This window comes from Aegilops tauschii, chromosome 3, assembly GCF_002575655.3.
Source record: "Aegilops tauschii subsp. strangulata cultivar AL8/78 chromosome 3, Aet v6.0, whole genome shotgun sequence".
NCBI lineage: Eukaryota > Viridiplantae > Streptophyta > Magnoliopsida > Poales > Poaceae > Aegilops > Aegilops tauschii.
In genome coordinates this window covers 529728879-529873057 of record NC_053037.3, presented here as the reverse complement: position 1 = coordinate 529873057, position 144179 = coordinate 529728879, and the positions used below count along the sequence as shown (strand labels likewise).

The following is a 144179-nucleotide window of genomic DNA, read 5'->3' as shown; positions in this document are numbered from 1 at the left end:
ATGTTCATCATTTTTGAATTGGTCTAGAAGCCCTTCCAAAAATGGTGCACACTTCTCTAGGACACTCTGGATTTTTGAATTAAATCATAAGTATTTGAATTTGGACATTTAAATTCTATAAAATAATTTAAATGTCCAAATAATATTGAAAGCATCTGAGGGCTGTTGGAAATAATTCTACAAGTGCCCACAAATATTTCCAGGATTTTATGAAATGATTTAGTATTTTTACTAAATCAAAATAGAACAAATAATTAGAAAACAGAGAAAAATAGCAAAGCAGAGAGAGAAACCACCTGACTTACCTGGCAGCCCACCTGGCCGGCCCAGCACTGTGTTGGCCCGTGCCAGTCATCCTCCTCCTCGCGCCAGAAGGACGAGCACGCGCGCGCGCCCGAGAGCGCCACGCCACCAGGGCGTCTGCCTGCGTCCCCAGGCCAGCTCGACACCGCGGCCGACCTCCTCGGTGCCGTCCCGATTTCTCAGACCTCTCATTCCTTCCCCTGCCCTCTTCCTCTCCCTCCATTGCCATGGCTGAGCGCCTCGCAGCGCGCCGACGACCACCACCGCGGCCACTGGCCACCCCATGCCCCGCCGACGCGCCAAGAAGCTCCGCCACGACGCCCTCTTCCTCCTCGTCGAGCTACGCTTTACCGGGAGCTCTGCATCGCCGTTCCGCCATCGTCTTCCTCCTCGGATCGCCGGAGATCGTCTCCGCCATTCTGCCTGCACCGGACCTTCCCCGAGCCGCTGAGACCTCCGCCGGCCTCGCTGTGAGCTCCCCTGCCTCTTCCCCTAGCTCCTGTGCTCAGCTTCTCGCTGTAGCCGTCGTTTCGATGATGACCGAATTGCGCCGCCGTGGCCACGGTCACCGTAGCCTCCAACCGAGCTCACCCACGTGCTCGGTGTGCCTCGTAGTCGCCGTGGGATCCAAGCACGCAACGCCACGGCCACCATAGTGTTGGTGAACGTAGCAGAAATTCAAAATTTTCTACGCAACACCAAGATCAATCTATGGAGTAATCTAGCAACGAGGGGAAGGGGAGTGCATCTACATACCCTTGTAGATCGTGATGCGGAAGCGTTGCAAGAACACGGATGAAGGAGTCGTACTCGTAGCGATTCAGATTGCGGTTGATTCCGATCTAAGCGCCGAAGAACGGTGCCTCCGCGTTCAACACACGTGCAGCCCGGTGACGTCTCCCACGCCTTGATCCAGCAAGGAGAGAGGGAGAGGTTGGGGAAGACTCCGTCCAGCAGCAGCACGACGGCGTGGTGGTGGTGGAGGAGCGTGGCAATCCTGCAGGGCTTCGCCAAGCACCGCGGGAGAGGAGGAGGAAGAGGGGAAGGGCTGCGCCAAGAGAAGAAGAACTTCGTGCGTTGGGCTGCCCCTTTGCCTCCACTATATATAGGGGGAGAGGGAGGGCTGCGCCCCCACCTAGGGTTCCCTCCCTAGGGGTGGCGGCAGCCCCAATCCCCATCTGGGGTGGCGGCCAAGTGGGGGGGAGAGGGAGGCGCACCAGGCATGGGCCTTTAGGGCCCATCTGCCCTAGGGTTTGCCCCCTCTTCTCTCTAGGCGCATGGGCCTTGGTGGGGAGGCGCCCCAGCCCACCTAGGGGCTGGTCCCATCTCACACTTGGCCCATGTATGCCTCCGGGGCCTGTGGCCCCTCCCGGTGGACCCCCGGACCCCTTCGGTGGTCCCGGTACACTACCGGTGATGCCCGGAACACTTCCGGTGGCCAAAACCATACTTCCTATATATAAATCTTTACCTCCGGACCATTCCGGAACTCCTCGTGACGTCCGGGATCTCATCCGGGACTCCGAACAACATTCGGTAACCACGTACATTTATTCCCTATAACCCTAGTGTCATCGAACCTTAAGCGTGTAGACCCTACGGGTTCGGGAACCATGCAGACATGACCGAGACGTTCTCCGGTCAATAACCAACAGCGGGATCTGGATACCCATGTTGGCTCCCACATGTTCCACGATGATCTCATCGGATGAACCAAGATGTCTGGGATTCAATCAATCCCGTATACAATTCCCTTTGTCTATCGGTATGTTACTTGCCCGAGATTCGATCGTCGGTATCCCGATACCTTGTTCAATCTCGTTACCGGCAAGTCTCTTTACTCGTTCCGTAACTCACATCATCCCGTGATCAACTCCTTGGTCACACTGTGCACATTATGATGATGTCCTACCGAGTGGGCCCAGAGATACCTCTCCGTTTACACGGAGTGACAAATCCCAGTCTCGATTCGTGCCAACCCAATAGACACTTTCGGAGATACCTGTAGTGCACCTTTATAGCCACCCAGTTACGTTGTGACGTTTGGTACACCCAAAGCATTCCTACGTTATCCGGGAGTTGCACAATCTCATGGTCTAAGGAAATGATACTTGACATTAGAAAAGCTCTGAGCAAACGAACTACACGATCTTGAGCTAGGCTTAGGATTGGGTCTTGTCCATCACATCATTCTCCTAATGATGTGATCCCGTTATCAACGACATCCAATGTCCATGGTCAGGAAACCGTATGTTGGGGAACGTAGCAGAAATTCAAAATTTTCTACGCATCACCAAGATTAATCTATGGAGTAATCTAGCAACGAGGGGAAGGGGAGTGCATCTACATACCATTGTAGATCGCGATGCGGAAGCGTTGCAAGAACGCGGATGAAGGAGTCGTACTCGTAGCGATTCAGATCGCGGTTGATTCCGATCTAAGCACCGAAGAACGGTGCCTCCGCGTTCAACACACGTGCAACCCGGTGACGTCTCCCACGCCTTGATCCAGCAAGGAGAGAGGGAGAGGTTGGGGAAGACTCCATCCAGCAGCAGCACGACGGCATGGTGGTGATGGAGGAGCGTGGCAATCCCGCAGGGCTTCGCCAAGCACCGCGGGAGAGGAGGAGGAGGAGGTAGGGCTGCGCCAGGGAGAGGAAAACTCATGTGTTTGCAGCCCCCAATACCTCAACTATATATAGGGGAGAGGGAGGGGGCTGCGCCCCCTCTAGGGTTTCCACCCCAAGGGGTGCGGCAGCCCCAAAACCCATCTAGGGCGGCGGCCAAAGGGGGAGAGGGGGAAACTTGCCCCCCAAGCAAGGTGGAGGCGCCCCCTCCCCAAACCCTAGGCGCCTTGGGCCTTGGTGGGGGGGCGCACCAGCCCACCTGGGGCTGGTCCCCTCCCACACTTGGCCCATGCTGCCCTCTGGGGCCGTTGGCCCCACTTGGTGGACCCCCGGGACCCTCCCGGTGGTCCCGGTACATTACCGATATCACCCGAAACTTTTCCGGTGACCAAAACAGGACTTCCCATATATAAATCTTTACCTCCGGACCATTCCGGAACTCCTCGTGACATCCGGGATCTCATCCGGGACTCCGAACAACATTCGGTAACCATGTACATACTTTCCCTATAACTCTAGCGTCATCGAACCTTAAGTGTGTAGACCCTACGGGTTCGGGAACCATGCAGACATGACCGAGACGTTCTCCGGCCAATAACCAACAGCGGGATCTGGATACCCATGTTGGCTCCCACATGTTCCACGATGATCTCATCGGATGAACCACGATGTCGGGGATTCAATCAATCCCGTATACAATTCCCTTTGTCTATCGATATGTTACTTGCCCGAGATTCGATCGTCGGTATCCCTATACCTTGTTCAATCTCGTTACCGGCAAGTCTCTTTACTCGTTCCGTAACTCACATCATCCCGTGATCAACTCCTTGGTCACATTGTGCACATTATGATGATGTCCTACCGAGTGGGCCCAGAGATACCTCTCCATTTACACGGAGTGACAAATCCCAGTCTCGATTCGTGCCAACCCAACAGACACTTTCGGAGATACCTGTAGTGCACCTTTATAGCCACCCAGTTACGTTGTGACGTTTGGTACACCCAAAGCATTCCTACGGTATCCGGGAGTTGCACAATCTCATGGTCTAAGGAAATGATACTTGACATTAGAAAAGCTCTGAGCAAACGAACTACACGATCTTGTGCTAGGCTTAGGATTGGGTCTTGTCCATCACATCATTCTCCTAATGATGTGATCCCGTTATCAGCGATATCCAATGTCCATGGTTAGGAAACCGTAACCATCTATTGATCAACGAGCTAGTCAACTAGAGGCTTACTAGGGACATGGTGTTGTCTATGTATCCACACATGTATCTGAGTTTCCTATCAATACAATTCTAGCATGGATAATTAACGATTATCATGAACAAGGAAATATAATAATAACCAATTTATTATTGCCTCTAGGGCATATTTCCAACAGTCTTCCACTTGCACTAGAGTCAATAATATAGTTCACATCGCCATGTGATTAACACTCATAGGTCACATCACCATGTGACCAACATCGTAAGAGTTCACTAGAGTCAACAATCTAGTTCACATCTCTATGTGATTAATACTCAATGAGTTCTGGTTTGATCATGTTATGCTTGTGAGAGAGGTTATTAGTCAACGGGTCTGAACCTTTCAGATCCGTGTGTGCTTTACAAATATCTATGTCATCTTGTGGATGCTACCACGCGCTATTTGGAGCCATTTCAAATAATTGCTCTACTATATGAATCCGGTTTACTACTCAGAGCCATCCGGATTAGTGTCAAAGTTCGCATCGACGTAACCCTTTACGACGAACTCCTTTTCACCTCCATAATCGAGAAAATTCCTTAGTCCACTAGATACTTGCTCACTCCATCAAAGCGTATATTCTGACTCCGAGATGCTTGCTCTAGTCCATGGAAGGATCGCTGGAGCTAGCATACCTTTTAGCATCCTTAGGATCGACAAAACCTTTCTGATTGTATCACATACAACCTTTGCTTACGAAAAACTGGTAAGGAAACTTGTTTTGACATCCATCTGCCAGATTTCATAAATGCAGCTAATGCTAACATGATTCCGACGGACTTAAGCATCGCTACGGATGAGAAAATCTCATCGTAGTCAACTCCTTGAACTCGTGGAAATACTCTTTGCCACAAGTCGAGCTTCATAGACGGTAACATTACTGTCCACGTCCGTCTTCTTCTCAAAGATCCATTTATCTCAGATTTCATGGCTTCTAACCATTTGTCGGAATATGGGCCCACCATTGCTTCTCCATAGCTCGTAGGTTCAGTATTGTCCAACAACATGATATCTCAGACAGGATCACGTACCACTCTGAAGTAGCACGCATCCTCGTCGTCCTACGAGGTTTGGTGGTGACTTGATCCGAAGTTTCATGATCACTATCATAAGCTTCCACTTCAATTGGTGTAGGTGCCACAGGAACAACTTCCTGTGCCCTACTACACACTAGTTGAAGTGACGGTTCAATAACCTTATCAAGTGTCCACCATCCTCCCACTCAATTCTTTTGAGAGAAACTTTTCCTCGAGAAAGGACTCGTTTCTAGAAGCAATTACTTTTGCTTCCAGATCTGAAATAGGAGGTATACCCAACTGTTTTGGGTTTTCTATGAAGACGCATTTATCCGCTTTGGGTTCGAGCTTATTAGCCTGAAACTTTTTCACATAAGCATCGTAGCCCCAAACTTTTAAGAAACGACAACTTAGGTTTCTCTAAACGGTGTCGTCTCAACGGAATTGCGTGGTGCCCTATTTAAAGTGAATGCGGTTATCTCTAATGCCTAACCCATAAACGATAGTGGTAATTCAATAAGAAACATCATGGTATGCACCATATCCAATAGGGTGCAGTTGTGATGTTCGGACACACCATCACACTATGGTGTTCCAAGCGGTATTAATTGTGAAACACTTTCCACAATGTCTTAATTGTGTGCCAAACTCGTAACTCAGATACTCATCTCTATGATCATATCACAGACATTTTATCCTCTTGTCACGACGATCTTCAACTTCACTCTGAAATTACTTGAACCTTTCAATAATTCAGACTTGTGTTTCATCAAGTAAATACACTTAGCATCTACTCAAATCATCTGTGAAGTAAGAACATAACGATATCCACTGCATGCCTCAGCACTCATTGGACTGCACACATCAAATGTATTACTTCCAACAAGTTGCTCTCTTGTTCCATCTTACTGAAAACGAGGCCTTTCAGTCATCTTGCCCATGTGGTATGGTTTGCATGTCTCAAGTGATTCAAAATCAAGTGAGTCCAAACGATCCATTTGCATGGAGTTTCTTCATGCATATATACCAATAGACATGGTTCGCATGTCTCAATCTTTTCAAAAACGAGTGAGTCCAAAGATCCATCTACATGGAGCTTCTTCATGCGTTCTATACCAATATGACTCAAACGGCAGTGCCACAAGTATGTGGTACTATCATTACTATTTTATATCTTTTGGCATGAACATGTGTATCACTACGGTCGAGATTCATTTTAGGTGCAAGACCATTGAAGGTATTATTCAAATAAACAGAGCAACCATTATTATCCTTAAATGAATAACCGTATTGCGATAAACATAATCCAATCATGCTCAGCGCAAACACCAAATCTCGATAGTAGAGGGAGCATGCGATGCTTGATCACATCAACCTTGGAAACACTTCCAACACATATCGTCATCGCACCTTTAGCTAGTCTCCGTTTATTCCGCAGCTTTTATTTCGTGTTACAAACACTTAGCCACCGAACCGGTATCTAATACCCTGGTGCTGCTAGGAGTACTAGTAAAGTACACATTCATATAACGTATATCCAATATACTTCTGTCGACCTTACATGCCTTCTCATCTACCAAGTATCTAGGGTAGTACTGCTTCAGTGACCGTTCCACTCATTACAGAAGCACTTAGTCTCGGGTTTGGGTTCAACCTTGGGATTCTTCACTAGAGCAGCAAATGACTTGCTGTTTCATGAAGTATCCCTTTTGCCCTTGCCCTTCTTAAACTAGTGGTTTTACTAACCATCAACAATTGATGCTCCTTCTTGATTTCTACTTTCGCGGTGTCAAACATCGCGAATAGCGGATCATCATGACTATCCCTGATATGTTATAGTTCATCACGAAACTCTACTAGCTTGGTGGCAGTGACTATGGAGAACCATCACTATCTCATCTGGGAGATTAACTCCCATTCGATTCAAGCGATTGTGGCACTCAGACAATCTGAGCACATGCTCAACGATTGAGCTTTTCTCCCTTAGTTTGCAGGCTTAAGAAACTTGTCAGAGGTCTCATACCTCTTGACGTGGGCACTAGTCTGAAATCCCAATTTCAGTCTTCGGAACATCTCACATGTTCTGCGACGTTTCAAAACGTCTTTGGTGCCACAATTCTAAACTGCACTGAACTATCACGTAGTCATCAAAACGTGTATGTCAGATGTTTCGTAACATCTACAGACGATGCTGAGGTTCAGCACACCGAGCGGTGCATTAAGGACATAAGCCTTCTGTGCAGCAATGAGGACACTCCTCAGTTTACGGACCCAGTCCGCATAATTGCTACTATTAACTTTCAACTAAATTTTCTCTAGGAACATATCTTAAACAGTAGAACTAAAGCGCAAGCTATGACATAATTTGCAAAGACCTTTTGACTATGTTCATGATAATGAAGTTCATCTGATTATTGAACTCCCACTTAGATAGACATCCCTCTAGTCATCTAAGTGATACATGACCCGAGTCAAACTAGGCCGTGTCCGATCTGTTGGAAATATGCCCTAGAGGCAATAATAAATGGTTATTATTATATTTCTTTGTTCATGGTAATTGTCTATTATTCATGCTATAATTGTATTGTCCGGAAATGGTAATACATGTGTGAATACATAGACCACAACGTGTCCCTAGTAAGCCTCTAGTTGACTAGCTCGTTGATCAACAGATAGTCATGGTTTCCTGACTATGGACATTGGATGTCATTGATAACGGGATCACATCATTAGGAGAATGATGTGATGGACAAGACCCAATCCTAAGCATAGCATAAAAGATCGTGTAGTTTCGTTTGCTAGAGCTTTTCCAATGTCAAGTATCTTTTCCTTAGACCATGAGATCGTGCAACTCCCGGATACCGTAGGAGTGCTTTGGGTGTGCCAAACGTCACAACGTAACTGGGTGACTATAAAGGTGCACTACGGGTATCTCCGAAAGTGTCTGTTGGGTTGGCACGGATCGAGACTGGGATTTGTCACTCCGTGTGACGGAGAGTTATCTCTGGGCCCACTCGGTAATGCATCATCATAATGAGCTCTATGTGACTAAGGCGTTAGTCACGGGATCATGCATTGCGGTACGAGTAAAGAGACTTGCCAGTAACGAGATTGAACAAGGTATTGGGATACCGACGATCGAATCTCGGGCAAGTAACATACCGATTGACAAAGGGAATTGCATACGGGATTGATTGAATCCTCGACACCATGGTTCATCCGATGAGATCATCGTGGAACATGTGGGAGCCAACATGGGTATCCAGATCCCGCTGTTGGTTATTGACCGGAGAGGCGTCTCGGTCATGTCTGCATGTCTCCCGAACCCGTAGGGTCTACACACTTAAGGTTCGGTGACGCTAGGGTTGTAGAGATATGTGTATGCGGAAACCCGAAAGTTGTTCGGAGTCCCGGATGAGATCCCGGACATCACAAGAGGTTCCGGAATGGTCCGGAGGTGAAGAATTATATATAGGAAGTCAAGTTTCGGCCATCGAAAAAGTTTCGGGGGTTACCGGTATTGTACCGGGACCACCGGAAGGGTCCCGGGGGTCCACCGGGTGGGGACACCTATCCCGGAGGGCCCCATGGGCTGAAAGTGGAAGGGAACCAGCCCCTAGTGGGCTGGGCGCCCCCCCATGGGCCTCCCCCCATGCGCCTAGGGTTGGGAACCCTAGGGTGGGGGGACTTCCCCCTTGCCTTGGGGGGCAAGGCAACCCCTTCCCCCCATTTGGCCGCCGCCCCCCCCATGAGATCCCATCTCTAGGGCCGGAGCCCCCCTTGGGGGCCTATATAAAGGGGGGGGAGGGAGGGCAGCAACACAACAGCCTTGGGCGCCTCCCTCCTCCCCTGCAACACCTCTCTCTCTCTCGCAGAAGCTCGACGAAGCCCTGCCGGAGACCCGCTACATCCACCACCACGCCGTCATGCTGCTGGATCTCCATCAACCTCTCCTTCCCCCTTGCTGGATCAAGAAGGAGGAGACGTCGCTGCACCGCACGTGTGTTGAACGCGGAGGTGCCGTCCGTTCGGCACTCGGTCATCGGTGATTTGGATCACGGCGAGTACGACTCCGTCATCCACGTTCATTGGAACGCTTCCGCTCGCGATCTACAAGGGTATGTAGATGCACTCCTTTCCCCTTGTTGCTAGTATACTCCATAGATGCATCTTGGTGAGCGTAGGAAAATTTTAAATTATGCTACTGTTGGAAATATGCCCTAGAGGCAATAATAAATGGTTATTATTATATTTCTTTGTTCATGGTAATTGTCTATTATTCATGCTATAATTGTATTGTCCGGAAATCGTGATACATGTGTGAATAAATAGACCACAACCTGTCCCTAGTAAGCCTCTAGTTGACTAGCTCGTTGATCAACAGATAGTCATGGTTTCCTGACTATGGACATTGGATGTCATTGATAACGGGATCACATCATTAGGAGAATGATGTGATGGACAAGACCCAATCCTAAGCATAGCATAAAAGATCGTGTAGTTTCGTTTGCTAGAGCTTTTCCAATGTCAAGTATCTTTTCCTTGGACCATGAGATCGTGCAACTCCCGGATACCGTAGGAGTGCTTTGGGTGTGCCAAACGTCACAACGTAACTGGGTGACTATAAAGGTGCATTACGGGTATCTCCGAAAGTGTCTGTTGGGTTGGCACGGATCGAGACTGGGATTTGTCACTCCGTGTGACGGAGAGGTATCTCTGGGCCCACTCGGTAATGCATCATCATAATGAGCTCAATATGACTAAGGCGTTAGTCACGGGATCATGCATTGCGGTACGAGTAAAGAGACTTGCCGGTAACGAGATTGAACAAGGTATTGGGATACCGACGATCGAATCTCGGGCAAGTAACATACCGATTGACAAAGGGAATTGCATACGGATTGATTGAATCCTCGACACCGTGGTTCATCCGATGATATCATCGTGGAACATGTGGGAGCCAACATGGGTATCCAGATCCCGCTGTTGGTTATTGACCGGAGAGGCGTCTCGGTCATGTCTGCATGTCTCCCGAACCCGTAGGGTCTACACACTTAAGGTCCGGTGACGCTAGGGTTGTAGAGATATATGTATGCGGAAACCCGAAAGTTGTTCGGAGTCCCGGATGAGATCCCGGACGTCACGAGAGGTTTCGGAATGGTCCGGAGGTAAAGATTTATATATGGGAAGTCTTATTTTGGTCGCCGGAAATGTTTCGCGCTTTATCGGTATTGTACCGGGAGTGCCGAAAGGGGTCCGGGGGTCCACCAAGGGGGTCCACCAGCCCCGGGGGGCCACATGGGCTGTAAGGGGTGCGCCTTGGCCTATATGGGCCAAGGTCACCAGCCCCAAGAGGCCCATGCGCAAGAGATAAGAAAGAAGGGAGAGTCCTAAAGGGGGAAGGCACCTCCGAGGTGCCTTGGGGGGGAAGGACTCCCCCCTGGCCGCACCCTTCCTTGAAGGAAGGGGCAAGGCTGCGCCCCCCCTCTCCCTTGGCCCTATATATAGTGGGGGGAAGGGAGGGCAGCAACATCTAAGCCTTGGGCGCCTCCCTCCTCCCCTGCAACACCTCTCTCTCTCTCGCAGAAGCTCGGCGAAGCCCTGCCGGAGACCCGCTACATCCACCACCACGCCGTCGTGCTGTTGGATCTCCATCAACCTCTCCTTCCCCCTTGCTGGATCAAGAAGGAGGAGATGTCGCTGCACCGTACGTGTGTTGAACGCGGAGGTGCCGTCCGTTCGGCACTCGGTCATCGGTGATTTGGATCACGGCGAGTACGACTCCGTCATCCACGTTCATTGGAACGCTTCCGCTCGCGATCTACAAGGGTAGGGAGGGCAGCAACATCTAAGCCTTGGGCGCCTCCCTCCTCCCCTGCAACACCTCTCTCTCTCTCTCTCTCGCAGAAGCTCGGCGAAGCCCTGCCGGAGACCCGCTACATCCACCACCACGCCGTCGTGCTGTTGGATCTCCATCAACCTCTCCTTCCCCCTTGCTGGATCAAGAAGGAGGAGACGTCGCTGCACCGTACGTGTGTTGAACGCGGAGGTGCCGTCCGTTCGGCACTCGGTCATCGGTGATTTGGATCACGGCGAGTACGACTCCGTCATCCACGTTCATTGCAACGCTTCCGCTCGCGATCTACAAGGGTATGTAGATCCACTCCTTTCCCCTCGTTGCTAGTAGACTCCATAGATGCATCTTGGTGAGCGTAGGAAAATTTTAAATTATGCTACGATCCCCAACAGTGGCATCATGAGCCAGGTCTATGCGTAGTTACTATGCACGAGTAGAACACAAAGCAGTTGTGGGCGTTGAGTTTGCCAATTCTTCTTGCCGCTACTAGTCTTTTCTTGTTTCGGCGGCATTGTAGGATGAAGCGGCCCGGACCGACCTTACACGTACTCTTACGTGAGACAGGTTCCACCGACTGACATGCACTAGATGCATAAGGTGGCTAGCGGGTGTCTGTCTCTCCTACTTTAGTCGGAACGGATTCGATGAAAAGGGTCCTTATGAAGGGTAAATAGAAATGGGCAAATCACGTTGTGGTCATACGTAGGTAAGAAACGTTCTTGCTAGAAACCTACAAACCACGTAAAAACTTGCAACAACAATTAGAGGACGTCTAACTTGTTTTTGCAGCAAGTGCTATGTGATGTGATATGGCCAGAAGATGTGATGAATGATATATGTGATGTATGAGATTGATCATATTCTTGTAATAGGAATCACGACTTGCATGTCGATGAGTATGACAACCGGCAGGAGCCATAGGAGTTGTCTTTATTATTTTGTATGACATGCGTGTCATTGAATAACGCCATGTAAATTACTTTACTTTATTGCTAAACGCGTTAGCCATAGAAGTAGAAGTAATCGTTGGCGTGACGACTTCATGAAGACACAATGATGGAGATCATGATGATGGAGATCATGGTGTCATGCCGGTGACAAAGATGATCATGGTGCCCCGAAGATGGAGATCAAAGGAGCATGATGATATTGGCCATATCATGTCACTATTTGATTGCATGTGATGTTTATCATGTTTTTGCATCTTATTTGCTTAGAACGACGGTAGTAAGTAAGATGATCCCTTATAATAATTTCAAGAAAGTGTTCACCCTAACTGTGCACCGTTGCGAAGGTTCGTTGTTTCGAAGCACCACGTGATGATCGGGTGTGATAGATCCTAACGTTCGAATACAACGGGTGTTGACGAGCCTAGCATGTACAGACATGGCCTCGGAACACACGCAATACACTTAGGTTGACTTGACGAGCCTAGCATGTACAGACATGGCCTCGGAACACGGAGGACCGAAAGGTCGAGCATGAGTCGTATAGAAGATACGATCAACATGGAGATGTTCACCGATCTTGACTAGTCCGTCTCACGTGATGATCGGACACGGCCTAGTTGAACTCGGATCATGTTTCACTTAGATGACGAGAGGGATGTCTATCTGAGTGGGAGTTCATTAAATAATTTGATTATATGAACTTAATTATCATGAACTTAGTCTAAAATCTTTACACTATGTATTGTAGATCAAATGGCCCACGTTGTCCTCAATTTCAACGCGTTCCTAGAGAAAACCAAGCTGAAAGATGATGGCAGCAACTATACGGACTGGGTCCGGAACCTGAGGATCATCCTCATAGCAGCCAAGAAAGATTATGTCTTAGAAGCACCGCTAGGTGATGCACCAATCCCACAGAACCAAGACGTTATGAACGCTTGGCAATCACGTGCTGATGATTACTCCCTCGTTCAGTGCGGCATGCTTTACAGCTTAGAACCGGGTCTACAAAAGCGTTTTGAGAAACATGGAGCATATGAGATGTTCGAGGAGCTGAAACTAGTTTTCCAAGCTCATGCCCGGGTCGAGAGATATGATGTCTCCGACAAGTTCTTCAGCTGTAAAATGGAGGAGAACAGTTCTGTTAGTGAGCACATACTCAGAATGTCTGGGTTGCACAACCGCTTGTCTCAGCTGGGAGTTAATCTCCCGGATGACGCGGTCATTGACAGAATCCTCCAGTCGCTTCCACCAAGCTACAAGAGCTTTGTGATGAACTACAATATGCAGGGGATGGAAAAGACCATTCCCGAGGTATATTCAATGCTGAAATCAGCTGAGGTAGAGATCAGAAAAGAACATCAAGTGTTGATGGTGAATAAAACCACTAAGTTCAAGAAGGGCAAGGGTAAGAAGAACATCAAGAAGGACGGCAAGGGAGTTGCCGCGCCCGGTAAGCCAGTTACCGGGAAGAAGTCAAAGAATGGACCCAAGCCCGAGACTGAGTGCTTTTACTGCAAGGGAAGTGGTCACTGGAAGCGGAACTGCCCCAAATATTTAGCGGACAAGAAGAAGGCCGGCAACACCCAAGGTATATGTGATATACAAGTAATTGATGTGTACCTTACCAGTACTCGTAGTAGCTCCTGGGTATTTGATACCGGTGCGGTTGCTCATATTTGTAACTCAAAACAGGAACTACGGAATAAACGGAGACTGGCAAAGGACGAGGTGACGATGCGCGTCGGGAATGGTTCCAAGGTCGATGTGATCGCCGTCGGCACGCTACCTCTGCATCTACCCACGGGATTAGTTTTAAACCTCAATAATTGTTATTTAGTGCCAGCTTTGAGCATGAACATTGTATCTGGATCTCGTTTAATTCGAGATGGCTACTCATTTAAATCTGAGAATAATGGTTGTTCTATTTATTTGAGAGATATGTTTTATGGTCATGCCCCGCTGGTCAATGGTTTATTTTTGATAAATCTCGAACGTGATGTTACACATGTTCATAGTGTGAATACCAAAAGATGTAAAGTTGATAACGATAGTCCCACATACTTGTGGCACTGCCGCCTTGGTCACATTGGTGTCAAGCGCATGAAGAAGCTCCATGCAGATGGACTTTTGGAGTCTCTTGATTACGAATCATTTGACACGTGCGAACCATGCCTCATGGGTAAGATGACCAAGACTCCGTTCTCCGGAACAATGGAGCGAGCAACCAACTTATTGGAAATCATACATACCGATGTGTGTGGTCCAATGAGTGTTGAGGCTCGCGGAGGATATCGTTATGTTCTCACTCTCACTGATCATTTAAGTAGATATGGGTATGCCTACCTAATAAAACACAAGTCTGAAACCTTTGAAAAGTTCAAGGAATTTCAGAGTGAGGTTGAGAATCAACGTGACAGGAAAATAAAATTCTTACGATCAGATCGTGGTGGAGAATATTTAAGTCACGAATTTGGTACACACTTAAGGAAATGTGGAATAGTTTCACAACTCACGCCGCCTGGAACACCTCAGAGAAATGGTGTGTCCGAACGTCGTAATCGCACTCTATTGGATATGGTGCGATCTATGATGTCTCTTACCGATTTACCGCTCTCATTTTGGGGTTATGCTTTAGAGACTGCCGCATTCACTTTAAATAGGGCACCGTCTAAATCCGTTGAGACGACACCGTATGAATTATGGTTTGGGAAGAAACCTAAGCTGTCGTTTCTAAAAGTTTGGGGATGCGATGCTTATGTCAAGAAACTTCAACCTGAAAAGCTCGAACCCAAATCGGAAAAATGCGTCTTCATAGGATACCCTAAGGAAACTATTGGGTACACCTTCTACCTCAGATCCGAAGGCAAGATCTTCGTTGCCAAGAACGGGTCCTTTCTAGAGAAGGAGTTTCTCTCGAAAGAATTGAGTGGGAGGAAAGTGGAAATTGATGAGGTGATAGTCACCCCTTCCGAGTCGGAAAATAGCGCAGCGCGGGAAAATGTTCCTGTGGTGCCTACACCGACTGGGGAGGAAGTTAATGATGATGATCATGAAGCTTCGGATCAAGTTGCCACTGAACTTCGTAGGTCCACAAGGACACGTTCCGCACCAGAGTGGTACGGCAACCCTGTCCTTGAAATCATGTTGTTAGACAACGGTGAACCTTCGAACTATGAAGAAGCGATGGCGGGCCCGGATTCCGACAAATGGCTAGAAGCCATGAAATCTGAGATAGAATCCATGTATGAAAACAAAGTATGGACTTTGACTGACTTGCCCGATGAGCGGCGAGCCATAGAAAACAAATGGATCTTTAAGAAGAAGACGGACGCAGATGGTAATGTGACCATCTACAAAGCTCGACTTGTCGCTAAGGGTTATCGACAAGTTCAAGGGGTTGACTACGATGAGACTTTCTCACCCGTAGCGAAGCTGAAGTCCGTCCGAATCATGTTAGCAATTGCCGCATACTATGATTATGAGATATGGCAGATGGACGTCAAAACGGCATTCCTTAACGGCTTCCTTAAGGAAGAGTTGTATATGATGCAGCCGGAAGGTTTTGTCGATCCTAAGAATGCTAACAAAGTATGCAAGCTCCAGCGCTCAATCTATGGGCTGGTGCAAGCATCTCGGAGTTGGAACATTCGCTTTGATGAGATGATCAAAGCGTTTGGGTTTACACAGACTTATGGAGAAGCCTGTGTTTACAAGAAAGTGAGTGGGAGCTCTGTAGCATTTCTCATATTATATGTGGATGACATATTATTGATGGGAAATGATGTAGAATTATTGGAAAGTATAAAGGCCTATTTGAATAAGTGTTTTTCAATGAAGGACCTTGGAGAAGCTGCTTATATATTAGGCATCAAAATCTATAGAGATAGATCAAGACGCCTCATTGGTCTTTCACAGAGTACATACCTTGACAAGATATTGAAGAAGTTCAGTATGGATCAGTCCAAGAAGGGGTTCTTGCCTGTATTGCAAGGTGTGCAATTGAGCACGGCTCAATGCCCGACCACGGCAGAAGATATAGAAAAGATGAGTGTCATCCCCTATGCCTCGGCCATAGGGTCTATTATGTATGCCATGCTGTGTACCAGACCTGATGTAAACCTTGCCGTAAGTTTGGTAGGAAGGTACCAAAGTAATCCCGGCAAGGAACACTGGACAGCGGTCAAGAATATCCTGAAGTACCTGAAGAGGACTAAGGATATGTTTCTCGTTTATGGAGGTGATGAAGAGCTCGTCGTAAAGGGTTACGTCGACGCTAGCTTCGACACAGATCTGGATGACTCGAAGTCACAGACCGGATACGTGTATATATTGAATAGAGGAGCAGTAAGCTGGTGCAGTTGCAAGCAAAGCGTCGTGGCGGGATCTACATGTGAAGCGGAGTACATGGCAGCCTCGGAGGCAGCACAAGAAGCAGTCTGGATGAAGGAGTTCATTACCGACCTAGGGGTGATTCCCAATGCGTCGGGCCCAATGACTCTCTTTTGTGACAACACTGGAGCTATTGCCCTTGCGAAGGAGCCCAGGTTTCACAGGAAGACCAGACATATCAAGCGTCGCTTCAACTCCATTCGTGAAAGTGTTCAAAATGGAGACATAGATATTTGTAAAGTGCACACGGACCTGAATGTAGCAGATCCGTTGACTAAACCTCTCCCTAGGGCAAAACATGATCAACACCAGGACGCAATGGGTGTTCGATTCATCACAATGTAACTAGATTATTGACTCTAGTGCAAGTGGGAGACTGTTGGAAATATGCCCTAGAGGCAATAATAAATGGTTATTATTATATTTCTTTGTTCATGGTAATTGTCTATTATTCATGCTATAATTGTATTGTCCGGAAATCGTGATACATGTGTGAATACATAGACCACAACCTGTCCCTAGTAAGCCTCTAGTTGACTAACTCGTTGATCAACAGATAGTCATGGTTTCCTGACTATGGACATTGGATGTCATTGATAACGGGATCACATCATTAGGAGAATGATGTGATGGACAAGACCCAATCCTATGCATAGCATAAAAGATCGTGTAGTTTCGTTTGCTAGAGCTTTTCCAATGTCAAGTATCTTTTCCTTGGACCATGAGATCGTGCAACTCCCGGATACCGTAGGAGTGCTTTGGGTGTGCCAAACGTCACAACGTAACTGGGTGACTATAAAGGTGCATTACGGGTATCTCCGAAAGTGTCTGTTGGGTTGGCACGGATCGAGACTGGGATTTGTCACTCCGTGTGACGGAGAGGTATCTCTGGGCCCACTCGGTAATGCATCATCATAATGAGCTCAATATGACTAAGGTGTTAGTCACGGGATCATGCATTGCGGTACGAGTAAAGAGACTTGCCGGTAACGAGATTGAACAAGGTATTGGGATACCGACGATCGAATCTCGGGCAAGTAACATACCGATTGACAAAGGGAATTGCATACGGATTGATTGAATCCTCGACACCGTGGTTCATCCGATGATATCATCGTGGAACATGTGGGAGCCAACATGGGTATCCAGATCCCGCTGTTGGTTATTGACCGGAGAGGCGTCTCGGTCATGTCTGCATGTCTCCCGAACCCGTAGGGTCTACACACTTAAGGTCCGGTGACGCTAGGGTTGTAGAGATATATGTATGCGGAAACCCGAAAGTTGTTCGGAGTCCCGGATGAGATCCCGGACGTCACGAGAGGTTCCGGAATGGTCCGGAGGTAAAGATTTATATATGGGAAGTCTTATTTTGGTCGCCGGAAAAGTTTCGCGCTTTATCGGTATTGTACCGGGAGTGCCGAAAGGGGTCCGGGGGTCCACCAGCCCCGGGGGGCCACATGGGCTGTAAGGGGTGCGCCTTGGCCTATATGGGCCAAGGGCACCAGCCCCAAGAGGCCCATGCGCAAGAGATAAGAAAGAAGGGAGAGTCCTAAAGGGGGAAGGCACCTCCAAGGTGCCTTGGGGGGGAAGGACTCCCCCCTGGCCGCACCCTTCCTTGAAGGAAGGGGCAAGGCTGCGCCCCCCCTCTCCCTTGGCCCTATATATAGTGGGGGGAAGGGAGGGCAGCAACATCTAAGCCTTGGGCGCCTCCCTCCTCCCCTGCAACACCTCTCTCTCTCTCTCGCAGAAGCTCGGCGAAGCCCTGCCGGAGACCCGCTACATCCACCACCACGCCGTCGTGCTGTTGGATCTCCATCAACCTCTCCTTCCCCCTTGCTGGATCAAGAAGGAGGAGACGTCGCTGCACCGTACGTGTGTTGAACGCGGAGGTGCCGTCCGTTCGGCACTCGGTCATCGGTGATTTGGATCACGGCGAGTACGACTCCGTCATCCACGTTCATTGGAACGCTTCCGCTCGCGATCTACAAGGGTATGTAGATCCACTCCTTTCCCCTCGTTGCTAGTAGACTCCATAGATGCATCTTGGTGAGCGTAGGAAAAATTTAAATTATGCTACGATCCCCAACAGCTACGATTCCAACAGTGGCATCATGAGCCAGGCCTATGCGTAGTTACTATGCACGAGTAGAACACAAAGCAGTTGTGGGCGTTGAGTTTGCCAATTCTTCTTGCCGCTACTAGTCTTTTCTTGTTTCGGCGGCATTGTAGGATGAAGCGGCCCGGACCGACCTTACACGTACACTTACGTGAGACAGGTTCCACCGACTGACATGCACTAGATGCATAAGGTGGCTAGCGGGTGTCTGTCTCTCCTACTTTAGTCGGAACGGATTCGATGAAAAGGGTCCTTATGAAGGGTAAATAGAAATTGGCAAATCACGTTGTGGTCATACGTAGGTAAGAAAACGTTCTTGCTAGAAACCTACAAACCACGTAAAACCTTGCAACAACAATTAGAGGACGTCTAACTTGTTTTTGCAGCAAGTGCTATGTGATGTGATATGGCCAGAAGATGTGATGAATGATATATGTGATGTATGAGATTGATCATATTCTTGTAATAGGAATCACGACTTGCATGTCGATGAGTATGACAACCGGCAGGAGCCATAGGAGTTGTCTTTATTATTTTGTATGACCTGCGTGTCATTGAATAACGCCATGTAAATTACTTTACTTTGTTGCTAAACGCGTTAGCCATAGAAGTAGAAGTAATCGTTGGCGTGACGACTTCATGAAGACACAATGATGGAGATCATGGTGTCATGCCGGTAACGAAGATGATCATGGTGCCCCGAAGATGGAGATCAAAGGAGCATAATGATATTGGCCATATCATGTCACTATTTGATTGCATGTGATGTTTATCATGTTTTTGCATCTTGTTTACTTAGAACGACGGTAGTAAGTAAGATGACCCCTACAATTTCAAGAAAGTGTTCACCCTAACTGTGCACCGTTGCGAAGGTTCGTTGTTTCGAAGCACCACGTGATGATCGGGTGTGATAGATTCTAACGTTCGAATACAACGGGTGTTGACGAGCCTAGCATGTACAGACATGGCCTCGGAACACACGCAATACACTTAGGTTGACTTGACGAGCCTAGCATGTACAGACATGGCCTCGGAACACGGAGGACCGAAAGGTCGAGCATGAGTCGTATAGAAGATACGATCAACATGGAGATGTTCACCGATCTTGACTAGTCCGTCTCACGTGATGATCGGACACGGCCTAGTTAAACTCGGATCATGTTTCACTTAGATGACTAGAGGGATGTCTATCTGAGTGGGAGTTCGTTAAATAATTTGATTATATGAACTTAATTATCATGAACTTAGTCTAAAATCTTTACACTATGTATTGTAGATCAAATGGCCAACGTTGTCCTCAATTTCAACGCGTTCCTAGAGAAAACCAAGCTGAAAGATGATGGCAGCAACTATACGGACTGGGTCCGGAACCTGAGGCTCATCCTCATAGTAGCCAAGAAAGATTATGTCTTAGAAGCACCGCTAGGTGATGCACCAATCCCACAGAACCAAGACGTTATGAACGCTTGGCAGCAGCGTGCTGATGATTACTCCCTCATTCAGTGCGGCATGCTTTACAGCCTAGAACCGGGTCTTCAAAAACGTTTTGAGAAACATGGAGCATATGAGATGTTCGAGGAGCTAAAATTAGTTTTCCAAGCTCATGCCCGGGTCGAGAGATATGATGTCTCCGACAAGTTCTTCAGCTGTAAAATGGAGGAGAACAGTTCTGTTAGTGAGCACATACTCAGAATGTCTGGGTTGCACAACCGCTTGTCTCAGCTGGGAGTTAATCTCCCGGATGACGCGGTCATTGACAGAATCCTCCAGTCGCTTCCACCAAGCTACAAGAGCTTTGTGATGAACTACAATATGCAGGGGATGGAAAAGACCATTCCTGAAGTATATTCAATGCTGAAATCAGCGGAAGGGGAGATCAGAAAAGAACATCAAGTGTTGATGGTGAATAAAACCACTAAGTTCAAGAAGGGCAAGGGTAAGAAGAACTTCAAGAAGGATGGCAAGGGAGTTGCCGCGCCCGGTAAACCAGATACTGGGAAGAAGTCAAAGAATGGACCCAAGCCCGAGACTGAGTGCTTTTATTGCAAGGGAAGTGGTCACTGGAAGCGGAACTGCCCCAAATACTTAGCGGACAAGAAGAAGGCCGGCAACACCAAAGGTATATGTGATATACATGTAATTGATGTGTACCTTACCAGTACTCGTAGTAGCTCCTGGGTATTTGATACCGGTGCGGTTGCTCATATTTGTAACTCAAAACAGGAACTACGGAATAAACGGAGACTGGCGAAGGACGAGGTGACGATGCGCGTCGGGAATGGTTCCAAGGTCGATGTGATCGCCGTCGGCACGCTACCTCTGCATCTACCCACGGGATTAGTTTTAAACCCCAATAATTGTTATTTAGTGCCAGCTTTGAGCATGAACATTGTATCTGGATCTCGTTTAATTCGAGATGGCTACTCATTTAAATCTGAGAATAATGGTTGTTCTATTTATTTGAGAGATATGTTTTATGGTCATGCCCCGCTAGTCAATGGTTTATTTTTGATGAATCTCGAACGTGATGTTACACATGTTCATAGTGTGAATACCAAAAGATGTAAAGTTGATAATGATAGTCCCGCATACTTGTGGCACTGCCGCCTTGGTCACATTGGTGTCAAGCGCATGAAGAAGCTCCATGCAGATGGACTTTTGGAGTCTCTTGATTACGAATCATTTGACACGTGCGAACCATGCCTCATGGGTAAGATGACCAAGACTCCGTTCTCCGGAACAATGGAGCGAGCAACCAACTTATTGGAAATCATACATACCGATGTGTGCGGTCCAATGAGTGTTGAGGCTCGCGGAGGATATTGTTATGTTCTCACTCTCACTGATGATTTAAGTAGATATGGGTATGTCTACCTAATGAAACACAAATCTGAAACCTTTGAAAAGTTCAAGGAATTTCAGAGTGAAGTTGAGAATCAACGTGACAGAAAAATAAAATTCTTACGATCAGATCATGGTGGAGAATATTTAAGTCACGAATTTGGTACACACTTAAGGAAATGTGGAATAGTTTCACAACTCACGCCGCCTGGAACACCTTAGAGAAATGGTGTGTCCGAACGTCGTAATCGCACTCTATTGGATATGGTGCGATCTATGATGTCTCTTACCGATTTACCGCTCTCATTTTGGGGTTATGCTTTAGAGACTGCCGCATTCACTTTAGATAGGGCTCCGTCGAAATCCATTGAGACGACACCGTATGAATTATGGTTTGGGAAGAAACCTAAGCTGTCGTTTCTAAAAGTTTGGGGATGCGATGCTTATGTCAAGAAACTTCAACCTGAAAAGCTCGAACCCAAATCGGAAAAATGCGTCTTCATAGGATACCCTAAGGAAACTATTGGGTATACCTTCTACCTCAGATCCGAAGGCAAGATCTTCGTTGCCAAGAAAGGGTCCTTTCTGGAGAAGGAGTTTCTCTCGAAAGAATTGAGTGGGAGGAAAGTGGAACTTGATGAGGTGATAGTCACCCCTTCTGAACCGGAAAGTAGCGCAGCGCGGGAAAATGTTCCTGTGGTGCCTACACCGACTGGGGAGGAAGTTAATGATGATGATCATGAAGCTTCGGATCAAGTTACTGAACTTCGTAGGTCCACAAGGACACGTTCCGCACCAGAGTGGTACGGCAACCCTGTCCTGGAAATCATGTTGTTAGACAACGGTGAACCTTCGAACTATGAAGAAGCGATGGCGGGCCCGGATTCTGACAAATGGCTAGAAGCCATGAAATCCGAGATAGAATCCATGTATGAAAACAAAGTATGGACTTTGACTGACTTGCCCAATGAGCGGCGAGCCATAGAAAACAAATGGATCTTTAAGAAGAAGACGGACACGGATGGTAATGTGACCATCTACAAAGCTCGACTTGTCGCTAAGGGTTATCGACAAGTTCAAGGGGTTGACTACGATGAGACTTTCTCACCCGTAGCGAAGCTGAAGTCCGTTCGAATCATGTTAGCAATTGCCGCATACTATGATTATGAGATATGGCAGATGGACGTCAAAACAGCATTCCTTAACGGCTTCCTTAAGGAAGAGTTGTATATGATGCAGCCGGAAGGTTTTGTCGATCCTAAGAATGCTAACAAAGTATGCAAGCTCCAGCGCTCAATCTATGGGCTGGTGCAAGCATCTCGGAGTTGGAACATTCGCTTTGATGAAATGATCAAAGCATTTGGGTTTACACAGACTTATGGAGAAGCCTGTGTTTACAAGAAAGTGAGTGGGCGCTCTGTAGCATTTCTCATATTATATGTGGATGACATACTATTGATGGGAAATGATATAGAATTCTTGGAAAGTACAAAGGCCTATTTGAATAAGTGTTTTTCAATGAAGGACCTTGGAGAAGCTGCTTATATATTAGGCATCAAGATCTATAGAGATAGATCAAGACGCCTCATTGGTCTTTCACAGAGTACATACCTTGACAAGATATTGAAGAAGTTCAGTATGGATCAGTCCAAGAAGGGGTTCTTGCCTGTATTGCAAGGTGTGCAATTGAGCACGGCTCAATGCCCGACCACGGCAGAAGATATAGAAAAGATGAGTGTCATCCCCTATGCCTCGGCCATAGGGTCTATTATGTATGCCATGCTGTGTACCAGACCTGATGTAAACCTTGCCGTAAGTTTGATAGGAAGGTACCAAAGTAATCCCGGCATGGAACACTGGACAGCGGTCAAGAATATACTGAAGTACCTGAAGAGGACTAAGGATATGTTTCTCGTTTATGGAGGTGACGAAGAGCTCATCGTAAAGGGTTACGTCGACGCTAGCTTCGACACAGATCTGGATGACTCGAAGTCACACACCGGATACGTGTATATTTTGAATGGAGGAGCAGTAAGCTGGTGCAGTTGCAAGCAAAGCGTCGTGGCAGGATCTACATGTGAAGCGGAGTACATGGCAGCCTCGGAGGCAGCACAGGAAGCAGTCTGTATGAAGGAGTTCATTATCGACCTAGGGGTGATTCCCAATGCGTCGGGCCCGATGACTCTCTTCTGTGACAACACTGGAGCTATTGCCCTTGCGAAGGAGCCCAGGTTTCACAGGAAGACCAGGCATATCAAGCGTCGCTTCAACTCCATTCGTGAAAGTGTTCAAAATGGAGACATAGATATTTGTAAAGTACATACGGACCTGAATGTAGCAGATCCGTTGACTAAACCTCTCCCTAGGGCAAAACATGATCAACACCAGGACGCAATGGGTGTTCGATTCATCACAATGTAACTAGATTATTGACTCTAGTGAAAGTGGGAGACTGTTGGAAATATGCCCTAGAGGCAATAATAAATGGTTATTATTATATTTCTTTGTTCATGGTAATTGTCTATTATTCATGCTATAATTGTATTGTCCGGAATCGTAATACATGTGTGAATACATAGACCACAACGTGTCCCTAGTAAGCCTCTAGTTGACTAGCTCGTTGATCAACAGATAGTCATGGTTTCCTGACTATGGACATTGGATGTCATTGATAACGGGATCACATCATTAGGAGAATGATGTGATGGACAAGACCCAATCCTAAGCATAGCATAAAAGATCGTGTAGTTTCGTTTGCTAGAGCTTTTCCAATGTCAAGTATCTTTTCCTTAGACCATGAGATCGTGCAACTCCCGGATACCGTAGGAGTGCTTTGGGTGTGCCAAACGTCACAACGTAACTGGGTGACTATAAAGGTGCACTACGGGTATCTCCGAAAGTGTCTGTTGGGTTGGCACGGATCGAGACTGGGATTTGTCACTCCGTGTGACAGAGAGGTATCTCTGGGCCCACTCGGTAATGCATCATCATAATGAGCTCTATGTGACTAAGGCGTTAGTCACGGGATCATGCATTGCGGTACGAGTAAAGAGACTTGCCGGTAACGAGATTGAACAAGGTATTGGGATACCGATGATCGAATCTCGGGCAAGTAACATACCGATTGACAAAGGGAATTGCATACGGGATTGATTGAATCCTCGACACCGTGGTTCATACGACGAGATCATCGTGGAACATGTGGGAGCCAACATGGGTATCCAGATCCTGCTGTTGGTTATTGACCGGAGAGGCGTCTCGGTCATGTCTGCATGTCTCCCGAACCCGTAGGGTCTACACACTTAAGGTTCGGTGACGCTAGGGTTGTAGAGATATGTGTATGCGGAGTCCCGGATGAGATCCCGGACGTCACGAGAGGTTCCGGAATGGTCCGGAGGTGAAGAATTATATATAGGAAGTCAAGTTTCGGCCACCGGGAAAGTTTCGGGGGTTACCGGTATTGTACCGGGACCACCGGAAGGGTCCCGGGGGTCCATCGGGTGGGGCCACCTATCCCGGAGGGCCCCATGGGCTGAAAGTGGAAGGGAACCAGCCCCTAGTGGGCTGGGCGCCCCCCCATGGGCCTCCCCCCATGCGCCTAGGGTTGGGAACCCTAGGGTGGGGGGACTTCCCCCTTGCCTTGGGGGGCAAGGCAACCCCTTCCCCCCCTTTGGCCGCCGCCCCCCCATGAGATCCCATCTCTAGGGCCGGCGCCCCCCCTTGGGGGCCTATATAAAGGGGGGGAGGGAGGGCAGCAACACAACAGCCTTGGGCGCCTCCCTCCTCCCCTGCAACACCTCTCTCTCTCTCGCAGAAGCTCGGCGAACCCTGCCGGAGACCCGCTACATCCACCACCACGCCGTCGTGCTGCTGGATCTCCATCAACCTCTCCTTCCCCCTTGCTGGATCAAGAAGGAGGAGACGTCGCTGCACCGTACGTGTGTTGAACGCGGAGGTGCCGTCCGTTCGGCACTCGGTCATCGGTGATTTGGATCACGGCGAGTACGAATCCGTCATCCACGTTCATTGGAACGCTTCCGCTCGCGATCTACAAGGGTATGTAGATGCACTCCTTTCCCCTCGGTTCTAGTATACTCCATAGATGCATCTTGGTGAGCGTAGGAAAATTTTAAATTATGCTACGATTCCTAACACGATCATCACGTGAGACGGACTAGTCATCATCGGTGAACATCTCCATGTTGATCGTATCTTCTATACGACTCATGCTCGACCTTTCAGTCTCTTGTGTTCCGAGGCCATGTCTGTACATGCTAGGCTCGTCAAGTCAACCTAAGTGTTTTGCATGTGTTCCGAGGCCATGTCTATACATGCTAGGATCGTCAACACCCGTTGTATTCGAACGTTAGAATCTATCACACCCGATCATCACGTGGTGCTTCGAAACAACGAACCTTCGCAACGGTCCACAGTTAGGGGGAACACGTCTCTTGAAATTTTAGTGAGGGATCATCTTACTTACTACCGTCGTTCTAAGCAAATAAGATGCATAACATGATAAACATCACATGCAATCAAATAGTGACATGATATGGCCAATATCATTTTGCTCCTTTGATCTCCATCTTCGGGGCACCATGATCATCTTTGTCACCGGCATGACACCATGATCTCCATCATTGTGTATTCATGAAGTTGTCACGCCAACGATTACTTCTACTTCTATGGCTAACGCGCTTAGCAATAAAGTAAAGTAATTTACATGGCGTTATTCAATGACACGCAGGTCATACAAAAAATAAAGACAACTCCTATGGCTCCTGCCGGTTGTCATACTCATCGACATGCAAGTAGTGATTTCTATTACAAGAATATGATCAATCTCATACATCACATATATCATTCATCACATCTTCTGGCCATATCACATCACATAGCACATGCTGCAAAAACAAGTTAGACGTCCTCTAATTGTTGTTGCAAGTTTTTACGTGGCTTGTATAGGTTTCTATCAAGAATGTTTCTTACCTACGTAAAACCACAACGTGATATGCCAATTTCTATTTACCCTTCATAAGGACCCTTTTCATCGAATCCGTTCCGACTAAAGTGGGAGAGACAGACACCCGCTAGCCACCTTATGCAACTAGTGCATGTCAGTCGGTGGAACCTGTCTCACGTAAGCGTACGTGTAAGGTCGGTCCGGGCCGCTTCATCCCACAATGCCGCCGAAACAAGATAAGACTAGTAACGGCAAGAAGAATTGGCAACATCTACGCCCACAACTACTTTGTGTTCTACTCGTGCATAGAAACTACGCATAGACCTAGCTCATGATGCCACTGTTGGGGAACATAGCAGAAATTCAAAATTTTCTACGCATCACCAAGATTAATCTATGGAGTAATCTAGCAACGAGGGGAAGGGGAGTGCATCTACATACCATTGTAGACCGCGATGCGGAAGCGTTGCAAGAACGCGGATGAAGGAGTCGTACTCGTAGCGATTCAGATCGCGGTTGATTCCGATCTAAGCACCGAAGATCGGTGCCTCCGCGTTCAACACACGTGCAGCCCGGTGACGTCTCCCACGCCTTGATCCAGCAAGGAGAGAGGGAGAGGTTGGGGAAGACTCCATCCAGCAGCAGCACGACGGCATGGTGGTGATGGAGGAGCGTGGCAATCCCGTAGGGCTTCGCCAAGCACCGCGGGAGAGGAGGAGGAGGAGGTAGGGCTGCGCCAGGGAGAGGAAAACTCATGTGTTTGCAGCCCCCAATACCTCAACTATATATAGGGGAGAGGGAGGGGGCTGCGCCCCCTCTAGGGTTTCCACCCCAAGGGGTGCGGCAGCCCCAAAACCCATCTAGGGCGGCGGCCAAAGGGGGAGAGGGGGAAACTTGGCCCCCAAGCAAGGTGGAGGCGCCCCCTCCCCAAACCCTAGGCGCCTTGGGCCCTGGTAGGGGGGCGCACCAGCCCACCTGGGGCTGGTCCCCTCCCACACTTGGCCCATGCTGCCCTCTGGGGCCGTTGGCCCCACTTGGTGGACCCCCGGGACCCTCCCGGTGGTCCCGGTACATTACCGATATCACCCGAAACTTTTCCGGTGACCAAAACAGGACTTCCCATATATAAATCTTTACCTCCGGACCATTCCGGAACTCCTCCTGACGTCCGGGATCTCATCCGGGACTCCAAACAACATTCGGTAACCACGTACATACTTTCCCTATAACCCTACGGGTTCGGGAACCATGCAGACATGACCGAGACGTTCTCCGGCCAACAACCAACAGCGGGATCTGGATACCCATGTTGGCTCCCACATGTTCCACGATGATCTCATCGGATGAACCACGATGTCGGGGATTCAATCAATCCTGTATACAATTCCCTTTGTCTATCGATATGTTACTTGCCCGAGATTCGATCGTCGGTATCCCTATACCTTGTTCAATCTCGTTACCGGCAAGTCTCTTTACTCGTTCCGTAACTCACATCATCCCGTGATCAACTCCTTGGTCACATTGTGCACATTATGATGATGTCCTACCGAGTGGGCCCAGAGATACCTCTCCATTTACACGGAGTGACAAATCCCAGTCTCGATTCGTGCCAACCCAACAGACACTTTCGGAGATACCTGTAGTGCACCTTTATAGCCACCCAGTTACGTTGTGACATTTGGTACACCCAAAGCATTCCTACGGTATCCAGGAGTTGCACAATCTCATGGTCTAAGGAAATGATACTTGACATTAGAAAAGCTCTGAGCAAACGAACTACACGATCTTGAGCTAGGCTTAGGATTGGGTCTTGTCCATCACATCATTCTCCTAATGATGTGATCCCGTTATCAGCGACATCCAATGTCCATGGTCAGGAAACCGTAACCATCTATTGATCAACGAGCTAGTCAACTAGAGGCTTACTAGGGACATGGTGTTGTCTATGTATCCACACATGTATCTGAGTTTCCTATCAATACAATTCTAGCATGGATAATTAACGATTATCATGAACAAGGAAATATAATAATAACCAATTTATTATTGCCTCTAGGGCATATTTCCAACACCGTAACCATCTATTGATCAACGAGCTAGTCAACTAGAGGCTTACTAGGGACATGGTGTTGTCTATGTATCCACACATGTATCTGAGTTTCCTATCAATACAATTCTAGCATGGATAATAAATGATTATCATGAACAAGGAAATATAATAATAACCTATTTATTATTGCCTCTAGGGCATATTTCCAACAGTCTCCCACTTGCACTAGAGTCAATAATCTAGTTCACATCACCATGTGATTAACACTCACAGGTCACATCACCATGTGACCAACACCCAAGAGTTTACTAGAGTCAATAATCTAGTTCACATCACTATGTGATTAACACTCAATGAGTTCTGGTTTGATCATGTTATGCTTGTGAGAGAGGTTATTAGTCAACGGGTCTGAACCCTTCAGATCCGTGTGTGCTTTACGAATATCTATGTCATCTTGTGGATGCTACCACGCGCTACTTGGAGCCATTTCAAATAATTTCTCTACTATACGAATCCGGTTTACTACTTAGAGTCATCCGGATTAGCGTCAAAGTTCGCATCGACGTAACCCTTTACGACGAACTCCTTTTCACCTCCATAATCGAGAAAATTCCTTAGTCCACTAGATACTAAGGACAAGTTCGACCGCTGTCATGTGATCCATTCCCGGATCACTATTGTACCCCTTGACCAACTCATGGCAAGGCGCACTTCATGTGCGGTACACAGCATAGCATACTGTAGAGCCTACGTCTAAAGCATAGGGGACGACCTTCGTCCTTTCTCTCTCTTCTGCTATGGTCAGGTCTTGAGTCTTACTCAATACTCACACCTTGTAACACAGCCAAGAACTCCTTCTTTGCTGATCTATTTTGAACTCTTTCAAAATCATGTCAAGGTGTGCGTTCTTTGAAAGTATCATCGGGCGTCTTGATCTATCTCTATAGATCTTGATGCCCAATATGTAAGCAGCTTTTATCCAGGTCTTCCTTTGAAAAACTCCTTTCAAACAACCCTTTATGCTTTCCAGAAATTTTACATCATTTTGGATCAACAATATGTCATTCACATATACTTATCAGAAATGTTGTAGCGCTCCCACTCACTTTATTGTAAATACAAGTTTCTAACAAACTTTGTATAAACCCAAAAACTTTGATCACTCCATCAAAGCGTATATTCTGACTCCGAGATGCTCGCTCTAGTCCATGGAAGGATCGCTGGAGCTAGCATACCTTTTGGCATCCTAAGGATCGACAAAACCTTTCTGATTGTATCACATACAACCTTTGCTTACGAAAACTGGTAAGGAAACTTGTTTTGACATCCATCTGCCAGATTTCATAAATGCAGCTAATGCTAACATGATTCCGACGGACTTAAGCATCGCTACAGATGAGAAAATCTCATCGTAGTCAACTCCTTGAACTTGTGGAAATACTCTTTGCCACAAGTCGAGCTTCATAGACGGTAACATTACCGTCCACGTCCGTCTTCTTCTCAAAGATCCATTTATCTCGGATTTCATGGCTTCTAACCATTTGTCGGAATATGGGCACACCATCGCTTCTCCATAGCTCGTAGGTTCATTGTTGTCTAGCAACATGACTTCCAAGACAGGATCACGCATTACTCTGAAGTAGTACGCATTCTCGTCGTCCTACGAGGTTTGGTAGTGACTTGATCCGAAGTTTCATGATCACCATCATAAGCTTCCACTTCAATTGGTGTAGGTGCCACAGGAACAACTTCCTCTGCCTTGCTACACACTAGTTGAAGTTATGGTTCAATAACCTCATCAAGTCTCCACCATCCTCCCACTCAATTCTTTCGAGAGAAACTTTTCCTCGAGAAAGGACCCGTTTCTAGAAACAATCACTTTTGCTTCCAGATCTGAAATAGGAGGTATACCCAACTGTTTTGGGTATTCTATGAAGATGCATTTATCCGCTTTGGGTTCGAGCTTATCAGCCTGAAACTTTTTCACATAAGCATCGCAGCCCCAAACTTTTAAGAAACGACAACTTAGGTTTCTCTAAACGGTGTCATCTCAACGGAATTGCGTGGTGCCCCTTTTAAAGTGAATGCGGTTGTCTCTAATGCCTAACCCATAAACGATAGTGGTAATTCGATAAGAGACATCATGGTATGCACCATATCCAATAGGGTGCAGTTATGATGTTCGGACACACCATCACACTGTGGTGTTCCAGGCGGTATTAATTGTGAAACACTTTCCACAATGTCTTAATTGTGTGCCAAACTCGTAATTCAGATATCTTTATGATCATATCATAGACATTTTATCCTCTTGTCACGACGATCTTCAGCTTCACTCTGAAATTACTTGAACCTTTCAATAATTCAGACTTGTGTTTCATCAAGTAAATACACTCAGCATCTACTCAAATCATCTGTGAAGTAAGAACATAACGATATCCACTGCATGCCTCAGCACTCATTGGACTGCACACATCAAAATGTATTACTTCCAACAAGTTGCTCTCTTGTTCCATCTTACTGAAAACGAGGCTTTTCAGTCATCTTGCCCATGTGGTATGATTTGCATGTCTCAAGTGATTCAAAATCAAGTGAGTCCAAACGATCCATCTGCATGGAGTTTCTTCATGCATATATACCAATAGACATGGTTCGCATGTCTCAGTCTTTTCAAAACGAGTGAGTCCAAAGATCCATCTACATGGAGCTTCTTCATGCGTTTTATACCAATATGACTCAAGTGGCAGTGCCACAAGTATGTGGTACTATCATTGCTATTTTATATCTTTTGGCATGAACATGTGTATCACTACGATCGAGATTCATTTTAGGTGCAAGACCATTGAAGGTATTATTCAAATAAACAGAGCAACCATTATTCTCCTTAAATGAATAACCGTATTGCGATAAACATAATCCAATCATGTTTATGCTCAACGTAAACACCAATCTCGATGGTAGAGGGAGCATGCGATGCTTGATCACATCAACCTTGGAAACACTTCCAACACACATCGTCATCTCACCTTTAGCTAGTCTCCGTTTATTCCGCAGCTTTTATTTCGAGTTACTAACACTTAGCAACCGAACCGGTATCTAATACCCCGGTGCTGCTAGGAGTACTAGTAAAGTACACATTCATATAATGTATATCCAATATACTTCTGTCGACCTTGCCTGCCTTCTCATCTACCAAGTATCTAGGGTAGTTCCGCTTCAGTGACCGTTCCCCTCATTACAGAAGCACTTAGTCTCGGGTTTGGGTTCAACCTTGGGATTCTTCACTAGAGCAGCAAATGATTTGCTGTTTCATGAAGTATCCCTTTTGCCCTTGCCCTTCTAGAAACTAGTGGTTTTATTAACCATCAACAATTGATGCTCCTTCTTGATTTCTACTTTCGCGGTGTCAAACATCGCGAGTTGCTCAAGGATCATCATCTATCCTTGATATTTATAGTTCATCACGAAGCTCTAATAGCTTGGTGACAGTGATTATGGAGAACCATCACTATCTCATCTGGAAGATTAACTCCCACTCGATTCAAGTGATTGTAGTACTCAAACAATCTGAGCACATGCTCAACGATTGAGCTTTTCTCCCTTAGTTTGCAGGCTTAAGAAACTTGTCAGAGGTCTCATACCTCTTGACGTGGGCACTAGTCCGAAATCCCAATTTCAGTCTTCGGAACATCTCATATGTTCTGCGACGTTTCAAAAACCGTCTTTGGTGCCACAATTCTAAACCGTTAGCATTACGCACTGAACTATCACGTAGTCATCAAAACGTGTATGTCAGATGTTTCGCAACATCTACAGACGACGCTGAGGTTCAGCACACCGAGCGGTGCATTAAGGACATAAGCCTTCTGTGCAGCAATGAGGACAATCCTCAGTTTACGGACCCAGTCCGCATAATTGCTACTACCAACTTTCAACTAAATTTTCTCTAGGAACATATCTTAAACAGTAGAACTAAAGCGTATGACATAATTTGCAAAGACCTTTTGACTATGTTCATGATAATGAAGTTCATCTGATTATTTAATGAACTCCCACTCATATCGACATCCCTCTAGTCATCTAAGTGATACATGATCCGAGTCAAACTAGGCCGTGTCCGATCATCACGTGAGACGGACTAGTCATCATCGGTGAACATCTCCATGTTGATCGTATCTTCTATACGACTCATGCTCGACCTTTCGGTCTTTTGTGTTCCGAGGCCATGTCTGTACATGCTAGGCTCGTCAAGTCAACCTAAGTGTTTTGCATGTGTTCCGAGGCCATGTCTGTACATGCTAGGCTCGTCAACACCCGTTGTATTCGAACGTTAGAATCTATCACACCCGATCATCACGTGGTGCTTCGAAACAACGAACCTTCGCAACGGTGCACAGTTAGGGGGAACACTTTCTTGAAATTATTATAAGGGATCATCTTACTTACTACCGTTGTTCTAAGCAAATAAGATGCATAACATGATAAACATCACATGCAATCAAATAGTGACATGATATGGCCAATATCATTTTGCTCCTTTGATCTGCATCTTTGGGGCACCATGATCATCTTTGTCACCGGCATGACACCATGATCTCCATCATTGTGTCTTCATGAAGTTGTCACGCCAACGATTACTTCTACTTCTATGGCTAACGCGCTTAGCAATAAAGTAAAGTAATTTACATGGCGTTATTCAATGACACGCAGGTCATACAAAAAATAAAGACAACTCCTATGGCTCCTGCCGGTTGTCATACTCATCGACATGCAAGTCGTGATTCCTATTACAAGAATATGATCAATCTCATACATCACATATATCATTCATCACATCTTCTGGCCATATCACATCACATAGCACATGCTGCAAAAACAAGTTAGACGTCCTCTAATTGTTGTTGCAAGTTTTTACGTGGCTTGTATAGATTTCTAGCAAGAACGTTTCTTACCTACGTAAAACCACAACGTGATATGCCAATTTCTATTTACCCTTCATAAGGACCCTTTTCATCGAATCTGTTCCGACTAAAGTGGGAGAGACAGACACCCGCTAGCCACCTTATGCAACTAGTGCATGTCAGTCGGTGGAACCTGTCTCACGTAAGCGTACGTGTAAGGTCGGTCCGGGCCGCTTCATCCCACAATGCCGCCGAAACAAGATAAGACTAGTAGCGGCAAGAAGAATTGGCAACATCTACGCCCACAACTGCTTTGTGTTCTACTCGTGCATAGAAACTACGCATAGACCTAGCTCATGATGCCACTGTTGGTGAACGTAGCAGAAATTCAAAATTTTCTACGCAACACCAAGATCAATCTATGGAGTAATCTAGCAACGAGGGGAAGGGGAGTGCATCTACATACCCTTGTAGATCGCGATGCGGAAGCGTTGCAAGAACGCGGATGAAGGAGTCGTACTCGTAGCGATTCAGATCGCGGTTGATTCCGATCTAAGCGCCGAAGAACGGTGCCTCCGCGTTCAACACACGTGCAGCCCGGTGACGTCTCCCACGCCTTGATCCAGCAAGGAGAGAGGGAGAGGTTGGGGAAGACTCCGTACAGCAGCAGCACGATGGCGTGGTGGTGGTGGAGGAGCGTGGCAATCCTGCAGGGCTTCGCCAAGCACCGCGAGAGAGGAGGAGGAAGAGGGGAAGGGCTGCGCCAAGAGAAGAAGAACTTCGTGCGTTGGGCTGCCCCTTTGCCTCCACTATATATAGGGGGAGAGGGAGGGCTGCGCCCCCACCTAGGGTTCCCTCCGTAGGGGTGGCGGCAGCCCCAATCCCAATCTGGGGTGGCGGCCAAGTGGGGGGGGGGGAGAGGGAGGCGCACCAGGCATGGGCCTTTAGGGCCCATCTGCCCTAGGGTTTGCCCCCTCTTCTCTCTAGGCGCATGGGCCTTGGTGGGGAGGCGCCCCAGCCCACCTAGGGGCTGGTCCCTTCTCACACTTGGCCCATGTATGCCTCCGGGGCCCGTGGCCCCTCCCGGTGGACCCCCGGACCCCTCCGGTGGTCCCGGTACACTACCGGTGATGCCCGGAACACTTCCGGTGGCCAAAACCATACTTCCTATATATAAATCTTTACCTCCGGACCATTCCGGGACTCCTCGTGATGTCCGGGATCTCATCCGGGACTCCGAACAACATTCGGTAACCATGTACATTTAATCCCTATAACCCTAGCATCATCGAACCTTAAGCGTGTAGACCCTACGGGTTCGGGAACCATGCAGACATGACCGAGACGTTCTCCGGTCAATAACCAACAGCGGGATCTGGATACCCATGTTGGCTCCCACATGTTCCACGATGATCTCATCGGATGAACCACGATGTCGGGGATTCAATCAATCCTGTATACAATTCCCTTTGTCTATCGGTATGTTACTTGCTCGAGATTCGATCGTCGGTATCCCGATACCTTGTTCAATCTCGTTACCGGCAAGTCTCTTTACTCGTTCCGTAACTCACATCATCCCGTGATCAACTCCTTGGTCACACTGTGCACATTATGATGATGTCCCACCGAGTGGGCCCAGAGATACCTCTCCGTTTACACGGAGTGACAAATCCCAGTCTCGATTCGTGCCAACCCAACAGACACTTTCGGAGATACCTGTAGTGCACCTTTATAGCCACCCAGTTACGTTGTGACGTTTGGTACACCCAAAGCATTCCTACGGTATCCGGGAGTTGCACAATCTCATGGTCTAAGGAAATGATACTTGACATTAGAAAAGCTCTGAGCAAACGAACTACACGATCTTGTGCTAGGCTTAGGATTGGGTCTTGTCCATCACATCATTCTCCTAATGATGTGATCCCGTTATCAACGACATCCAATGTCCATGGTCAGGAAACCGTAACCATCTATTGATCAACGAGCTAGTCAACTAGAGGCTTACTAGGGACATGGTGTTGTCTATGTATCCACACATGTATCTGAGTTTCCTATCAATACAATTCTAGCATGGATAATAAATGATTATCATGAACAAGGAAATATAATAATAACCTATTTATTATTGCCTCTAGGGCATATTTCCAACACATAGCCTCGTTCCCGAGTGCGCCCGAACTCCGGCCGCCGCCTACGTCGTAACTGTCGTCGTTTGGGTCCGCCCCGGGGTGAGCTGAAGGCTCCGCTGGACGCGCACGAACTCCAGCTACGTGTAGGACCAAACCGTAGTCGATTTGGTCGACTGTGGGCAAATTCCGAGCCCCTCCGCCGTGTCGAGCTTCACCGGCGACGAGCCGCGGGTCAACTCCGGCGAGTTTGACCATTGTTGACCAGGATTTGACCTCCCCTGGGACACTGACACGCGGGCCCGGCCCTGCTAGTTAACCTAGGTTAGTGCTAAATTAATTAGGTTAGTTTACTTAGGCACCGACACGCGGGCCCCACTGGTCAGTTTGACCTGGCAGCCCCGTTGACCCGCTGACATCACAGTGACGTCATGCTGACGCAGTAAATATTCTCTGGGATTTAAAATAAATCAGAAATGATTTATTAATTTCAGAAAATATCCTAAACTTCTAAAATTCATAGAAATTAAACCGTAACTCCAGATGAAAAGATTTATATATGAAAAATATCAAAAAATCCAATCTATCCATTGGTACAGGTTTCATGCATGTTAAAGCAGCTTAACCTTACTGTATAGTTCAAAACATGTTAATGCACTTTGGAATTCATAGTTTGAATCTGAATTTGAACCTTTGGTTCAAATCAACCCAAACCCTTCTGTTGGTAGTTGCATTAGCTCAAATCACAACATATTGCCATGTCATAATCATGCATCATATTGTTGCATTGCATTGATTGTGTTCCCTCTTGTTTGTCGGTGTTTGTCCCTTCTCAGTAAACGTGGTTCCGACGATGAGATCGATGACACCGATGAAGAGCTATACTATCTTTAGAAGTGTCAGGCAAGCAAAACCCCCTTGTTCATTCCGATACAATCCCACTCTCTCGCTCCTGCTCACTTTTACTGCATTAGGACAATAATGATTCAACTGTTACATGCTGCGGTAGTTGAACCCCTTTCCTCTGCATGACCTGTCATTGCCACAGTAAATAGATGAAACCCACTAGCATGAGTAGGAGTTGTTTGAGCCCTGATGTGCCTACTCATTCATGCTTGTTGTCATGCCTGCTACTGCTTAGAGTTGAGTCAGATCTGATTCATCGGGGATGAATTGGAATGTGGTGAACATGTCCTACTGTTGAGAGCTAAGTGTGTGAACACGATTTGGTAAAGGTATCGGTGAGAGGACATGCAGGAGTACATGGTGGGTTGTCTCATTGAAACCATCCTCAGGAACTGAGTTCTGTGTTTGTGATCCATGAACAGCTACTACCACACGTTGGGCCCTGAAATATGACCCCGCTCGACTTATTAACCCCCCTTGTCCTCCGTCCAGGAGTTGCAAGTAGTTTCTGGTGTTTGTAGTATGCTGGAGGCCGTGCGCATCGCTGACCCGAGGGGTGGGTTGTGATGCGGTAGGCACGTGGCACGGTGTACCGGGACGCCCGTTTGGTGCCTCGGGAACCCTGCACACATCGTTCGGGCCCGTAAGTGGAAACCTCGGCCGGACTCCCTTCGGATGGAACCTGAATAGGCGATAAACCTGGACTAGGGACTTGTGTGGTTAGTCAGGTCGTGGTCTACACCCACGTCAGCTTTCGCTTGAAGTCTGCCGAGCACACATGTCGTGTGCAGACGCTAAGTGGTGGAAACATGTGTGAAGAAGTACACCCCTGCTGGGTTATAAATGATCTATTCGAATAGCCGCGTCCGCGGTAAAGGACCTCTGGGTTGCCTATACAGTTCATAGACAAGTGAAAGTGGATACTCTAAAATGCACAAGATAAGCGTGAGTGCTATGGATGGCCTTCTCGTAGGGAGACGGGAGCGGATCCGTAGTGGTGTATTGATTTGGTGAATATGTGGACTCGTGTGCGCCACCCCAAAAGAGTTACTTGCAGACGTAGTTCTGGATAGCCACTGAGTCAAAACTGGCTTGCTGCATTTAAACTCTACCACCCCTTTGTTGATACTGATGCATATGTAGCTAGTTCTGATGTAAGTCTTGCTGGGTATATTTGTACTCACGTTTGCTTAATTTATGTTTTTGCAGAGGTACTTCAGTATCACTAGTAGTTCCGCGTGGGCTTCGACGTTTAGCTTGTTACCTCAGCTATGATCTTGTGCCCTCGGCAGGGTCTTGTAGATAGTCAGGCTTCTCAACCTTTTCATTTGTAGTTGTCTGTACTCAGACAAGTTAAGCTTCCGCTTGTGCTTGTTGCTTGTATGACTTGAATGATGGGTCATCAGACCCATGTTTGTAAAATCTGGCTCTTCGGAGCCTAATGAATAAATACTTTGAGTTATAGAGTTTTGTTGTGATGCCATGTTGTATTTGCACATATCGAGCATATTGTGTGTATAATTTAAAATGCTTGGTATGTGTGGGATCCGACAACCTAGTTGTTTATCCTTGGTAGACTCTTTTATCGGGAAATGTCTCCTAGTGCTTTCACTGAGCCATGGTAGCTTGCTACTGCTCCGGAACACTTAGGCTGGCCGGCATGTGTCCTTCTTCGTTCCTGTGTCTGTCCCTTCAGGGAAATGTCACGCGGTGTCTATCGGAGTCGTGTTAGCCTGCTACAGCCCGGATTACCCGGAGTCCTGTTAGCCCAGCTGCTACAGCTCGGATTCACTCGCTGATGACCGACACGTCCGTTGCTGGATCATGTATGTCTGTCCCTGTAAGTTAGTGCCACTTTGGGTTTACGACTAGTCATGTCGGCCCGGGTTCTCTGCCATATAGATGCTAGCGACACTATCATATACGTGAGCCAAAAGGCGCAAACGATCCCGGGCCAGGTAAGGTGGCACCCGTGGGAATACCGTGCGAGAGGCCGCAAAGTGATATGATGTGTTATATGCTAGATCGGTGTGACTTAGGATCGGGGTCTTGACAGTCAGCGAGGGAGCGGCGGCCAGCGGGGGGCAGCGAGAGGAGCAAGCGTGAGGCCGGTGAGGGGGCGGCGGGTGGATCGCTTGTCGGGATGGGATGCTGCGGCGGCGCAAGGAGGCGGCTCGCGGAGTCTTGCATAGTGATCAAGGCACTGTTGGCTGAACTGACTTTGTTGGGCGATGCTCGCAAGGTGCTCAAGCAAATGCCAGAGACCAAGAGTGTGAAGATGTTCAAGCTTTCACCATGGGTAGACGTGAGAGGTGGTGCCGGACCGGGCAGTGGATGACGTCCATGGCGATGCCAAGCTGAGAAGATGAGAGAAACAGGTGGAGGGGAGGGGGGTAGCATACAATTTACATGTGAGGCTACTTTTCTTATGTATTTTTTTTTAAGAAAAAGAAAACGCAAAGACTTGCTGAAAAAATCATTTCACAGTTTTAGACAATATTTCGCAATGCAATCGAGTCTGGTATTGAAGTTCTGCCAAGTATTCAGAATTAACTCTTCTGCTCGTATGACAATTCTTTAAAAGTACCAAATAATAGCTTTTAAGTTTTGTCATGGTATTTTGCTAGTCCATTATTTGGCTGTTGAGCATTAGTTATGCAGTTGCTTTTTCTCCGGTGTCCAATGGCAATTTCAATCACTGTAGAACAGCATATCAAGTTCATAGTTACTGTACACCATTCCAAAACAAAAGGTTGCTTCTGTGCTACTCTTAGATGTTTGAAATGTTTTTTTTTTCATTGGATCCCATGTGTTGTGCTCTATGTAATACAGTACATATCAGGGGAGAAGTCTATGTCCACTCGCGTGACCTTTGCAGCTTCTTGTGGCGAGCTATGGAGGTGTTCATGGCGACTTTCAAGAAAGACCGTAAAAGCGTCATCACTTAATCTGGCGAGGCTAGGCTCGCCCCTCTACTCAAGGGCACCTCTGTAAGTGTTAGCATGTCTACTACCAATCAATTAGCCACAATAGATCTACGCATTAATGGCTCAAATCAACAGATTTTTAAGGCGTTGGGTGAGTATGTAAACACTGGCAAAAATACGCCTAGTGATCAAGGTACTAGTGCGGTAAACTAATCCTTACTTAAACCAAAGTTTGCACATCGTGGTCAGCCCAAATTACTTCTCACAAGGTAAAAGTTTGTATTTCATACTTCTTTTGAACCCATATGGGGTTGATATTATTTTAACAATCCTTGGTCGATGAAGCCGGTAATCACTGTTATTATGACTTCATGTGGACCTTGCAAAAATGTTTGTATGAGCAACTGTAAAAGCTAATCAAGATAATAGGCCTAAATGGTGGAGCTTAATCAATAAGCATCTGCATTTATAATCTACGAACTTCCTAAGATCTATCTTGCTGGCCTCATCTTGCAAAAGCTTCCAAGCAGCATCCACATGTTTCTCCTCGGTCAGTGGTGCTCCAACGGCAAATCTCAAGACAAATTTTCCGGAAAGAACCTGTTGAAGAAAAAAGTACCACACAGGAAATCAGTGGATATTTATGCTTCATGAATACATATGGAGATCATTGAAGGATCTGCTAATAACCAACCGTATGTGATATGAAGATCTTTCCACTTGAGTTACAGGTATCCATTAGGCTGTAGTTAAGGTTACGGCCATTGTCATCCTCCGAAGTTGGGGGCAGAAGGCGGAAACACACAAGGGAAAAGTTCCTTGGAGTTACTACCTAAATTAGTGAAGTAAATAAGAACTCTATAAAATAGAGATTTCCAATGGAAGAAGAAAACATGATGTTCTTTTGAACTACAGGAACATAGAGTTCCATAGTATCCTTAAATAGATGTACTAACTGGTTTATTTTCTCTGTTACCTCAAATCTTGAATCAGATAATACAAGTTGTTCAAACCGTTTAGCCAACTGTATGTGCTTTCTGATATAGCTCTGCAGGTTTTCCACGCCATAAAGCCTCAATACCATCCATAGCTTGAGTGATCTAAAATAAAAGCTCCACTTGGTAAGAGAAATCAATTCAATTGTCATACAAGGAACTGCCGCATATAGTCTGAACAACAATGTGACGAGTCATACTGTCATAGTGACTGCACTTGGTAAGCTAGACGTTAACACATTGATATATGGTGTTGAGCAACATTAAATTGTAAGATTCTTTTTTTGTAATAGACATATGTGTATGAACTATATATTGATCCTCCAATTGCAGGCAAAGTAAATATAGTAGAAAGGCTACAATTTCTCTAATAGGAACAATGATATTGAATAATGGGCAGGCCCACCTAACACAAACTGCTCAGATCTCTTTTGATGGCACACTGTGAAGCCATCCAATACCACATGGGATACAAGCAAACTTTGGTTCCTTGGTGAATTTTTAAAATCATTTGACCACACGTTATTACCACTTGTGATTTATATAGCAATACCGAAGCTTATTGCTAACACTTAATGTTAGGTAAATATTAGTTCTACAAAGAAGAAACTAGATATAATTTATTGAAGTATTAATCTAATGTTGCATTCCTTGTCAAAATATTATGTACTAAACTGTATGCAAGAGATAAATAGTACACTTAACAAGGAATAAGGTTTATACAAATCCAGAGTATCTTAAGAATAAGGTTTCGATATATCCTTCCCTTCTCTATTTTTCTCTTGTGATAATTTTATTATTGTTCATGGTAGTGGATTAATCTACCTTTTGAAAAGTTCGAACTTGTCAAAAACCTTATGCTTCTATGAGATAACTCTTGTCCTGTTTATTATGCATCATGTAAGTTTGTGCATTTGGTAATATTGACATAATATTAATGTAATATGCGTAGAAAATACAAGTAAATAAATATTCCAGATGTGTAAAACATGGTACTCCAATTGGAACATCATCACATGGCTTACCTTAACCCATAACAAGGAACAGTCGAAGTTTGTGAGAAACCATTTGTGTGCATTCATATTGAATGAATCAGCTTCTTCTACCCCATCAAGGTGATGTCGGTACTCTGGGCATATGCAAGCACTTCCAGCATATGCAGCATCAATGTGGAACCACATGTCATGGGCCTAACAAAAATAATAAACATAAGCAATCGATCAATTTTTTATCAATATATTTAAATATATGTTTCTATAATTTGTCACAAGTAATATACAAAATAATATAGCTAATAACAATGGGAATGTGGAACCAACATTCCAAAAGCATTCTCCGTAAAAGATCCCACAGATTGATCGAAACTTATTTCTTGCTCTACCACAAATTTGCATTACTTAGGACTAAAATACGAAAAATAAACTAAATTTAGTAATATAAAAAGAATTCCTCTTCGAAATTCTGGTCCCATCTAAAAATTTCTGGGGACCGTTGTTAACGGATTAGTTATCCATCAAAACGCAGACTTGTTCCTCAAAAGTGGAGATAATAATTAGGTCTTCAACTAGCAGTAACAAAACAGTGTTCTATGCATAGCTGGTAGAAGTTCAACATTCTTTTAGAAAATATATAAATAGAAAACATTAAATACATAGATGGATTTCATTATACTAATATTGGTAATTTCCTAATTATCACAAGCAACGGGCTCAAACACCTGTGCTATCTTTCCTAATTTATGCAAGGGGTCCACGGCCGATGAAGATGTTGTGCCTACCTGAAACAAATAAATTCTTTAGAAGATAAACATGGAGAAAAAATATAGATTGTACTAATGAGTAGATAAAAAGCTAAGCACAACTATTAAAATAAGAGAATGCCATTTAAGTAATTACTTTCTGCAACATTTATCATGTTACTGTTTAAGTATATTTGGATTTCCCAAACTTCTCCATCAGTCTGGGCTTTTGGTTCTACTGGTTGGTGCGTTAAAATTAATTGGTTTGACCGCGTTCACCCAAAAAGAACCACAACAAAAGATGAGCAGGTGATCAGGGTCATCGAACAGGTAGTGGCCTAATATGGCAGTAGATTAGGGAAGCTCTATGGAGGATTCGGCAATGGCCAAGACCCTCATGCCCGCAAGTCAAGAGCATGATCTTGATCATCTACATCAGGATAATAATATTGCCCTCCTTCACTCAGATGTTTGCATATCCACTACAACGACATATATCGTGAAAATGGCCTAGTTGCAAATTCAGGGCTAATATGCTATAGAAGGCTGAGGCTCATGAGTGGCGGACGCGGGGGCCCGAGGACTTTGCCAACTTCTCCCCTATACTAGGTTTTGGGTCGAGTTGTATGGAGAGGTGTTGGTCCTCTTTAGGACTTGTACAAAAACTTCTTTTCTATCAATGGATCGAAACACAAGGCTTTTGCGTTTTCACGAAAAAAAAGTAGGCTTAGTTTGGGAGCTCAGCTCTATTGAAACTATGGTATTCCAAAACTGAAGTATTGGAGTGCCTGGCAAATGAATATTGCAATTTCATACAATACTTCAGTTTATAGAAAAAAAGTGGTCGGGAGTGAAGTTTTGAGTATGGCAAAAAAAACTGCAGTTTTGCACAATACTTCAGTTTATAAACCACAGAATTTATTGGATCCAAACGCTTTAAAGTATTTGATACTTCAATATTTTTAGAAACCGAAGTATTATCAGAATACTTCAAAAAAACTGAGCTCCCAAACGGACCCGTAATCAACAGTAATAGGGAAGGGGATGTTTCTATATCCAATGCAGAATGCAAGGATCGAATTCAATCTTATTTACAAGATACAGAGAAGACAACTATGTAATGACTGTACCATGACACTAGTACTAAGCATTTTTTATCTTTTAAATGGGATTGAATTAATCATGAAATTTGCATGGATGTAGAACATGCATTGTAGTAGAGCTAAAAATTATTGAGATTACTTCAAACTTATACGACATATTCTCACGGAATTTACAACTTCTGAGGGTCATTTTCACGTAATTTCTCCATGATCATAAATTGCCCCCATCCCCAACACAAATCCCCCGCACACACAGACTGTACCATGCGCTAGTACACAAGAATCAAGAACGGAATAATTCAAGACAACACACGACTGAAATTTTTTAATACATAAATGTAGCTCCCGTAATTTTGCACAAAGATAGTCGGAAGACAGACTAGTATCAAAATTGTGAACTTGCAGAAGATATTTTCTGAACTTTCAGTATACTGACTCAAAGTTATTTATTTAAAGTATAGTAAATCATGTCAAGACTTAAATGTTGAAATTCCCCCAAGTTTTCATTAACCTAAGAAGCTTGCATACAAAGAAATCACAGCTTATTGCTTACTGTTGCACAGATGAAGAATGGTATCAACCCAGATGACAAATCAACGGAAATGGCTTCACTAACTGCTTCAGGTGCAACAGCGTAACTATTACTGTAGTCAGCCTTCACAACTCTGAAGTTCTCTGGGAAAATTCATGCAATCTATAAAAAGAAGAATTATATCTTAGGAAAAACAGATAAAAAAGGTACAAGAACATAATTCACATTATCTAACTGCTTCATTGTCATTCCTTGAATAACATCAAATCCAAAGAACCGACAAAGTCTGGTAATTTATTCATATTTCATAACAAAAGATAACTAGAAATCATTCTAGTGAGACTTGAGTTGTATTACATATGCATACCTGGCATGCCTTTTGCAGAGCAGAATGTGTCTGATCAGATGCATAAACTACTAATTTTTCAAGGGATTTTTTCCCGTGCATTTCTAAGGTTCTATCTCGTGCAGCCAATAGTACAACAAGGACAGCTTCACTGGCACTACCCTGGATTACTCCTCCACCAACCGCTGTAAAGAGGGACGCAGTAGAGAAACTCAGTGACTTTAGCTAAGGACACTATGCACATTCTATATCAAAAGATAGCAGCTCTATGTACCATTCTACTATAGAAGAATCTATAAATTAGATGTCTCGGATCAAGGATAGTCCAAATCACAGTCTGTATCACATGATCATAGAACCCTATGAAACTATTCCGATTCCGATCGACATATAGGACAATAACAGCTTGGTAGCATATAACTCAAGTTCCATGGTTCGGACCATACGATCTCTGGAGCCATAATTGTTTTTAGGTCAGATCCTATTCATGATTATAAGATCCACGAACATGAAAATAATCCTACATAGGACCACCATTTTGGCAATATTGATAATCCTACATAGTTATGCGATTGCTAATTAATTGTACATTTTTTTGCGGGTAAATTAACGGTACATCTTGATAAGTATTACAACCGCTCAATAATGTAGATTGTCCTAGGGTGCATACCATCAGCTATTCAAAAGTATGGCTGTGTGAAAAAGCATATAACTGATTGTGGAAATAATGTCGCTGGATTTTTGTGTTTTTATAGCACAATATGATTGAAAATTATAGTTAGTATCTTGCATTGGAGCCTGCAAGAAAGTAAGAAATGACCACATTTTTATGGAGCAGCTGTAAAAAGTAGTTCGGTATTCTACGTAGTAATGTTAAACTAGACAAAACGATCAATATGTCAAGAAGGAAACAAGAAACGTTACCTTAATAAATAAAGAATGGAAATACACGATAAAAAAGTAATTGAATAGCCAAGTAAGTGATGTTCCACATAGTGTTTGTTAATCGTAACCTTATCATTTATATCATATCTAGAGATGCAAATTAATTAAAAGGCACTACATATAAAGAACAGAATTGCAAAAATATATGTTGTGATCAACAAATAGTTTGTGCATCAAACTAAAAAATATGGTTGCAGCCTTACCAGATGATAGAAACTGGCTTGGAAGCTTAAGCATTTTTGCAAACCAGTCTAAGACTATAACCTCTAACTCGGTTGCAGCAGGAGAGGTTATCCAACTGAAGCCAACGATGTTAAAGGCAGCACTAAGCATCTCCCCCAGGAATCCAGCAGTGCTACTATTTGAGGGATAGTAAGCAAAATAATTTGGACTTTGCCAGTGAGTTACTCCCGGTACTATCTTCTCTCGTATATCTTTTTTTTTAGAAAAGGAGGATGACCCCCGGCCTCTGCAACTGGGAGATGCATACGGCCACTTTATTGATTATTCTCGAGGACCGTACAAAGTATTACAACAATGTGTCTGAATCCACCATCTTGGCAACATATGCCGCTACTCCTATCCAATATGATGAGGGGGTGCTAGCTGGGCCACTACCCAAACCACTCACCTAAGCCTAACATCAAAAGCCGGAAGCCGAAACTCATTCGGAAGCCCCAGCCGAGCCACATACCGGGTCTGGGGCACAAAACGGTCAGACGCACTCGTGTGTCGTCGCCGCCATCTTCCACAGGTCCGTCTTCAGATCATATTGAGGCTTCTACCTTGTCTGGCCACTCTGCCATCGACGTCCCCATGACGCCAGACAGCTTCCTCCTCCTGCACGAGTCCATCTCCGCGCATCAGACGCCGAGTCTCCACAGCACCATGCCGCCGAGATCCGCCACCATCAATGTGAAAGATGAAGCACCGCTCCACCAAAGTCGCCGTCCTCTAGTCCCTCGAGCCCGTGTGCACCTCCAAGAATGACGCCCCCAGGGGGGAAAACGACACCAGAGAGCCGCCGTCATCCAATCTACTGATCTAGGGTTTCCCCCGGAGGTAGCAGAGAATGGCCTTGAACTTCTCCACGACGATGCCTTCAGGAAGGGAACGACGCAGACAGCGTCGCCATCGCCGGCCTGGGCAATAGCCAATAGCAGGTTTTCACCCAGATCTGATCGAAGACCTCCATCTCTCGTGCACGGGTCGCCACCATCCTTGCCGGGATCTGGAAGATCCCGCAAGCCAGATCTCCGCAGGGAGAAGCCCCCCCCCCCCCCACCGAGACCCACCGGCCGAGCAGGGGAGGCCGAGGCCGCGCTCACAGGAACCATGCCCGCGCCGCCGCCCCGGAGTCAGCCCCGCGTGCCAAGAGGCGAGAACCACCACCATGACGCCCGCCGCACCGCCGCCAGGAGCTCGTCGCCGACCACTCCGCAGCACGCCGTGCCGCCGCACCCGCCAACCAGTCCGGCGCCCAAGCCCGGCGGATCTGGCCCGCGCCTGACCACCCGCGCGAGGGGACGAAGGAAGCCCCGCCGCCGCCTGCGCAGACCGGGCTTCGCCCGGCCGTGCCCTCCAGCGGCGGCGAGGGGGAGTAGGGAGGGAGAGGGGGCCGAGCGGAGGAGATCGGGGCGCCCTCCCCGGCCGCCTCGCGGGTGGCGGTGCGGGAGGGATAGGGTTCGCCTTCTCTCGTATATCTGGACATCAGAAAAGTTTTATGAATAAAATTTAGGATTGGTTAAGCATAGTTTATGGATTGCAATTGATAAAACGTAAATTCCAATGTCACTTGAAAGTGCACTAGAAGGAAGATCACCATCAAAAAGGGCATCCAAACTTCCAAAGTGTCAGGTCGGTTTGGAGCTAAATCTGGAAGAAGTTCATTTAGATATCCTGGCTGCAACGAAAACACCCGATCAATGCACCAATCTTATTAGAGTGCTAAATATAGTACTTAACACAATCCATCTTCTGTAGACGAACGAGTAGTATGTTTGACTGTTTTCTTAGTTCTTTAATGGTAACATCACCATTTCACAACATGACGGATGCACAGTTTTGTATCCCTTAAAATAAAGAGAGAAGGAAAATGATGTTCCAAGTCCTTGTACATAGTGGCTATGATGAACAGATGCTTCTGAAAAGTGATATATCACCCCCAAAAAAAAAGTGATATATCAGGCGTATCAGATACGGGTCCTCCCCGCCACTGCAGCTTAACCATATTTTCTCAAGATATCCAGGAAGGGAATCATACCGTGACCAAATGTTACCGATCCTATGTTGAGCTGCTTCATATCAAATGTTACCGAAGAATTTAGTTTAGATTATATATGTATATAGGCGACCGAAGTACCAGAGAATTATTTATAGAATGGATTAAACTAGTGGCTGGGTCAATGGGCGAACAAGTCATATTAACAAGGAGATAATGTTGCAGAAGCAGCATCTGAGCAAACTCCCAGGTTAAAAAAACAAGTTTGAAAAAAATTGCAAGTTCGTATTGCAGGATTTGGAGAAGAGTCAAGAGTGACCGTGCCTGGACTTGACTGAGGACGGAAAATGTCTCGATGGATTTGTAGTAGTCGGCGATGAAATCCACCATCCGGTGCCCGCACTCCCGAAGCTGCTCCGCATCCATCGGCCGCATCGACCAGCCGCCGTCGTCTCCATTGCCGGTACCACTCCCGTCCCTTGGCAACAACAAACCAAGAAAAAGTTTAGCGCGGGGCATTAGAAAATATCGATCTGCGGGCATGAGGATCGATGAGATGTTCACATGATAGGGTTTGCAATCCTGGCAGGAGAGAGATTGCAAGCGAGAGAGATGAGGGAGGAGGCGATCAGCACATACGGTATATATCACGTGTACCGTGAGCCTTGGCTACCATGCAAGGAAGATATCTTACTACCTCGTATCATCAACCTATAAACAACCGAATAAATAGAAAAGATACTACCTCGTATCAACCTATCAATTCTCGTAATGTATGGTAATCAATCTCTTCTTAGGAAATGCATATGCAATCAATTCACGTCATAAGATCTCTTCCTTCCTTGCCTTATAAAAGGATCAATCTTGGTTTATTTCCTTCCTTTTTTGTCTAGATTTTTTTTTGCCCATAAAATCTCTTTATTTCTTTCCCGATTTCCTCTCATTTATCCCATGATCTTGTGCCCGCCAGCTAGGGTACCACATCCCGCTCACACCGTGTCGCGAGGCCACCATCCTCCTCGAGGAGAAGAGGCCAGAGCACCGTGAACAAGGAAGGTCATGGCGCTGCCAAGGAGAAGCGCCCCTTGATGAATGTAACATGAAGAATATTGTATGAGTTGCATGTAATTGTAACATAGAAATTATGTCCGACAGAGGAAAAGAGGGAGATTGTTATGGTAAAGAAGAGAAAATGGCCATTGTTGAACCTAGCATGTCCGCAAACATGCAGCATGTGGCGATGCACATTTTCTCTACCATGGGAATGAAAGTTGGTTACTTGTTTTCATAAGTTTCTTGTTTTTCCACTTGTCATCCAACGCCACTTTCCATTGCTTTCATCATTAAAAAAATATTTAGTCTATCAGTGTGTTATGTATTTGAATGTTGTGTCCAGTACAAGGGTTAGTTTGTTGATAATTGAAAAGGCTGGTTTGGTGATTAATATAAAGAAAAGAACAAGATGAGTCCATGCTTGTGCATAACCAATAATATTCATTGTGGCCATATATGTGACTTAGGAAGAATATTATTATGGACAATATCTGTGTGAGTACAACCGATGATGGCGATTTCATTTGTGGTGAGCCAAAAGTTTTTTTTTTTGAAAGACCCGGCAAATCACCGGCTTCATTGATTTAGCAGAAAGCAGTGGAAACATGTAGATCAAGTGATCAAGTGGATGAAATTAGAAAAGTACAGCTATCTCCCCTCTGATTAGGCTAATTTTCACTAATTGTGTCCCCGAAGGGAGGCTCTATGAATTTGGCTCCGGCCAATCTCCATTGCTCGATATTGGTCCTAATCGCCGCGATGACATCTTCCACCCGAGGTGTTTTTGCCCGGAAAACGCAGTGGTTTCTTGCCCTCCATAATTCCCAGGCGATCATGATGATCAGAGTTTTGATTCCACGCCTGTTTGCGGTAGCAGTCTTGTTGATGAGGAGTTGGCAAGTCTGAGCCTAGCTGAGCGGAGACCTCGTGTCTGGTGCGAGCGAAGAGCAGCCCGACCATCTGGCACATTTCCCCCAAACCTGTTGCGAGAAGCTGCAGCCCCAAATCAGATGGGTAGATGTTTCCAAATTTCTGGTGCACAGAGGGCAGAAATAGCCATTGGGCCAGCCTCTTCTCTGCAATCTGTCATTGCACCACAGGCGGTCTCTATGTACCTTCGCGAGTGAGCTTCCAAGTGATTTCATCTTCTTGGTCAGGAGCCATGGTAATGCGTGCGACGTCAATGAGCTGCCACATCTGTAGAAACTGAGGTGCTATTGCGGCAGTATCTCCATGTTGCAAATCTGAAATCCACTGATCATTGGCTAGAGCCACCCGAACCGACCTGTTTTTGCGCCTCGCGTGACTGAACAGAGCAGGGAAGGCTGTGGACAGTGGGTCGTCACCGATCCAGCTATCTTTCCAGAAGTTGGTCTTGTTTCCATTGCCAACATGGATTGATGTCGCTTTGCCGAACAGAGCCCTTAATCTGAAATCCACTGATCATTGGCTAGAGCCACCCGAACCGACCTGTTTTTGCGCCTCGCATGACTGAACAGAGCAGGGAAGGCTGTGGACAGTGGCTCGTCACCGATCCAGCTATCTTTCCAGAAGTTGGTCTTGTTTCCATTGCCAACATGGATTGATGTCGCTTTGCCGAACATAGCCCTTTCATGATCGTCAGGAGTAGGGGTCACGGCAACCCAAGGCTTATCCGGCCGCGCCCATGCGAGCCACTGCCATCGCAATCTCAGCGCACGGTTGAATTTGTGCAGGTCCAGTAAACCAAGGCCTCCACAGTCTAGAGGGGAGCAAACCTTTTCCCAGGAGACCTTGCACTTTCCACCAGAGAGCTCATCGTCTTGTGCCCATAGGAAGCGTTTTCGCGATTTGTCCATTTCCTTCAGGATATTCTTTGGTATCTTCAGTGCAGTCATCGCAAAAGTTGGTAGGGCAGAGAGGACGCATCTGACGAGGACTCTTCTCCCAGCTATATTAAGGAGCTTGCCCTTCCAGCCGGCCAGCCGTGCTTTCAATCTATCGATCAGGAATTGGAAATGCGCCATTCTGAGGCGAGTTGGCGAGATTGGGAGCCCCAGGTAAGTTATCGGGAAACTGACAATCTGTCCACCAAAACCCTGTAGCAAATCCGGCACATTCAGATCTTCACAGCAGATTGCAACAACTGATGATTTTCTTTGATTCAGTTTCAGTCCGGTGGCTTGTCCAAAACTGTCCAACAGATCAAGCAACTTGCCCACCTCCTGAGCAGATGGATTTGCGAAGATAACTGCGTCATCGGCGTATAAGCTAACCCGCAAGCTTGGACCGCGGCCCGGCAGAGGCGCCAGGACCCCAAGATCGGACGCAGCAGCAAGCAGATGGTGGAGCGGGTCAATTGCGATGATGAAGAGCAGAGGGGAGAGGGGGTCGCCCTGTCTTAATCCTTGCATGTGCCAGAAGTGATCGCCCGGCTCCCCGTTTAGCAGCACCGAAGAAGAGGCCGACGATAGCATTAGCGCAATCCAATCACGCCATCTCGGGGGAAAACCCAGCTTTTGCATAAGCTCCAGGAGATAAGCCCAGGAGATAGAATCGAAAGCTTTTGCAATATCCAGCTTGAACAGAAGGGCCCTTTTTTCTGCCGATGGAGCGCCCTGACATAGCCCTGCACGTATTGGTAGCTTTCATGCAAGCATTTTCCCTTCTGGAACGCCATTTGTGCAGGGGAAATCAGGTCTTGTAGTCGAGACGCCAGCCTCATGGACAGCACTTTTGCAATCAGCTTAGCAATGGAATGAATGAGGCTGATCGGTCGGAAGTGGCCCATCTCTGTTGCTCCATCCTTCTTTGGTAGCAAGGCAATGAAGGCAGTGTTCAGATCAGCAAAGTTGTCACCCGCTAGGTTGTAGAACTTTTGGAAAACCGCCATGATATCTTGTTTGATAATGTGCCAACATGATCTGAAGAACTTGCCGGTGTAACCATCCGGCCCGAGAGCTTTTTCAGTCGGAGATGCCTTGATGGCAGCCCAGATTTCTTGCTCAGAGAAAGGTAGATCAATGCCTTGCAGGTCGACGGCTGGTAGCTGAAGCAGGTCCCAGTTAAGCGTGCAGCTCCGTTGCAGGGATTCGCCAAGGCCGCGGGCGAAGTGATCGAAGGCCAGCTGAGCTTTCTCTCGCGGCTCCGTGACAATGGCGTCGCCCTTTTTGATGGAGTGGATGTAATTTTTTCTACGACGCGAGAGGAGGCGGGCATGGAAGAACTTTGAGTTGGCATCTCCTGCGCGGAGCCAAGAAATCCTGGAGGCCTGCTTCTTGCGAGCCCTTTCAATTGCTGCCAGCCCGAGAACCTTCAGTTTAAGCTGCTTCCTCAGGTGAAGCTCATCAGTTGACAGCGGTCTGGCCTCCTGCGCCACGTCGAGCCTCATGATAACCTCGTTTGCAATGTGGAATTGAAGTTTTGCACCCCCAAACAAGCTTTTGCTCCAAACCTTTAGATCCACCGCTACTCATTCCATCTTCTTCATCCTGACGAACGGGCAGTCGTGGCGGACAGGCCTCTCCCATGCGTGCTGCACTGTCTCCTGGAAGTGAGGGAAAACTGTCCAAAAGTTCTCAAATCTGAACCTTGCCTTGGTGACAGGCCTAACTCCATTAGCCAGCACCAGAGAGCAATGATCAGAGAACGAAGTGGAAGCCGCCATGAGGACGAAACTTGGGTGCATATCCTCCCATGCCAGGTTACAGAAAACTTTGTCGATACTGCAAAGAGTTGGGTCCTCCCTCTCACTGCTCCACGTAAATCTCCTGTTTTTGCATTTGAACTCTTTCACCCCGTCGAGGTCAATTGCTCTGCGGAAACGGCCCATCATCCTTCTGTTGATGTTGAAGTTGTTTTTGTCTCTAGCTTGGTATATCATGTTGAAATCGCCATTCAGCATCCATGGCTCTGTTGCAGGCGGCGCAACCGCAGCCAGTTCCGACAGAAAGTTGGCTTTCTGTTGGTCGTCCGTCGGGCCGTAGACCGTAGTCATCCAAAACGAGCAGCCTGTACTAATGATCTTCACCCTTGCCGTGATGGAGAAACTAGCGATGATCTGATCCGTGATCTCGACTGTCTGCTTGTCCCAGAAAATTGCCGCGCCCCCTCTCGTGCCCATTGCCGGAAGCACGACGCAGCTCTGCAGAAGATTTCCCCCAACGTCGCGAGCCATGTCAGGAGTCCATGTCTCCAATTTAGTTTCTTGAAGGTTTAGGATTGAAATCTTATTTGCCTGCGCCACCTCTCTAACTGCAGATCGTCTAGCCGGTGCGTTCAGGCCCCTAACGTTCCACGACATGATCCTGTAATTTGTGTCAAACATGGAGACAGTGGTGTTCGCTTCGTCGACTAACATATAAAACAGAGGGGTTACAACACACATTACATCTATCCAGGGGGCACCGCCGGCCTCCAATAGACCCAAAATCCCGGTGATGACTACAAACTGATCCTGCTAACCGAAGACTACACATGAAGACTAATCCTAACTCGAACTGGTTTAAGACCAGTCGTCGACGAAGACTAGTAGCTAAAACTAAAATGATCAAACTACATCCTCAGCGTCCGCGCCGGCCATCCCGGCCGCGATTTCCAGGGCCTTACTGTCCAGGCCGGTGAGCTTAGCGATCGCCTTGATGTCGCTACGGGACAGAGGCTCCTCGAAGCGCTTGAGCAGAGCCGCCGCCGCCGCCGGAGTCATCCGATCCTTTGGGCCGAGGCCACCGAGCTCCTGGACGAGGCGCAGCGCCGCGCGCTGAGCCACCGGCACAGTGCAGCCGGACGCGGCCTGACGCGCGCTCCGGCGAGAAGGAGCAGAAGTGGCCCGCACTTTCGGAGGGGCTGAAGAGCGTGGCCGGACGGGCGGAGCGGGCGGGGCGTCGAGGATGGTCGTCGGAGAGGGGCTGAACAGACGCGGCGAACCGCCCGCCTGACTGGTGCTCCCTTACCCAGCATCGATGTGGAGGCAGTCAACCTTCTGGGTTATGGCGGCGACTTGAAAACCCACAGCAGCAGGAGCCGGGGTGGAGATGCAAGGGCTGCTGAGAGGGGCATCGAGGTCGGCGATGCATGGCAGAATGTCGTCCTCCGGGAAGCCGTCCACGGCCCCACGGCGCGTCGAAGCGTGGGGCGGCGAGCGGCCGCCATCTTCAAAGGCCAGCGGGGAAGTAAGCGCGTCGCGCATGGCGTTCTTGATCTCCAGCTGCATGACGTCTGTACGAGGCGGAGGGGAGAGGGTGCGCCCGCCAGGGAAGGAGAAAAACTGGGCCACCGGGTCAGGCTCGGAGGCGCTCTGGCGTGCGGGCTCGCGCGGTCGGAGTGGGAGCGGGGGAGTGGCCCTGAGAACAGAGCCCTCCTTTGCCTTCTTGTGCTTGACTTTGTCCTTGGTTTGGTCTTCATGGCGACGATCAGAGGGAGCCTTGTTGCGTGGCCGGGGAGCGGCCTCGACGACGTCAGTGGCCTTGCCCTTGGCGTGGCAAGAGTTGCCCAGAAACGCGTCCTTCCAGGTGCGCCGCAGCCCACCTTGCTCGTCGTCGCGGTCTTGGTCGCGGCGATCGTCGACCCGAGGCCCGCCCCTGCATCCGGAAGCCGGCGCCCTCGGAGCCGCCCTCCTCCCCGGGGCCTGGCCGTCCTCGACGCCAGCAGCCCAGGAGCCAGGCTCGGTCCGTGGAAAGGGGCGGTCGTCGTCATCGTCGGAGGAGGAAGGAATCCCGCTCTGTCCCGAGTGCGAGGAGCGCGGCGAGAGCGGGGTCCAGTCCTCCATCCGATCCACGTGGATGAGCATGTCGTAGCGGCGGACGCCCGGCGGAGGAGGGATGCGACGATCAGGAGGGGAGTAGCCGATGATCTCGTCGACGCGGCCCGCTCCCCTCTTGAGCACCCAGAGCGCCCGCGTGGTGGGGATGTGCGCGACGTTCCATGTCCAGAGCCAGCAGGCGAAGGTCTTGGTGTGGCCTCGCTCCAGGGTCCGGCTGTCAAGGCGGTCGATGCGGCCGAAGTCGCCGAACGCCTCGTCCGCCCCCTCCAAGGACCAGAACTGCATCGGGAGGCCTTCAACGACGATACGGACGTGCAGCGGCAAGCTCATGATAGCTGCGTGGTCGTCTTCGTGCCAAGCACGGATGAAGAACTTGAAGACGTCCACCTTGATGGAGCCCCTCCGCACGGCGTCATCGCGGTGCGCCGGCAGGTCGAAGTGGACCAGGAACGCCTCAGGTTGGTGGGAGGTGACGCGGAGCTGGAAAGGTGGGTGTAGTTGGAGAAGAGACAACATGCATTTTGACGTGTGGTACTGGGAGTTAAGCTTACACATGAATCAAGGGTCATGGTGTATATATGCCGTTTAAGCTATATCTACTTTCCCGTGGCTACGCAAGGGCAGTTACCTAGTAAATAGAAAAGATACGGTTCATAAACAACCGAATAAATAGGAAAGACACTGTATCGCAGGCGGAAGCCACACGCGACCCACGAAAACAATGGCCCGCAAGGGGACTGACAGCCACTGCCCCGAGCTGAACAGTAGGGAGCTCCTAGATGCCGCCTTCAGCGGCGCGTGTCCGAGATGCCGCCTGAAGGAAGACCCGATTGGGCCTGGCCCAATAACATCCCTTCGCTCGCTGGCTCTTCCGTTCATTCGCTCGCTTGCTTCTATGCTCCTACCAGCTTCTATATTCCTTTTCAAATCTGAACGACCTTTACAATTTGAACAATTTTAAAAACTCTGGAAATATTTTTCTTTATCTTTATAAATGGCATCCCTAAAATCAAAAGGTTCGAACTTCAAAGGAAAAAGATCACACATATTATTATTAGAAACAAACCAACAAACTACGGATTATGTGGTTGCAGTTGCAGGAAAATTTCCTTTTTTATGTACATAAACAATAAACAAAAATGCAGGAAAATATCATATGAAGTCATCGATCTGGATCCTTTTTTAAATACAACAGCGGATACATGTAAGAAGAATTAAACCTGAAAACCAGAGTACTGCACACAAGCAACTTGAAAATCTAGCTTACTTTTTGCATGGCTAACAACTTGAAAATCTTGCTACAGATGTAGCAAGAAAAGATATCTATTAGACATGATTTTAAGCTTGCCCCAAGTTGCTTCATCTAATATTTACTTATTATAAATCTTGAACATACAACGTCAGAACATAGCCTGTCGACCAACACTTACTTACTGAACTTAAGCAAATTAGTAAGCTTGCACGTGAAAATTCACGTATAAATAGAAAAATAGTTCAATCATAAAAGGCAAAAAAAAAGTACAAATGAATTTCTACTTGAAGTTTTAAAAATTATACTTATGAAATTCTACGTTGTAATGTACCTAAGCATTTATGTACAAAGTCACAGAATTTAACTTCAAAAAGTCCAAAACAATTGTTCTTGGTGCACTCTCGTGAATGAATATTTGTACGTCTGCAGTATTCAATAAATTAAAATGGCATAAGATTATTTGTTTCCACGGTACACCTGGAAAGATTCATCTTAGTAGTATCATCCTAAAACTAATTTGTGTACCATCATGTTTGTTATTAAAGGCAAGTTAAGAAGAGGTTATAATATACTATGCAAGCAGGTTGCCTATAGAACTAAATATCATTACAAAAATACACTGGCCTAGCTTCCTTGTAAAGATTTAGGGTACCGAAGGCTTCATGAAAGTGATGCAAAGCAAAGAGACGAAAATTCACTTCAGTTAACCTGCTTATATTAAGTTTCTCGAAGGACATTTGAGATGCTCCTAGGAGACGTTGTGTGATGGCTTTACTACTGTCTGAATTTTTCTAGGTTTTATATCCTTGCATGATGTGAGAAAGCTTCCCAATATCCTGAACTTTAGTATATACTCAAAAGTGAAACAATTTTATCTTACTATTTCTACATGCAGGTGAGTACAATTCACAACAACAGAAAAATATATGGGCTTAAAATAGACTATAACCACAATCAGACAAACAAAAAACAATGGGGATTTTTTTTCTTAATTACCTTACCTCAACAACCAATTTCTATTCCTTTGTTCCAAGTGCCAAAGAGAAGCTACAGAGCGAATCAGAGTACTGCTATAGTAATTTTATCCAGATTTTAAACCATGGAAGTATAATTTAAACGGACCTGAATTGCACAAGGAGGTGAATATTTGCATATTTAAACTGGTAATTGAAGCCAGGAAGCATCGGCAAAATTACCGGCAGTCAAAAGAGGAGGGGGAGAGGACCGAGGTGGCCGTCATGGTCGTGGGGGACGGCCGCTGGCTCGACTTTGTCCAAGTGGTGGCAATCTGGAGTCTGAAGAGACTAAACATTCAGCATTCGAGAAGCTGCAACCTGAGAATATCGCAGGCACTCGCACTTGTCAACTTGAGTTAATTCTGAATTCTGGTTATACACAAACCACTATGACACAACAGGACATAACAATTATATTTTCTAATAGGGCTGCGTCAAACGAAAACGAAGTACCGATAAGGGATTCCAAGTGTCCCCAAATGTTCTGTACCAGCCAGTATGTAGCTATCCCTTTGCTGAATCCCAAACAGTTTAGACCACTGACTGCCAGTGAAGAACAGAAACAACACGAAAAATAGCACCATCAGATCAGAATCAATGTACATCTACAGACCAGAAAAATGCATAACAAGTTGTATGCGCACCTTGTGCTGCTCTCCGGATGGACCAGACTTGTTTTTCTGGCCGACGATGTAGCACAGCAAGCGACACCAATCTGAGCGCCAGAGAAGCACCAAGAACAATGAGGACGGCGTAGATCCTCCCGCTGACAGGATTGTACGTCTCCAGGACGCTCTGCTGCTCGCCCCTGGAGCGAGAGCCACTCCGCCCTGCTCCGTCTGCCCCTTGAGCGAATAAACAGCCGCACGAACGTGTTGATCCATGGTAATCGAATTCTTGGCGTAGACAAAGAGGAGGAAGGGCCGGGTGGAAGCAGCAGCAGACCGGCGGCACCCGCCCCCTAGCGGTGGCGGGGCGCAGCGGCGGCACCCGCTGGGGAGCGGTGGCGGGGAGGGAGAGGAGGGCCAGCGGGGCGCAGCGGCGGAACCCGCTCCCAGCGGTGGCGGGGCGCGGGGCGGGAGGAGGAGGCGTGGATGGATAACTCGCGCTGGAAGTGGATCCTCTACCATTAAGCTACAGTACAATCTAGTGCAAAACAAAGAAGGAAAGTTAGAATCATTTTAGCGAATAATGTATTTATCTACTGTAGCAGGTCATGTACGTGGTTACTGTTTATGTAAATTGATTTTATTGCATCATAATTTTGTTTGTATGTAATTTTTGTAAATGTATACAGTAGATTTGTAATTTGCAAATTAATTCAATTTATTTTAGGCTTAATCATATGAATGTGAAGAAGGAAAGTTAGAAAATTGTAGTTTAGGTGACTTCTCTCCTTCATGTTAGAGGACCACTTTCACTGGCGCTGGGCGGGACAGTTTGGGTAGGAGAAGCTGTCCGGTCATGGGATGGGTGGTTTTTTTTAATTAGCGATCGTGATCAGCGCTCGTAATTGTGTGGCTTGCTGTGTTAAACACCGAAGGATTACTGGTCTTTAGATGTTGTTAATGAATGTTCCTGAATGTTTGGATCTGCCTACTCTCTTCCTTCTATAGGGGTAGTAGATTTAGTATTGGCTCATCTTCCTGTCATTCTGTGACTGATGTGAGATATTGAAGAGGCGAGACACATCGTCTCTTAACCTCGACTCCCCACTACCCCTCCAGTAAAAAAGGCTGCAGTGCTCCGCGTCCTCAGGGCCATTCTTAACCCCCGCCCAATCTCTTCCCCTTCCCCTTCTTCTCCCCGGCTTTCCCCATATCTCTCTCCCCTGGTATGAGCAGCTATGGGTGAGCAAACCGACGACGGAGTGGCGAAGCTGCAAAGGTTGCGAGGCATGGTTGGGGACAGATGGGTGCTTCCTTTGCAGTGACCTTTCCCTCCCTCTCACGTCAGTACCAGATTCGTTTATGTAATCTTCAAGTCATCCTCCCAGATGCCCGTGTGGTTAGTCGAGATGATTGCCGTGGAGCCATGGTCCTTACCTTCCATCTCTGACTCTATTCCGGCCAAGGGAGCTCCGACGCCGTTGGGGAGATTGGTTCTGCTCGGTCACCGGAATCAGACCAGCCACTGGTGTGACGTCGGGCAGGGCTCAGATCTGCGATGAGAGGATGAGCTCTAGCATCTGGACCGTGCTGCTACCTGGCAGCTAGCCGCGCCCAACTTGGGCCACCTTCACATCGGCTGCATAGCCGCCAGTGCATGCTGATCCGCCAACTTGCACCACAGCAGAACAACGAGCGACTCCGTATCCTTCCAACTACTGCTGTATGTATGTTTTCTTGTATGTACGTTTTATCTATAATCTATAATACTATAATAGTTCATCCCCACTAACCTATTTAACTGAGCATGCAGCCTATCCACATCAGCATCCATTCACCTACTGCCACGTCAGCACTAACACTCCACTCCCTGCATGCATGAATCACGTATACCGTAACGCCCCGTGTATTAAAACTCTCGCTGGATCTCTCGATTCCCTTCTTGCGCATGGGCTGCCTTTTTTCTCTTGCGCCTGGGCTGGCTGTACGAAGCGTTTTTTAACCTGGGCTGTCCAGCCAAGTTGTGGGCTAAATTACCGCTTTGGACGTTCGATGCGCCCATGGGCTTTGCATCGCTGAGAGTTCATCTTCCCCACTGCGTACGTCCTTCCTGCAGCCGCCGCGGCCGCCGCGACGACCCACCCTCTCCCAGCCAGTTGCTGGACTAACCGTCGTCGTTAGCCCTTCTGCGGTCCACAGATGTGCACTAACTCCAGCTTATCCGCTCATCTTCCCGTTGCCGCTATTATTGCCTCCACTACCTCTTCCACCCTTCTTGAGGGACACTCTGCCGGCCACAAATGCATATGAAACGGCCTCACGCACCACAACGTTTAGAGCGGACTAGATGTGCCCAGAAGTTCAACAGTCTTCGCATACAATATATTCTCCCCTCGCTAGACCCTCGACGGCTTCATTCGCCATCCAGGCATGCATCCATCTGTCACTCCATCCCTATTGTACGATACGTTTAACTCCATGTAGTACTTCACCAGAGCTATGCGTTAATCAGAACCCATAGCCCCAAGAGCAACGACGACCTACTCCTCACGGGATCCTCTGGAACGACTACGAGTCTGCAGTTACAGCGCAGGAACAGGCTGACCCAAATTCCAGCCAAGGTCGTTAGATCCACATGATGCATGGCCTGTTCTAGATATTCGCAGTATCAGGTAAGTACGGGACATCTTATACATGCACGTCTCCAGCATCACGGATTTTTGCATGCATTATACCATTACGATTTTGTTGTTGTTTGTTTTTGTAGATCCATACGCTCTCTGCTCTCAAATATGAAGTTTGGTAAGCTTTTCCTAGATTGCAGGCTCAAACTGAATTAGCAAATTTACAGCCGTTAGTGTGCTCTTTTTATGTTGAATCATCTGTACGAATTTGTTTAGATGGGATTAAATACCACCTCTATTTTTTGGCAATGCTGATACCCATGATCCATCTCTGGTGTTGTTTAGGTACTGTATTCTCACCTTCTGGATCTTTGTGCGTACGTCCAGGTTATAACACCCCCCCCCCCCCCCCCCCCCCACACACACACAAACAGAGACAAGGTGTGCTCTTTGGATTAGTTTTCTGCATTTTTCTTCATCGAGATGACTAATCGTACCTCTCTCTCTCTCTCTCTCAAATCACGATCATGTACATCTTACTCATTATACTCGGTCAATATTTCTGTCTGCTCGCTGTACGCATGTGCCCCTGAATGTCTACTTATAGTCCTCTGTTAACACTTTCAGACCTTAAACATATGAAAACTACACGCAGATTTTGTTGGCTGCGTTTCACATCTTACAGTTTATGTATATTCTCAATTAGGTAATGCAAATGCTCTGATAAAAGTTATTATTTTACTCTTCCTCAGGAATATCGCTGATGCAATTGGGCAAGTTTTGCGCAGTTTACCTATGATCATGTGAATGCATATCAGAAATCTTATCGTCAATTGATAGTATTCTATAACCTCCAACATATAAGTGGTGCCTCTCAACTACTGCTACATTATATTATCCTAAAAAAATGCATGTTATCATTGCCCTTCAAATTATGTTAATATAATTCACGAAGTACCAATACGCCTTATTTATAAACAATTTCCCATCAAATAAAATGTTGTCCCTATGCATCAATCTTTTATGCCTGTGCATTTGAGAAGTAATTTTAAGCTTCAGTTAGTATGTTGTCGACAATTTTTCTTTCATATAGCTCCAAAGCCGAATCGTCTTCTTTGTATAATTGAAGGTGTATGTTTCAAATGTATAATTAAGTTCAATTACATTTACTTAGCTCCTTTTTTAGAACAAGATTTGAATTTATAAACTTCCAGGGTTCAAGTTACAGTCCTCAACCACAGACTGTCTCAGAGCATCGGGAACATCGAGTATAGTTAGACAATCCCCTTGCCTTCTAGCGAAGGCAGCCAACTCATGGGCCAAGACGTTGCTTTCTCTGTTGGCTGAAGCAATAGACGCTGACGCAAAAGGAACACATCAACTCTTTGACATCAGCTATGATTGGGAATGGCCCTGATCTATTTCGTGAACCAGGCTGGAGCCAATTCGAGACAGCAACACAGTCTGTCTCAATGCAGATTGGCCCCTTATAAAATTTGTGCAGCTCCGAAAGTCCCACAAAAATGGCGATCGCCTGAGCTTCCATTTCTTTTTTTACACATCAGTACAACACAACTAGGCAGGGAACAATTATATTTTTTACTTTCAAGATATTTAGATATCTAAATATGATAACAAAATCTGCGAGGTGACTGTTCTGCCATTTATAGTACCTTCGTATGCCATTTATATTACCTTATTCCATTTCGCCTTTGCGGTGTGCTAATAGTTTTTGCATCTCAATCCATCATTATGAATCAACACATCCACAAGTTGAAATTACCTAAAATTCTTCTATAATATCCCGCAGCAACGCGCGGGAAATCATCTAGTTCTTTAGAAAAGTAAGCAATGTCCTATGGGTTGCTACAGCCTACAGGTAGAGCAGAAAATGTGAGAAGTCTCTTCCAAGAGGACAAATAAACTGAATTGGCAATGTCCTACGGGACTGCTATAGTTTCTGAATTCTTACCATTTGGTATTTGGCATTCCAAATTTTAGTTCACCACACACATATCTTCTGATGTGCAATCTGCTCAACTGAACCCTTCGGTTTGTTTCACTTTTTCCATTACGTAAAGTTAGTACACATGACTATGTTATCTTGCCTAGATTTTTTGCATGTTCTCTATGGACCAGGCCTCTATTAGCTTCTGATGGTTACCTCACACAACCCATCCCATTTGATTATCTAATCTTGAAGCATTATTTTTATTTATTTGTCAGTTGTTAAGGCATATCTCTCTAGATGTAGTTTTGGTGATTGATGACAACATGTTTGCGGACTAATCGTGTGCTTTGAGCATTTCAGAGATTCATCCTTTGGCACGAGACGATTTCTTTTCCCTCGGAGTGTCATTCAAGACGGTGTATCTCTTTCGCATCTTTTTGGTGGACTAGTTTCGTAGGAGTCACCGTACTATCAAGAGGGGGTCCGTTTTGGTAAGGCTAGGGTGGAATCAACATGTACGCATCCTCTTTACACCCTCTGAGCCTTTCCGCTTCATTGGAGATCTCTTTCCCCTTTCTTTGGGTTGTATCTGGTCCCAGCGGTAGTACCGCGGTACCCAGCGGTAGTACCGCTTAGAGGTCACAGGCGGCAGTACCGCTCCGCAGCGGTAGTACCGCCGGTGGGTCCTCAGCAGTAGTACCGCTGCCATACCAGGCCCCTACCGCGTCGACTCGAGGGGTCATTTCTCGTGTCGGATTGTGCGGTACTTTGTAGTGGCAGTAGAGCGGCAGTGCCGCTCATGAGCGGTAGTACCGCCCTACCACCGCGGCAGTACCGCTCGGGTCCGTCTCTCTCCTGCCCTCCAAACTTCACGGTAGTACCGCCCGGGGGAGCGGTAGTACCGCTGTTCTCAGCGGTAGTGCTGCTGCATCATGCGGTAGTACCGCCCTCTGCGGGGCCGTTTTGGGGGGTAACGGCTAGATTGTTCCCCCCACTATATAAGGAGGTCTTCTTCCCCAAAGTTGACCTACCTCTTCCCCCAAAAGCTTCATTGTTGCTCCAAGCTCCATTTTCGCCCGATCTCTCTCCCTAGCCAATCAAACTTGTTGATTTGCTCGGGATTGGTTGAGAAGGCCCCGATCTACACTTCCACCAAGAGAAATTTGATTCCCCCCACTTATCCCTAGCGGATTTTATTACTCCTGGGTGTTTGAGCACCCTAGACGGTTGAGGTCACCGCGGAGCCATAGTCCATTGTGGTGAAGCTTTGTGGTGTCGTTGGGAGCCTCCAATTAAGTTGTGGAGATTGCCCCAACCTTGTTTGTAAAGGTCCGGTCGCCGCCTTCAAGGGCACCAATAGTGGAATCACGACATCTCGCATTGTGTGAGGGCGTGAGGAGAATACGGTGGCCCTAGTGGCTTCTTGGGGAGCATTGTGCCTCCACACCGCTCCAACGGAGACGTACTTCCCCTCAAAAGGAAGGAACTTCGGTAACACATCCTCGTCTCCACCGGCTCCACTCTTGGTTATCTCGTCCCTTTACTTTCGCAAGCTTACTTGTGTTAAATCCCTTGCTTGCTTGTGTGTTTGTTGTCATTGCATCATATAGGTTGCTCACTTAGTTGCATATCTAGACAACCTACTTTGATGCAAAGTTTAAATTGGTAAAGAAAAGCTAAAAATTGTTAGTTGCCTATTCACCCCCCCCCCTCTAGTCAACTATATCGATCCTTTCAATTGGTATCAGAGCCTCGTCTCTTTATTAAGGACTTTACCGTTCGAAGAGTATGGTTGACGTCGTAGACGGTGTGGAGGAGCACTCCGGTGTGAATCCGGTCTCGTCTACGGGAGATGGGGGAACCGCGGTCTCTCGTGAGGAATTCAATGTGGCATTGGACACATTGAAAACCTCCATGACTACCGAGGTCGAAAGCATGTTTAATAAATTCTTAGAAGGGCTTAAACTTTCCACCGCACCGTTGAAAGTGGGTGATCCCGCCAACAAGGTGACGGATGCTACCTCCGACAAGGGGGAAGCTACTAGCGAGAAAGCTCCTTCTTCTAGTGGTAAAAATGGCACCGGCATCTTTGCCCATGTGGAACCTCCACTTGTCTATGGTGGACCGCTCCCTTCCACTCATTTGTATCATGCCGGCCCGACCCCTAAGATTGAGAAGAATGTAGATTTTGATTCTTGGGTCTATCATTTTAAGTGTCATTTAAATCATGTGAACACTAACCTTTGGATAATCATTGAAGAAGGTTTCTATCCGCATGACCGAAGTAACTTCACTCCTAGAGAAGTCGTGGATCATCAATTCAATGAGAATGCTCTCTTCATCATCCAAGAAGCAATCCCACCCGAAGATCTTCCTCATCTCCGGCCCTACACCGTGGCCAAAGATGCTTGGCTCCAAGTTGTTTTCCTCTATCGGGGAAGCGCAAGCATTCAACGCTCCAACTATGAAGTGGTGCAAGATGAAGCCGATGAGTTTGCAATGAAAGAAGATGAAGAACCTCATGAGCTTTTTCGGAGAGTAACCAAACTCGCGGTCTCTCTCCGAGATCATGGAAGTAAGGACACGGATGACAATTGGATCAAGCGCAAATTCCTCAAGGCAATGATGCCCTACCACAAAGGCATGTCCTCCGTCATTCGTCAAAGGCCGGACTTCCACACCTTGTCCGCAAGTGAAGTGTTGGATGAGTTCGTTGCTATGAGCATCTTGGACAAGACCGCTGACAATGCGGTTCTTCGCTCTCAAAGAGTAAAGAAGCCCAACCTTGATCTAAAGGCCAAGGTTAGTATGGAGGAAGAGGATGAAGAGGAAGAAGAGGAGAGCAACCTCGAAGATACGAAGTATGCCTATCATGAATACATGGCTCTTGCTTCAAGGCAATTTTGGAGCAAGAAGAACACAAGGCCAACTTCAACAAGAACAATTCAAGTGGCGCAAAGGGCAAGCAACGAGTGAGGACTTGCTTCAATTGTGGCAATGTGAGCCACTTTGTTGTGGAGTGCCCTTACGAGAAGAGGGAAGACAATGGTGGCAAGCTCATCCGAAAGGACAAGGCCAAGTCGTTCCCGAACAAGAGCAACTTCACCAAGAAAACTCCTCCCAAGGCATTGGTGGTACAAGAAGAGTACAATGAGGATGATGACGATGATGAAGATGGTGAGTCGGTTGCCATGGCCTCCGTTGCCATTGCGATGACTCCATGGATGTCTCTCTTCGACTCACCCAATGAGAACATCACCGCCAAGTGCCTCATGGCTAAAGCCACCAACAAGGTAACCCCCAACATCAAAACTACCATCATTAATCATCCTTCTTCGACGGATAGCATTGATGAACATGAGGGGACAAATGTAGAGGAAAATGAGTTTGAGACCTTTATGGGTAAACTTAAGGGTAAATCCAAGAAGCACTTCGTTGCTCTCTCGGAACAACTTGGTGAAGCCAATGACATGATCGAGGCTCACGAAGATACCATCTCTAAGATGGAGGGGCATAGTCGTGACTATGCCGATGAGATTTCGGATCTTTCCAATGCTCTTGACGAAGAGCGTGGTCTTCGTTTGGCTCTTGAGGAGTCATACAACGATGATCATGCTAAGTTAAAGAAAGATCTTGATCATGCTCTTGTTGTGTCTCGTGTGCTAAACTCCGAGAAGGCAAAGCTTGGGGTTGATCTTGCTAGACTCAAAGAGGAGTTTGACATTCTCGACAAGGCTCACAAAGTCTTGAAGGGTGTTCATGCTAGCCTCGAGGAGTCTCATGATCAACTCCAAGTGAAGCTAACTAAGGAGAAAGCCACCTTTCCTCATATGGTGTTAATTGATAATGCAAATGCTACTAACCCTTGTTGTGAGCATGTGCATCTTGTTGAGGAGAATGCTAAGTTGAAGGAGCAACTTGAGAAAGGCCTTGTGTCATGCATATAAGGTGAGAAGAACCTCAACGACCTTTTGAGCAATCAAAAGGAAGTTGTGGCCAAGGAGGGGATTGGGTTCGCACCCAAGCCCAAGAACAAGAAGAAGAATGACAAGACCAAACGACCTCCTCCTCTCAAGAAAACTTTTGTGAAGGAGGGAGAGGGTGCTTCCAAGGAGAAGAAGAACAATGCGAAGGGTGGCGGTGTCAAGAAGGGCAATGCCACTCCTTCCAACAAAGCCGACGATTTTAATCCTTCTTATGTGCTATGACGTGCTAGTGATGGGCATGTTTATGCCAAATTTGTTGGTTCCCCTCATGAGTATATTGAATGGTCTATTTGGGTTCCTAAGACCCTTCTTACTAACATCAAAGGACCCATTACAAAATGGGTACCTAAAACCAAGCATTGATCTCTTGTAGGTGTTTGCTTCCGGTGGGGGATCATGGTTGCTCGATAGGGAGCTACAAATCATATGACCGGAAGCAAGGACTTGGTGGTGGACGTGCACAAGATACCATCTATGCCCACCAATGTCGAGTGGGGTGATGCCTCGTCTTCTAAGGTATTGGGACTCGGCAAAGTTGTCATTTCTCATGATCTCACGATCGAGAAAGTCATGCTTGTTGAGTCCCTTGCATACAATTTACTTTTCGTTCGTCAACTTGCAATCATGGGTTTTGCCACCTTCTTTGATATTGATACCGTGGCCCTCTTGTGCAGCAAGACTCTTAAAGTAGCCTTTGTTGGGCATGTCGAGAACGGTCTCTATGTGATTAACTTTTCGGAGCGACCCACTAAGACCGCGACATGCCTAATGGCTAAAGTTGACGTGGGATGGCTTTGACATCGCCGTTTAGCCCATGTCAATATGAGATCTTTGCAAAGTCTTCTCAAGGGGGACCATGTCCGTGGACTAACGAACGTTAGTTTTGCTAAAGATCGTGCTTGTAGTGCTTGTATCGAAGGAAAGCTTCATGAGAAGGCTCACCCTCCCACGACTCTCATTTACTCGAAGAGGCCTTTGGAGCTCCTTCATTTGGATCTCTTTGGGCCTCCATCCTTTGATAGTCTTGGGGGTAGGAAGTATTGCTTGGTGATTGTGGATGACTATTCAAGATACACTTGGGTGTATTTCTTCAAGAGGAAGAGTGAGACCCAACAAACCGTCATTGACTTTGCAAATGAAGCCCAACGTCAACACAATGCAAAGATCTTGACAATAAGAAGTGACAATGGCACCGAGTTCAAGAACTACACCTTGGATGAGTTTCTTAGTGATGAGGGGATCAAGCATCAATATTCCGTACCTTACACCCCTCAACAAAACGGTGTTGCGGAGAGGAAGAACCGGACGTTGATGGATGCCGCAAGGACCATGATGGCGGAGTTCAAGTCTCCATACAACTTTTGGGCCGAAGCCATCAACACCGCGTGTCATGCATCCAATCGGCTCTACCTCCACAAGGGCTTGAACAAGACTCCATATGAGATACTCACCGGTAACAAGCCCAACCTCAAGTACTTTCGGGTGTTCGGGTGTAAGTGTTTCATTCTCAAGAAAGGTGTTCGGTTGTCTAAATTTGAGGCTAGAGCTTATGAGGGCATATTTGTTGGTTATGCTACAAACTCTCATGCTTACCGTGTCCTCAATAAATCCACGGGACTTATTGAGGAGACGTGTAATGTGGAGTTTGATGAGAATAACGGCTCCCAAGTGGAGCAAAGTGGCACTTGTGATGTAGGTGATGAAATTCCTCCTCAAGCGATAAGAAGAATGGGTGTTGGTTTTATCCTACCCATTGAGGAACCCCTTGTGACCGAAGGAGAAGGACAATGCTCCACTCAAGTGGAGCCATCACCAACCCAAGGCCCACACGCTTCCGAAGAACAAAGTGAAGGCCCTCAACCTCATGAACAATACCAAGGGCAAGATCATGCTCAAGACGGTGGTGACACACCAAGTGATGCCCAAGGTCAAGTTCTCTCCTCCGAGCAAGTTCAAGATCAAGAACAAGCTCAAGACGACGCTCAAGATGATCAAGTGACCGCTCCTCAACTCACCACCGAGGAGGAATTGAAGTGTCGTGCCGCCAAGATTGCTTCCAAGCTCTCCACCAAGGGTCATCTCATGAAGAATGTGCTTGGAAGCATTCAAAAGGGGGTAAGCACTTGTAGACAATTGGCAAACTATTGTGAACATCACGCGTTTGTCTCTTGTGTGGAACCCCAAAAGGTATATGAAGCACTCGAAGATCCGGATTGGCTTAATGCCATGCATGAAGAACTCAACAACTTCGAGTACAACAAGGTGTGGAGATTAGTGCCAAGGCCAACGGGGAACCACAATGTCATTGGAACCAAGTGGATATTCAAGAACAAGCAAGATGCTCATGGGACCATCATCCGCAACAAGGCACGATTGGTGGCACAAGGCTACTCCCAAGTCGAGGGTATCGACTACGGTGAAACCTTTGCTCCCGTTGCTCGCCTTGAATCTATTCGTTTCTTGATTGCTTATGCTTCTCATCACAACTTTAAGTTGCAACAAATGGATGTGAAGAGTGCTTTTCTTAATGGTCCTATTAATGAGTTGGTTTATGTCAAGCAACCCCCCGGGTTCGAGGATCCCTACTTTCCTGATCATGTGTATCAACTCGATAAGGCACTCTATGGCCTTAAACAAGCCCCACATGCGTGGTATGACCACCTTACCGAGTTGTTACAAGATCGTGGGTTTGAAGTTGGGCTAATCGACCCCACTCTTTTTACTAAGAAGGTCAAAGGGGAGTTGTTTGTGTGCCAACTATATGTTGATGACATTATCTTTGGTTCCCCTAACAAAGCTTTCAATGAGGAATTTGCCGCACTCATGACCTCAAAGTTCAAGATGTCTTCCATGGGAGAGTTGAAGTTCTTTCTCGGTTTCGAAGTAAAGCAAAGAAGAGAAGGAACCTTCATCAATCAAGCCAAATACACTCAAGACATGCTCAAGAGATTCAAGCTAAGTGATGTCAAGCCGGCGTCCACTCCAATGCCCACCAAGTGCCAACTTGACATTGATCCCAATGGTAAAGCGGTGGATCAAAAGGTATATCGCTCCATGATTGGTTCCTTACTTTACCTTTGTGCATCTAGACCGGATATCATGTTGAGTGTGGGAATTTGTGCATGTTTTCAAGCCGCACCTAAGGAAAGCCACTTTGTGGCGGTCAAGCGAATCTTTCGATATTTTTCTCATACCCCAAACTTTGGCTTATGGTACCCAAGAGGAGCAAACTTCAAGCTTGTAGGGTATTCGGACTCCGATTGGGCGGGAGACAAAGTGGATAGGAAGTCCACTTCCGGAGGGTGCCAATTCCTTGGTTGCTCTTTGGTAAGTTGGTCTTCTAAAAAGCAAAGTTGTGTGTCTCTCTCGTCCACCGAAGCGGAGTATGTGGCGGCCGGCAGTTGTTGTGCACAACTCTTATGGATGAGGCAAACTTTAAAGGATTACAGTGTCATTTGTGACAAAGTGCCTCTTTGGTGTGACAATGAAAGTGCCATCAAGATTTCTCTCAACCCGGTGCAACACTTCAAGACGAAGCATATTGAGATTCGGTATCACTTCATCCGGGATCATATTAGGCGAGGGGAGATCGAGCTCAACTATGTCAACACTCATGATAACCTTGCAGATATTTTCATGAAGCCGTTGGATGAAGCAAGATTTCGCGAGTTAAGGCATGAGCTAAATATCATTGATTCGAGCAATGTTGCTTGAACACTTGCACTCCCCACCATACTCAACTTGTTATCTTGTTTAGGTGCAGGCATGGACATAGGGGGAGTGTTGTTCTCTTAATGAACTCTCCCTCGCCTTATTATGCATAAATTGATCAACTCTTTCACATTAGCCATTTTTGATGGTACTTGTGCTTCAAAGACGAGTTTTGGTCATGGGCCCAGCGGTGCCATACCAATTGACTCAAACATAGGTGGCTCCGGCCACCGCCCTCTCCTTGGAGAGGCGGTGTCTTGTGGTTGGTCCTCGTTGTCTCTTGCCTTTCTTTCTCTCTGCCTTATCTTAGTCTCCTCTTCTTGCCGTTTGTTCTTCCGTTCCTTTTTGAGCTTTGCCCTTTTGTCTAGTAGTTGCATCTCGCTGGGCGGTACTACCGCTGGTAGTGCGCGGTACTACCGCTTATGTTGACAAGCGGTACTACCGCCCACCCGAGCGGTACTACCGTTGGGGGGCGGGACCAGGGGGTTATGTCGGGGCAGAGGGAGGTTTCTCCTCTCCCATACCCATTCACACTGCCCCCTCGTTCCTCTTCCTCTCTCCAGCGTCGCCTCGCCGCGGGAAGGCTCCGGCGGGCCGCTGTCTCCGGGCCATCCCTCTCCATTCCCTTTGGTGGAGTCGATCCCCACCTCGTCCTCTTGCCATGGATGCCGGTATTGCCCTCGTTCCTTCTCTCTTTTTGTCTAGTTCTCAGATCTAGCATTTTTGGGGCAATAGTGGTTGCATCTCTCGATTTTTGGCTAAATCCCGGCTTGAGTAGTTTGGAGAAGGCGTCTAGACTGTTTGGATTAAGTTTTGGTAGGAGTATTTTTGAATTTGGCAGTCCGGTAGTGCCGGATCTGACCACGGCAGTAGGAATCGCCGTTTCCCAGTCTTGAGCAGTACTACCGCTCCCACTGGAGCGGTACTGCCGCTCGTGCGGTACTGCCGCCTATGGCCAGCGGTACTACCGCTGCTTGCCCGATTCCATCATTTTCCTACCACTGTTTGATCCATGTTGTTTTGTTTGGAGGCTTATGCTCTTTCTTTCGTGTTGGCTCTTCTGTTCGTGTGTTTGGTTCCAGGTGATGAACATCCTGAGCAACAAGTCCGCCGTGTCAACCCCGGTCATGCAACATCAAAGCGCTACCGCACCTTTGAGTCAGCAGGTGCTTCCTCAAGTGCGGCACCTCCGCCTCAACTCTAGAAGAAACCTGCCAACAGGCCGAAGCCAAGGGGCAAGACTGTGATTGAGTTGTCTGCCAAGGAGTTCTGGGAAAGGCGTCGCCGCAACCCCTATGCGGAAGACCAAGAACCCAATTTGGTCAATCGCCCGTTCTGGAACCGCTTTCAGTTTGCCATCTACTTTGATGTGATCAATGCCAAGAAGAATCTCTATGTTGATGTTCGCTCCATCGACACGGATGCCATGGAAAAGGATCCTGAGTACTTTGGTGAAACTCTTCAGATGTGTGCTCAGCTAAACATTCTCAGAATCATGCAGTTCAACAAGGACTTTGATGCAGATTTGGTGGCTCAATTCTATGCTACTGTCCATCTTGGCACTAATGAAGAAAGGACTCTGACCTGGATGACAAATGGCAAGTTACTATCTGTCAAGTGGAAGGCCTTCATGGAGTTACTTGAGGTGGAAGATCACGGGCTTGAGACTCTTGTCGGCTTTCGTCCTCACCGCAATGTCAACTCCAATCACAAGCAAGCCCTCTGGCCCTACTGCACTGTGAAGGTTCACCCTGTGACTAAGAAGGAAACCTATGAGCTGTCTACCTTCCTGGACATCCTTCATCGTGTCTTTTGAGAGATCCTCTTCCCTCGCATCGGGAATCTGGATATGGTCCACTCCTATCTCATGGATATGCTTCTCTTCTGCCAGCATGAGAAGGAAGCAAACACTGGCGAGTCCCTGAACATTTCTCATGTTATGTGGTCTGAACTTCTCACTGCCATTTCTGAGCGCAAGTGCCCGATCTATATTCCGTTCATCATGCTGCTCATTGAGAAGGCCTGGGCACGTGTCTATCCCCAGGTGATGCTGGAAACTGGAGAATTGGTTTCTCATGAGATCAAGCGTCTGAGGAAGAAGGACAATTGGGGCACCCCAGCCCCTAAATCCGGGGGTCCATCTACTGCTGCTGACATGGAGACCGAGGACGGGGCTGAGGCCGATGATGACGATGAGGATTATGAGCCTTCTGGGACAGAGCCCTCTTGGGCAAAGAAGATCAAGCGCAAGATGAAGAAGCTCTTCTGCATGGAGTCTCATGGTCAGTACATGACTCATGTGGCTGAGAAGAAGGCCAGGGGGCATCACAAGGAGCTCACGTGTCAGCTGGGTGCGACCGTTGTCAGTGGGTCTGAGGGCCAGATCACTGAGGAAGAGGAGTGGATTCAGCAGCACTGTCCGTGGACCGATTCCGACACCGAGCAGTTTCCGACTGAGGATGGCAGTGCAGATGACCCTGCCAGGATGTGATGAGAGAGCTCCTCAGTTGGTGTCTCGATGCCAAAGGGTGAGAGAGCTTAGAGATTTGTGCTTTATGGTGTCGTCGTTTCATCGTTTTCTTTGTAGTGTCGTTGTGTTTCCTCGCCATTTGCTTTGTGTGGTTTTGTGCCAGTGAGACCTAAGTTCCAGACATATGGTGTAAGACATATGCTACCTTATCTTTATCTATGTCTTTCTAGTACTTTGGTATCTTATGAGTTGCTTGTCTATCCTATTATATTACCTGCTCTCATGTATCCTATGCTTAGGTTGTTGGACTATTAAATATAGGGGGGGTGTTGATCCTAATGTGTGTGTCCTACATTCCAAAGGCACTACTAACTAGGTGCACACATTCAGGGGGAGCCCGTCTATATTTTGTAGTTCTAAGTATCTTTACTTTCATGATATATGCTTGTGCAAATCCCTGGTTGTCACCAATCCACCAAAAAGGGGGAGATTGTTAAGGCATATCTCTCTAGATGTAGTTTTGGTGATTGATGACAACATGTTTGCAGACTAATCGTGTGCTTTGAGCATTTCAGAGATTCATCCTTTGGCACGAGACGATTTCTTTCCCCACAGAGTGTCATTCAACACGGTGTAGCTCTTTCGCTTCTTTTTGGTGGACTAGTTTCGTAGGAGTCACCGTACTATCAAGAGGGGGTCCGTTTTGGTAAGGCTAGGGTGGAATCAACACGTACACATCCTCTTTACACCCTCTGAGCCTTTCCGCTTCATTGGAGATCTCTTTCCCCTTTCTTTGGGTTGTATCTGGTCCCAGCGGTAGTACCGCGGTACCCAGCGATAGTACCGCTTAGGGGTCACAGGCGGCAGTACCGCTACGCAGCGGTAGTACCGCCGGTGGGTCCTCAGCAGTAGTACCGCTGCCGTACCAGGCCCCTACCGCGTCGACTCGAGGGGTCATTTCTCGTGTCAGATTGTGCGGTACTTTGTAGCGGCAGTAGAGCGGCAGTGCCGCTCATGAGCGGTAGTACCGCCCTACCACCGCGGCAGTACCGCTCGGGTCTGTCTCTCTCCTGCCCTCCAAACTTCACGGTAGTACCGCCCGGGGGAGCGGTAGTACCGCTGTTCTCAGCGGTAGTGCCGCTGCCCCCTGCGGCAGTACCGCCGCCCCCTGCGGCAGTACCGCCCTCTGCGGGGCCGTTTTGGGGGGTAACGGTTGGATTGTTCCCCCACTATATAAGGAGGTCTTCTTCCCCAAAGTTGACCTACCTCTTCCCCCAAAAGCTCCATTGTTGCTCCAAGCTCCATTTTTTCCCGATCTCTCTCCCTAGCCAATCAAACTTGTTGATTTGCTCGGGATTGGTTGAGAAGGCCCCGATCTACACTTCCACCAAGAGAAATTTGATTCCCCCACTTATCCCTAGCGGATTTTATTACTCTTGGGTGTTTGAGCACCCTAGACGGTTGAGGTCACCGCGGAGCCATAGTCCATTGTGGTGAAGCTTTGTGGTGTCGTTGGGAGCCTCCAATTAAGTTGTGGAGATTGCCCCAACCTTGTTTGTAAAGGTCCGGTCGCCGCCTTCAAGGGCACCAATAGTGGAATCACGGCATCTCGCATTGTGTGAGGGCGTGAGGAGAATACGGTGGCCCTAGTGGCTTCTTGGGGAGCATTGTGCCTCCACACCGCTCCAACGGAGACGTACTTCCCCTCAAAAGGAAGGAACTTCGGTAACACATCCTCGTCTCCACCGGCTCCACTCTTGGTTATCTCGTCCCTTTACTTTCGCAAGCTTACTTGTGTTAAATCCCTTGCTTGCTTGCTTGTTGTCATTGCATCATATAGGTTGCTCACTTAGTTGCATATCTAGACAACCTACTTTGATGCAAAGTTTAAATTGGTAAAGAAAAGCTAAAAATTGTTAGTTGCCTATTCACCCCCCCCCTCTAGTCAACTATATCGATCCTTTCATCAGTAAAGCGCAAACTGCACTTTTTAGTTTCAAGTGTTATATCAAATGCAGGCATGAGGAGTAACAATAAAAAAAAATTAAGAAGACACAAGTCTCTAAGTTAACGAAGTTAACGAAGTTTTGTTTCAAGTGTGACCCCTTCTTTCCAAATAGTTACCGGCAGCATTTTGCTTTTTGTTTTGTTTCAAATGGTATCCATCTAATATTTTCAGGAGCATTCAAACTGAATTGGAGGGGGAGAAAAAAAACTTAGTAAACTATTTTTTTATTTGTCATTTGAGGGCTCCAGGTCATGTCTCTATCCGAGGCATTCAAGTTTGGAGCTTTCAGGTTGTACTTCAGAAAAAACATTTAGTTACCGCCAAATTATATTCATGCATGTATAGAATTAATATCGACAAATGTAACATACTCATTTTATTGTTATGTAATTCAAGAAATCAGTAACATGTGTGATATCTAAATATGACCAAGATTGTAACGACATTTGTGAACATCTTATTGGTTGGGATGATTGTGATGCCCCCGATTCGACCGTACACTAATCATACACGCAAATGCATACGATCAAGATCAGGGACTCACGGGAAGATATCACGACACAACTCTAGACACAAATTCAAATAATACAAGCTTCATATTAAAAGCCAGGGGCCTCGAGGGCTCGAACAAGCTTGATACACAAGCGTCAGCGGAAGCAACAATATCTGAGTACGGACATAAGTTAGACAAGACTGCCTTAAGAAGGCAAACACAAAAGAAACAACGATCAAAGAGGCAAGGCCTCCTGCCTGGGACCTCCTAACTACTCCTGGTCGTCGGCGGCCTCCACGTAGTAGTAGGCACCCTCGGGGTAGTAGTAGTAGTCGTCGGGGGTGGCATCTAGCTCCTGGGATCCTCCACCATCTGGTTGTAACAACCAGAAAGAAGAAAGAAGGGGGGAAAAGGGGTAGGAAAGCAACCGTGAGTACTCATCCAAAGTACTCGCAAGCATCAGATCTGCACTAAGTATGCATTGGTATCAAATGGAAGGGCTGTATCTGTGGACAGAACTGCAGAAAGCCAGAATAGAGGGGAAGGCCTAGCCTATCGAAGACTAGCATCTTCAAGCAGCTCCAAGCATCTTGCAGCATGTAGAAGAGTAAAGAATAGCAGTTTAATTAACAAGCATGTTGTAGCATTAATGCCCAGAGATCCTTCCTCGACTTCCTGCGAGAAAGCAATCCCGGAGCCACATATCCATCACATATCAAGTATCCATTTCTAGTTGTATAAGATCAGGATACAAGTCTGAACGTCCATTACCGTGGACACGGTATTCGAATATATAACTTCCCTGCAGGGGTGCACCACGTTTTCCAACACGCTCGATCACTCTGGACGGACACACTTTTCTGGGTCAATGCCCGACCTCGGAAGATCAACATGTCGTAGCCCTACCTAGGCTTAGCAGAGAGCTCCCCGCCGGTCTACATCCTAAGCACTCCGGGGTCTGGGCCCATCGCCCGTTGCACTCTGGGTCGTTGTGCAACGAGCCGGGACGAGCACCACCTCATACTGGATGGCACTGGCCCGACAGGCCCACAATGCTGAACTGGACGTCTGACAAAGCTTCGGCTGATACTGCGACGTCAAGGCCCATAACTATTCTCGCGTGGTGGTTAGTGCGTAAAGGCCAGGGCCAACTCAGAACAAATACCCAAACATGTTATTAGTGCATTAAGAATTAAAGTAGTGACGGCTGTCGGGACAAGTCCGGAGCTATCACCCTGATGTCTACTACACAACCTTCTTGTAGACGTTGTTGGGCCTCTGATGTCTACTACGCAACCTTCTTCTTGTAGACGTTGTTGGGCCTCCAAGTGCAGAGGTTTGTAGGACAGTAGCAAATTTCCCTCAAGTGGATGACCTAAGGTTTATCAATTCGTGGGAGGCGTAGGATGAAGATGGTCTCTCTCAAACAACGCTGCAACCAAATAACAAAGAGTCTCTTGTGTCCCCAACACACCCAATACAATGGTAAATTGTATAGGTGCACTAGTTCGGCGAAGAGATGGTGATACAAGTGCAATATGGATGGTAGATATGAGTATTTGTAATCTGAAAATATAAAAACAGCAAGGTAACTAATGATAAAAGTGAGCACAAACGGTATTGCAATGATAGGAAACAAGGCCTAGGGTTCATACTTTCACTAGTGCAAGTTCTCTCAACAATAATAACATAATTGGATCATATAACTATCCCTCAACATGCAACAAAGAGTCACTCCAAAGTCACTAATAGCGGAGAACAAACGAAGAGATTATGGTAGGGTACGAAACCACCTCAAAGTTATTCTTTCCGATCAATCCATTGGGCTATTCCTATAAGTGTCACAAACAGCCCTAGAGTTCGTAGTAAAATAACACTTTAAGACACGCATCAACCAAAACCCTAATGTCACCTAGATACTCCAATGTCACCTAGATACTCCAATGTCACCTCAAGTATCCGTGGGTATGATTATACGATATGCATCACACAATCTCAGACTCATCTATTCAACCAACACATAGAACCTCAAAGAGTGCCCCAAAGTTTCTACCAGAGAGTCAAGATGAAAACGTGTGCCAACCCCTATGCATAGGTTCATGGGCGGAACCCGCAAGTTGATCACCAAAACATACATCAAGTGAATCAATAGAATAACCCATTTTCACCACGGTTATCCCACGCAAGACATACATCAAGTGTTCTCAAATCATTAAAGACTCAATCCGATAAGATAACTTCAAACGGAAAACTCAATCCATTACAAGAGAGTTGAGGGGGAGAAACATCATAAGATCCAAGTATAATAGCAAAGCTCGCGATACATCAAGATCGTATCACCTCAAGAACACGAGAGAGAGAGATCAAACACATAGCTACTGGTACATACCCTCAGCCCCGAGGGTGAACTACTCCCTCCTTGTCATGGAGAGTGCCGGGATGATGAAGATGGCCACCGGTGAGGGATCCCCCCTCCGGCAGGGTGCCGGAACAGGGTCCCGATTGGTTTTTGGTGGCTACAGAGGCTTGCGGCGGCGGAACTCCCTATGTATCCTGTTCCCCGATGGTTTTAGGGTATATTGGTATATATAGGAGGAAGAAATACGTCAGGGGAGCCACGAGGGTGGAGGGCGCGCCCAGGGGGGTGGGCGCGGCCCTGAAAGAACATGCGGTGCCCCCATGTTTGGTTTTGGTAATTGATGACAATCTCTATGGACTAATGGTTGCCTCGAGTTATATTTGAAGGATTTGTCCATAGGCATTTCTTGAAGTTCATGTGTTGGTTTCAAGGAGTTTATGTGGTGACCAAGGTGTTATTAAGGAATTATCCAAAGATTGGTCATGTGAGAGTTGAGCTTATTGCAAGCATGTCTTGGAGAAGAAGATTGTGTGATCATTCATGCATATCTTCAAGACATCATCCAAATGAAGAGAGTTGAAAAGATTCATGGTTGATCAAGACTAAGTCAAGAGTGGATCAACTTGATCAACTCACAAAGCGTAGAAGATGTACCGAGAGGGATCAAGTGATCCCATGGTGTGGTAAGCATTGTCAATTACGCTTTGTGTACTAACCCATGATCTTCGTGAGAGTTCTTTGTGGGGTTAGGTTGCGGTGTGCAAGTTCAAGTGAAGCATCATGAAGAGATCAAATGCTTGAATCTTGTCGTCCATTGTGGTGACAATGGACTTGTGAAGATGTGCGGAAGAGTGGCTCACCCATAGTGGAGTATGGGGGAGCAATCAACTAGTCTTCATCGAGCCAACGCAACCAAGAAAGGTGGTCCAACTTGAGGGAGTCAAGATCGTCATCATCTAGCTCAAGTGGACCATGTGCAAGGCAAAGGTTTGCCCTTGATAGTTTTTCTATTTTACCGGTCTCATGATGGTAGTTGGGAGACCGGGTTATAGGATCGATTGCCGTACTATCAAGGGGGGCTCTCAATGAGTAGCTTGATCGTATCATTCGTAGAGAGCTCAAACCATTGCATCCTTGCATCATCCTTATTGGTTCTTGTTTGGTTCTTTTCTTTGTGAGTTTTGGAGCTTATGGTCATCTTGATGACAAGCTCGAGTTCATCGAAAACGGAGTTCACTCGCATCTTCTATGATGTTTTTGATGTTGGAGGTTATGCCAGTTCTTCTCGGTTGGAGGTTTCACTCCTCTATTTGTTGGCATACCTCCCCTGTTTTGATGCTACTCGTCTTCCTCTTTCCAACAAGCTTGAGTTTGCTCAATTCGGAGCTCATATGCAGAAGTTATGGCAGTTTTGGTTCCAGCGGTAGTACCGCTTGGGTGCTACAAGCGGTAGTACCGCTGGTAGCCCCCAGCCGTAGTACCGCTGCGGTCTCGTTCTAGTACCGCCTCGATTCGAGGGGTCTTTTTGTGTCGGGTTCTACGGTACTAGCCGCGGCAGTGGGGGCCGTAGTACCGCTCGTTTGCGGTAGTACCGCCCTGCCACCGCGGTAGTACCGCTCTGGGCCCAGCGGCAGTACCGCGAGGGGGAGCGGTAGTACCGCTTATAGGGGCAAGCGGTAGTACCGCTCTCTGCGGGGCTGAAGTGGGGGTAACGGTTGGATTGTTCCCCCCACTATATAAGGAGGTCTTCTTCCCCAATGAACCTTATCTCTTGAGCTCGTGTTCTTCCCCCATTGTTGACCTTCTTCGAGCTTGCTAACTCTCAATCCCTCCATGGATTCTTGCTAGTTTTTGAGGGAAAAGAGAGAGGAGATCTAGATCCACATTTCCACCAATCACTTTCTCCTCTATGTGAGGGGAACCCATTGGATCTAGATCTTGGAGTTCTTGGTGTTCTCCTTCTTGTTCTTCCTCTCATTTTCCTCCCTAGCATTAGTTGCTTCGGTGGGATTTGAGAGAGAAGGACTTGGGCACTCCGTGTGCCCTTGCCATTGCATTTGGTGCATCGGTTTGAGTTCTCCACGGTGATACGTGGAAGTTACAAGTTGAGAAGCTTATTACTCTTGGGTGCTTGGTGCCCTTGAGCTTGTTCCTCTTGGGTGCTTGGGCGCCCTAGACGGTTGGTGGTGTTCGGAGCTCAATCATTGTGGTGTAAAGCTCCGGGCAAGCGTCGGGGTCTCCAATTAGGTTGTGGAGATCGCCCCGAGCAATTTGACGGGTTCCGGTGACCGCCCCCAAGGGTTGCCAAAGTGTACGGGTTCGGTGACCGCCCCCAAGGGTTGCCATTTGTACGGGTTCGGTGACCGCCCTCAAGGGTCCCTTAGTGGAATCACGGCATCTTGCATTGTGCGAGGGCGTGAGGAGATTACGGTGGCCCTAGTGGCTTCTTGGGGAGCATTGTGCCTCCACACCGCTCCAAACGGAGATTAGCATCCGCAAGGGTGTGAACTTCGGGATACATCATCGTCTCCGCGTGTCTCGGTTATCTCTTACCCGAACCCTTACTTATGCACTTTACTTTGTGATAGCCATATTGTTTCTTGTCATATATCTTGCTATCACTTAGTTGTTTATCTCGCTTAGCATAAGTTGTTGGCGCACATAGGTGAGCCTAGTTGTTGTAGGTTTTGTGCTTGTCAAAATTAACCGCTAGGTTTATTCCGCATTTGTTCAAGCCTAAACCGTAATTATTTTAAAGCGCCTATTCACCCCCCCCCTCTAGGCGACATCCACGATCTTTCAGCCCCCCTGCCTCGTGCCCTCCTCGTTGATCCCCTGACATGCACTCCAAGTCCCCTAGATTGCTTCCGTTCCAAAAATAACTTTTCCGAAGGTTTCATTCCGTTTGGACTTCGTTTGATATTCCTTTTCTGCGAAACACTGAAACAAGGGAAAAAACAGAAACTGGCATTGGGCTCTGGGTTAATAGGTTAGTCCCAAAAATAATATAAAAGTGCATAGTAAAGCCCATTAAACATCCAAGATGGATAATATAATAGCATGAATACTTCATAAATTATAGATACGTTGGAGACGTATCAGCATCCCCAAGCTTACTTCCTGCTCGTCCTCGAGTAGGTAAATGATAAAAGAAAGAATTTATGAAGTGTGAATGCTAGCAGGTGCATAAATTTGATCAATGATAATTTCAATCACCTTTTCTAGCATCATTATATGTCATAACAGTGGCTTAACTCATAGAACTTTGCATGATCAAGTAACAAACTATTCACATGTTAAAGTATAGATCATAAACCTTCTTGAAAACTAGCAAACCGTGTTATTGGTCATCAAACAATTACAATTCATCTTATTTTCAGGAAGAGTCTATGTCAGAGCTTTGATTTAGCAAACTCCACATACTCAACTATCATTTAGTCTTTTACAATTGCTAACACTCACGCAATATTTATGGGTTCAAAGTTTTAATCAGACACAGAGAAAGATAGGGGCTTATAGATTCGCCTCCCAACCTTTTACCTCAAGGGTAATGTCAACAATAATAGTTCATGATGCCTTACATCCAATTGGATATATATATATATATCAGAATCTTTCCAACACAAGGTGCTTGCCAAAGGATAAAATGTAAAAGGGAAAGGTGAAGATCACCATGACTCTTGCATAAAAGTAAAAGATAGGCCCTTCGCAGAGGGAAGCAGAGGTTGCCATGCTCTTTTATAGTTGGATGCACAAAATCTTAATGCGAGGGAACGTCACTTTATATTGCCACTTGTGATAGGGACCTTTATTATGCAGTCCGTCGCTTTTATTTCTTCCATATCACAATGATCGTATAAAGCTTATTTTCTCCACACTAAAAGATCATACATATTTAGAGAGCAATTTTTATTGCATGCACTGATGACAACTTACTTGAAGGATCTTACTCAATCCATAGGTAGGTATGGTGGACTCTCATGGCAATACTGGTTTAAGGGATGTTTGGAAGCACAAGTAGTATCTCTACTTGGTGCAAGGAACTTGGCTAGCATGAGGAGGGAAAGCAAGCTCAACGTGTTGGGCGATCCATGACAATATACTTTATTTCGGATATAAGAAAACATAACCCATTACGTTGTCTTCCTTGTCCAACATCAACCTTTTATCATGTCATATTTTAATGAGTGCTCACAATTACAAAAGATGTCCAAGATAGTATATTTATATGTGAAATCTCTCTTCCTTCAATATTCTTTCATGAATTGTTCAAGTGACCAATACAATGTTTGCTAACCTTCAAAAAATTTACCACCTTTACTTCTTATATGTGAAGGCATTACTCCCCATGGGATAAGCATATGAAACATATATAATTTCAGATTTATGACATTCAAATCATTCAACCATTTACTCATAGGATATAAGTGAAGCACACGAGTAAATGACAAACTACTCCAAAAAGATATAAGTGAAAATCAATGAGTAGTTAAATAATTATGTAGCTATGTGAAGACTCTCTCTCATTTAAGAATTTCAGATCTTGGTATTTATTCAAACAGCAAGCAAAACAAAATAAAACGACATTTCAAGGATAGCACTCATCATGTGAAGAAGCAAAAAGTTAGGCTCAACCGATACTAACCGATATTTGTTGAAGAAGAAATGTGGGATGCCTACCGGGGCATCCCCAAGCTTAGATGCCTGAGACTTCTTGAAATATTATCTTGGGGTGCCTTGGGCATCCCCAAGCTTGAGCTTTTGTGTCTCCTTAATTCCTCTCATATCATGGTTTCCCTAAATCTCAAAAACTTCATCCACACCAAACTCAAAAAGAACTCGTGAGATAAGTTAGTATAAACCAATGCAAAAACCTTATCGTTTTGTACCGTAACAAATCACTAAAATTATTATTCAACATTGCATACTAAATGCCTCTGCATATTTAATACTCCTATCCTCAAATAGAATCATTAAACAAGCCAACATATGCAAACAATGCAAACATAACATCAATCTGCCAAAACAGTACAGTCTGTAAAGAATGCAAGATTCATCATACTTACCTAACTCCAAAGTTTATGAAAGAAAATTCCCACTGTAGTAAATTTATCAGAGCTTATTATGCAAAAGTTTTCAACATTTTATCACATTCTGACTTTTCTAGGGAATTTTTGCAACAGCGATAAACTTTCTGTTTTGAAACAGCAACATGTATACTTGCAAAATAAGCATGGTAAAAGCTATCCTTGACATTTTTATTGAAAATAGAGATGCAAAACATTATTCTAAATAACAGCAAGCAAATACTAACAAAATAAAATGACGCTCCAAGCAAAACACATATCATGTGGTGAATAAAAATATAGCTCCAAGTAAAATTACCGATGAACGAAGACGGAAGAGGGGATGCCATCCGGGGCATCCCCAAGCTTAGGCTCTTGGTTGTCCTTGAATATTACCTTGGGGTGCCTTGGGCATCCCCAAGCTTAGGCTCTTGCCACTCCTTATTCCATAGTCCATCGAATCTTTACCCGAAAACTTGAAAACTTCACAACACAAAACTTAACAGAAAATCTCGTGAGCTCCGTTAGCGAAAGAAAACAAAACACCACTCCAAGGTACTGTAATGAACTCATTCCTTATTTATATTGGTGTTAAACTTACTGTATTCAAACTTCTCTATGGTTTATAAACTACTTTACTAGCATAGATTCGTCAAAATAAGCAAACAACACACGAAAAACAGAATCTGTCAAAAACAGAACAGTCTGTAGTAATCTGTAGCTAACGCAAACTTATGAAACTCAAAAAATTCTAAAATAAATTGGTGGACCTGAGGAATTTGTCGAGTAATCATCTGCAAAAAGAATCAACTAAAAAACACTTTTCTGTAAAAACTGACAGCTAAACTTGTGAGCGCTAGAGTTTCTGTTTTTTACAGGATGATCATAAAGACTTCACCCAAGTCTTCCCAAAGGTTCTACTTGGCACAAACACTAATTAAAACACAAAACCACATCTAAACATAAGCTAGATGGATTATTTATTCCTAAATAGAACCAAAAAGCAAGAAACTAAAATAAAAAATTGGGTTGCCTCCCAACAAGCGCTATCGTTTAACGCCCCTAGCTTGGCATGATGATTTCGATGATGCTCACATAAAAGATAAGAATTGAAACATAAAGAGAGCATCATGAAGAATATGACTAGCACATTTAAGTCTAACCCACTTCCTATGCATAGGGATTTTGTGAGCAAACAACTTATGGGAACAAGAATCATCCAGCATAGGAAGGCAAAACAAGCATAACTTCAAAACTTTAAGCACATAGAGAGAAAACTTGATATTATTGCAATTCCTACAAGCATATATTCCTCCCTCATAATAATTCTCAGTAGCATCATGAATGAATTCAACAATATAACCAGCACCTAAAGCATTCTTTTCATGATCTACAAGCATAGGAATTTTATTACTCTCCACATAAGCAAAATTCTTTTCATTCGGAATAGTGGGAGTATCATAAGAGACTTGAATACTATAAATTGTTTCAACATTAAAAGAGTAATGTTCAGAAAAAAGGTAATCATAATCATGACAAGTTTTATAAGTATAATCATCACTACTTTTTATAGCATAAGTTTCATCACAATAATCATCATAAGTAGCAACTTTGTTCTCATCATAATCGATTGAAACCTCTTCCGAAATAGTGGATTCATCACTAAATAAAGTCATGACCTCTCCAAATCCACTTTCATAAATATAATCATCATAGGTAGAAGGCATGCTATCATCATAATAAATTTGCATATCAAAACTTGGGAGACTAAAAATATCATCTTCATTAAACATAGCATCCCCAAGCTTGGGACAAACATTAATTTCAGCAAATATATTCTCAAAAACATCATCTTCATCAAACATAGCATCCCCAAGCTTGGGCCTTTTCATATCATAAGCATAATCACTCTCATCATTAATAGTATGGATAGCACCAATAGTATAGCAATTATCATATTCTTCCAAGCAAGTGCCAAAAAGATTTTCAAGATCATAAGAAGTATCATTATCTTCCCAATCATCATCATCACAACAAGCAATAGGCATAACGAGATCATCATCAAGTGCATCATCTTCCACAATTATTTTTGATTCATTTTCATGAGGCACAACAATAATAGGAGCAACATTATTTGGGAGAGATATCTTTTTACCTCTCTTCCTTTTTCTTTTCTTCTTCTTCACCACATCATGTGTGTGTTCAATCCTCTTTTTGGAGCTCCTTATTAATGAAATTGGTTGAATAGAAGACTCATCCTCGTTACCTGATTCATCATAAGAAATAATAGGAGGATATTGGGAAGTCTCTTCCCTTTCATTAGTACTCTCTTCATCTTCTATTTGTTTTCTTTTCTTTATGTAGTTGGCAATATAAGGATTTTCAATGCAATTCACCGTGCAATACATATAAATTTCCTCTAGATCAAAATGAAGAACTCTATCAAGGGCAAATTCTGGAATAACCTTAGTTATACGTTTCATTTCTTCATAACCCAAGAGGAAACTAAGTTCATTATGATGTGCAAGGGAAATCAAGCCATCATAATTTTTGGACACGATACGATCATGAAACAATTTGCATTGGGTACTGAAATGATCATGTTCATTGCAAGGTTCACAAGTACGGCTAAGAAAATTTAAATTTTCGGCACAAACATCTAGCCTTTCTTGCAACAATTTAGTTTTTAAATGCTTATGCCTCTTGCAATATCTATCTTCCCTATTTGGTGTATACTTGCAAACCCAATACACTCCATAAAAATTGACATGCTTATAAGAGATATTTTCATCATGACTAGTGCAATCATCATTAGTACTATGGATATTCAAGGAATTCATACTAACAACATTGCAATCATGCTCATCATTCAAAGATTTAGTGCCAAACATTTTATAGACTTCTTCTTCTAGCACTTGAGCACAATTTTCCTTTTCATCATACTTACGAAAGACATTAAAAAGATGAAGCGTATGAGACAAACTCAATTCCATTTTTTTGTAGTTTTCTTTTATAAACTAAACTAGTGATAAAACAAGAAACTAAAAGATTCGATTGCAAGATCTAAAGATATACCTTCAAGCACTCACCTTCCCAGCAACGGCGCCAGAAAAGAGCTTGGTTGACGGGGTGTGAGTGCCGCTTACCTAGCCTCCCCGGCAACGGCGCCACACCCCCTCCTGGGTGATACCGCTAAATAGCCAGCCGCCACCGTCACATCGCACGGGTGCTCTCCGGGCCCGCTCGGCTTTCACAACGGTCTCAAGTAAAGTCAAGGTAACTGTGTTTCCAGACATCAAGGGGAAAACCCAGGAATCACCCCCGGTGGATTCCACTCAATGTAATCATCAAGGTGAACGTAAGAAGGACCACCCTCGAGGTTCACACTTGAGGTGTTGCACGTCAGAGCCGTATCGGAATGGTGAAGGAGGAAATCACCCTCATTGACCACGACCGAATAGCTACATTACAGAGATCTCATCAGGAGTGATGTATGAGGTTCCACCCTCGGCACTCGATGGTAACTCTGCAGAGTCAAGCAACAAAAAGGGGCGTGATGTGATGTGAGGTGTCGGGCTCTGGTCATCGATCACGTTGATCGAGTCGTCGATGATGAAGCAGGGGCAACAAGGACAAGGTGGTGGTCACTGATGGATCTCTAACCAAGCTATACTAAGCAGTTTAGGATAAGCAGGTAGGTAACAATAGCAGGTACAAAAGCAGGCTATGCATCAGAATAGGAGCAAACAATAATAGTAGCAAAATCTAATGCAAGCATGAGAGAATGAAATGGGCGATATCGGGATGATCAAAGAGGGGGCCTGCCTGGAAGCTCCGCTGAAAGGGAAGAAGGGTCGTCGTCGACATAGTCGATCACAGGGGCATCAACAGCGGTCTCGGGGTCTACCGGAGAGAAGAGGGAAGAGAAACAGTAAATACAGAGCAAACAAGTGCATGACATGACAAAGCACTAGGCGTGTTCTAACGCAATGCTACACGATACCGACGAAGGGGGAAAACATCCGGGAAAGCTTTCCCGAAGTTTGGCATTTTCAGACAGACGAACCGAAGGGGGAAGGTTGCATGTTCGCTATGTTAGGAACGTGTGACAGATGAATGGACCGCGTATTCGGATTCGTCTCGTCGTTCTGAGCAACTTCCATGTACAAAGTATTTTAATCCAAGCTACAGTTTATTTTCTACGAATTTTCAAAGTTTTAGCTATTTTCAGGATTTACTGAAATTTGGCAAAGTCTGAGAATTCGCCAGTTTTAAACATTACTTGCTGTTTTCAAAACGCTACAACTATTGTTCTGTACATCCTATGAGTTAGTGCCTTATATCAATTTTGAGTACTTTTCTGTGATCTACAAGATAGTAGCACTTTCATCCATATTAGAGTTCATTTGCTTGATCATAAACAGCACTAAAGTAGCTATGAAAATAAAGCTGTTTTCGATTTTTTCTATTAACAGAACATTGAGCTTTGTGATTCTCGTAGGAATTAATCCATGCATCAAAAGGATTTGGTCCAATGGAAACATTTGAGCCTTGTCAAGGGTGCTACCTACTCATATTATTTTTACACATATTAACAACTGTTTGACCACTGATTAGGGGCTGTTTAGGGGCTTAGTCAACATAGAAAATGAAAAGCTAGCTAGTAGCATCTACAGTAGCAATCAACAGCGGCTACGTAGCTTCAGCAGAGCAGCGGCAACAGCGTAGGACGCACGCTTGCGGGCGCAGGTGGCTGCGGGCAGTCGTGGGCGGCAGCTTGAGCAGCGGCACGCAGAGCAGCAGCAACTAGCAAGCAGCATCAGCAGCGGCGGCGCTTAGCAGCAGAACAGGAGCAGCAGGCAGAGCAGCTTAGAGCAGCACGCTGCATCAGGGGCACGGCCACGCGGGCCAAGCAGCAGCGAAGCAAGCGAAAGGCAGCAGTGGCTGCGGGCGCGGTTATGGGCGCGTGTGCGGGGCAAGCGGGCGCTGGCGCAGAGCAGAGGCGCGCGAGTGCGCGCGCTCGTGGCTGGGAAGCAGGGCCGGGGCAGCAGTGGCGGCACGAGCGGAGCAGCGAGCGGGGCCAGTGCGGCGAGTAGCAAAATGCCGCGAGCGGCGGCGGAGCGATGGGGCTACAGGGGCGCAGCGGCGGGCATACGCAGGGGAAGGGCCAGGGCGAAGTGCGCGGAGCAGAGGTACGGTGGCGGCCATGGGAGGTCGCGGGCGACAACTACGGTGGTGGTGGCAACGATGGCTACAGGCGACTGCTACGCGAGGCTACGAGCACGCTGGGGTGCTCGGACGCGACGAGCGGGTGCTGTGGTCGCGGCCGTGCCATTACCGGCGGCGGCGAAGAGAGCCACGGGCAGCAAAAACGACGGGGGCAAAGGGGAAACGGGCGCTATTCACATCGGTGACGGGGATCTGCTCGGGGAGGCGCGGGATGCAGTGGAGTCGCCGGTATCAACGACGGCGTGCGGCGGGTCCCGAGGAAGAAGATGGCGTCGCCGGGCTTGATGTAGGCGCACCCAGCTCCAACACGCAGCTGTAGACGACGAGGGAGTAGACGGCGGGGCCGGTGGAGGAAGTGGATTGGTGCGGGGTGCTCGGTAGCTACGCGGACGGCGAACCCATGGCGACGGCGGCGACGGTCTCCTTCAGATCGAGAAAATGGGCGAGAGGGGGGAGAAGTGGGAGAGGCAGGGGGTAGTGGGCGGCTAGGGTTCGGACCATGGAAAGGGGGGCGGCTTATACGCAGTGGTAGCCGGGCGATGGCCGCCACGGCGCCGTTGGCAGCGGCCGATGGCTGCCACGCCCCCCCTGTGAACAGGAGGAGGACGGGGGCGCAGGTGGGCTGCCTGGTGGCAGCTGGGCCACTTGGCCCAGGGGAGTGGGGGGGCTTTTGTTTTTCTTTATTTTTATTTTATTACTTTTTTTCCTTTTTACAAATTTCCTATTTTATTTAATCTCCTTAATATTTTGGTCTAACTAAAATACAAAACTAGTTTTATAAATAGTATTACTATTTATATATCTGCCACAAAAAGTTTGGTACTCTATTAAATTAATTTGATATTTTAGAAATTATTAAAGGCATCTTATTAATTAATATTGCCATTGTTCTAAACATTTTAACGCAGTTAAAACTTTTATAAAAGTTTGGCTTCACCACCAATAATACATATGAATTATTTCGCACAGTTTGAACAATTTTTGTTTTAACATTTGAAAACTTTTATTTTTTACTTTACTTTTAATTTGAATTTGACCCGGTTTTGAATCAACGAGAGTTTTAACAACAAAGATCGTGGTGACGTGGCATCAGTAGCAGAGGATTACGGTAGATTAGTATCCGTGGCGTCACAATGATATTAGTAATTGAAACCTTTCAGCCTAACCATAGGTACATACACAAAAGGTTAAGTTGTTATTAGAGTTGTTATTAGTTATCTTTTTTAGGTGGTTATAAGTTGTTATTAGTTACCCTTTTTTAGGATTGAATTTTTTTCTTTCTAAATGGTCGAAACATCATTTGATGTGATGAGAATGCATACATGAAACTTCCACATTAGTACATTCTTTGTTGTCCGATGCATATAATATATCTGAAATTTTGTTCCTTACATATTCGTTGCTACAAATTCCCGCCGCAATGCGCGGGGTATTATCTAGTGTTCTGAATGCTGGATGGATGATGAGTCCAGCTAGGACAAATTGAGTCCCAACAAGCAAAGGAAAATGGACACGTGAATTCAAGGAGAGATGGTCTCTTGTTTCTAGAGAAAGGGAGTCACATGACAGAACTATAATCTGCTATGATAAAATTCTTCCGTTGAATCTGTTACGCAGGAGGAGCCAAGAATATCCTTGTGCTTATTCTCACAACAAGAATTTCAAAGCCATTTAAAAGTCTATGGTATTGGGTTATGTCCTATCTATTTTAGTACTTTTCATGCGCCAGAAGACCTTCTATTTCTAGCTCTCCGAGTCTACATGTTCTAGATGTGCATTTCAAGCAAGGAGGGTGTACTATTGAACCATGTTATCCTAGCCCTGACAAAAAAATGTTCAAAATGCAGCTAGCTAGAAATTATGGGTGAATTGAAGTTTGGAGTAGCTACGGCCATATATGGCTTGTCCGGCATTTTCTCAACCATTTTAAATTTTGATTCTCTATAAAATCAAACACAAAGCTCGAACTATATAGGCAGAGTGTACTGTGTACAGTGGCGTCCCGGGTCCAATGTCTCTACACCCACGTTTTTTTAGACATTCTCGCTAAGCTTTATTCAAACTCCAAAACGTTTACAGGTAAATAATGTAGCTCCCTAGACCAACCACACATGGCGACCAAACCCGAGTGTTAAAGCATGCTTAGCGAGATTGTGAGCCTCAAAATACTTGGTTTTTGTGCAAACATCCCATGATATCCAGCAAGGCTTCCTCTTCCCTCTCTTGCTTCCGCACCAGAACTTCCTATTCATCGATGTTACACTCTCACAAATACCTCCAAGCAGCCTAAAGCAGGACATAGAATATACCGGAACCGCTTAAGCAACGGCCTTGATTAACACCTCCTTTCTAGCATATGACAAAAGCTTCTCCATCCGACCCTTGAGTTTTTCCATACTCTCTCTCTCTCAAATATTTGAAAGTGCCATTCCTAGCTAGAATGTCCCACATCAATAGGCACCCCTAGGTACCTGTCACTTAGTTGTTCATCATGTACATGGAGAGTATTCTTTAGACCATCACGAACCACTTGAGGACAACCCTTATTGAAAAAGATGGATGATTTGTCATTGTTCACTCTTTGTCCCAAAGCATTACAGTATGTATCCAAATTTGACACAACCACTACCCCTTCTGTACATGCCTTGAAAACTAGCAGGCTATCATCAACGAAGAGCAAGTGGTTGACAACCTGGGCTGTCGACGCCATCTAAAATCTAGTAAAGCTGGAGACTAAGGAATGGATTTTAGTAGGCACGAAAGGCCCTCTGGTGCTATAAAGAAAAGATAAGGGGAGATCAGGTCTCCCTGCAGAATATCTCTTGTAGGTTTAAATGGCTCCTGTTGCTCTCCATTAAAAAGGACCGAGAAAGATACTAATTTGATCATGTTCATTACCACACTTATCCATTGTTGAGCAAAACCAAGCTTTACCATCATTGCTTGAAGATAATTCCACTCAAGCCTACCATAAGCCTTCATCATAACAAATTTTAAAGCACAATGACTATTACTCTTTGCCTTGCTCCTTTTCATGAAATGCAAGCACTCATAAGCGGTGATGGAATTCCCTGAACCAATACACGCGTCCATGCATTATTTCCAACACTTATCAGTTATAAGTCTACCAAGAACAAAAAGTGTCTGCTCTTTTAAGATTATGTCTGGTAGTATTTGCTTCAATATGTTTGCAATCAACTTTGAAGCTATTTTGTACAAAACCTTCCACAAACTAATAGGTCTAAATTGAGTTAACAAAGATGGACTCATTACCTTAGGGACAAGTACCAAAAAAGTATCATCTATGCACTCTGCTTTCTCCTCTCCTCTAACTGTCTAAAGATCACCCTTTGTTACCTCGTCACCACAAACATCCCAATGACATTGATAAAAGTGTGCTGAAAATCCATCCGGCCCTGGTGACTTTCTTGGGAACATCCTGAAACAACGCTGATTTGACCTCTTCCTCGGTGTAGTCAGCATACAAAGGTTGCATGCATCTCTGGAGTAACTTTTCAAGGCACATGACTACATGAGTAAGCACTGCCTCCATATCGGTCACCCCCTCTAAGGTATACAAGTTTTTATTAAAAAAACCGTGACCATCTCCTTTAGTTCTGCCAGATCATCAACCTGAATCCCTAGTGACTTCATCGAGGCCTTTATCATGTTCTTATTTGGGCCCAGTTCTTTTGAGCAGATTATGGAGAATCTTGGTCCCGAAAATCCCGAGCGAAAAGAACTCGATTGAACTTCCAAAATCTCAACCGGATTCTCCAGAATCCTAGTGCAATCCCAAAATCCCAAAATACCTGGTTTCTCCCACAATCTCAGGATTCTGGCAAGTCCCACCAAAGAAAACGTTTCGAAGTCCGCCCCCGCCCCCGGCCAGGCCGCCCTCACCCCGCCGGCCAGGCCGCCCTCACCCCGCCGGCCAGCCCGCCCCCGCCCCCGCCGGCCAGCCTCCCTTGCCCGGTCCGCCCTGCTCTCCCCGCCCGGCAGTTCGCCCCGCCCCGTCAGCTTCGCGGCAGCGGCTAGGGTTGCCGCGCCGCCGGCCAGGCCAAGCCGTTGCCGCCCCCGCCGGCCAGCTTCCCTCCTCAGCTCCTCCTCGCCCCTCAGTCCGCCCCGGCCCTCAGCCCCGTCCCTCAAAGTTCGACGCCGACGCTCACGGTGAGCCCTCCTTTTTGCATATCTCTGTTTCGTCATGCTTGAATAATGCTTGAATTGATGCTAGCTATTGTTGATAGATAAAATAGGTAGATGGATTGTTGCTTAAATTTGTTATATGGATGGATGGATTGATGCTTGCTGATGTCAATGCTAATGGTATGCTCCACTAGCGGATGATGCATATGTGCAACCTCCATTGCCGTTTACAGGTGCCAACGCTCTACCACCAGAAGATGATGGTACCATGAACGCAACACGTGACGCGATTGCTGCTAGTCTCGTACCTTGAGATTATTCATATTTTTAGTTTATGGACTTTCTATAATGAAAAAAAACTTTAAATCCATTGTAATATTTAGCACTTTTTATGACATTCTTAAATCACTTTCGTTACTGTTAGAAACAACAAAGTGTTAACATTTCATCAAACAAATTCTGTCTAAGGGTAGTACAGACATTTCAACACACAACAGTTTCTAGAATCTCAAACTACAATCTCTGAAAAGAACTCGACGACAGATTCTGGGAGAAGCAGATTCTGGAAAAAAAAATCAGAATCCTGATTCTGTAGAATCTTGCCTGAAAAGAACTGGGCCTTGGTCTCATATACTAGCCCTCATGTGAAATTTTTTTGTATTTTTATCTCCCGCTGTTAAGCCACGGGTGGGTGTTAGCCCTCGAGGCTCTTCAATGCCGGCCAAAAAGAGGGAAATGGAAATGCCTGCCCAGCTTGCGAACTGGACACGACGGCCGGCGAGACCCGCGCCGCGTACCAGCCACGCCGCCGCGTCTGGAGAGAGTCGGGGATGTTCGGGTTGCAGGCGAGAGGCGCGGCGGCTACGTGGGTGGTGGGGCGGACGGGCATGGACGCGCCCCTCTACGATGACGGCGCCGCCATCCCGGCGCTCCTCGACTCACCTCTACGACGCCGACGTGCTCAAGCGCCTCCTCGTCGTCATAGCGCACGGCGTCGACGTCGCCCCAATCTCCCCGCAGTTTCTCTCGATCAAATCCCCCCTCTTCTTGTCGTCGATCCTGACGGGATTTCGACTACTGGCTGCGTGCAGGTGGTCAAAGAACGTGGCGGCGCAGTCGTCTGCCTCCACTCCCTGCGCCGTCGCTGGAGGTGAAGAAGCTAGTCTGCCTCTACCAGAGCCGCCGGATTGCTAACAAGAGAAGCAAAAGGGGCCCTGGAAGCTTGACTCGCTCGCTCGCTGCTCCACCGCCCGCCACCAGTTCGACGAAATGCCGCCTACCCTCCTCCTTCGGTGTCTCTGTACACGTCGGTTTAAGAGTATCATAATTGGCGGTGACAGGTCGTTGTTCTTATCTGAATTTTGACCCTTCAACCTTTCAACAATATAACTGCCCCCAATTGTAGTGACAGATAACAATTGATAAACACGTTTACCTTAATAATTGCCCCCAATAAGCAGCCATAAGAGTCATCCCCAGTTGAGCATATAAAAAGAAGATTAATAATTGCCCCCTATATAACTTCCACTCTGCAAGCAAAGGCATGGCCTCAAAATGTCAAATCTGCTGATCTAAAACAAACTCCAGTAGTGACAGGTTGTTAATTTGTTATCTTGATGTTAATTTGACTGACACTTTCATTCAACCTTCCTGTTAGCAGCCCCTATCGGTCCACCCAATAAGCAGCCCGAACAGCATATAAAAGGTAGAACTGAAGGGCATCATGCATCACCATCTCCTTCCTAACCTCGTTTTCTCAGGTTCAAGGTCTTTGGAGGTTGGGCCTGCTGCACGGAAAGCCATGGCCTCCAAACAGACGGCGCCGATTATGAATCAAGGACAAGGGGAAACTAGCTATGCTAACAACTCTAGTATTCAGGTATTTTCTCCTCTACTGATTAATTCGGTAGTGTTGTTTCTACGGTCTGCTGAAACTTGGCTTCCGAAGATTGTCTCGCCAAGAATTTGTTCATAATTATGTATCTTATATATATTCACTACAACACGGTTGATATTACAAGGCGATCTAAATCGCCTCCAAAAGACACAAAAAGCACCGTCCATGTTTTACATATACATAGCCTAATTATTAGTTAACCTAAGCATCAAACCCATTAGCTAGTACTAGTCATGATTTCTGAATCAGTAACCATGTTTCCTCCTTTTAAGTATGTTAAACTTTTGTTGGCTAAGCAGTATGGGACTAAAAGACAGAATGTCACAAGATTCGAACACAGGGACGGCTGCAAGCCATTGTAGCACGCTAACAACCACGTGGGTATATAAGTAGCTAAATACAGATATACATAGGCACGCCCCACGATCTGTATAGCGTCCTATTCGCACAACACGAAGGCAAGAACAGCCTGGTTGCGTGTTCGGCCTCTTCCCCCAAAGTTGGGGGGATTAAACAGCGACACCTAGTAGGCCGGAAGCAAGAGTCTCATGCAAGCTGACTGAAAGCCGCGTCACAGGCTCGGCCGCCTGTCCATTGCACCAGCCGCAAATACGGTTAGCTTGCAGACCGACCATCCTGACGCGCCATCCGCTCCTCTGAGCACAGCGCCACGATTGGAAGCGATTTCTGAGAAACGCCACAATCGATTAAGAGGCGTTTATGAGAATCGCCTCAAAATCTCTTCCAGTTTCAGGCTTTTTTGAAAAACACGTCCAAAGATAGAGATGATTTAAGGCGATTCCCCGAAACGCCTCCTTAAACATGATTTTGAGGCGTTTAGAAAAATGTCCTGGCCAAAACGCCTTCTTTCAACAACCGTGTTGTAGTGACTACTGGCATTTAAACTAACCGGATTATGCAAAATAAGAACAAGAAATAGATTTGGATTTTCTGAATAAGTACATGTCCACTGCAGAACGCTGAGCAGAACAAGATGAAATCCCTGATTGAAGGGGTTATCGTTGAATTATGCAGCAACACCGACACCTTGGAGCCCAGGAAGATAGTGATCGCGGACTTGGGCTGCTCCACTGGTCCAAATGCGCTTGCACTGGTATCGATTGCTGTCAAGGCGATCCACGCTCACTGTCTTCAGTTCCAGCAACCATCACCAGAAGTGTCTGTGCTCCTCAACGATCTTCCTGAGAACGACTTCAACACCGTGGTGAAGAGCCTAGTCACGCTACGTCAAAGCAACGATCCTGTTGTTGTGACCGGTATCACACCAGGCTCGTTTTACGAGCGGCTCTTCACTAGTGAATCTGTGCATCTTGTTTGCTCGTCCAATAGCTTACATTGGCTCTCAAAGGTGCGAGTCTGATGATACTTTGATGGATCGATCCTGTTGCATTACTCATTGACTCTCTAAGCAAAACCTTATCTTTACAGGCTCCAGAAGATTTAAAAAGGAATCTCATCCCAGCATATGACATTGATGAGCATTCTAGGCGTGAAAGACTTCCTATAGTGCTTGAGGCTTATGCAAAACAATACAGGAAAGATTTCACACTTTTTCTGGAGCTGAGAGCCAAAGAGTTGGTCTCAGGAGGCCGAATGATTATTTCGCTGCTAGGGAGGCGTTCTGATATAATTGTCACCAAATTCCCTTTCCTTCCAGAAATTGTAGCTCAGATTCTATGTGTCATGGTCTCAGAGGTCATTTCTTTTCTTTCTTTTCTAGCATGCATTTTTTGCGATCGAAGGTGCGAGCATTATATTTGACCTCATGATCTTATGGTTATATTAACAGGGTGTGATCGACAAAGAAAAGTTTGATTCTTTTTATGGGCTAATGCATGAACCTTCGCTCGAAGAGCTGAGAGAGATCATCCAAGAAGAGGGCTCCTTTTCAATCAGGGAGATGCGGGAGCATGACCCTAGAGTCGATATAAACAAGACTCTCAGCACCCCAGGCATATTCGCGGGATTTCTGGGATCTTTGTTTGAGCCGGTAATAGTCCAACATTTTGGATATGTCATGGATGAATTCGTGAGGACCGTGCAGCGGCGGTATATCCTAGAGGGAAGTTTGCAAGAGGAGCGCGCCAAATGCCCTTATGCTATGCTGGTCGTATCCCTCGCAAAGGCATGATTATCAGGTACCCAAAGGTACATCACATTTGATGATAGTGAAACTGATGCTTTCTTTGAGGCCAAATGTGTGTCCATTTGATTATGTAAACTACACCCATGGTGTGCTTTGAAGTATTAAACATTGTGATGTATAGTGTATGCACATTTTTTAGGGAACCCTTTTTTCTACGGAACATGGCCATGGGTGATTCGTAAGGGCTGAAGAGAAGCACTGGAGCCTCCAGCACAGTTCGCAAGCTGTGGGCCAAAAACCCGAGAGTGATGGTCGCTGTATCGCCTACCAAGGCATTGTGTGACTTTTTAGCTTTGTATCTCTCAACATGGCATGATTTGTAAAATTGAATATCAAATTCAATCATTTGCGGGAGACGAAAAATATAAATACCTGCTGAAATAATATTTCCATTATCATTGCTAAGTGTTTGTATTTTCCCCTTATCTGATAATGTGGTTGACTTTGAAGAACACAATATGGTAGTTTGAAGAACACAATAAGACTCCTCACTAGTACAGAACATGCCATCTCTAGCAGCTCAAAAAACCCATTAATGGCGGTTTACCCAACTGCCAGACCTAGGGGTCAGTGATAGGTCAGTCCATCAGAGGCAGTTGACCAAACTGCTTGAAATAGGACAATATGTGAGCACTCCAGTTTATTGTTCTTATTCAGTAAAGCTCATGGTGCTTGTGTTAATGCTAATACTGTACTAGGAGTAGAAATTACAGTAAAAATGTATGTACCGCAAATCCAGTTAGTATCTTATTCAATGCTCAACTGGAAGAGACAACAAAATTTAACCATGTCAAATAATGATTCTGCTGGTCTAAACAAATATCCTCTGTAGTAGTGACAGGTCGTCATTCTTATCCCAATTTGACCCTTTAGCATTTCTACTTGCTGGCCCAAACAGTAGTGACAGATAACAGATTGAGAAGCACATTGACCATATTATTGCCCCCAATAAGCAGCCAAAACAGTCATCCATGCTTGAGCATAGAAAAAAGAAAAGTTGAACTTCCAGTGCAAGCAAACCCAGAGCCCAGAAAATACAACCCAAGCAGGTGAGCATAGAAAAGAGAAGCGTTGAGTGTCAAGTATGGTGTCAGCATTGTCTACCTAATCTGATTTCTGCAGATTCAAGGTATGGAGTTTAGACCTGCTCCAAGCAAAGCCTCTATCTCCAAACAGGTGGTGGATATGAATCAAGGTCCTTGAATATTCAAGGACTCGTCGAAACAATATGCTCACAACTCCGGTTTCCAGGTATATTCTTTTGTTCTCTTGACTAAGTAGGGGTGAAACAGTCTGGATTATTTCTCCAGTGCATTAATTCATTCATATGCTTGGTCTTCAATTTTTTGGCTGCTTGATGTATACTCCCTAAGTCCCAAAATAAGTGTCTCAACCATAGTACAACTTTGTACTAAAGTTAGTACAAAATTGAGACACTTATTTTGGGACGGAGGGAGTATGTATTAGTTCTGCAGTTGCTTGTGAACAATCGCAATTCCAGAAGTTATTTCTCCATACGCACTAACGAAAAACCAAGTGTGCAGTCGGCGTAAATAGAGAACACTAAATATTACTACTACACAACAAAATGCTGCATCGGTGCTGCTCTAGAATGTCTATTTCATTGGATTCCATCTTGGACAATTTAACCAGATAAAAATAACAAGTCTGCTAATTAAAAATTGTTGCCTCTGCTAGTGACAGGCTGCTTGTACTATATGCTGATCAGAATTTGACCCAAGCATGCATGTCTTTCCATGAACGTTTTAAGCTTTTGAAAATCCAACCTTCCAACTCAGGCGGTTTAACTGTTGATTGAACCCATTGCTTTACTAATCTGGTTCTTGCAGATTAAGGACTCTACCTAGCTTTCCTCCAAGAGCAAAGCCATGGCCTCCACGCAGATGGTGCATATGAATCAAGGACAAGGGGAAACAAGCTATGCTCGCAATTCCGGTATTCAGGTACCTTCTCCCATCTCGATTAATTCATCAATCTATGCTAACCTGTTATTCGACACTTGCTTTCTCAATACTATGTCATCAAGACTTTGTTCATAATATAGCCTTTCATTGCTGAGACTGAATAGAATTATTGGTCCTGCTAGTTAAGAAGCATACCATTTAGCTAAAAGATTATTAGACAAGATTTTCTAAAGAGTTGGAACTCTATCGCAGAACGCTCTGCAGAACAGGATGAAGCCCCTGATAGAAGCAGCCATCGCTGAGTTATGCAGCAGCACTAACACCTTGTTCCCCGAAAAAATGCTGATCGCGGACTTGGGCTGCTCCTCTGGACCAAACGCACTAGCACTGGTATCGATTGCCGTCGAGGCCATCCACAGCCACTGCCTTCAGTTACAGCAGCCACCACCGGAAGTGTGTGTGCTCCTAAATGACCTGCCTGACAACGACTTCAACACGGTGGTGAAGAGCCTGGTCACACTCCATCAAAGCAACGAGCCTGCTGTTGTGACGGTTGGGATCATGCCGGGGTCGTTTTATGAGAGGCTCTTCACTAGTGGCTCCATGCATCTTTTCTGCTCGTTGAACAGCCTGAATTGGCTCTCAAAGGTGCGAGTTTGATACTGCTCGATGGATCGATCCATTTCCATTAAGTCGTCATTTCTGTAAGCAAAATCTTATCCTTACAGGCTCCTGAAGATCTAACGAAGAACTGGATTCCGGCGTACGATGTTGATGAGCATGCTAGGCGTGAAAGGTTCCCTGTGGTTCTTGAGGCTTATGCACAACAATTCAGGAAAGATTTCACATTTTTTTAGAGCTGAGAGCCAAAGAACTAGTTCCAGGAGGCCTGTTGGTTGTTTGCCTTGCAGGGAGGCGTTCTGATGACCGTGCTTCGAAATTCTCCCACATGTGGGAAATCTTTGCTCAGATTCTAGGTGTCATGGCCTCAGAGGTACATTTCTTTACTGTTTTTCCTGTAGCTATTATCTCGGTTTCTACTGAACGCGCCTATTTGAAGTCTCGGTCTCGTGCCATGATTGGCAGGGCGTGATTGACAAAGCAAAGTATGATTCGTTCTACGTGCCTGTCTATGGACCTTGTGACGAAGAGCTGCGGGAGATCATCCAAGCAGAGGGCTCCTTTTCGATCACTGAGATGCGGGCGCACGACTTCACACGCGGTCGGGACGCCAGTCTCATCACTGCAGGCTGGTATGCGAACCAGATGAGAGCCGCGTTTGAGCCGATAGTCGTGCATCATTTCGGAGATGTGATGGATGAATTTGTGAGGACCGCGGAGCGGCGCTGGAGCATGGAGGGAAGCTTGCAGGACGAGGTTGCCAGATACCCTCGGGCTCAGCTTGTCGCCTCGCTCACCAAGAAAGCATGATGATCACTTGGCCATATCGCTCGTCGAGGGAGATCATATTTGATGAGACTGAAACATTGCCCTCTCGTTTCTAGGGGAAAATGCATGTCAAATTCACTATGTAATAAAGCACATCCCTTTTGTGTCATGTCCGTTTTCAATAAGATCTGCAATGAGATTGACTAGCAACAGCAGCACCCGCCGGCCAGTTTGGGGCTCTCTGGAGCACGATGCTGGCAGGGCTCGGATCGCCGGCCAAACAGCACGACGCTTCACATCTTCTCCTTGCTGCTATTTGCACAGTATGTATGTTTGTTTCTGGTCGCTTGACACGTTTAGTTGGAGAAGCACGCGCGTACGTGCTCATACGGCAATGAGGAGGAGGAAAAGTCGGTTTTTTTGTGTGTGGAAATGAAGGCGTACCCCGGCCTCTGCATCATAATGATGCATGCAGTTATTTTATTAAAAAATCCGCGAAGTACCACAAAGTCAAAAAAGTATTACAGCTCGCAAGCGGAGCGAATCAAAAGGATAAAAGGAAAATACATGCTGACAATCATAACCGGTACGGCAATATGAAGGATAAGCTTCCTAGACTCCTATCCTGTTATGCGACCGCCACCCGAATCGGTTGAATATAGCCCGTACTACCATCTCCCACTGGTTGCACCCAGTAACCAAAGGCTCCCTCGAGTCCATAGGAGTGAGTAAGGACCATATACGGATCCATGCTGTAGTTCTGAAGATGACATGCAAGAAAGTTAAATTGTATTGTCTGTTAAAAATAAAATCATTCCTACAGTTTCATATAGCCCGTGCACATATTCCAATCCGAATACGAGCCGCAGTAGTATGTTCAACTCCAGCTAACCACGTTCCAAACAACGACTCAATGTCAACTGAAGAGTTAATATTGAAGGCTATATGAATCGTTCTCCAAAGCAATTTGGCGAGTGGACATTCAAGAAATAAATGTTGTATTGTTTCATCATTGTGTTTTCATTGTGTTTTCGTTCTAGAAAGGAGTTCACTACAGGCTGCAACAAAACTTACCATCCACAACGTAATGGCAGTGAAAATGTGCGAAAAAAAATCAAGGGTGAAATGTTCCTTTACGCAATTTCAATTTCATGCTTAGTTGCACAATTTTCTCCCGCAAAGGAAAACTGCACCATAAGTCAAAAATTTCAACAGCAACAAGAAAAACTGCCCGAGAACCTGGAACTTCTAATTTTATCCGGAAGTACTTCACACACGATTTTTTTACTGAACGACACTAGAAGATGGGTTGGGCTTGGATGGTGGGATAGTGGGTGTCGTCTGTCGTGTGTAATTCGTGTGGTAAGTGTCGTGCAGGTAGCAGTGCTCAATTTTATTTTACCGTTTATTTACTTTCTGGGTCTTTTTCTCACCGTTTCTAGTCTTTTCGATGGTCCAAGAGCCAGGAAGATGATAGAAGGATCCCTCTGCTTCACATGCGTTTGTTGCACGCATTTGTCACTTGCCACGAAGAAGCACTGGATGCAACAGTACAACGTACTAAAGGCCATAGTGGCCTAAACGTGCTAAATGACTTGTGTGGATAGCACTTGTAGGCCTTTCCCACTACTAACACGTTTTTAGCATTGTCATGCTAATTCTTCGTTATTGCAGCTATAAAATCTTGGGGTGAGGTTTAGTTCTGCTCCAACAAACAATGGCCTCCAAGCAGATGGTACATATGAATCAGGGACAAGGGGAAACAAGCTATGCTCGCAACTCTAGTATTCAGGTACCTTCTTCTCATATCTTGATTGTCTCGCAAGTTATGGTTATATGGCCTGGCGTTGACGACCGACTTCTCGAAACTATCTCATCAACAACTTACATAAATTTAGATTTTTTTTATCGGTTCATAATAATTTGGGTATTGGTATTTGAAAGAACAAACTAGAAAGTTTATATGCACGTTGTTTAGCTAAAATAATAAACTAGATTTTCTTAGTTATGGGTGCTTGCATCAATCGATGTAGTGCTGAGGATGTCCTCCGTTTCGAGGAAAAGGGATTTCCTTAACAAGTGCAAGTACATTGCAGACAGCTGAGCAGAAGAGGATGAAACCCCTAATTGAAGCGGCCATCGCTGAATTATGCAGTAGCACTAGCACCTTGGTGCCCGGTAAGATGGTGATCGCGGACATGGGCTGCTCCACTGGCCCAAACGCGCTCACACTTGTATCAATTGCCATCAAGGCGGTCCAAGATCATTGTTTTCAGGTCTAACGACCACCACCGGAAGTGTGTTTGCTCCTCAATGATCTCCCTAACAACGACTTCAACACGGTGGTCAAGAGCCTAGTCATGCTCCGTCAAAGCAACGAGCATGTCGTCGTGACTGGTATCACACCGGGGTCATTTTACGAGCGCCTCTATACTAGTGACTCTTTGCATCTTGTCTGCTCTTCAAACAGTTTGCATTGGCTCTCAAAGGTTTGAGTGTGATACTGCTTGATCGATCAATCCATTACATTATACTAGTCGACTCTCTAAGCAAAAAATTATCTATGCAGGCTCCTGAAGATCTATTCAGGAATCTCATCCCAGCATACGACATGGACAAGGATGCTAGGCGTCAAAGACACCGTTTAGTGCTTGAGGCTTATGCAAAACAGTTTAGAAAAGATTTCACAAATTTCCTGAAGCTGAGAGCCAAAGAATTGGTCTCAAAAGGCCGAATGGTTGTTTCCCTAGTAGTGAGGCGTTCTGATGTAACCGCCACCAAATTCTCTTACCTTTCAAGGACTATATCTCAGATTCTAAGTGTCATGGTCTCAGAGGTATATTTCTTCATATATTATAATTCATCATTTTATCTTTTGCAATTGAGCGCAAACATTTGACCTCATGTTTTTATGGTATTCTTAATAGGGTGTGATCGACAAAGAAAAGTTCGATTCTTTTTATGTGCCAGTGTATGAACCTTCTAGTAAAGAGGTGAGAGAGACCATTGAAGAAGAGGGCTCCTTTTCAATCAAGGAGATGCAAGTGCATGACCCTACAACCGATATGAACAATGCTCTCAGCACCCCAAGCAAGTTCGTCAACCTCTTGAGAGCTTTATGTGAGCCGATATTAGTCCAACATTTTGGAGATGTCATGTATGAATTTGTGAGCGCCGCGGAGCGTCACTGGAGCCTGGAGGGCAACTTGTTAGGTCCTTATGCTATGTTGGCCATATCCCTTGCAAAGGCATGATGGTCATGTACATCAAGGATATGTCCACATTAAGTTACATCATAGTTGATGAGATTGAACTGTAACTTTATTTGAGGCAACAATGTATGGATACTTCGTAATGCAAACTACATCCTGTGGTGTGTTGTGAAGGTATTCATGGATGCACAAAATGAACTATCATTAATCTCTACTATTAAAGGGGAGTTGATCCTTGTATGCTTGCCTTCGCCGCCATCTGCTCTCCTCCGCCCCACGCCCACGTCATGCATTAACTCAATCAAATGAGATCTTACCAAACCTAACCAAATGAAAACTTTCCTCGCCTTCCTCTATCCATACCCGAATCAAATTAAACCTTACAAAGTCTTACATAAAGCAAATTTTACCTTTGCTTTTCCCTACCCATACTCAAATCAAATAAAATCCTACCAAAATCAGGAATATGGCGAGCGTAAGATTTATGTCGAACATGATTGATGTTGAACCATTAGAATATGTATACTCTCGTTGAAACGCACGTGTAATTATCTAGTATTGATTAGCCGAACACTCTTGTCCATGAACTTGCTCAGCTAGCTAAGCCTACGGAACATTGTATTATGGTGTATGCAAATTTAGTGTGAGGTTTGTGTTATGTATCTATTTTAGTAATATCTGCAATGAGACCGAAATAAATGAAGATCAAAGTATTATCGACATAAGTATTATACATGACAATTACATGAAATCCCAACTTATTGCATTTATTTAGTGAAGTTCTTTACCACATGGTGAGATCTAGAAATTCATAGAATACAGATTAAGCGCAACCGCATGGAGGGTGCACTCCACAAGGGCATGTACAGGTTGTTTCAAGAGCCATGTGTATCGCTCCATGAAGTGTCCCTCCCTATCAGAATTTTAGTGGAAGTTTGGCTTTTCAGCCCTCTTTTTTTGTTCATTTTCTAGAGGTGGTGAATAGGTGATTATCGGTTTGTTATCAATTCACTGATTTTAGGGAAATTGCTGGTGTGTAAAGATTATCCAAAATGAAACTATGTGATTGAACTTATATGGCAAGGCAAGCTAGCAAAAGCAAATTTAACAAGCTAGGTTTATCTCTAAACAAGCAAGTAAACTAGTAAAGGCACACATATAAATAACCAAAGGGAGCATACAGACAATGAGCTTATGCATGGAGTTCAAATCCTTGAGGCGGCAGTGAGGATTCTACTTTCTTCTTGTTGAAAAAACTTAGTCACAAAGACCTATCCTCTCTCCTTCAGCTTTTGACACAATGTCCAAGCTCAACTACCGGCGGTTGATCTTGAGGTGATTTCCAAATCCATACAGTTCCTAGAGCAAATCCAAAACCTTATATGCTCCCAGGTGACTCCAACCATCTCAGAGTTCCCATAACATCATTAATAACAAGCTCAATGAAGATCTCAAACGGGATTTCAATTTTCAAGTTTGCCTCGATTGGATCTTGATTCTCGAATCTCACTTCTCCTCACAAAGATTGAAGCTTTGTGGGCCTGGAAGGGCACTACAATTGTCACGTCCCTAGCCTTGCTATGCACTTGGACTAGCTTGGTTGTTGCATCATGTCTATTTTTATTTGAAACTTGAAATGGGGATGTTCAAACCCTAGCACCAAATGGAATTCAACTAGGTTCAGTCCAAAATCTTTTTCAAAGAACCCAAAATGCCCTTTGAAAATGTTCACGATTTCTGATAAAGGTGAAAACCTCTGCCAAAAATGATGAATATATTTATAGGACATTCTGGATCTTTGAATTAACTCATATCGTATTCGAATTGGAGCATTTAAATCCTATAAATATTTTTAAATGCTCTAATAATTCTGAAACTAGTTGTGGGTTTTTGGAAATAATCCAAACACCGCCCACAATTATTTTCAGGATTTTACAAAATGGATGAGTATTTTTACTAATTCAAAACAGAATAAAAGAAATAGAAAACTGAAACAAAAGGAAAAGAGAGCTTACCTGTAACTTACCTGGACCTACTTGCCTGTGCAGCCCACTTGGCAGCCCAGCCAACTGGCCCAGCCCACCAGGAGCCCCACCGTCTTCAACCTCTGCCAGTAGGCAGAGGCATGACAACGCGCGCGTGCCCGAGCTCCACCTCCTGCTCCCACCTCCTGCTTCCCCCCCGCGTTGTCTTCGCGCCACAGGAACGGCCTCGACCCCCTCTGCCTCTTCCCTCACTCTGGAGCTCTCTCCCTCTCCTCTAGCTCCCTCCCCGCAGTACCACCGAACACGTCGTCGCCGCCATTTGCTGCTGCCGCGGCCACCGCCACTGCCTCGCCTTGCCAACGTGTCCAAGGGGTCTGCCTCGACGTCCTCGACCTAATCGCCAAGTCAAGCATCGTCGGACGCCCTGCATCACCGGCTACCTCGTCGTCTTCTTCCTTCGGCCGCCGAGATCGCCGACGACCTTGCGCCCTCTCCGACGCCTCCCCGAGCCAGCTGAGCATCTCCTCGCATCCGCCGTGAGCTCCTCCCCCTAACCCCCTTCTCGTTTGCCTCGTTTGCATGCCGTAGCCGCCATCTCTCCTATGACCGAACGTGCCGCCGCCTGCGCTCGTCGCCGGTGACGCTCCGGTGACCATTTGGTCTTGGGCGTGCGTCCAACATGCTCACCGCCGTGCGTAGAGCCTCCCTAGCACCTCGTTGCGCTCGTTTGCGCACCGCAGCACCGATCCCGCGAACACCCGAACGCCGGCCGCCGCATCCGTGCTCGCTGCCATCGACTCAGGCCACCCCAGCTCCAGCCGCTACCTCCATTCGATGCGGCACACTCCCAGGAGCACGTAGGAGCAAACCACGCATCAAATGGTGCTCCGTGGATGATTTCCGAAGCCCTCTGCCATCTCGGATCTCACCGGCGGCTTAACGCCGACGGGTTTGACCCCGCTAACAGGATTTGACCGCCCTGGGTCACTGACGCGTGGGGCCAGCCCTGTTAACTAAACCAGTTTAGGTTTAAATTAAATTAGGATTAGCCACAGTCACTGACACATGGGACACACTGGTCAGGTTTGACCTGGACCGCCCCGTTGACCTGCTGATATCACAGTGACGCAGTGCTGATGCAGTTAATCATTTTCTGGATTAAAAATAATCGAGGAAATTCCAGAAAAAGGCCTAAACTTCAATAAATCATAGAAAATAATCTATAGCTCAGAATGAAAAGATTTATATATGAAAAATGATCAGAAAAATCCAATATATCCATCTGTACCATTTTCATGCATGTTTGAGCAAGCTAAATTCACTGTTTAGGATGAAACACGATTAGGACAAATTTGATAATAGATTTGGAGTTGGAATTTGATCTAGCTTTGAATTTCACTTCAATCAAAATGACTTTTTGTTCCATTAGACCAAATCACAGCATATTGCCATGTCATGATCATGAATCATATTGTAGCATTGCATTGATTGTGTTCTTTCTCTGTTTGCCGATATTTGTCCCCTCTCAGTGGACGTAGTTCCGACGATGAGATCAATGACACCGATGAAGAACTATACTATCTTCAGAAGTGCCAGGCAAGCAAAACCCCCTTGTTCATTCCGATACAATCCCACTCTCTCGCTCTTTCTCTCTTTTGCCGCATTAGGACAACAATGTTTCAACTGTTACATGCTGCGGTAGTTGAACCCCTTTCCTCTGCATGACCTATCATTGCCACAGTAAATAGATGAAACCCACTAGCATGAGTAGGAGTTGTTTGAGCCCTGATGTGCCTACTCATTCATGTGTGTTGTCATGTCTGCTACTACTTAGAGTTGAGTCAGGTCTGATTCATCGAGGATGAATTGGAATGTGGTGAACATGTCCTACTGTTGAGAGCTAAGTGTGTGAACATGATTTGGTAAAGGTAGCGGTGAGAGGCCATGTAGGAGTACATGGTGGGTTGTCTCATTGAAACCGTCCTCAGGAACTGAGTTCTGTGTTTGTGATCCATGAACAACTACTACCACACGTTGGGCCCTAAAATATGACCCCGCTCGACTTATTAACCCCCTGTCCTCTGTCCAGGAGTTGCAAGTAGTTTCTGGTGTTTGTAGTATGCTGGAGGCCGTGCACAGCGCTGACCCGAGGGGTGGGCTGTGATGCGGTAGGCACGTGGCTCGGTGTACCGAGTCGCCCGTTTGGTGCCTCGGGAACCCAGCACACATCGTTCGGGGCCGTAGTGGAAACCTCGGCCGGACTCCCATGCGGATGGAACCTGAATAGGCGATAAACCTGGACTAGGGACTTGGGTGGTTAGTCAGGTCATGGTCCACACCCACGTTGGCTTTCGCTTGAAGTCTGCCGAGCACATGTCGTGTGCAGACGCTAAGTGGTGGAAACATGTGTGAAGAAGTACACCCCTGCAGGGTTATAAATGATCTATTCGAATAGCCGCGTCCGCGATGAAGGACTTCTGGGTTACCTGTACAGTTCATAGACAAGTGAAAAGTGGATACTCTAAAATGCGCAAGATAAGCGTGAGTGCTATGGATGGCGTTCTCGTAGGGAGACGGGAGCGGATCCATAGTGGTGTATTGATTTGGTGAATATGTGGACTTGTGTGCGCCACCTCAAAAGAGTTACTTGCAGTCGTAGTTCAGGATAGCCACCGAGTCAATGCTGGCTTGTTGCAGTCAAACTCCACCACCCCTTTGTTGATACTGATGCATATGTAGCTAGTTCTGATGTAAGTCTTGCTGGGTACATTTGTACTCACGTTTGCTCAATTTATGTTTTTGCAGAGAGACTTCAGTCTCACTAGTAGTTCCGCGTGGACTTCGACGTTTAGCTTGTTACCTAAGCTACAATCTTGTGCCCTTGGCAGGGTCTTGTAGATAGTCAGGCTTCTCAGCCTTTTGCATTTGTAGTTGTCTGTACTCAGACAAGTTAAGCTTCCGCATGTGCTTATTGCTTGTATGACTTTAATGCTGGGTCATGAGACCCATGTTTGTAATGTATGACTCCTCAGAGCCTAATGAATAAATACTTTGAGTTGTAGAGTTTTGTTGTGATGCCATGTTGTATTTGCACATATCAAGAATATTGTGTGTATGATTTGAAATGCTTGGTATGTGTGGGATCCGACAACCTAGTTGTTTATTCTTGGTAGCCTCTCTTACCGGGAAATGTCTCCTAGTGCTTCCACTGAGCCATGTTAGCTTGCTACTGCTCCGGAACACTTAGGCTGGCCGGCATGTGTCCTTGTTCGTTCCTGTGTCTGTCCCTTCGGGGAAATGTCACGCGGTGTCTACCGGAGTCCTGTTAGCCTGCTACAGCCCGGATTCTCCGGAGTCCTGTTAGCCCAACTGCTACAGCCTGGATTCACTCGCTGATGACCGACAAGTTCCTTGCTGGGTCATGTATGCCTGTCCCTGTAAGTTAGTGCCACCTTGGGTTTACGACTAGTCATGTCGGCCTGGGTTCTCTGTCATATGGATGCTATCGACACTGTCATATACGTGAGCTAAAAGGCACAAACGGTCCCGGGCCAGTTAAGGTGGCACCCGTGGGGATACCGTGCGTGAGGCCGCAAAGTGATATGATGTGTTACATGCTAGATCGGTGTGACTTAGGATCAGGGTGCTGACAGCTTTGGTATCAGAGCCTTACTGCGTGTAGGATTACCAAGACAAACTGGTCGAAGTCGAGTCTAGAAATGCTTTAGTTATATAAGGGAATTGATTGTGGAAGGGAACGTAAGGCTCTTTTACTCCTTTACCTTATGCCCTTCTGATCTGAGTCATCCTCTTCTCTTCTACGGGGATTAAGAACTAGGCTTCTCATCTTCTATCAGGATCACGTGTTGCTAATCTGTAGACTTATATGAATGTTGGTTTCAAGCCCCAGTTCAGTTCCTACTACTTCTGTGTGTTGACAGTTGATCTCAGAACCTTGACATTGTGATGTTAAGTGGTTATGCCACCATTTTGCAGGATTTCTTAAATCTTTTTGAGCATTTACAACCATTATGCTGTCCGAGTTATCCCAGGTTTCTAAATAGTCTGATGCATTTGCAAATCCCTTCTTTCCGTTCCCGATGTTTCTTTGGGCCAGTTTAACCACACTAATCGGTGAGTTGAGGTACTCTGTTGCCTCGACATATATGTTGGAGCTATTATTATGACCCTTGGTGTCTTAGAGAACCACTCAGTAATCTAGCAATGCTTTGTATCCCCAGTGTGATGATTCTGGCCATTATTCTCGAAAGCATCCCGTGATGCCATTTAGTTAGTAGGCATTCTATTTCTGGGTTCTTGAGCCCAAGATTCACTCTACTTATCTCGTGTTGGTAGTGTTTGATAGTTCCTTTAGGATATTAGTAACCTTTGTGATAGTCCTCGAGGTCCGTGGTATTTCCTTCTTCCAAATACCATGGACTGCTTATGGCAGAAGTTCTTTTGAACGCAAAAGATCACAATAAGAGTGCTCTTGATGAGTTCTCAATTCTATATTGTGAATCTGCCAGTCCTACCTTTCTGCATGGGTTATCCGGAAGAAATATGTTGAAATATTTTGACATACTAATCTATGCATCCACAACTTAGATAATCATATGTTCTTTGAGTTGTCCCTCTTCAGTTATATTCCGACCTTCACCTATCAATTGATAGTCAGGAGTAGTTGTGCATTCGTGTTATCGATGCCTATTATTCTTATGGTCCGTCGGTCCGTTCTATTCCAGAATGACTAGGAGAAACAAACTCCAGTACCTTATCCTTTTCTAGGATTGGATCAAAGTAGTTGTATTCCGCAGATCAAATGCCAAACCACCTTTTGTTCTGTTCTACCTTGGAGTATTACCCTATTTACGTCAAGAATATCATAAGAATTGCACCATCTCTTACGAATTCTTGATGCAGTGATACTTCTCACCATCATCATTCATTCCTCGGTCCTCATGTTGTTGTAACCGGAATGCCGACAAGTGAATTGTGATGTGTGAAATCAATACTCCGAGCAACTCGTTGCTTGGTAGTAAATGGACAATATTCTCATTCTTAGCATGTTGGTTATTGAATCATCATTCTAAGATAGATTGTGCTACCTAGTCCTTATTTCTGGTGCACTCTTCGATCAATGAGTTAGGATTATTCAATCCCTTGCTTATTTGATCATATCGTCTTGCTTTGAAATGCAAGATTGTTCTCGAGCTTAGTAACATATCGATGGTTCGTGATGTTCCGAATATCTTCTCGGAAGTATTACCAGGTTGTCACCTGACCGCTATGTTGAGTTCGTGATCATGTTGGTTTTCCTCCAAACCACCCATTCTCCAAGATTCTGTGTTGGATACCCTAAACTAGTCGGTTGAGCTAAACAACAACTTGGGGAGTTGGAAGATAAAGCTTTATCTGACTTAGTTCATTCCAAAGGTATATCTTTTTGTGTGTGTGTGTGTGTGTGTTGAAGAAAGATGATATCTCCATCGATTGGTCCTCGTGATCAGTTGTTGGATCTATTGCCTTGTCAAAACTTTGACTTGAGTATGGGCTATCGTCAAGTCAAATCAGAACCAACGATGTTCATAATGTTGTCTTACTCGTGGTTGATCCCTCAAGCATACACCATTACATCTTTTGGTCTGACCAATGCTATCACCCTGTTCACATAATTGTGGAAATTCCAGTTATATAGAAATCCCAATGACTTGTTGTTGAGCCCATCAGCAGCATTTTATCTCGTCCATGATTCATGTTGAACCTTAAATAGTGTTGGAAATGTTTTAAACATTGCCTTCGTGCTCCATTCATGAGGTATATGTTTTGGTGAAAGAAGTGACTTCCTCTAAGTTCACGTGCATTTGCTGCAAGTTGCCGCCGTGAATTCGAGAAAGCTTGTTTTGCTTCCTTTGGAACCATCCCAAGTTGGTCATGCATGTGCGAAGTATTCTTTGGTTTGGTAGATTAATTACCTCCATTCCATATGTATTCCGTAGCACACCAAGCGACTGATTGATTTGTTCAAGGAGAAGAAGTTCCTTCTTAAGAGCTAATCCGGACTTATGTAAGGACTTCTATATCCTCTTTGATGGTTCCCCACCTGAACTCGGTAGAGTTTTATTGTAAGACTACTCTGTGGTCATGCTTGTCTTGGACAACATGTTCACATGTGTGTAGCAGAACCAGCTCATGCTTTGGAGCTTGCTATCGTAGTTCATTCCCCGAGAATCTCGCAATGCCATCTCGTCGATTTGTGTTGCAAACTTTCATTTTTCTTACTAGACTTGATGAGTCTGGAACATCATGTTACCAACCAGATCTGAATCTCAGGCAAATATGATGGTTGGAACTTTTCCAAGATCTATTGTGTAGGTCCCGACAAGGTTGATGTTCTAGCCGACACACCTAGCTGGAAGATCTATCATTGTAGCATCTTGATCGAGCAAGTTGACTGTCTTCTCCATGAGGATTTCGAGTGACTTATTATAGAAGTTGTTCCTTATGGATCCTTTGTATTCCGAAGTCCGACCTTTACTTGATGGCTATGTTGATGCTTTTAAGCATGATCGTGGTAACCAGTACATCAAGGAGAACATTAGAAGCGGAGTGCTAAATGTCTCTCGGTCGATCATCTAGGTTTTGTTCCTTGGCATTGCTAAGGTAAAATCTGAGAAAGTGTTGTCCTCTTTTGTATCTGCATCCTCTATCATGATTCATCAGTGTAGTATGATGTGTTGCCACGATCCTCGGCACGGATGTTGGTAAAACCTTGATGAATATGGAAATGCTCAAGTTCTTGAAAGCACGCTCAGTCACTAGGTTATATCCTTGGTATCAACTGGAATGTGCCTTCCATTTGCCGAGTTGTTCTATAACCATAGTTTCCTTTCCAAATTGAGTATGCCATTCTTTCGAATTCTTTCAAACAATCATTTGTAAATTGCCTTAGGCTGGTATGAAGAGTTTCAATGATCTATGGATCAAAAGTAATTCTTTTTGCCACTTAAGGGAACAGTCCAACGAGTCACCTCTTCTAAGGTGCCCCGTTATGGAATCACGGCAATTATCTCCTCGCTACTTTGAAACCATGCACCATCTTACTCAAGCGTGGAATTGTTGCCTAAAAAATTGAACCCTTGTCATCTGCTTCTTTCCATTGCCCATGATGTGTGTTTTGTGTCTCAGCTCAAGAGATGTTTCAACGTCTCATTCTGTGAGTTGATCGTGAGTTGCTCGATCTTCGAGAAGATTGATTCTTCTAGAGTTTTCCCTTTCTTCTCGTTGTCATGTTGGATGGGTTCTCAGAGCAAGACGTCGAGACAAAGATGATGAACAAATCAACGTTCTTATGAAGTGCAACCTGGCTCGTGAAGGTTGTGTTGGCTTTGTGTCCCCTTTGTCTTCTTACCTCACGTCTTGAATCTCGGGACGAGATTCTTGTTTAGTGGGGGTGAGTTGTCACGTCCCTATCCTTGCTATGCACTTGGACTAGCTTGGTTGTTGCATCATGTCTATTTTTATTTGAAACTTGAAATGGGGATGTTCAAACCCTAGCACCAAATGGAATTCAACTAGGTTCAATCCAAAATCTTTTTCAAAGAACCCAAAATGCCCTTTGAAAATGTTCATGATTTCTGATAAAGGTTAAAACCTCTGCCAAAAATGATGAATATATTTCTAGGACATTCTGGATCTTCGAATTAACTCATATCGTATTCGAATTGGAGCATTTAAATCCTATAAATATTTTTAAATGCTCTAATAATTCTGAAACTAGTTGTGGGTTGTTGGAAATAATCCAAACACTGCCCACAATTACTTTCAGGATTTTACAAAATGGATTAGTATTTTTACTAATTCAGAAAAGAATAAAAGAAATAGAAAACTGAAACAAAAGGAAAAGAGAGCTTACCTGTAACTTACCTGGACCTACCTGCCTGTGCAGCCCACTTGGCAGCCCAGCCTACCAGGAGCCCCACCGTCTTCAACCTCTGCCAGTAGGCAGAGGCGTGTCGACGCGCGCGCGCCCGAGCTCCACCTCCTGCTTCCCCCTCGCGCTGTCTCCGCGCCACAGGAACGGCCTCGACCCCCTCTGCCTCTCCCCTCACTCTGGAGCTCTCTCCCTCTCCTCTAGCTCCCTCCCCGCAGCACCATCGAACACGCCGTCGCCGCCGCTTGCTGCTGCCGCGGCCACCGCCACCGCCACTGTCTCGCCTCGCCGACATGTCCAAGGGGTCCGCCTCGACGTCCTCGACCTACTCGCCAAGTCAAGCATCGTCGGACGCCCTGCATCGCCGGCTACCTCGTCGTCTTCTTCCTTCGGCCGCCGAGATTGCCGACGACCTTGCGCCCTCTCCGACGCATCCCCGAGCCCGCTAAGAATCTCCTCGCATCCACCGTGAGCTCCTCCCCCTAACCCCCTCTCCTTTGCCTCGTTTGCATGCCGTAGCCGCCATCTCGCCTGTGACCGAACGCGCCGCCGCCTGCGCTCGTCGCCGGTGACGCTCCGGTGACCATTTGGTCCCGGGCGTGCGTCCAACATGCTCACCGCCGCGCGTAGAGCCTCCCTAGCGCCTCGCTGCGCTCGTTTGCACACCGCAGCACCGGTCCCGCGAACACTCGAATGCCGGCCGCATTCGTGCTCGCCGCCGTCGACTCAGGCCACCCCAGCTCCAGCCGCTACCTCCATTCGATGCAGCTCACTCCCAGGAGCACGTAGGAGCAAACCACGCATCAAATGGTGCTCTGTGGACGATTTCCGAAGCCCTCTGCCGTCTCAGACCTCGCCGGCGGTTTGACCCCGCTGACCGGATTTGACTGCCCTGGGTCACTGACGCGTGGGGCCAACCCTGTTAACTAAACCAGTTTAGGTTTAAATTAAATTAGGATTAGCCACAGTAACTGACACATGGGACCCACCGGCCAGGTTTGACCTGGACCGCCCCGTTGACCTGCTGACATCACAGTGACGCAGTACTGACGCAGTTAATCATTTTCTGGATTAAAAATAATCCAGGAAATTCCAGAAAAAGGCCTAAACTTTAATAAATCATAGAAAATAATCTATAGCTCAAAATGAAAAGATTTATATATGAAAAATGATCAGAAAAATCCAATCTATCCATCTGTACAATTTTCATGCATGATTGAGCAAGTTAACCTCACTGTTTAGGATGAAACATGATTAGGACAAATTTGACAATGGATTTGGAGTTGGAATTTGATCTAGCTTTGAATTCCACTTCTATCAAAATGACTTTCTGTTGCATTAGCCCAAATCACAGCATATTGCCATGACATGATCATGCATCATATTGTTGCATTGCATTGATTGTGTTCTTTCTTTGTTTGCCGGTATTTGTCCCTTCTCAGTGGACGTAGTTTCGACGATGAGATCGATGACACCGATGAAGAACTATACTATCTTCAGAAGTGCCAGGCAAGAAAAACCCCCTTGTTCATTCCGATACAATCCCACTCTCTCGCTCTTGCTCTCTTTTGCTGCATTAGGAAAACAACGTTTCAACTGTTACATGCTGCGATAGTTGAACCCCTTTCCTGTGCATGACTTGTCATTGCCACAGTAAATAGATGAAACCCACTAGCATGAGTAGGAGTTGTTTGAGCCCTGATGTGCCTACTCATTCATGCTTGTTGTCATGCCTACTACTGTAGGGTAACACAACAGAAAACAAAAAATTTCCGACCTACGCACCAGCCCAGGACCACTATGGAGACTGCATACATGGTTTGATCTTTTTCGTTACCGACTCGTAGCGCAGCGGGAAGTAGAGTCGATGACGATCGGCGGTGCAGATCCCCGCAACTAGGATTTACAACCTCCCAACCGCGAGGATGTATACCCTCATCTGCTCCTCAGACAACCCTCCGGGAGGCGGTCGAACAGCCCCCCCCCCCCGGACGGTGTCGCGGACAGCCCTTCGGGAGGACCTTCGAAACTCGAACGGTCACTCGGACAGCCCTTCGGGAGGACCTTCGAAACTCGGACAGTCACACAGACAGCCCTTCGGGAGGCACTCACGAACTAAGACCGAAACTACGATCTCTCTACAGAGTTGCACACATACGGTGTCATCTATCCGGTAGGGCTTCGCCGTCCAGAAATAGTTCCTGCCGGAACCCAGACAGCCTTACGACTCTACGAAACTCTTTTCGTGGGAGGGAGAGAAGAAGCCAAATAATGCATGGCATGTGTATGAGAGCAAGGGATGAGTGTGGAGGGCTGCCCCTCCACCTCTATTTATAGGAAATCCCAAGGGGGTAGGGTAGTTTCACAAAAAACCCAAAATGCACATGAATGAAGTCCTTCCACAAGGACCTAGGAGTGAAACCAATGAACAAGAGGGTCCCCAATGGGGGATACCCCATGTGGCCGGCCACACCCCCATGAGGGGCCCAAAAAATGGCTCCTATCCATCCATGTCATCCCCAAGATCTTTTGGAGCAAAGCCCCAAAAGGTGGCTTTCCATAAAGTAACCATAAAGCTGATTTTCACTATTCACGATGACATTTTTCAGCGTCTGATCGAACTGAAAATATTTATGTGGGCTAAGAACATTTCCAGTACCCACTAAAATGATTTTCAACGCATTCCTAAACAATTCCGGTTTTAGTGATTTTCATCTGCGAAACGCATCTGAAGTGGCTCCGGCAGCTCCGGAGCATTTCCGGTTTTTATCTCAAAAATTTCCAAAAAGCTTCCAGAATGATTCTGGCATCCTCCAAGAATTATCAGGCATGTTCCGAAACCAATTTTACTTAATGGTGTATCCCGAAACAACTTTTTGGTATCATCGAAACTTATCCGATGACCTCTCTCTGCGGTACGATTTCGCTGTACGAAACTTTTCGGTGTCCGAAACTTTTTCGGTGATTTTCTCTCAGTCCCTGTCTAGTATTCAGCAGATAGATGACCCTTAAGCGTGTGACCCTATAGGTTCGGTGAAGTATAGACATGACCCGGAACCCCTTCCGATCAATGATCAACATCGGAGCCGTGGACACCCATATTGACCCCTATACCCACACGAATAAATATTCGAGTGAACCTCCAGTTGTCGTGTGCTATTCCCGTTGCTTCGCGATATGTTACAAATACCCGAGGTGAGACATGTTGGCATTCCCGTGGATCAACAACTTGTCCACTATGCTAGTTACCTCGTTACCGGTTTTGTTCTCTTTTCTCGTTTCCGTGTTCCGGCATCCCAGTGATCAAATCACACTATGTCTGGCCAGACGATGATGGATACCGTAATACCGAGAGGGCCCGAGAATATCTCTCCATCGTCGGAGGAGCAAATCCCAATCTTGAGCTATCAAGTTACTTGACACACTTTTCCATGAACCCGTAAGCCGGCGTAATAGCCACCCATTTACGGATGACGTTTAACAAACCCCAAAGTTCATGAAGCAAGCATGAAGAAACTCGATACTCTCATGGTCTAAGGAATCATGCAAGCGTTAACCATCTCTGTGTTATGCACCATTAACTTGTGACGAATGAATCTCTTAGCATAACATCAATCCGGGTCGATTCAACACAAATGTTCTCTTAACATTGTGCCCTCAAAATTGCTGGCATAGACATGCCCATGATCAGGAAAACAGAACCATCATGCAACACTTGAGCTAGTCTTAGAGGCCAGACTAGGAATACTTCTTACCGTTTATTATTCCACACGTGCATATGAGTCTTCCTCCGAGCCTCGTGGATATTGCAGACTCGAGAATCATTGCAGTTATAGCATGGAACATAAACATAATTATGAACTCAGAGATAAATAATATCATTTATTATTGCCTCTAGGGCATATATCCTACAGCTACTGCTTAGAGTTGAGTCAGGTCTGATTCATCGGGATGAATTGGAATGTGGTGAGCATGTCCTACTGTTGAGAGCTAAGTGTGTGAACGATTTGGTAAAGGTAGCGGTGAGATGCCATGTAGGAGTACATGGTGGGTTGTCTCATTGAAACCGTCCTTAGGAACTGAGTTCTGTGTTTGTGATCCATGAACAACTACTACCACACGTTGGGCCCTTAAATATGACCCCGCTCGACTTATTAACCCCCCTGTCCTCTGTCCAGGAGTTGCAAGTAGTTTCTTGTGTTTGTAGTATCCTAAGAGGTCGTGCGCAGCGCTGACCCGAGGGGTCGGCTGTGATGTAGTAGGCACGTGGCCCGGTGTACCGAGTCTCCCGTTTGGTGCCTGGGGAACCCTGCACACATCGTTCCGGGCCGTAGTGGAAACCTCGGCCGGACTCCCTGCGGATGGAACCTGAATAGGCGATAAACCTGGACTAGGGACTTGTGAGGTTAGTCAGGTCGTGGTCTACACCCACGTCGACTTTCGCTTGAAGTCCGCCGAGCACATGTCGTGTGCAGACGCTAAGTGGTGGTAACATGTGTGAAGAAGTACACCCCTGCAGGGTTATAAATGATCTATTCAAATAGCCGTGTCCGCGGTGAAGGACTTCTGGGTTGCCTGTACAGTTCATAGACAAGTGAAAGTGGATACTCTAAAATGCGCAAGATAAGCATGAGTGCTATGGATGGTGTTCTCGTAGGGAGACGGGAGCGGATCCATAGTGGTGTATTGATTTGGTGAATATGTGGACAAGTGTGCGCCACCTCAAAAGAGTTACTTGCAGTCGTAGTTCAGGATAGCCACCGAGTTAAAGCTGGCTTGCTGCAGTCAAACTCCACCACCCCTTTGTTGATACTAATGCATATGTAGCTAGTTCTGATGTAAGTCTTGCTGGGTACATTTGTACTCACGTTTGCTCAATTTATGTTTTTGCAGAGAGACTTTAGTCTCACTAGTAGTTCCGCGTGGACTTCGACGTTTAGCTTGTTACCTCAACTACGATCTTGTGCCCTCGACAGGGTCTTGTAGATAGTCAGGCTTCTCAGCCTTTTTCATTTGTAGTTGTCTGTACTCAGACAAGTTAAGCTTCCGCATGTGCTTATTGCTTCTATGACTTGAATGCTGGGTCATGAGACCCATGTTTGTAATGTATGACTCCTCTGAGCCTAATGAATAAATACTTTGAGTTGTAGAGTTTTGTTATGATGCCATGTTGTATTTGCACATATCGAGCATATTGTGTGTATGATTTGAAATGCTTGGTATGTGTGGGATCCGACAACCTAGTTGTTTATTCTTGGTAGCCTCTCTTACCGGGAAATGTTTCCTAGTGCTTCCACTGAGCCATGGTAGCTTGCTAATGCTCCGGAACACTTAGGCTGGCCTGCATGTGTCCTTCTTCGTTCCTGTGTCTGTCCCTTCGGAGAAATGTCACGCGGTGTCTACCGGGGTCCTGTTAGCCTGCTACAGCTCGGATTCTTCAGAGTCCTGTTAGTCCAGCTGCTACAGCCCGGATTCACTCGCTGATGAACGGCACGTTCGTTGCTGGGTCATGTATGCATGTCCCTATAAGTTAGTGCCACCTTGGGTTTACGAATAGTCATGTCGGCCCGGGTTCTCTGTCATATGGATGCTAGCGACACTGTCATATACGTGAGCCAAAAGGCGCAAACGTTCCCGGGCCAGCTAAGGTGGCTGTAACGCCCCGGACACACCCGCCGGTGGTCGTTACTCCTAGCGGGATCTAGACTGGCCCCACAAATCAATACTAGTCTTTTCTGCGCACTTTGTCCTCACTCGTGCGCACCCGAGAGCAACTTCCCGGTCGGTCACCCATCCTGAAATTACTCCAAGCTGAGCACGCTTAACTTTGGAGTTCTGTCTGAATGGGCTCCCGGAAAATAAGGAATTCCTTATTGATATGAGTAGTCTATCATCCCTAATAAGCCAGGCTATCACAGTGGCACCTGTGGGGATACCGTGCGTGAGGCCGCAAAGTGATATGATGTGTTAATGCTAGATCTGTGTGACTTAGGATCGGAGTCCTGACAACAATGTTGATAATGAAAATAGACAATATATTTGTGTGCAGGGCACCATTATTTTCATTTCAATTTTGTGTGCAGGGCACCATTAGTTTCATTTCAATATATTTGTATCCCACATGATGGGCCGAGAAGGCCATTGTTGGCTTGATCTTGATAGTGGTAGGAAGTCTGGCTTGCCACAGCCCACCTGGTTCCGTTTAGCTAACAAGATAGGCTCAAAATAAAAGCTAACCCGGTAATAGACAATATATATCTCTGGATGGAAATGTAGAGAGGGGGCAGATAGATAAATAAAGCTTTATGATCCAACTTCTGGTAAAGATTAAGTAAGATAACTGATTTGCATCACCCAAACAATTAGTAATAGAAAATTTTGCCATATTATCAATCAAAAGTACTTGAAACTAAAATAACAAAAGAAAGTTTGTCTCTTACTCTCTCTCTCGTTTGACGACATTGAACTGTGACTTTATTTGAGGCAACAATTTTCTGGTAGTGTATGGGGAAAATATCTCTTACTCTCTCCCTCGGTTTTAGTAAGGTCACTATGTTTTTTGTCCAACATTGACTTATAATTTTGGTGAATATTAAATGGGTTATATGTCATAAAAAATATGTCATCGAAAAGTTCTTTGAAATGTCGCTCACTCTGGCTACCGCCATGACACCATGGTCAACAACATTTAGCATCAAGTAGCAGCTAGCGCTTATAGTTCAGTAGAGGAGGTACATGTATCTATTAAAGAGCTCAAGGACATATTGGATGGCCTACCGTGTGGAGAAGGCGTACCCGATTAGCGGTGGCCACTCCCCTTTTATAAACTACCATGAAAACCAACAGTCATTTAACTGTGCCACAGGCTTCGTCACTTCCCGATATAATCGCGACGTTATGTGCAAGTGGGGGAATTGAAATCATTGATCATATCCCTTAAAGGACGGGCACGATCTCCACCTCGATGGGATGTGCCAATAGGGGCGCCACCTCAAATCGCGAATCGAGCTTTCTCAACGGTTCGATGTTTATGAACACGTGTGACCCTTCGCCCAAAAATTGTCAGGCAAGGGCACTATTCACACTTGGGCGGTTGGCCTTCGAGGCTAATCGACATCTGCAGTTCGGATTCCGTACATTACCCAGTTAGCACATGGCCGAACTCTAGCTTAGCAGCTCTGGGAACCTGGCTAAAGGAGGTGGTGCCGAACATGAAGAAGGAGAGGAACTCACCCCGCAAGCCGGAGACATCGGGTATATCAAGATCTCAAGACGCGATGAATCACCGGCGTTGGAGGCTAGTTCGGGGGCTACTGAGGGAGTCCTGGATTAGGGGATCCTCGGCCTGCCGGCCTATCCCTCGTGGGCTGGACAGCTGGGCCGCATTACCAGTGCTAAGAGGCCGAACTATGAGGAGACTCCGTATCCGGACAGGAAGCCTTGGTGTGTCCTCCAAGTCAAGATAAGAAGAATCGGCATGTTTATCCTTTCCTTGTAACTAGCCATGTGTATAACCCTAGTTCCCCTGGTGTCTATATAAACTAGAGGGTTTAGTTCGTAGAAGCTAGAGCAACAACCATCATCCTACTCGCCTAGGGTTTAGTTCATCTGATCTCGTGGTAGATCGACTCTGTAATCCTCATATACACTTCAATATAATCAAGCAGGACATAGGGTTTTACCTCTTAGAGAGGGCCTGAACCTCCATTGATCCAAGATCCACAACTCGGGACCCCCTACCCGAGATTTGCCGGTTTTGACACCGACGGCTAGCTAGCCACACACCTCACCCTGCATGCCTGCACAGGCGGTAAGATTGATGGCATGTTGACCAATAGATGGTTATGATCACCTTCAAAGTGGATTACCTCCCATCGCCCATCCTTCAACTTCACCACCATCTCTCATTTCTGTTTTTTATTTCTTACGATCACTCCCACCTTCATCAAAGATGGGCTCATCATCCATTTCTTTGTCATCACCAACACTTTTGGTATCTCGTATAGGATCTAGCACATGGGCAATCTCTGCTCCCCCATCATCAACTTTTGGCTTCCTAAACTTGTTGCAAACAAACTATTATTTTCCAACTTGCCGGTAAAAGTAGATCGCCTCAAACGTGTTCATCTTGACGGAGAATGCAATTCTTAGGGCATAGGAGTTGTAATGCTCCCAAGCACCTTGCAAACTGTTAAATCCCAAACCCACATACGACTCCCTTGGTTGGGACCAAGCCTCATCATCTTCGTCACCATGTGCACCACCGCCAACATCACCTACTTCGGGTTCAGTCTCGGAAGGTCCAGCAATAGCTCTCGAGGTGTCTATGTCAATTAGAGTATAGCTCTATGGCTGCACGGAAACAATTATAGGAATAGTGATTCGACGGGCCGTAGTAGCGTCCGATGACTGCCCTACAACACCATCATCATCTATAGATATCCCTGCGAGGATCCGGCTGTGTGCAACACACAAGCTGCACATAATATACACCATCGACAAGGAGAGCTTCCGATGTTACATCGTGTGACAGCTCACTTAGGTCGTGAGGAAGCTTGTTGAGATCAATCATTTTTCTCTCTCTCCACCTGCATATACAACAGAGGAAGTGGAACGAACACACCAATCGGTAGTGAATTTGCAACTAATAACACAAAAACAAATTTGGAAAGCACCTTTTATTATCAAGCTAAACCATCAAAGCTAATTTCTGTCAGTTGCACAGATGGACACACAAGTTGCACAATGCAGCACAAGTTGCATAAACTCCAACTTTGGTCAAGCTTTACTATTGTAGATGTTGATAATTTTTTCTACAAAATTTATCAAACTTTACAAAGTTTGACTTCGGTCAAATCTTATATGCAGACTAAAAAGAAACGGATGAAGTACATATGGTCCAATTAGCTCGAAAAGTACAAAAGATACACGTTTATTACAACTACACAAGCACAGTGAAAGTTGTGGCTGGTCCGCCTGAAATTGAAGTGACTGTAATTTTTTAGTTTCCGAAGAAACTGGTGCTTCTGCAACTGGACATGCGGAAGTCGAGCACCTGTTTCTCCAGGTCGAACACCAGCAGGTTGTTCTCCAGCTGCTTCCCGCCGATCACCACCGCCGGCTCGCCGTCCACCGGCATGCCGCCGGGCCCCACCGGCAGGATCGCCAGGCACGTCGCCCCGTCCACCTGCACCATGTAGTTGTCGTTGAACAGCGTCCAGTTCCCCGTGGCGCCGCCGCCCAGCTCCAGGTTGATGCGCGGCACGTCGCGGCTCACCGGCCGCTTCAGCGTCGTCGGGAACCCGCCCTTGTAGCACAGCTCGAACGGCTTCGGCGCCGGCACCACCCGCTTCACCGTGCTCGTCGGATTCTTCCCCCTGCACGTACGCCATTTTCGGCAGCCATCCATCAGCGAGCTTAGTACTCCTACTTGCCAGTGATGGCGACGTGGTTCACGATGAAAGGATGAGTACCTAGTAATGGCGGCGTCGAACGCCTTGGCGAACGCGCGGAACACGTCGGGACGCATGATCATGTACGGCGTGGCGGTGCTCAGCACGACGCCGCCGCGGCCGGTGGCGGCGTCGAGGTCGAGCGCGCCGCGGAGCAGGGCCGCTGGAGCGTCGACCTCGTGCCACGACACGGAGATGCCTTTGACAGGGATGTAGTAGCCGGCAGCGTTCACCGGGTTGGTGAGGAGCGGGGTGAAGTACGGGTCCGGAGGCACGTCGCCGTAGCCCAAGGTCGCGAAGTCGGGGAGGCACAGGGCGAACTTACCTCCGAAGCCGCGCTGGGCGGCGAGCTGCGACGGCAGCGAGAGCGGGCGCCGGGAGAACCCCGCGACGCCGGTGGCGCCCGCGGGGAGCGACCTCAGCAGGCTACGGCGAACGACTCTTCCGGAAGAAGCTCCATGGCGCCGTCGGTGGTCTTGGCCGACATGACGAAGCTCGTGAGGCCGCCGGTGGAGCAGTCGCGGGTGACCGGGTTGCAGGCGCAGGCGCATCCCGACCCCGGCTCCACGTGCGGGCCGCGGCGTGGGCACTGCTGGCTGGCCGCGCCGCCGCACGGACCGGACTGGCATGCCACAGTGGTGTGCGATGACGACGACGGTGGGGGTGGGCACGTCGACCAGACGAGCGGCCGGTGAGGTCGAGGAGGAGCGGCGACTTGTCGGCCTTGATGGTGATGGTGTATAGAGATGTGATGGGGTCCTTGGCGAGCTTGGTGACCAGTGGTTTGTGCGGGGTTTGCTCGCCGCTCGCCAACGTGCATGACAGCAGCAGGACGAGCGACGAGACGATGACACGATGGAACACATGCTTCTTGGGAGTAGTGTCGAAAAGTTCGGCTCGGGCAGACATTTTCTGCACTCGATCTATGATGGATTGGGATTTGGGAAGAGGATGCATACTCTGGCTACACGATCTGAGTGTATTTATACTACTTCTCAAGCTCGTAAAACTACTCGATCTGAATGTCAAATTTGCACGGCTAGTTGTTCTTGTTTTCGGATACCGAGGAGTTGACAGTTCCGTCAAGTAAATATTTTTAAACCTAGGCTAGATCTTAAGATTTTTAAACCTAGGATGTTTAGACTTCACACATTTTCTTGGATTTTTTTTTTTTGGGATTTTTCGGCAGTATGAGGTCCTTCGAAACTGTTAGATCGAAGGCTTTGCCTTTTTTTTTTCAGGCATACCACCACTATCACGGTGATGATTTATCTAGGATACCAGTGGAAGTTATGCTTCTCTCTGTCTTTCTGGAAATTACTTCGACTCGCAATGGTGAAACCAGATGAGATTGAGACAGCAAGCGTACAACCAAACCGGTGTATGTATGTCTGGAACTGTGCAAAGCATAAGAAACTCATACAACCGGTCGCCGCATGTCAATACCACGCGCGGTTCCGAACCAAATCTAGCGTGGCTTTCTTCCCTGGCGCGTAAGCATAACCACGCCCAATCATGGATGTGTCGTTGCATATTCAGGTTAATTTCCATTCTACACCAACCTGCTGTGCTGTATGAGTTTTGACTTTTGAGTGATCTTTTTATCCAGAGAGTTCAGACTTCATGCATGATCAAGATCCCTACCTCAAGTTGTTGTCGTCGCAAGATGAGGTCGTACGTGGTCCTTCCATTATACATCTCACAAATTAGCATGGGCATATATGCCTACAAAGATTAGACTAAAATGTATAGGAAACTGACACAAGAATAAAATATTATACTTCATGCATCGATGGCACATGCATGCACGCGTGACTAGCCAGCTACTCCTTCTGTCCGGGTTTATTGGGACGTGAGCCTCGTCCTTTTTATTAGGCCCACTAAGAACATCTTCAACAGGTGCTAGGAATAAGCCGCAGGCTGAAAAAACCGCATTATTGCACGCGCGGGGCCGATACGCCCGCTCCATCGGGCGCACAATAATTGCTCGTGTGATAAAATTGATTCAGCGCACGGAGAAAATGGCATCGTGCGTGGTGTATTTGCTGCGCCCGCTGGATAGCGACAACTCGCGCGCAACTTCGCCAACCGCTAGACATGAGAGACCTCCAGGCGCTGGCGCCGTCGCCTGCACCTTCTCCATTCGCTCCGGTGACCCGTCAGCGCTTCCCCGCCTATCCCCGCTCGCCACCGCTGCTTCCTCCACCTCCTCTCCTTATCAGAGAAACATGCATCATGGTTGGCTATTTTTCGCTTCAAATTCCACGCACTTCATGTTATTCCCTAAGAGCAAGTATAATAGGGTGACGTAACATTATTAGAAAATACCTTATAGATAGATGCTTAGAAATAGCGCGATATAGCAAGCATGCACTGTTGCTATTTAGCAGGAGCGCGGGCCCAAAAACGGCGCTACAAGTATACGTTAGTTGCGGCGTGGGCCCGGTAGGCCGCGCTACTACCAGGTGGCCCCCACTATGTCCCCTGGGGCTGGCCACAATAGTAGCACAGGCCACGGAACACGCGCTACCGATAACTATGTAGCAATAGCGCGGTTTTTAGTACCGACGCCTGGCAGGTGTTCGGTCAAATGCCATTGAGATTATTTTCAAACGCTATGTCGTTTTTTAGAGTACAAAGGATGGCGAGCTACTCATGGAGGATGAGATGTTGTGCGATACCGTAAGCTTTGCTTCCTTTTGCTCAACTTGTTGATTGATTCATTGACTTAATGTGTGGGTTTGGATTGTTGTGATATCCAAAAGACAATGTGCAGTTACACGCTTCTGACGTCAGAAGCCTCACTCGGAGGTCGCAGCGTGCTACCAGTAATTACTAACACTGCTGTAGTACATTCACGTCTTTGAGTTCTCTGTGCTCAATTATCTCTCATTACCAGCGTCATACCATTTGGGCCGGCAATGGCGCGAAGAGGTTGCACCGGCACACCGGGCACGTCGAGTGCTGCTGGAGCCACGGGTCGACGCACTGCTAGTGGAACATGTGCAGGCACACCGGCAGCCGCTTCACTGTGTCCCCCTTCTCCACCTCTCCGAGGCAGACCGCGCACTTCGACCCGCCGGCGCCCTCCGGCTGCTCGTACGCCAGGATGTCATACGCCGGCGCCACCCGCGCGCCACCATGCACCGGCTGCTCCCGGGCCAGCACGGGCATGTGACTCGGTGTCTGGTCCAGCGGCAGAGCGCTGCCGCCGCCGCCGTCGCTTCCGCGCCGTAGCCCGGCGCTAGCACCGGACGGAAGGCAGAGAAGTCGGCCCGCGCCACGGAGTGCCCCGGGGACGGAGGCCAGGCACCGACGCACCGCCGGCAGCGAGACGGTGAAGCAGCACAAGAGCGTGCACGCACCGGCGATGAAGGTGACCCAGATAATGAGTACGAACGAGAACGCGACGATGGAGCCCATGCTGTTGGGCCTGCGCACCTGGTCGATGAAAATGCTGACCATCACGGCCGTGCTGTAGATGCTGGTGATGTAGACCACGGGCAGCGCGAACGCGAGGATGAAGCAATCCATGGACATGGCCTCTCGTGTATTAAACTCTTGATTTGACCGTAGAACTGGCTGCTAGCTAATTAAGCCACTCTGAGGAATTTCGAAGTCATCGCGGGCTTAATAATCGCCTCGTGAAGTCTTCATCGCCCGTGTTCTCCCCCGTCCCGTCCCTCGCGTCGCCCGAGCCGGGCGACTCGGGGGAACTCTGGCCGCCGCCGCCGGCCGACCCCCCACCTCCCGTCCACCCCCGCGTCGCCGCCGCCGGAGGGCCGGCCGGCAAAGCCGCGCCGGGCCCCGGAATGGCGGCGGCGAGGCTGTTTTTCTCTTCCCCATCTCCCCACACCTTCCCCCTCCGCCCCTCCCCCCAGATCCAGCCCCTGGCAGCGCCGGCGGCCTCCACCTGCGGCGGCGACAGCCTCTCCGGTGGTCTCTCTGCCGGCACGATCTCGCGCGCGGGTGGGTAGATCCTTTGGATCGGTGTAGGCTAGTGATTCCGGTGAACCTACCTTCTGCTTGTCCAGACGAGGAACTCCGGGTGCCGGCCATGGTGACGGTGGCCGGTGATGGCAGAGAGTGGATGGCGGCGGTGGTGGAACTTCTCGTGAGCACCACGCTAACCCTAGATCGGTAGGGAATATCGGTGGGGTTTGTGGCAGCGGTGAACCTCATATCGCGTGTCCCGGCCCCCACCTCTGTTAATATAGCGCGGGTCACAGGGGCCCATCAACCATAGTGGGTTGTGCGCCCCCGATCAGGGCGCGGATCTGAGGGCCCGGTGGGCCGTTGGGCCCACGCGGTGGAGATCGACCTAACATTCTCCCCCTTGATCTCAACTTTACTTTTAACCTTATACTTTCTAGTTTATTTGTTTTATCATATATTGGTACATAGAGCATGTTTCATCGTCACAGCTTAATTGCCGATAGAATCATACAGCTACAACATACGTTTTGTTCAGAAACAAATTTTGTTCCTTTTGGGCCTATCCAGGAATCATAAGGCTTTCCCTTAAACCCATGCCGGCTAAGTGTTCCTTGAACACATTGGGTGGTAAGCCTTTCGTCAGCGGATCCGCAAGCATATCCTTTGTCCTTATATGCTCGAGACTTATAGTTTGATCCTGGATTTTATCTTTCACAACATAATACCTTATCTCTATTGTTTTGGCAGCATTACTCGACTTGTTGTTGTGAACGTAAAATACTGCGGGCTGGTTGTCACAGTACATCTTTAGTGTTTTGTGAATACAATCTACCACTTTCAAGTCGGGTACAAATTTCTTTAGCCATATCGCCTGCCCCGTGGCTTCGAAGCATGCTATGAATTCTGCATACATCGTGGATGATGCAACTATCGACTGTTTGGAGCTTTTCCACGAAATAGCTCCCCCAGTGAGGGTGAATACGTATCCAGACGTGGATTTTCTATCATCTTTGTCCCCCGCAAAATCTGCGTCTGAATACCCTTTTATCTCTAGGGAATCGCTTCTCCTGTATATTAGCATGTAGTCCTTCGTGCCTTACGCATAACGCAATGCTTTCTTTACCATCTTCCAGTGCTCTATGCCTGGATTCTCTTGATATTTACAGAGTACCCCGGTGATAAAGGCTAAGTCAGGGCGAGTGCACACTTGTGCATACTGTAAGCTGCCAACTGCCGAAGCATATGGTACTGCTTTCATTTGATCGATCTCGTACTGGTTCTTGGGACAGAATTTCCCAAAACTATCGCCCTTAACTATAGGAGCAGGTGTGGCTTTACTCGCATGCATATTATACTTTTTAAGAACCTTTTCTAAATATGCTTTCTGCGATAGTCCTAAGACTCCATTGTTCCTATCTCAGTGAATTTCTATGCCCAAAACATATGATGCTTCACCAAGATCTGTTATGTCAAAATTTGAGGATAAGAACTTCTTTGTTTCTTGTAGTAGACTAACATCACTGCTAGCAAGCAGGATATCATCCACATACAAGATTAGGAAAATATATTTCCCATTTTTTAAACTTTGCATAAATGCAGTTATCCTCAATATTTTCTTTAAATCCAAAACTTTTAATCGTTTGATTAAACTTTAGATACCACTGTCTAGAGGCTTGCTTTAATCCATAAATGGATTTCTTCAGGCGGCATCCCATATTTTCCTTGCCTTCCATGATAAAATCCTTGGGTTGTTTCATGTAGACATTTTCTTCTAAATCCCCGTTGAGAAATGTCGTCTTTACATCCATTTGATGTAACTCTAAATCAAAATGAGCAACTAATGCCACTATGATTCTGAAGGAATCCTTACATGAGACTGGGGAAAAAGTCTCATTGTAGTCTATCCCTTCTCTTTGAGTAAATCCTTTTGCCACGAGTCGTGCTTTATACTTTTCTACATTCCCTTTTAGAGTCATACTTAATTTTGTAGACCCATTTACAGCCTACATCCACTTCGATTTCATCTCGTCTTCCATTGCCTTCATCCACTTCGATGAATGAGGGCTTCTCATGGCTTCTTCATATGAGGTGGGATCTTTTTCCATATGAACCATTTCTGTGTTATAAACTTTAAAGTCAGTAGAAACAGCTGACTTTCTTGGTCTTGTAGACCTTCTAAGGGCCTCACTTTTTGGCACATTCTGTGCCTCAACTTCTAGCACTTCTTCTAAAATTTGCTGCTACACCTCCCTTTCATGCTCAACAGCGGGTTCAGTCGGCTCCTGACGAACAAGTTCCGGGTCTACTCCCATAGTTGTCATGGGTGGAGTTGCAACTGGTAGTGAGAAAAATGGCTCCTGAATCATCGGATTAGGTGCATGCACCCTCTTCTCCTCAAGATCAATTTTCCGAGCTACCAAGCTCCCCCTCATCATTTCGTCCTCTAAGAAGACTGCATGTCTGTTTCTACAAACTTTGTACATCTGTCTGGGCAGTAGAAACGAAAACCCTTTGATCTGTCTGTATAGCCAATGAAGTGGCAGCTCACTGTTTTGGGATCTAACTTTGCAATGTTTGGAGTAAACATTTTGGCCTCAGCAGGGCACCCCCACACCCTGAAGTGTTATTGGGAGGGCACCCTTCCTGTCCATAGCTCGTACGGTGTTTTGGGCACCGACTTGCTTGGTACTCTATTGAGAATGTGAATGGCGGTTTTAAGCGCCTCGATCCATAATCCCAACGACAAAGTTGGAATAACTCATCATGTTGCACACCATATCCATAAGTGTACGGTTGCGCCTTTCAGCTACTCCATTCTTTTCTCCCAGAGTGGGATACATTAAAAGCACATGAGTTATCATATCTTTCTCTTGTCAGAATTTCTCCCGCCATACGGGATTTTTGACATAATATTATGTCAGCTTTACCCCGTTACGCAGGTATTTTCCCAAACTTTTCCCGCCATGCAGGTTTTATCATAATCATCTTTTCCCGCCATGCGGGTAATTCCCTGTAAGGGAACATAAATGTCAGAATTGGCTCTTTTGACTGCATATTCAATCATCAAATTTAGGAATAAATCCGAATGCTCTTTGACACACATGCTTGATCCGACGTTGGTCAAATTAAGCACACATGTTGTTTGTTTGTTTCATCTCAAATCATGTTGACTGAAAAATCTTCTTCATAGAGAGTACATGAAAGACCTTCATCAATCAAGACTCTCAATGATCTATCTCTTTTCTTTTTATGCCATTCTTTAGAGAGAACATACTCCCTCGCGTTATGACCTTTCTTAGTCATCTTTCGGGTCACAAGTACCCAGCCATTCGCTTTCACGAATGAAAGCATGGAAAACTTTTAGTCTGAGAAAACATAGCCAATAATCAACAATAATGGGCATAAAAATAACCCTACGTTGGTCTGGTTAAAAAATGCACATTAAACTTTTGAAACTTTCTTTTATATTCTAAATCACCGTTGTGGCAGAATTAGAATAAACATCATCCTTCTACATTAATTCCATATCACCGTTGGGCGGAAATGGAAATAATGCATATAACTCATAAACAATGTGATGATAGTATTTCTATTAAATAACTTTGCTAAGAATTAATCATCATCATCAACTTTATTGCAGCGGGAACAAGAAATATACATTTCTCTAGTTCAAGAGCATTTCTTGATCTTTATCCGTTCTCTAAAAATTGATCACTTTGATACAAACTTTATCAGAGATTTAGACTTTGAACATAAGACTCATAGAATTATAGCACTGTTATCACCAACGTTGGTCAGAAAATAACAATACCATATTTTAACTTTAAAACAAATATCTTTCTTCTGTCATAGCGGAAACTATGTGCATCTTATTTCACCCACAGAGAAAAAACATTGCTAAGAACATTTCTTCCAATTAAATTTTCCCGTTGGTTCCAATTTAATTGGAGGATGAAACTTTTACTTTGTAGCGGAAACTTTACTATATTCTATTCAAAAACAATTCTGTACTCTTTTACTCTCTAAGCAATTTTAACTGGTTGGTTAAAAAATGCATTAGAGAAGCAACAATTTAATATTTTAATTTAGTTCTATTCACTTTAAAAAAGAGCACCTTTAAATTTCAATAATAAAACATGATCATGTTATTAACAACGTTGGTCATAAAAATAACATAATCATATTCATTTTAATAATCACTTTAACATGCTCTTAAAATACTTAATTCTATATAAACTTTTTATTTTCTTTGTAAAAGAGCACTATTAATTATTTACACAGCGGAAAAACATGAATTAAAATTCATGAACTTTTTACTCTTTATAAAAACTTTTCTTTGACCAAACAAAAAATCATGAACTTTATTATTTTCTTTATAAAAATTCATGAACATTTCTTTTTCTAAAAATTTTCTATTCTTTAAAAAACAGAAAATAGCAGCAGCACAGTCTAGCGCGTGCGGCCCGCAGCGGAAAAGAACGGCCCACGGCCTATGACGCGCCCGCGCTGGCCTCGTCCTTTCGGCCCGATGGCCCGGTAAAACGCAGCGCAACTGCTGTGGCCTGGACCACTCTCGGCCCAAAGGCCCACCCCGCGCGCCTCAGCCCGTGGCCAGCTCCCGCTAAGCATCCTGGCCGCCCGATGTAATCCGACGGCCACGCGCGCTTTGTGGTCGAACAAAAACGGTGGCTGGCGTGCTCGGGGGGAACCCTAATCCATTTCCCCCCACCCCCGCGCCCCTCTCTGCTCTCTCGCTCCATGATGGCGGAGCCAAGGAGCTTCGCTCCGGCCGCCGGCGTCGGCGTCGACTGCCACCGCGCCGCGTGCGCCTACTCTCCCTTCCCTTTCCCTTCTTTCTTTTCCTCTGTCCTGTCAGGGAAAAAGGGCAGCGCCCTTGTCGGTCGCTCCGGCCGCTGGCGACGGCGGCGAGAGCCACCGCGCCCCGCTGTGCTCTCCTTTTCCTTCCCCCCTTCTCTCACCCCTCCACCACATCCTCCTTCGTGCAGAAAGAGAGAGAGACTCGAGAGGTCCTGCGCCATCAGACGCATCGCCCCTGCTGACCCCTTTGCCGGCGTGCGCGAGCACCACGAGGGTGAACGCGCCGCCGTCAAACGGCTTGGTGGTGGTGCTCTTTGCCCCATGTGGGGTTGGTTCTTCTTCCGGACGGCTCGGCTTGCCGATGCCCGTCCGGATCGAGAGGAACGGCGCGGCCTTGCGGCGGCACTCTTTGCCGGTGTGGCCCGAGGCCCTGCTCCGGTGAACTTTTGGGGTTTTCTTTTGTTTGCTTTTCTCTGCCCTGCTAGGGTTCTTTGGGGAGGGATCTTTTTTTCTTTCTCTGTTTATACTTTGCACCGAAAATCATAGCCTAGCATGGCCAGATACCATTGATAGATCCTTTGGATCGGTGTAGGCTAGTGATTCCGGTGAACCTACCTTCTGCTTGTCCTTGTCCAGACGAGGAACTCCGGGTGCCGGCCATGGTGACGGTGGCCGGTGATGGCAGAGAGTGGATGGCGGCGGTGGTGGAACTTCCCGTGAGCACCGCGCTAACCCTAAATCGGTAGGGAATATCGGTGGGGTTTGTGGCAACGGTGAACCTCATATCGCGTGCCCCGGCCCCCACCTCTGTTAATATAGCGCGGGTCACAGGGGCCCATCAACCATAGTGGGTTGAGCGCCCCCGATCAGGGCACAGATCTAAGGGCCCGGTGGGCCGTTGGGCCCACGCGGTGGAGATCAACCTAACAGCCTCCCCCTTCACATGGGTGGCCTCCTCCGGCCCAGATGGGATCTGGGTCCCCTCTGGCCGGGCATGGTGCTCACCTGCCGGTCTGCCATGGCGGCCAGCGCGCCCTCCTCGTTGCGTCCCTCACCCCTCCCGACCCCCATCGCCCTCACCCCCTGCTCGACTCCAGGTCAGCCTCCCGATGAGGCGGCCGTGGAGGCGTGGGATTGTGCCCTGCCGCGGCTGCTTCCTACAGTGAGCCGGCTGGGGTTTTTGGCTGCGCTGAGCTTCATCCCCCACCCCCTCCCCCAGCAGGGGCGGCTTCGATCCGGCGGCAATGGACCTGTGCTCCTTCCTGTGTCCATGGTCGGTCGGCGCGGCTTCGGATCGGCGCGCCACGGGGGCTGCGCTCTTTCCGGCACCTTTGGCTCGTTGGCTCCTCGCCATCTCCGCATCATCACCCTGCTGGTGTCCTTGGTTGGCCGTCCATCCCGGCGCATCTCTGTTCTCGGCACGCTTCGGGAGCTGCGTCCCCTTCCATCTTCTTGGGCTTGCCTGCGCTCTGCTGCTCCGTTCCCGGCGGCCTTGATCTGTGCTCTTTCCAGATCCGGGCCTGCCCGGGGCTTCGGCCACCGTCACATCCTGCCGACATTCACTCCGCTCAGCCACACAACCTTACCCTCCTCTGGAGTCCGCACGTCCGGCGGCGCCCGGTGCCTCCTTCGGCGTCGGGCGTGGCTCCCCTTCCTTCAGTCGCAGTTTCGGCCTATACTTGACTTCCTCTTCTCCGACTTGTACTCCGATGGCTTGGGATTGCTCGGAATTTGGCCAGGGCAAAATCCTGCATTCTTTGCTGGCAGCGGCGATACTTGCAGGTGTCGTTCCCTTCTTGGAGGCGCTGTCATGGCCGCGATCTATGCCCCTCTTCGAGCTTCAGGGGAAACCCTAGGTCCGGTTCTCCGGATCGGACAGCGACGATGTCATCTTGGTGCCGTTCTCCTTCGTGAAGGCGTTGTCTTGTTTGCTCGCGGCGTCCTCGGTGCCGACTTTGGAGATGTCGGTCGTCTAGTTGTTGGTCGGATTGTTTCTTTGGTCGGCGAGTTTAGCTGTGTTTTTCTTTGCTTGGGTCGAGTTTCTCATGTCTCTCTATTTAGGGTATCATGTTCACGCCTCTTGCTTCCGTGCAATGTGTTGTACCATCTCCTGTATTCATTCTAACTCCTTCTATCAAGCAATGATACGCAAGCTTTGCGTATTCGCGAAGAAAAAAAAAGAATTCCAATGCGTACAATACAGACAAAGCAAGCAACGAGCCAATGAGACCTTATACAATGAGAGGTGCTTAGAGAGATGCTTAGAAAAATAAACCGGGTTTTTTTTTCTGAAGCACCGGTGCCTATTTCTACAGGAGAGACGCTTAGTTAAGCGTCTATCCTATACAAATAAACACCGGTGCTTAAGAAACACCCGGTTATTTCTCTAAACACCTCCCCTAAGCATCTCCCATTGTACAAGGCCTGAGCCAGCCATAGGAGGAACCGAGGAAGAGATAACTAATAACCGAGCGGTTGTTGTTGTATCGTCCGATTAAATTTGCATACTTTAATACGTATGTATGTAAAAATATTCCATGTATACGTACTCGCTTACATGTGTTAGATACTCTGCTCTTCGTTCAGATAGCTTCGTAGGTTACCATGCAAAAAAAAAAAAGATAGCTTCCTAGGTCTGTACTGTGAGTCTGTGAATATACAGTGTGCATAAAACTGATAGCTTCCTAGGTCTATACCCAGGAACTGTGACCTGTGCGTGCAAATCTCGCCAATGCTATTTCTCGCCTATTGCCAGAAATCCTTCGTTCTCGCCATTGGGGGCTCCACTAAATATGCCGGCCCAACACAGTAGATCCTGTAGCAGTTTTAGGATATGCACCAGTTCGGCCCGGTTCTAGAACCTTCCGTGTTTTTACCTTCTTCTTTTCGTTTCTATTGGTTTTCTTCTCCCTTCTTTTCAGTACATGTCTATTTTAGGCAACACAGCTTGTAAAAATTTTGTGTACATCAGAAATATCATTTTAATACAAATTGAATTTTTTTAAATTATATGATTAATATTTTTTAATGCATCCTTTTCAATATTTTTTTGAATATGTGTTGACCATTTTTCAGATACATGGTGATACATTTTTTTTGAATGATAAGGAACTTTTTTAAACTACTCGATCATTCTTTAAATGTTACGGACATCTTTTGAAATGCAGGATTATTTTTAAAATACAACATATCTTCTTTAATGGTATGAAATATTTTTTTAATTACACAGACATATTTTTTACACTATAAAAATATTTCACGTACATCTTTTCGAAACGAACACTTTTTAAATGCCACATACATTTTTTAGTGATATCAACATATTTTATAACTACACTAACATTTTTTTACATTGCATTAACATTTTTGAAGTTCATGGTTTTACATTTTGAAATGTATGTATTTAGAATATTTTCAAAATATGAACACAAGAAAAAAACAAAAAAGAAGAAAAATGAACTAACCCACACGAAGCTACTTGGGCTGGCTCAATAGTAGTGACGGGCGGGCGTCCTTGGCCCTGACAAACTCCATGCTATTTTCTGTAAGTGATTTTGAAACCTTTCTAATCAGACATCGCATGAACGAGGAGCCAGCGCCGCTGTCGCGTCACGGCTAACGCGCCATGGCTGTGAAGGAGTTGTCGAAGGCGCACGAGTGCCTCCTCCACTACCTTGGTGGTTGCGGCGGCGGCCACCGCACCTCGTCGTGGAGCATCATCTCGACATAGGAGAAGGCATCCAAGGAGGTGGCGCGGCGGGAGCTGCACAATGCGGCGTTGACGAAGTCCAACGTCATGGGCCTCGACCTCGTGGCGGCCTGGACCCGTGACCGGTCGATGGCCACCACAACGTCATGTGCATTCCGTGCGACGACTGCACATCGCCTCGATAGGGACACATTCGCCGCCGCTGGCAGGGGCAAGGGCAGGGCTCCCCGGCTAGGGTCGGCGTTAGCCGAGGCGGCCCTCCGCACGGCGAGGGAAGAAGCGGAGCGGCTTCTCGACAAGCACCCGGTGGCGGCCAGGCAGGTCTGCCGGGTCCCCGCGCCCTTCCGTCGATGGAGGTGCCGCCGGCCAACCCGGTCAGGCGTACGAGGTCCCCGTCCACTACAAATTAGTTTAGGTTTTAGTTGAACGGACGAAATATCATTCGGTTTATATAAAATATATTGAAATTATGTCCGTTTCCATGAATTATGTCGTCTTCGCATGAATTGTGTCTGGATCTACTTGTATTACGGACGAACGTTTACAACTTTTCATGGACATGTCCATAGACAAAATATTATATCCGGCATTGGAGATGCCCTAAGAAAATACACACACAATAGAATACAGTGCTTGTATTTGCGAAGAAGGTACACGGTTGACGGTTGTTTATACATATATTACTCAAGTATAAGTAGTGTGAATTATTACGACAAATACATCACGCATCACTAAAAGAACCCTTGACTGGAAGTTCTGAATACTACTACTAAAAGGGAAATGAAATGTTTTTTTTTTTTTGCGACGAGAAAAACAAACGCTTGACCTTGACCTGTATAAAACTGTAGTAGTAACAATCTTCTGAACTACTGTACCAATGATCGACGCAAGTGCCCAATGGCGGGCGGCATGAGTCCGTTGCACATTCGAATTCTTGATCAACGACGTTGCTCGTTTGTGATTGTGATCGACCGTGGAAGAACTAATGCTGCAGTCCCTGGAGCAGGCCTCGGAACCTCTCCACGTTGCCGCCCAACTGCCCTTGCTTCAAAATCCTGAAGGCCAGAAGCGCGCGCACGCCGGCGGCGCCTGCGAGGCGTGGGCTCCCCCACGGCGGATGGATGCGCAGGTTAGCGGCGATGCTGTCCAGCCCCACCGGCATGCCCGGGCAGCCGGCCGCCATCGTCGCAACGTCGTAGACCTGCTGGCCCAGGTAATACCGCATGGCGCCGACGAACCCGGCCACGTCGTGCGGCAGCGGGGCGCCGCCCGTGACGATCTTGAGGAGATACGCCACGTGGTAGGCACCGGCGTGGGTGATCCACGACAGCGGCCGCCCGTGTCCGGCGCCGATGAGGCCGGAGCCCATGAGCAGCGCGCCGAGCATGTAGGCGTCGACGCCGTGGTTACGGAGCGTGTCGAGGTCGAGGCCGCGGCGGGCGAGGTAGTCGAGGGCCTTGTCGTCGTGCGGGTCGGCGAGGCGGGAAAAGTCGCGGAGGCTGAACTCCCAGGCGACCTGCTGGCCTTGGTGGTCGCAGACGGCGATGCCGACCTGGAGCGGCTTGAGGCCGTCCACGTTGGCCTTCATGAGCGCGTAGCGGTGCTCCACCGTCAGGCTGCTGAGGTCCTGTCCGGCGGCGTGGACGAGGCCCGGGTAGTGCACGTGGACAGCGACATAGCGGGCGGGCGCGGCGAAGCTCTGGAGGTACCCCCACTCTTCATTGAAGTTCCCCGCCCACACAGGGCGCACCTGGACCGCCAGCTGCGGCTGTACCGGCGGCAGGGGAACCGCGTGGTAGGCAAACGGCGGGGGCTGCACCACCTGCACGGGAAACATGTGGTTGAACTTGAAGCGCGGCGGCGGCGGTGGAAACATGGCGAACTTGCCGGCGGCCGGGTTCACGCCGACGCGTCCACGCTGCATATCTCGATCTCGATCGCTTGTTGTAATTTGTGTTGCTATAAGCGACGCAGAGGAGTATATAAAAGGAGGGTGCCGAGCTGCGCTCGGACAAGAAAGGGAGCTGCAGTCGGACTCGGACACAGGATTGGTTCCCAGTAAAATACGATATCCTCTGTTTAGGTGCAATATACGCTCATAGTAGAAGGCAACATCCGGGCGTAGTGAACGCGTGTGAACATTTTTCAAATTCATAAACATTTTTATGAATTTACAAAAAAAAATTGAATCATGAACATTTTTTGAATTTATGAGCATTTTATACTATTTGCAAATATTTTTATAAAATGGTGATTTTTTTTTTTTTGAATCAGCGATCATTTTTAGAATCGACGGACAATTTTGAAAAATGGAGCAGCCATAGTTGATATCAACTGGAACTGATTGTCTGTGGCAAATCAAAGTGCTGACCTTGTTCATTTTGCAGACAAGAAGCTAGTACTAGCAGGCCGGAGATCAAAGGAGGATTGCAAATCATTTTTGCAGAGGAGAAGAAGGACCACACGGAGCCAAGACCTCCAAGCTTGCAAATGTGTCATGATGATTTTTTTGAAGATTGTTACGGTGAGGTTGATCTAGCTTTTTGTCATATTTTAGGCTTCATTGTTGTACAATCAAGGCTGTTGTGATGTTTTGATAAACCACTCTGGTAGACTCACTCAGAAGCTTTGTTTTGTTTTGTGGCACCTGATCATTTTGCCATGCTATTGAGATGCAATGAAATTTGCAGTTTTTCTGTCGACTGAGATGATTCAGTTCCATACTATGGTTACTCTACTATCAATAGCTTACTAGCTTTTTTGTCCGTGTTTATCAGAAAGTGTATTTCTTTTGTAGTGAAATCCATTTCTTGGAGCCTGTTGGCATTGTACATAAGGCTTCTTTACCTTCAAATTAGCATTTGGAAATTGTAATGTTGCTTTGTTGTACAGTGAAGGCCGTTGTGGTTTTGTCACTGGCCATTTTGGCAAAATCACAACAACTCTGTTTTGTGAAACCTTCGCCTTATGCCATGCTATTGTTGCATTGAAATTTAGTACGATTTTATTGTTCCCTAAGATGCCTCAGTTTCATATTATGACTGCTCTTCTACTGTTAATTGATTTCCAACTTTTATCCGAGCTTATTATATATAGTGAAATCTATTTATTGGAGCCCTGTGGTCCTACAGAGAAGACTTCTTACCTTAAAATTAGCATTAAGAACTATACAATTGTTGTATTGATACAAACGGTGATGAGGAGAAAGAGTTATGTAAAAGAAAATATATTTAACTAAGGTGCTTAATGTTGCATTATTGTCTTGCTACTTATTAAGCAGGAAGAGGTGGTTGGATCAGAAATGGCGACGACACACAACTAGTAGTGGAGCATAAGAAGAAGAAGCACAAGTGATCTAGCTTGCAAATTTTTCATGAGGATTTTCTTGAACATTGGCACGGTGAGGTTGATCTAGCTGTCATATCCTAGGATTTATTATTTGTGGACTCACTCAACAGCTCTGTTTTGTGACTCCTGATAGTTATGCCATGCTATTGTTGGAGTACAATTTTGTTGTCCCTTGAGATTAATCTGTTTATGCCATACTCCTGATACTTATGCCATGCTTATGATATTCATATTGAAATCTATTTATTGGAGCCTGTTGGTGCCATAGATGAGACTTGCCATCTTGAGATTAGCATTTGGAACTATACTATTGCTGGGTATTGATGCAGCATTGTTGTCCTGCTACTTAGGTGTACCTGGATTATAATAGCTTGAGTAGGTTACAGTCTGAACCATGAGCCAGCTCTTAGCCTGAAAAATAAATACATCAATGTATGATTCAGTGCCTGATGTGTCCAACATTCATTTTTGTGTTTTGACGCAATAGTCACACGATGAAAACTCTTGTAATGCTGTTGTTAGCCAATAAGACCTGCTAGTATTGTTTTAATTTTGGTTGTGATCTTTTGACCATTCTGGTATGGTAGACTCAACGGTTCTGTTTGTAAGATCCGATACTTATGCCATGCTAATGATGTAACGAAATTTACAATTTTATTGTCCCTTGAGATGCCTCGATTTCATGTCATGCTTACTCTATTGTGAATGGCTTGCTATCTTATATCCACTAGTGCTTATGTCAACATCTAGGATCTTTGTGGTGAAAATTATCTATTGGAGCATGTTGGTCCTATAGATAAGACCTCTTGCCTCCACTGTGCCTCGCGCTCGTCATGCCACAACTAGCTAAGTATTCTTGGAGGCATGGATGGCAAGCAAGCTCGTATATATTGGAGTCGGTTCAACTGGCCGTGCTCACATTTGGTTTGGTTTGGTTTGGATCATGAACAAAACTCTGCTAACTTCACGTGCTGAATATTTGTGCCAGTGTCAGTTAGTTAGTTTGCAAGTTTGCAGGGAGAGATGCATATATAGCTGGTTTCCCTATGTGTATTGCTCATGTGCTCGTCTTGTTCTGTTACTGTATGGCTCAGATTGTATGGTCGAGAAGAAGCATGGCGTTGACAAGAGCGTCAGCCTGTAGCTTGGCGTCTTCCTCAACAAGCAGCATGGAACCACCATGGTTGGGTTGCGTCTACGTATTGCTTTGAATCCACATTAAAGAGTTGTTCTTTTGTTTGTCTCTAATCTTGATAAGTCTCCTATGATCATTGATGCAGTCCTGATAGTTGTGAGTAGCCCCGCTGATGTGCCAAACCCTAATTTCTTTGTCACAAACAGTGGATTTGTGGCCCCAGAGAGCAATCCCGAAGTGCAAGGATGGGATGGAGCGAGAGGAAGTTGTACAGGCTTGCCAAGCCGAACAACTGACCGACGGGATCAAGGCAATGTCGATGTCATGGACTCATGGGGTACATACTGTGAGATGGTAGCGGAGATTGAGAACGTGGAGGTGTCTGGGTAAGAAAAGTTTTTCATCCCAAGGAGCAATCACCGCGTGGTCGAGCTCGTCGGCTGATGGAGCTAGCAAGGGTCATTTTTTCTTGTCTGAAACATAAGCTCTCATGTTGCCACATTTTTAAACTGAATGAATATTATGCATAATGTTTTGTGGCCAAGGGGAATTAGTAATGTTTCAGAATAACATGCATATAGTGTATGCTTGTTTTCGCGGCTGGAATGAGTCTAGGCCTATAGCATTGCCTATATGATGATTTCAATGTTTGTTGCTAATGGATATGGCACTATATCAGTGTCATCTGGCCCAAGCAATATCTGCAGTTATCTTGCTATGTTTTGATGTACTAGAGTGCTATCCATGATCAGAATTGTTGTTCTGTCACCTTAAGAGTTGTGTTCAAATTATGTGATGCAATCTGTCTAAATTGTACTTGCAACTCTTTAGATGTATGATAAGATGGTGGCGATAAGACAGTGGCGAGAAGTGCCTCGAGAGGCACAAGTCGGTGAAATGAAATATTCGGAATGACAAGGTGAAATGGAATATTAGGAATGACAAGGTGGAGTTGACGACCCTGCTTAGTGGCGGCAATTAGGTATTTCGACAACAATCAATTTGGTTGTGTGAGTTGTGTGCAATTGATTTATTTGTTTAATCTAATTGATTGATCAGTAAAATAGAAAATGTTGCTCCATTCAAGGATCCAGCAATCTTCCTTCAAACGGAGAGTCTAAGCCCAATGCAAGAGCAAAGTACTGGTCCTACATGTACTCCACACTGCGTGCACATGCATCGGAGTAGTCGAATAGCTGTGAGGAAACCGTGCCACTTAATCATCCCTTTTTCCTGGAAAGTGGAAACAGTTGTGACCCTATTATTATCATCATCATCACTTCATTAAACGACCAAGGGATGCCCACCAGCAAGCCATCAAGGGTTTGGCTTGCGCCACCTCGTTGATCTGTGTCATCATTGTCTTCTCCTTGTCTTCGCCATGACATCTCTATATATAGTAGGAGTAGTCATCCACCCGTGTGCGGGGAGCACGTGCGACTTATGACTTGGTACTTGGGCGAGGAGAGGAGGCGAGGCCGATGGCATGCAGAAGGAGCCCGCGGAGCATGATGGCCGTCACTCTCCTGTTGGCCGCGAGCACGGCATTGACGACGGCAATGGGCTAGCGAGCTCATTGTCGGTGTCAAAACCGGCAGATATCGGGTAGGGGCCGATGGTAACAGGAGACAAGGGACACGATGTTTACCCAGGTTCGGGCCCTCTTGATGAAGGTAATACCCTACGTCCTGCTTGATTGACTTTGATGAGTATAGGGGTTACAAGAGTTGATCTACCACGAGATCGTAATGGATAAACCCTAATTGTCTAGCCTGTATGATTATGATTGCCTCTACGGACTAAGCCCTCCGGTTTATATAGACACCGGAGGGGGCTAGGGTTGTACAGAGTCGGTTTACAGAGAAAGGAATATTCATATCCGCACGCCAAGCTTGCCTTCCACGCAAAGGAAAGTCCCATCCGGACACGGGGGAAAGTCTTCTATCTTGTATCTTCACGGCCCATTAGTCCGGCCCATGTTGCATAGCCCGGACGCCCAAGGGCCCCGTAATCCAGGACTCCCTCAGTAGCCCCTGAACCAGTCTTCAATGACGATGTGTCCGGCGGGCAGATTGTCTTCGGCATTGCAAGGCGGGTTCCTCTTCCGAACACTTCAAAGTAGTTGACCACCAGCACTATATCCGGCTCTGTTGAATAGTTACAATCCTCAAATATAAAGGTAAAATGTAGATAAGTTCCATCTTCTGATGATTTCTCGGACGAGACGTTCCATCCAGTCGTTTCATCACTTCGAACTACTTTTCGGCCTCCCGTTTCGCGTTTCGAGACGCAACCACCGACGACACGTCTTGTCAAAGCAGAGATCGTGCCCCCTTATTACGGGATTCTCATCAATACGAGTTTGGGAAAACCAACCGTGCCGTTTCGCACGACCCCTTGGAAATAGGCGAGCTTTAAGGCTCGTGGGGGACGCGTGGTATTCACTGCCTTTATAAGGAGATAAGATTCCTCCCTTTTTACCCCACGCCTTCCCCTTCCTCATTCCATCCGCCCTCAAGCTCCAGCGGTCAAGCTTTGATCCATTCCGTTCCCAGAAAGTACTCCAGCCATGTCCGGATCTGGAGCGCAGGGCAAGTGGATGGCCTCCTCCGTCACGGAGAAAAACATCAAGGAACTCTGGGAAGTGGGGTATCTGGCCAAAGAAATCGCCCACCGGCTCCCGGACAAAAAACAGGTCATCCCCACTCCAAAGCCCGGCGATAGGGTAGTATTTATCCCTCATTTTCTTCGCGGGCTGGGGTTTCCCCTTCATCCTTTCGTCCGCGGCCTCATGTTTTACTACGGGCTAGATTTCCATGATCTAGCCCCAAATTCTTTCCTCAATATTTCGACGTTCATAGTCGTATGCGAGGCATTCCTCCGTGTTTCCCCCCACTTCGGCCTATGGCTCAAGGTCTTCAATGTGAAGCCGAAATTAGTGGACGGCCAACACGCGGATTGCGGTGACGCTATGGTGAGCAAACTGCCAAATGTCACTTGGCCCAAGGGCACCTTCGTGGAGACCGTGAAGGGATGGCAGCAGGGGTGGTTCTATGTCACAGAGCCCCATGACTCCACATGGGTTGCTCCTGCGGAGTTCAAGTCTGGTCCCCCAATGCGGCTGACATCCTGGCTCAACAAGGGTTTGGATTGGGCGTCGTCTGACGAGGTAACGATGCTGGAGAAGCGCATCAAGAGCATGGTAGATAAGAATATCAGCCTCGCCAGCGTGATTCAAGTGATGCTCTTCCGCCGAATACTCCCCTGTCAAGCGCGTCAAGAGCCCATGTGGAAGTTCGACCTGGCCGGTCCCCGGTCCCTGCATCGGTTCTTCGGCACGAAGCACGAAGACATGTGGAAGCTGCTCCTCAAGAACCAGAAGTCATGGCCGGAGACAACCGAAGACCTTGGCTACGACAGTGCCCACGCTGCGACCCCCGTAAGTTCTTTGATAACATTACTTTGTGAGCCCAAGGATCACACTAAACTCTCCATTTTCTTTTGCAGGGCTGGACAAGGAAAGCGGAACAGATTCACTGTACGGCTCCACTGCCCGAAGACGAAGCTATTCCTTTGTTGACGAGGATGCTAGTCCCAGCGCCGTAAAGGTGCTTCGTACATAGTGTCCGAGGACACCGGAACCCTCACCTCCCCTGACGAAGAGGAAGAGGAGGAGGAAGAAAGCACCTCCCCCCTAAGGGGGAGAAGAAGAAAAGGGCAGCCTCCACCGATCTAGAGGCGGAGGCGTCCAAGAAAGGGAGGACGTCCCTTACGGACGACTCCGAATCGGACGCCGACGAGTGGCGCCCCAGGCCAAAGCCCCTGGCCGGATCGTAAGTACTCAAAGGTATATATATATATATATATATATATATATATATATATATATATATATATATATATATATATATATATATATGTCTGACTTTTTCTGGCTTATAGTTGTAACGCATTTAAGTTGTATGCTGTAGTCCGGTTAAGGTCCTCCCCCAGCGATCCTCCTCTTCCGGGAATTCGCTGGGTCCGAACATGATGGAGAGCGAAGCGCCTCCACCAGCTTCCTCCCCCACTACCGTGGATAAGACCGAGGTGTCGTCCCAGAGGACCCTTCCGAAACAGGGAGAGGTGCCGGAGGCTGCCAAGAACATGGGGGAACCGACCCCCATGGAAACTGGAGACGGGGGCCATGCACAGTTTGGCCCCCAACCAAGTGTCATTCCGGAAACCCACACGGTTCCGGAGACAGAGGAGAAACCCTCTTCGCGAGAAGGGGGTGCGCCTATAACACCGGCGTCCTCTACCAATGCGGGGGCACTGGAAACTCTGGTGAGAGCGCTTTAGAGCGCCACCATTGTGGAAGAACATCGTACCCTTATGGGTATGGTGATTGAAAAGGTTCAGTCCGCGAAAAGCGGACTGAGCGAAGCCTACACTAGCCTTTTAAGAGGCTTTGAGGTATGTGCTTTACAGTGTCTTTTAACTATATAAAAAGAATGCCTATGTATAGATAGTAGCCCCTGAGACTCTGTTCGGTGTTCGGAAAGAAAACCGAACAGAGGATCTAATAACTCATGCAGGAGACTAACGTACATATCTGTTTGAACAAGCAGGCTGCAAAATAGGCATCAGCTGCCCATGCCGCCGAGGCATCCGAGCTAAGGCGGAAGCTAGACGAAAAGCAAGGTATGTAATACCGGCCAGCTATGATGTAGTATCTCAATGAGTTTCATAATTATGTTTGCAGCTGACATGTCTGAGGTCGCGGCCCTCAAGAGTGCGCTGGCCGAGGCCAGGAAGGAGGCGGAGGAGGAGCGAGCCTCCCGCCTTAAACATGAATCGCGAGTGGAGGAAGTCCAGCAGGAGCTCAAGGATGCCATAGACAAATGCGAGTCCTTAGAGCGCAAAAGTTCAGAGCAAAATTACGAACTTGCCAAGGCACTCCAAAGTGCACAAGAAGCCCGGGCCAAAGCCCAAAGCGTTTTCCGAGAGATCCAAGAGGCAAGGCAAATTGCACTGGGTAAGGCCTTTAACATGCAGAGAAAATTTGTGAAGAAAAGGTATATCTTTCTAACCCGGATTTGGAGTTCTCCAGGAGTGTTTGCGGACCTGCCCCGTAGTGTTGCTGATGCTACGGAGTTCTTCCGGGCCGAAGAGGGGAGTTCAACGAAGAAGTTGTTCTGGTTGCAGTACCTTGCGCCAGAGCATCCTGTGCCCCTCAACGATCAGCTGAAGCAATGGACAGAACTACACAGGGTGGTTGAATTGGCCATGAGGGATTTGATAATCCGTCTTTGGCCCGCCGAACCCATGCCCAGTAGCTACTTCGGTCTTGTCAAGCGACTGGTCGGCGCTTGCCCTCGGCTTGATGCCGTGAAGCGGTCGGTCTGTATTGAAGGTGCGCGGATGGCCTTCGCCCCCGTCAAGGTGCAATGGGCGAAGATGGACGCTGTCAAGCTTGCAAGCGAGGGACCGCCCGCTGGAAAAGAGCATCGCACGTCGAAGCGGTACTTTGATGATGTCCTGAAAGGACCCGCATTGTAGAGGGCCAATGTTCGAAGGACATCATTTTTGAATGAATGTATTTATGTTGTCCAATCCTGTATCATGAGACAAGGCTTATGTATGATATATTGCTCATTTTATTTTAAAATATCTCTTCCTGTGCGGCTGTTTATGGTATCTAAGAGTTGGCCAGTCGTCGGCTTCAGCCCCCACGTAGGTAGTACGGGGGTGTTCGGGACAAACACTTAAACACACTTGACCCAACGTACTGGTCCGTGAAGGAGGTGTTAGTGCGGCGAACCAGGCAATCGGACTATGCGGCTTTATCGCCCTCACTTAGCCATAGGAGTTTCATAATGGGAGAGCAGGCGCAGCCCCTAGTATTGTTCGATTATCCGAACTTGGGTGCTGTGAATGCCTGACCGGGTGGAGGCCAGCCTATTGCATAATGTGGAAAAATCGCTAAAGATTTATACTTAGTCACCGAATAGCTGACCAGCTCTCGCTGCATCATGACAGTCAGTTTTCGGCTTTCTCTACTGAGGTGTTTGTTCGGGTGAACCAGAAACACAATCGCAGTAGTTCTTCCTTTACTACCCTAGCCGATCAGACGGAACGTAAGGTAGCAAGCACAGGAGCCGGGCAACCCAACTATTGACCAAAGACATGATTCGGAGTCAATGCATATAATGCTAAATTCGGGACGCTGAATTGCACTTGTCTAACGCCCGGATAATCAAGCTACAGTAATCCCACGCTAATGGTGCCACGTCACCACAGTTACTGTTGCTAATCTACCGTTAGGTCAAACCGTTTCAAAATTCAAATTCAAATTAATATCAACAATAAAAGTTTTTCAAAATTGAAACAAAATGTTCGGTGGGTGCCGAATATTACAAGGGTAATTATAGTAAAGAAAACATATTTTTATAAAATGCCTAAATAATTTAAATT

At 46.5% G+C, this 144179-nt stretch overlaps 5 protein-coding genes and 3 pseudogenes across 13 annotated transcripts; 3 read left to right on the top strand and 5 right to left on the bottom strand.

The window, feature by feature from the left end:
* Positions 1-39515: 39515 nt before the first annotated feature.
* LOC109738081 (tryptophan decarboxylase 2-like) lies at positions 39516-57308 on the bottom strand (annotated as a pseudogene).
* LOC120976917 (uncharacterized) lies at positions 52999-56340 on the bottom strand. The gene has a single exon (XM_045235092.1). It carries the CDS (start codon positions 54451-54453, stop codon positions 53086-53088), a length of 1368 nt encoding a protein of 455 aa, XP_045091027.1. The 5' UTR covers positions 54454-56340; the 3' UTR covers positions 52999-53085.
* A 34196-nt stretch (positions 57309-91504) lies between the features above and the next one.
* Positions 91505-95286, top strand: LOC109738074 (inactive anthranilate O-methyltransferase 1-like). 9 transcript variants are annotated; one of them, XM_073510986.1, is made up of 7 exons: positions 91506-92157; positions 92478-92522; positions 92578-92696; positions 93691-94083; positions 94164-94430; positions 94525-94883; positions 95021-95286. In XM_073510986.1, exons 3-6 carry the CDS (start codon positions 92619-92621, stop codon positions 94864-94866), a joined length of 1080 nt encoding a protein of 359 aa, XP_073367087.1. In that variant the 5' UTR covers positions 91506-92157; positions 92478-92522; positions 92578-92618; the 3' UTR covers positions 94867-94883; positions 95021-95286. The 9 variants fall into 9 exon arrangements, with proteins under 9 accessions (XP_073367088.1, XP_073367089.1, XP_073367082.1 ...); XM_073510987.1 differs by lacking the exon at positions 92478-92522 and having other exon boundaries at positions 91505-92157; positions 93750-94083; XM_073510988.1 differs by having other exon boundaries at positions 91505-92522; positions 93750-94083.
* A 110-nt stretch (positions 95287-95396) lies between these two features.
* Positions 95397-98763, top strand: LOC109738078 (probable jasmonic acid carboxyl methyltransferase 2; annotated as a pseudogene).
* Positions 98764-100393: 1630 nt separating this feature from the next.
* LOC109738080 (S-adenosyl-L-methionine:benzoic acid/salicylic acid carboxyl methyltransferase 3-like) lies at positions 100394-101449 on the top strand. Its single transcript, XM_073512001.1, has 3 exons — positions 100394-100471; positions 100765-101031; positions 101123-101449. The coding sequence occupies exons 1-3, from the start codon at positions 100394-100396 to the stop codon at positions 101447-101449; spliced, it is 672 nt and encodes a 223-aa protein (XP_073368102.1).
* An 18686-nt stretch (positions 101450-120135) lies between these two features.
* LOC109738075 (chitinase CLP-like) lies at positions 120136-121686 on the bottom strand (annotated as a pseudogene).
* Positions 121687-123768: 2082 nt separating this feature from the next.
* Positions 123769-124317, bottom strand: LOC141021040 (uncharacterized). Its single transcript, XM_073495969.1, has one exon. It carries the CDS (start codon positions 124315-124317, stop codon positions 123769-123771), a length of 549 nt encoding a protein of 182 aa, XP_073352070.1.
* Positions 124318-134222: 9905 nt separating this feature from the next.
* On the bottom strand, positions 134223-135164 carry LOC109767713 (probable CCR4-associated factor 1 homolog 11). Its single transcript, XM_020326434.1, has one exon. The coding sequence runs from the start codon at positions 135162-135164 to the stop codon at positions 134223-134225; it is 942 nt and encodes a 313-aa protein (XP_020182023.1).
* Between the last annotated feature and the right edge of the window lie 9015 nt (positions 135165-144179).

Bases quoted from the DNA above. Each gene is read 5' to 3' on its own strand.
- LOC120976917 (XM_045235092.1), bottom strand. From the start codon at position 54,453: ATGTGTAAGCTTAACTCCCAGTACCACACGTCAAAATGCATGTTGTCT.
- LOC109738074 (XM_073510981.1), top strand. From the start codon at position 92,541: ATGCATCACCATCTCCTTCCTAACCTCGTTTTCTCAGGTTCAAGGTCT. The intron at 92,697-93,690 runs GTATTTTCTCCT...TGTCCACTGCAG, and splicing joins CTAACAACTCTAGTATTCAG to AACGCTGAGCAGAACAAGAT. The intron at 94,431-94,524 runs GTCATTTCTTTT...TTATATTAACAG, and splicing joins TATGTGTCATGGTCTCAGAG to GGTGTGATCGACAAAGAAAA.
- LOC109738080 (XM_073512001.1), top strand. From the start codon at position 100,394: ATGGGCTGCTCCACTGGCCCAAACGCGCTCACACTTGTATCAATTGCC. The intron at 100,472-100,764 runs GTCTAACGACCA...TTATCTATGCAG, and splicing joins TCCAAGATCATTGTTTTCAG to GCTCCTGAAGATCTATTCAG. The intron at 101,032-101,122 runs GTATATTTCTTC...TATTCTTAATAG, and splicing joins TAAGTGTCATGGTCTCAGAG to GGTGTGATCGACAAAGAAAA.
- LOC141021040 (XM_073495969.1), bottom strand. From the start codon at position 124,317: ATGTCCATGGATTGCTTCATCCTCGCGTTCGCGCTGCCCGTGGTCTAC.
- LOC109767713 (XM_020326434.1), bottom strand. From the start codon at position 135,164: ATGCAGCGTGGACGCGTCGGCGTGAACCCGGCCGCCGGCAAGTTCGCC.